Genomic DNA, 144,179 nt, shown 5'->3' with positions numbered 1-144,179 from the left:
GTTTCAGAGGAAACCTCTCGGCCTGCAAGATCCGGGCAATTACAGAGGGTGGGATTGTTGGTAGTTGGGAGCTCCAATGTAAAGCGTGCTATGGGACCCCTTAGGGACATGGATGGCCAGAAGGGGAAGAAAGCCAATGTGCACTCCGTGGGTATACCGGGTGGAGTCATTCCAGACGTGGAACGGGTCCTTCCGGATGACTCCTGTCTATCGATCATTATAATTTTTTGCCCTGTCATTGTCAACTAAATCCTTAAATTCTTTCTTCGTTGTGTTGTAATGTCATTCTACGGCAAAATTTGCGATACCCGTCAACATGGTTTAAATGGTTCAAATGGCTCTGAGCACTATGGAACTTAACTGCTGAGGTCATCAGTCCCCTAGAACTTAGAACTACTTAAACCTAACTAACCTAAGGGCATCACACACATCCATGCACGAGACAGAATTCGAACCTGCGACCATAGCGGTCGCGCTGTTCCAGACTGTAGCGGCTAAAACCGCTTGGCCACTTCCGGTCGGCCGTCGACATGCAACTGCGTAGTAGATACTGATAAGTCTCATCCTTCTTTTTCCATTCCCATTCATTTTTATGGTTTGCAACCATAGATCACTAGATTGTCAATTTTTGTGCAAACAGCCACTGAACCTGTGAATGTCCTTTAGACCACAAACAAACAGCGAACGACAACCAACACCGACAACGCGATTCCGCCTAAGTGATGAATGTCGTACCGACTGAAAAATGCTGCACCGCACTGCCAAATGATAGGTCACACTGTTCCGCGTACTTCCAAGAAAGCAAAGCAAAACTAAAAGAGGCCGAACATTGAACAGCACGTTGTGCGTGCGTGCAGTTTTGCACACTGTGGCTAACCCTGCTTTACATTATTATCAGATGCGCTTCCAAGACAGGGTTAAGGGGTGGGGGGAAGGGGTGGAGGTGTTCTGTGGATTGTTATATTAAAACTGTTTACATTTTTATGTACATCGATCTGTTAAAATTGCGGTAACACCTACAAAAATCAGTCAGCATGCTCACAGTGAACTCGAACGAGAATAAACTCTCCATTTACGGGGTAGTCAGAGACAGTCTGAAAAGCTTGTAAGGATATTTCAGAAGAGGTTGTGCTCAAAAATAATTGTTGAGAAAAAAATTCGGTACGTTGCATCGTCTCCGAGTTAATTAGCATCAAAGTTAGACAATTAGGTGGCTGCACGCGTAAATTCAAGCAACTCCCCGCGCTAAAATGCGATATGCTCAGTTATTTGTCGGCCCATTAGTAACCACTTGTTCCAATCTTCATTACCACTTTTTCCGAAGTGACACATTTAAGCTAGGTGAGTGAAACAAGCGAGGACTGTGCGGCTGTTCCCAGCGGAGGTTCGAGTCCTCCCTTGGGCATGGGTGTGTGTGTTTGTCCGTAGGATAATTTAGGTTAAGTAGTGTGTAAGCTTAGGGACTGATGACCTTAGCAGATAAGTCCCATAAGATTTCACACACATTTGAACATTTTTTGAAACAAGCGAGAAACACTTTATCGGTGACACTGCATCTGCCAAGCTGCATAATTTGTGCACGCGACATCCTGATTGGCTAACTTCAAAGCAAAATAAGTCGGAAACGGCGCAACTTATCGAATTTTTCCTTAACGACTGTTTCTCAGCACATCCATCTTGCAACACCCTCACAAGCTTTTCACACTGTTTCTGACCACCCTGCATTTAGAATATATCGTTGTTACATGGATCGGATTATGATGGATAATGAAGGTACCACAATTAAAACAAATCTGTCATAACTACAGTAAGGTGTAACTACAGTTGCGACATATTTTACGCAGATCTGAGCTACATCTAAAGTATGATGATTTAAATATAACTTTGACACCAAGTATATCCCAAACAAAAAATCCGTGTTATTACATGATCCACATGCAACGCATCCACTCATGTAACAGGGGGCTTGTGAAAATGGGCAGCACCCGAAACTAGTCAGCCGATAAATAATTATCAGCTTTGGTGCAAACAATGATAACTGTTTTCCATTCAAAGAAGTTACTAGGTATTTCTAAGACAGAGTACTTTTCAGTTTCTTGTCTACGTCTATTAGCTTGTGTCCTTACCGCCTGTGGAGAACATTCCATCCAGAAAACGATGCCCCATGCAGAGGCGTCAACAACAAATCCGACACGATTCGAGAGTAGTATCGACAAACCACAAGAAGTCGAGTAATCCAAGAAAACAACGGAAAAAAATCATCCACAAAAAAACACAGAAAGACTGGCTCCCCCGGGCGCACGCAGGAAAGAACGAATGAAACAGAATTCCCCCTCACTTACACGCTCGTACAACTATAGTCAGCACACCACTGTTCAAAAGCGAAGTGCTAAGTGAAATACTGATAACCGTGAATGCGCACATCACTTTTATATCGTGCAAAATTTAATACTGTCAAAATATTGCTGTCGTAATTCTCTCAAAATAACTGCAAGGAACATGTGCTTCTAAAATGTTTGGACGAACGCTTTCCCCAAGTTGTACGTCTCCGAACTGCAGTTTCTTTGCAATTTATGCTAAAGCAATATACACTGATGAGCCAGAACATTACGACCACCTACCTAATACCCGGCACGTCCACTTTTGGCACGAGTAGCAGAGGCGACGCGTCGTGGCATGGAAGGTGAGCTCTGACGCCACGTCGAATCCCATCCCAGTCCTGTTCGATCGGGCTCGGATATGGCAAGCTGATGGCCAGCACATCAACTGGAACCCGCCACTGTGTTCCTCGAACCACTCCATCACACTCCTGGCCTTGTGACATGGCGCGTTATCTTGCTGAAAAATGCCACTGCCGCCAGTAAACATGATCGTCATGAAGGGATATACGTAGTCCGCAACCAGTGACGATATTCCTTGGCCTTGACGGTGCCTTGTACGAGCTCCCTGGACCCTTGGATGCCTACGTGAATGTTCCCAAGAGCATAATGGAGCGGCCGCCTGCTTATCTCCGCTCCGCTGCACAGGTGTCAAGGAGCTGTTCCCCAGGAAGACGACGGATTCGCGCCCTACCATCAGCATGATGAAGAAGGTAAGGGGTTCATCAGATCATGCAAAGCTCTGCCACAGCGCCAATGTCCAGTGCCTATGGCCACGTGCCCATTTCAGTCGTAGTTGCCGATGCCATGGTGGTAACATTGGTACATGCATGGGTCGCCGGCTGTGGAGGCCCATCGTTAGGTGAATTCGGTGCACTGTGTATTCGGACACGCTTGGACTCTGTCCAGCATTAAAGTCTGATGTTAGTTCCGCCTCAGTTCTCCACCTGTCCTATTTTACCAGTCTGCCCTCTCTACAACGTCCGACATCTGTAATGAGGGATGGCCGCCCAGTCCCACGACGTCTGGACCTGGTTTCACCTTGGTTTCGCCACGTGTTGAAGACACTCACCACAGAATTCCTCCAACACCCTACAAATCGCGCAGTTTCCGAAAAGCTCGTACCGAGCCTCTGGGCCATCACAATCTGCCCTCAGTCGAACTCAGATATATCGCGCGCTTTCCCACTTTCTACACACGGACTGCACTCTCACTGATATCACATGGACCTTGCGTGTGTCTCACTAGCAGTCATTCCTCGCCAGCTGGCGCAGTTATCACCTGGACGGGTTTATACCGATAGTAGGTCTACATCTACTACATCTACATCCATACTCCGCAAGCCACCTGACGGTGTGTGGCGGAGGGTACGTTGAGTACCTCTATCGGTTCTCCCTTCTATTCCAGTCTTGTATTGTTCGTGGAAAGAAGGATTGTCCGTATGCCTCTGTGTGGGCTCTAATCTCTCTGATTTTATCCTCATGGCCTCTTCGCGAGATATACGTAGGAGGGAGCAATACAGGGTGTTACAAAAAGGTACGGCCAAACTTTCAGGAAACATTCCTCACACACAAAGAAAGAAAATATGTTACGTGGACATGTGTCCGGAAACGCTTACTTTCCATGTTAGAGCTCATTTTATTACTTCTCTTCAAATCACATTAATCATGGAATGGAAACACACAGCAACAGAACGTACCAGCGTGACTTCAAACATTTTGTTACAGGAAATGTTCAAAATGTCCTCCGTTAGCGAGGATACATGCATCCACCCTCCGTCGCATGGAATCCCTGATGTGCTGATGCAGCCCTGGAGAATGGCGTATTGTATCACAGCCGTCCACAATACGAGCACGAAGAGTCACTACATTTGGTACCGGGATTGCGTAGACAAGAGCTTTCAAATGCCCCCATAAATGAAAGTCATGAGGTTTGAGGTCAGGAGAGCGTGGAGGCCATGGAATTGGTCCGCCTCCACCAATCCATCGGTCACCGAATCTGTTGTTGAGAAGCGTACGAACACTTCGACTGAAATGTGCAGGAGCTCCATCGTGCATGAACCACATATTGTGTCGTACTTGTAAAGGCACATCTTCTAGCAACACAGGTAGAGTATCCCGTATGAAATCATGGCGGTGAATCGAGGAAGTACAGTACATACTGACGAAACTAAAATAAGCTCTAACATGGAAATTAAGCGTTTCCGGACACATGTCCACATAACACGTTTTCTTTATTGGTGTGTGAGGAATGTTTCCTGAAAGTTTGGCCGTACCTTTTTGTAACACCCTGTATATTGCTTGACTCCTCGGTGAAGGTATGTTCTCGAAACTTTAACAAAAGCCCGTACCGAGCTACTGAGCGTCTCTCCTGCAGTCTTCCACTGGAGTTTATCTATCATCTCCGTAACGCTTTCGCGATTACTAAATGATCCTGTAACGAAGCGCGCTGCTCTCCGTTGGATCTTCTCTCTCTCTTCTATCAACCCTATCTGATACGGATCCCACACTGCTGAGCAGTATTCAAGCAGTGGGAGTACAAGAGTACTGTAACCTACTTCCTTTGTTTTCGGATTGCTTTTCCTTAGGATTCTTCCAATGAATCTCAGTCTGGCATCTGCTTTACCGACGATCAACTTTATATGATCATTCCATTTTAAATCACTCCTAATGCGTACTCCCAGATAATTTATAGAATTAACTGCTTCCAGTTGCTGACCTGCTATATTGTAGCTAAATGATAAAGGATCTTTCTTTCTACGTATTCGCAGAACATTATACTTGTCTACATTGAGATTCAATTGCCATTCCCTGCACCGTGCGTCAATTCGTTGCAGATACTCCTGCATTTCAGTACAATTTTCCATTGTTACAACCTCTCGATATACCACAGCATCATCCGCAAAAAGCCTCAGTGAACTTCCGATGTCATCCACAAGGACGTTTATGTATATTGTGAATAGCAACGGTCCTACGACACTCCCCTGCGGCATACCTGAAATCACTCTTACTTCGGAAGACTTCTCTCCATTGAGAATGACACGCTGCGTTCTGTTATTTAGGAACTCTTCAATGCAATCACACAATTGGTCTGATAGTCCATATGCTCTTACTTTGTTCATTAAACGACTGTGGAGAACTGTATCGAACGCCTTGCGGAAGTCAAGAAACACGGCATCTACCTAGGAACCCGTGTCTATGGCCCTCTGAGTCTAGTGGACGAATAGCGCGAGCTGTGTTTCACACGATCGTCTTTTTCGAAACCCATGCTGATTCCTACAGAGTAGATTTCTAGTCTCCAGAAAAGTCATTATACTCGAACATAATACGTGTTCCAAAATTCTACAACTGATCGACGTTAGAGATACAGGTCTATAGTTCTGCACATCTGTTCGACGTCCCTTCTTGAAAACGGGGATGACCTGTTCCCTTTTCCAATCCTTTGGAACGCTACCCTCTTCTAGAGACCTACGGTACACCGCTGCAAGAAAGGGGGCAAGTTCCTCGCGTACTCTGTGTAAAATCGAACTGGTATCCCATCAGTCCAGCGACCTTTCCTCTTTTGAGCGATTTTAATTGTTTCTCTATCCCTTAGTCGTCTAATTCGATATCTACCATTTTGTCATCTGCGCGACAATCTAGAGAAGGAACTACAGTGCAGTCTTCCTCTGTGGAACAGCTTTGGAAAAAGACATTTAGCATTTCGGCCTTTAGTCTGTCATCCTCTGTTTCAGTACCATTTTGGTCACAGAGTGTCTTGACATTTTGTTTTGATCCACCTACCGCTTTGACATAAGACCAAAATTTCTTAGGGTTTTCTGCCAAGTCAGTACATAGAACTTTATTTTCGAATTCATTGAACGCCTCTCGCATAGGTCTGGGTCATAATGTTTTGTCTTATCAGTGTACACTGCGCACACAATTAAAGAGCCGCTTTATCGAAACACCATGATTGTCTCCCATTGGACGCAGAAGTTTAAAATTTGGATCAAAGACGCCTAAAACTTCCCTCTGTAATGATGCAAAAGCGCGGCACCGTGTGACGTCACCGTCGGGCTAGGCGACGCTTCAAATAGCAAAGTGTCGACACATGCGGAAATAAATTCAAGAGGTCAGAAGTTATTGTGAGATATAAGGGGTGTTAATGATGTCACATTGAGACCAAATTTCACCACAATTCTGCCCAACGTCATCGGGAGATTGGAAGGTAAGCACGCCCCTTCTTATCCACATTTCACCTCTTCTTTCGACGCCTCTGCGGTGGAGGACAGAACAGCGACCCCCAGCGTTTAAATCACGCGGTTTTCTTATGTGTTGCCGACGAAACATTTCAGACACCGCCGCTCAGAATCGACCCTGAAAGGCCGCAGTTGGTAGCATAAAGATTAGATTAGATTAGATTAGATTTACTTTCATTCCAATTGATCCGTAGTGAGGAGGTCCTCCAGGATGTAGAACATGTCAGAAAAACAACAATGCACGACAAATATTTACAAGTCAAACAAATAAGCTAATGTACCATTCCACAGGTCCCAAGTGGAATGATCGTCATTTTTTAATGAACACTATATGAAAGAATCATTTTACAAATACTAATGCACTGAATTTAAACATAAAAAAGTTTTTTATTTATTTAGAAGGTAATAACCGTGAATACAATTACTATAATATTTATTTACAATGAACACATTACTGCACTGAAATGGTGCAGAAGTTAGATTGTACTTACACACACAAACACTTATTTACAATGAACACATTACTGCACTGAAATTGTGCAGAAGTTACATTGTACTTATATATATATATATATATATATATATATATATATATATATATATATATATATATATATATATATATATATATATATATATATATACTCCTGGAAATTGAAATAAGAACACCGTGAATTCATTGTCCCAGGAAGGGGAAACTTTATTGACACATTCCTGGGGTCAGATACATCACATGATCACACTGACAGAACCACAGGCACATAGACACAGGCAACAGAGCATGCACAATGTCGGCACTAGTACAGTGTATATCCACCTTTCGCAGCAATGCAGGCTGCTATTCTCCCATGGAGACGATCGTAGAGATGCTGGATGTAGTCCTGTGGAACGGCTTGCCATGCTATTTCCACCTGGCGCCTCAGTTGGACCAGCGTTCGTGCTGGACGTGCAGACCGCGTGAGACGACGCTTCATCCAGTCCCAAACATGCTCAATGGGGGACAGATCCGGAGATCTTGCTGGCCAGGGTAGTTGACTTACACCTTCTAGAGCACGTTGGGTGGCACGGGATACATGCGGACGTGCATTGTCCTGTTGGAACAGCAAGTTCCCTTGCCGGTCTAGGAATGGTAGAACGATGGGTTCGATGACGGTTTGGATGTACCGTGCACTATTCAGTGTCCCCTCGACGATCACCAGTGGTGTACGGCCAGTGTAGGAGATCGCTCCCCACACCATGATGCCGGGTGTTGGCCCTGTGTGCCTCGGTCGTATGCAGTCCTGATTGTGGCGCTCACCTGCACGGCGCCAAACACGCATACGACCATCATTGGCACCACGGCAGAAGCGACTCTCATCGCTGAAGACGACACGTCTCCATTCGTCCCTCCATTCACGCCTGTCGCGACACCACTGGAGGCGGGCTGCACGATGTTGGGGCGTGAGCGGAAGACGGCCTAACGGTGTGCGGGACCGTAGCCCAGCTTCATGGAGACGGTTGCGAATGGTCCTCGCCGATACCCCAGGAGCAACAGTGTCCCTAATTTGCTGGGAAGTGGCGGTGCGGTCCCCTACGGCACTGCGTAGGATCCTACAGTCTTGGCGTGCATCCGTGCGTCGCTGCGGTCCGGTCCCAGGTCGACGGGCACGTGCACCTTCCGCCGACCACTGGCGACAACATCGATGTACTGTGGAGACCTCACGCCCCACGTGTTGAGTAATTCGGCGGTACGTCCACCCGGCCTCCCGCATGTCCACTATACGCCCTCTCTCAAAGTCCGTCAACTGCACATACGGTTCACGTCCACGCTGTCGCGGCATGCTACCAGTGTTAAAGACTGCGATGGAGCTCCGTATGCCACGGCAAACTGGCTGACACTGACGGCGGCGGTGCACAAATGCTGCGCAGCTAGCGCCATTCGACGGCCAACACCGCGGTTCCTGGTGTGTCCGCTGTGCCGTGCGTGTGATCATTGCTTGTACAGCCTTCTCACAGAGTCCGGAGCAAGTATGGTGGGTCTGACACACCGGTGTCAATGTGTTCTTTTTTCCATTTCCAGGAGTGTATATATATATATATATATATATACAAATCAGTTGGTTCTACTGAGAAATTCATCAATGGAGTAGAAGGAGTTGGCCACCAATAAATCCTTTAGGCTTCTCTTAAACTGAATTTCATTGGTTGTTAAGCTTTTTATGGCTGCTGGCAAGTTATTGAAAATGTGTGTTCCTGAATAATGCACACCGTTTTGTACAAGACTAAGTGACTTTAAATCCTTGTGATGATTATTCTTATTTCTAGTACTGATTCCATGAATTGAGCTGTTGGTTTGAAAAAGTGATATATTTTTAATGACAAATTTCATTAAAGATTAAATCTATTGGGAAGCAGTAGTTAGTATCCCTAGTTCCCTAAACAGGCTTCTGCAGGATGTTCTTGAGTTCATACTACATATAACTCTTACTGCACGTTTTTGTGCCCGGAAAACTTTTGCTTGGCTTGATGAATTACTCCAAAAAATAATCCCATATGACATTATGGAATGAAAGTAAGCATGGTATGCCAGTTTTTTCATTTTTATATCCCCTATGTCTGACACAATTTGCACTGCAAATAGAGATTTGTTAAGACGCTTCAGCAGTTCTGTGGTGTGCTTTTCCCAGTTGAATTTATTATCAAGCTGTAATCCCAAGAATTTAACACTGTCCACTTCTTCTATTTGCTTGTCATCATATGTTAGGCATATACTCGTGGGACACCCTTTACAAGTTCTGAACTGCATGTAGTGTATTTTTTCAAAGTTTAGTGACAAGGAATTGGCTAGGAACCACTAATTAATGTCCACAAATATTTTATTAGCTGATCTTTCTAAGACTACACTTGATTTGCTATTTATTGCAATGTTTTTATCATCGGCAAACAAAATGAACTTGGCATCTGTTAATGCTACTGATGTAAGGTCATTGATATACACAAGAAAAAGTAAGGGCCCTAAAATGGAACCTTGTGCGACCCCACATGTAATTAGTTCCCAGTTGGATGATGCCTGATAGCTCGATACATGTCTCTTTCCTAATAACACCCTTTGTTTCCTGCCAGAGATATAAGATTTGAACCATTTTAAAGCATTTCCTGTTACACTATAACATTCTAATTTACTTAAAAGGATATTGTGATTTACACAGTCAAATGCCTATGACAGATCACAAAATATACCAGTTGGCTGCAATTTTTTATCTAATGAATTAAGCACATTTTCACTGGAAATGTAGATAGCCTTCTGAATATCAGAAGGGTGTCACTGAAACCATTCCTCCCCTGTGGCGTTGATTTCTACACATTTTGCGATCGAAACCAATATTTCTCTGTACAGTGAGAGACAGAACAACGTTCTTGACAACCTTTGCCACTACTGACGCCGCCGGATGACTCACCCCTTCTCAAAGGGCATCGTGCATCTGTAACCCCACTGAATGTGATCGCAACCCTTTGGGACGTAGCACAACAGCAATTTTTGCAGTGGTTTACAGGGTGAAACCACTAAGGACCTTTCAAAACCTATCGACGAAATTCGAACGTGATACGAAGCAGCAAAAGGTGGTTATGGCTTTTCATCCCTCCTGTTTCGCGTCTTCCTGTGGCCGAGCACGGGTGGGAGGGAGAGGGCGACATGGAAACACGCGTCAATAAAATGACGAAGGTTTCCTCCAAGACCCCCATTTCGGCAACAATTTTGGTGCCACCCGCGCCTCTTTGTTGGTCACTTTAAAAATTTTCCTTTACAGAAAGGCCGCTATCGATTTCTGCGCGCCGGCGTGACATACATCCCTTTCGACATCCCTTGGATTTCGTATACATGCTGCCAGCACGGGGTAGTTCGGTGATGTAGCGCCATTCAGCTCAGGAGTGGGGTTGCAGAAGATGGACATAGCGACATGATTCGTTGGACATACAACAAATGCATCAAAACTGAGGGAAAATCTAATAATCAAGATGAACTAACCGTCAGGAAACGGACAATGATACGGAGCCGAACCATATCACGACTGATGACCAAGATCAGGGTATTCCCAATTAAGTAAACTGAGGGAAGCTCTAATAATCAAGATGAACTAACCGTCAGGAAACGGACAATGATACGGAACCGAACCATATCACGAGTAAACAGAGGAACGAACCACGGAGAGAACAACACGGAACAACAATTTATTACTGGAGCTGACTGACGGGGAGAAACGACGCAAACTAAAAATACTCCGAACCTGAAAGACTACACGAGCACAAACAGCTAAAAGGAGCCCTGAATAATACGCAAAGAATGACCGAATACAGATCACGGGACATCCAGTGGTCACCGATAATGATTTCTTCACAACCACAACTCAAACCAGCAATTTTCAAGAAGCAAGCAAGGAGTCTGACAGACAAGGGGGAATACCCGACTTGTACGTTCAGTTAAACGGAACCAAGAAACTACTGAGCAATGAAGAACATGGAACAACTCTTCACGAGTGAAAAAAATCGGGAATGTCCAACAGGGACGACGAAATGGAAATGAAAGATAAGATCAAGAATTAATGGAAACATGAACAGAGACGGACCAGTGAAAACAGGATATTAGACACACGAACCTGAAGAAAATTCTAAACTGTATAACTAATCAAGCTAGATTATGAAATAACAAGTGTCATAATAAACAGAATACGATCGGAGACGAAAGTGAGATGTTTTCAAACATTACCTTTACGTGACAAATATGGAAACTGTCCTGGCACAGGAAGCAGTCACATATAAAATTAGTTAAATTACCGTATATGAAGCAATTATTCCATGCAAATAAGTTATTCAATATACAGTATAAACGGGACTCGAATCTGGAAGAGAAAGCTACACGTAAAAATTCGGGACATGTTTAAGGGGTCCTGTTTAAATTTCTTTTCATATAAATATCGTTTATTATACTTGTTTTGCTTTGAAATCATCCTAGCATCTTTTATTGTGCTATTATATTGTGCTTAGGAAGAAAATTCATAGAGACAAATTTGTTTTATTTGTGTCTCACATCAGCAACCTCTTCCTTTTCTTAACCCACGTTGTGACATTACAGCCTTTATCACTGCGATTTTTAACATGTAAAAGTTTTTTTTTCTGTATTTGCGTCAGTATGTGCGAACTTCTAACATATACCAATGAATGTTGTAACCAGATATCTTTGCCGCGCTCCTGAAAAGCGCAGAATATCACGATAGCTATAAACTGTTATACGCTGCTATCGATCAGTAAAAAAAAAAAAAAACCGATGCACCTATGTTTCAAAATAACAATTGCCAGTTTTTACTTCTGCAGGGAGCCGTGTCGCTGTCTAGCTCTTCTGTGAATGTGTTGCGAGTCGGACGCAAAAGTATTGTGCTCCATCTGATATAATCATTTTTATTGTAAAGTTAAGAGTTTAAGTGATTAAAAATATATGTAGCCACAAACAAGCGCGAACGTGATCGCGAACAACGTGAGAAAGACAGAGACAAGTTTTTATCAGAGCTGAAAACGGATATGACAACACAGATAGAGTCGGTTAAGGGTGACGTCACGGCACAGATAGATTCGGTTAAGGGTGACGTCAGGGCACAGATAGATTCGGTTAAGGGTGACGTCGCGGCACAGATAGAGTCGGTTAAGGGTGACGTCACGGCACAGATAGATTCGGTTAAGGGTGACGTCACGGCACAGATAGATTCGGTTAAGGGTGACGTCACCGAGCAAGTAACCACTTTGACAACCCAGATAAGCACTCTGAATAACAAAATTGAGAACATCGGTCAGAATCTCACAACTCAAATCGAAGCGTGTCGCAAAGAAACCGATTCGGTAAAACTTGCGTATAAAACAGTTGCACGACAGGTAGACGAGTTAGCGACAGCGGTAGCCACTGTAGAATCAAAAGTAAGTGCAATGGCGAATGACATTTCGGACCGAACTATTGACGAAAGAGTTAACAGTAGTGTTGCTTCGCACACTAAAGCACTTACCGAACATTACAAAGAATGGATTGATGTACAAGAGAAGCTAGTTGAGGAGAAGGTTACACGTGACTTGAAAGATGTTGTTAAATCCGCAACCTTAGACATATTATCTGCACCCGGCAGTTCAGGAGACACTGTTTGTACTGAACTAGGCCAAATTAGACGAGTGTTTACCCGGGATTTGCCGGAATGGCGGAAGCAAGTAACAGATGAGATATCCGACCTGAAACAGCAAATTCAAACACTACAGTATGATAACCAGAGTGACGGGAAACACTCACTACCTTCTGAGCCAGATGAACATCAATACCAGACAACACAACAACACAACACACCACAGTACATTCCGCGACCGAAAAATGAATTTAACGATCCACACAACAACAACACTGAACAATTGACACTCACAACCCTCATGAAAGAGGAGAGTGTATTGAAACACAGAGTTTTTCAACCATTCCAACCGGAAAAGCGAAATATTCATCCAGTCGTTTTCCTAAAGAACTTTTCAGGAGTCTTTCCAGCTGCCTGGAATGACAAACAGAGAATACAATTCATTACCGGATATATACAAGGAGAAAGTGCTATATGGGGAACCGAGATGGTTGATAAGTGCAAAACATTTAGCGAGTTTGAGAAAAACTTTTTAAGCAAATTTTGGAGCGCAGGTGTTCAGCAACGCCTACGCAAAGAGGTCTATAACGCCGAACCTTTCCATTCGAACAGTGGCGGACTTCGCCGGTACTTTGAGAAGTACTTGAGAAAGATACAATATTGGGACACTCCCATAACAACAAAAGATGTTATTATGATCCTTAAGTCAAAACTACCCATTTCCATACGCGAGAAATTAGTGAACGTGTCAGAGGAAGATCAGGACGCATTTTTATCCGTCCTTGATTCGCTCGATCTTATACACGAAGACGCGCGTGCGAATGCTAACCGTAAGAACAACAACGCAGGCACGTATTCGAATGGAAACGGTAGTAATGGAAATGGTTCACACGAAACACAATACGGAAACAAACAGTACAATAACCGCAATAGAGGCCGAAACAATGGTTACCGTAATGGTAAACACAAAAACAAGCATTACGGCAACCAACGGTACAATCCAATATACAACACGCAACAACAGTATTACGGGAATGCCCCATACCAATCAAACAATAACGGTAGTAACTTCTACGAGAATGGGAACAAATACAAGGGTAAACGTTGCAACAATCAAAATTGCGGAGGTCAGCTACCTCCACCACAACCCTATGGGCAGCCACAACACCAGCAACAACAGCAATACACGCCTCAGCAACAACCATTCATGCGACAACAACAGTACACGGCACCACAACAGGACTTTAGATACAATAACAATAAACCAAGAAAACAATACAATCCACCGGTATATTTTACGCAGGCAAGTAATGTACCGATTTTTCAGCCTGGTAATCAAGTGCATTACCAACAAGGGTTTGATACAAATCAACAAACACAATGGGTAAAAAACCAGCGAGAATGGTCAAGTGATGTGACAGAAGAATCAAATCAGTCGCATCACAAGAAAGCGGAAAACTAAAGGCAGCACCTTTTCGCCTCCTTGGGGATGCTGCGGGACATAATGGGGGCAAACTCGACCTTGAACGACTTAACGTAATACGTTATGATCGCGACACTGACTTGAGAGACGATTTGTTGCAGGAAAATATTGAGACAGACTTGAATGACGTATGGGAAGACGAAGTACAAGCAATGACTAAAATTTACATAGCCAATACACCAATAGATGCTATTATTGATACTGGTGCAAATGTAAATGCTTTATCACTATGTATGTTTAAGAAAGTTTCTGCAGGGATGAAAATTTTAACGTTACCAGTACAAGGTTGTTCGGTAACAGGAGCGGTAGGATCTTTATCACAGCGAGTCAATTTGCAAGCTCAGGTACCGATAAGGATTAATTCTACTTCTTTCATGTGTGTATTTCTAGTAGTTAAGAATTTGTCAGTGTCATGCTTATTAGGAATGGAGTTCCTGAGGAAGAATAAGGCAGTGATTGATATAGAAAAGGGTATCTGTACAATCCGAGTAGGTGAACAGGAGGTAACGCTGCAATTGTTGCGCGGCAAGGTCAAAAGAGTCAACACTGAGCACAAAGTTAAGGTACGGAGACTGGTACAGCGAATGTTTTTGAACCAAGCACACATGACAAGACAGGGTAACAGTTGGACGGATTTTGATACTGATGACGGACTTCCGACTAGAGAAGAGATTTTGAATAAAGTAAGCGAATCAAGTGAACTTGATTACATACAAAGGCAAGATTTACTGCACTTACTTATGAGGTATCTTCATGTCTTTTCTTCGAAACCTGGAGTAATACGTGACTACGAATATGACATGAAGGTCGCTCCCCATTCTACTTTTTGCAAGACAACGTACTCTGTCCCGTATGCAAGGCGCGAGGCTGTGAAAAATGAAATACGTAAAATGCTTAAGTGGGAGATCATTGAACCGTCAGACTCACCTTACAGTAGTCCGTTATTGCCAGTTTTGAAGCAGGATGGTAGTGTACGTATAGTTTTGGATGCAAGAAACATAAATAAAATAATTATTCCAGTAAGAACTCGACCTGAGGCTATGGATGAACAATTACAAAGGTTTCATGGAGTAAAATTCCTCACATCCGTAGACTTGAGATCGAGCTACTGGCAGGTCAAGATGACATCACAGTCTCGAAAATATACAGCGTTTATATTTGCAGGTAGATCATACCAATTCAAAGTAGTTCCATTTGGTTTGAATGTGAGTTCAGGCGTATTCATAGCTGCACTTGATCATGTATTAGGACCTGAACTGTTGGATCGAGTAACAGTGTATGTTGATGACTTACTGATTGCTACGAAATCTTGGGAAGAACATTTAGACATAATAAGCAAAGTTTTCCAGAGGTTTGTTGACTATGGAGTCACAGCTAATCTACATAAGTCTAAATTTGGTAAAAGCGAGATTAAATTTTTAGGACATCTTGTATCATCACAGGGAATTACCCCAGATCCAGACAAACTAGCAGCTATTAAAAACTTTCCTGTGCCCTCTTCTAAACGCCAGTTGAAAGGCTTCCTCGGAATGACTTCCTTTTTCAGAAAGTTTATTTCGGACCAGTCGATGAACAGTCAAGCATTGCATGATCTTCTAAAGAAAAACACTCACTGGCATTGGACGCCAGAGTGTCAGACAGATTTTGATCGCATTAAACAAGCACTTCTTAACAGCAATATTTTGTTCCATCCAGACATGGATAAAGAATTCTGTATTTCGTCAGATGCTTCATTTCAGGGGCTTGGTTCTTGTTTGTTTCAAATAGAAGTAATTGATGGAAAAGAAGAGATAAGAGTTATCAGCTTTGCAAGTAGGGTTCTCACAGAATGTGAGAGGTCATACTCGGTGACAGAGTTGGAGGCTCTGGCCGTTGTATGGTCCTTTAAAAGGTTCAATTACTACATCCATGGTCGGAAAATTAAGGTCTTTTCTGATCACCAAGCTCTTAGTTTCTTGCTCTCGTGTAAACTTCTTCATCCTCGTCTTACACGATGGAGTCTCTTCTTGCAAGAGTATGATTTCGAAATAGTATACATCAAGGGTAAAAACAACATTATCGCGGATGCTTTGTCACGCATGCCGCAAGGACTTCCCGAGTCCAGTGAACTTATCGAGCAGATGTCTAACTACCGAATTCTTCTAATGAAAGACCCACTACATAGAAAGTATTTCCTTCAGCTCTGCAAGCAGATGCGCATACTCCAAGAAACAGATCCCAAATGGCGTAAGATCAAACAACTTCTTCTAACAAAACCCGATCACCACTTGTCCAAATTTTATAAACTACACAACGATGTTTTATTCCATCGAACTTCTCTCCTCTCTGGTAGATGGTGTGTGTGTATACCACACGCATACGTTGAACACCTTATCTGGTACACACATCTTTCCTGGGGTCATTATGGACCTGAAAAATGCAAACGAAAGATTTCTGCCTATTGCTATGTACCAAACTTGCACCATCGAATCCATAAGTTGTTAAGTACATGTCTTATCTGCCAGAAGGCAAAACCCTTCAACCATTCGAACCTAATTCCTCTGAATCCAATTATTACTGAGAGACCAAATCAAGTTCTGGCCCTTGATCTCGCCGGCCCCATGCCGCAAGGGAGGGGAGGGGTGAAATACCTAGTAGCATTGTTGGATCTTTTCACAAAACATGTGAGACTTTATGCAGTGAAATCATCCAGTGCACTTCCGATCATCCGTCGAATCGAACAAGACTATTTTCCTCGATTTGGCAAGCCGGAGGCCATTCTATCAGATAATGCATCGAATTTCACTGGCAGACAATGGCGCAATTTTCTTGCCAAACATGGCATCAAACAAATACTTATATCTCGTTTCAGACCGCAATCTAATCCCACCGAACGTATCTTCAAAGAGTTCAATAGATTCATTCGAACCTACATACCTAATAGACAAACCCGTTGGATTGACTTTGTATCTTCATTCGAGCAGATTGTCAACAATCTTCCACACTTCTCAACTGGATTTACACCTGCGGAACTAATGACGAGTCATCGGGAAAGAAATGAATGGTTAGATCCCATACCTAAAATTGTAGAACCAGAATTAGATTTAGATGCAAAACTTAGGCAAGCATTGGTATCCTTAGCTGTACAGGCGAATCTACGCAAGAAGTCTTATGACAAGAAAGTATCTAAGGCCCTTACATATGATATTAATGAAAAGGTGCTTTTACGGACACATTTTAAGCCATCGAAGTTGTTGAAAAGAAATCGGAAATGGAGGCTATTGTACGACGGACCATTTGTAGTAATTAGAAAACCACATACAGGATGTTATCTAATGGCGGATCCAGCATCTGGCAGAATTAAAGGATTGTATCACCACCAGGATCTCAAGAAGTATAACGAGGCAAAGTAACGAGCAAAGGAACATTAGCCTAAGGTTTAACCTGCGAAACACTTCGGTATTCAAACACACCAATACGAGTACTCACACTTTGGCGAACAACTATGGAGGTAATTGAAGATTTGATTTATTATGGCGTACGAAAAAGAAAGCACATTCCATTTGAGAGGATAGATTCTCAGTTAGTTTTAAGTTAGTCATAGGTGTAAGCAGTCCAAGTTGGCTGTTGGCATTGAGGAATGCCGTTATTGGTGAAAGTAGATACGGAAGGAAGTAGCAGATTGCCACCTTCCAACTCCAATGAATATATATATATATATATATGAAATATTAGGTTAAGCAATTTCTTTTTCAGCCCTCAAGATGGAATGTTAGTCTTTAAGTGTACAGAGTACAGCCTATTGCGTGTAAACTGTGCGTTATTGTAACACCGCCATGAACTATACCTTTTGTTAGCGCGATCTTTAGAATTAAACAGATTTGTGTAGCCAAGTGTTTGAACTGTCAAAAGCAGTAAATAACAGATAGAGTATCACGTAGTATTTGATAGTTTTCAGGAGATTCAATCTCAGATTCAAAATATCATCTACGAACAGTAAGCCTCATAAAGATTTAATAGCTAAGCAACAAAGCATTTCCTTTATTGTGTTTTACAACAGCTGTTAGGTCATGTAGTCGAGAGTGCCACTACATCGAAACATATACGTCGTACTGACAAGCCTGGAGTATTCCTGATGGTAAATGTTTCTTCTTTAAACATGTAAGATGCACTAAAGTAATTAGCTATTTCACAGCCAAGCCCGACAATCGCCCAGAAGGAAGCGTGATAAACTAGAAAGCTGTCACCAGATATGACTCACATTATAATAATAAAACTAAGATCTGATATTAGATTAAAGAATAGCCACTTGAAGGCACACGTGACGCATGTCATGCATCTAAGGTAAAAAAAAAATATCCTAGTGTAGTTGTGCTAGAATTTGTATATGTATATAGTATATTTATGTTCATATTTGATCCTCTCCTCTTCCACTTCCCCATCCTATCCCATTAAAAAAAAAATTGAGGATTAGAATTTGACAGGCTCATCTGAGTGCTCTTTAGACGGTTGAAGTGGAAACGAAATTTGTGGGAGAGATCCGTTAGCGAAAATTTTGTTCTAATCGCGTATCGCGAGTAGCAATGTTGAGAGATTATAATACATCCCGCGATTAGCACTTGCAGCCAGTAACTTTATGAAGCATGAATCTTCCGGAGAGAAATGCATGAGTATGCTCGACCAGTAGAGATAGAATTTGTTCAATCTGTGCTCTACATAAACAGTGACACTAAATTTTGAAGAGAAACGAAATAACAAGCTGCTTAAAAGATTTGTTTTAAGAACAATTTTACCTTTGTAAAAGGGAGAGAGAATAACCGAAATAATCGTGCCTTGATGCACAAGTAGTGGTATTCAATACGCTAATCCGGCGTGGCGTGACTGAAAAGGTTAACAGAATTTGTGACTGTAAGCAAACTTAAGAAATGTATGTATCTATGTATGTAATTTATGGACATTGTTTAATCTTGTAATGTATTTACCTGTGAGTAACTTGAACTGTGAACTTTGAAATCGCAATGTGAGATGGGAGATGTGAATTTGCAGACACTCTAAGACGTTCTAAACAAAATGCGAGTGATAAAGTGTACAAAATACGTGTGCAGTGACATGTGTACACGCAAGTGCAGGTAGTGACAGCGATCACAGCAAAGCATTTTGCAAACTATATGTAAAACGTTGACTTCACTTACCTGTGTGTAAGCAGCATGGCGGGTCGCAGGGACTGTCGTGTGAAATCCTCGAAACAGACGGTGGTATTTTCTACCCAAGTTTTCGATACGCCGATCGACGATGGAGAAAGGACACTAGACGTGTGTTTCCGCGTGTTCTCATTTTAGCAGAGCGCGAGTGACACACGTTAAACTTCATACGAGCATACACGAGCGCGTGTTGCACTGGACTAGTAACCGGCAACAGCGCGGAGCTGCTTGCAATTGGACTCAACAATTAACATTTGAAACACAACCGACGCGCGCGCTGTGGAGGCGTGTCATTGACCTTAGAATGTTTTCCGTCTCACAACTACGCAAGAGACATTGCTAAAGCTATCACAGTGAAACTTAATTATGAACTTTATTTATTCTGTAAAACGAGAAGTCTTAGCTTCAAATTAATTTCCATTTAATCAGTCACGTCGGATATTTTGCGATAGATAGTTAAATAAAGACAAGGCATTACTGAGCACTGAAACGTTAACTGGAGGGGAAGGTTATCAATCCTGTCCAGAATCCTATAAAACCTTTACCTGTAAGTCTACATTATAGCACGAACCTAACACAGGTTTCTTTCTGTTTATTTGCATGTAAACGACATGACGCTTGATGCGAGACACTAGAGAGGCAACACGAGCGAACACAAAAAAAAAGGACGCTACCCAGGGTCGTGACCTCTCGGACGACGCCGCTCACCGAACGAGAATAGACGTTGCAGACTCCGGTTAAGTGAGCGCGTGACAAATAAAAGTGTACAGTGTAGTGTCAAGTGAAACGTCCTGATTAACAACGACATTCTAAAAGAATCTAATGAAACGGATAAAAAAAACATTACGAGACCAAACAGGTCACAGACAATTTTAGAGGACTGTTTAAGTAATTATTTCAATGTATCTGTGTATGTTTGTCTACTGACATGTTTTGTTTTCTATATAGAGTATTATTCATTTATCTTTGTGTGTGTTAGACTTAAGATTGTTTTTTTTTCATATTTTGTTTCACCGTAACAGCAATTAAGATGACAGTGCAAGGACACCTTACAATGAACTGAGAGAAGTGCCAAAGTGCACAAAAGACACTGAAAGACTATTTGTTTTCATAATTGTACTGGAAGCATAAAATAACTAGATGACAAACTCATTCCAATTTTATGTTAGAACGAAAGTAAACAGATGATAAAACACAGTAATGTCTTGAAACTACATGTGAGTCCTGATGATCCTTCCGGAATCATCATGCCTCACATGGGAGGCATTGTGACATTACAGCCTTTATCACTGCGATTTTTAACATGTAAAAGTTTTTTTTTCTGTATTTGCGTCAGTATGTGCGAACTTCTAACATATACCAATGAATGTTGTAACCAGATATCCTTGCCGCGCTCCTGAAAAGCGCAGAATATCACGATAGCTATAAACTGTTATACGCTGCTATCGATCAGTAAAAAAAAAAAAAAACCGATGCACCTATGTTTCAAAATAACAATTGCCAGTTTTTACTTCTGCAGGGAGCCGTGTCGCTGTCTAGCTCTTCTGTGAATGTGTTGCGAGTCGGACGCAAAAGTATTGTGCTCCATCTGATATAATCATTTTTATTGTAAAGTTAAGAGTTTAAGTGATTAAAAATATATGTAGCCACAAACAAGCGAGAATGTATATCGTGAAAAATTCGCTCCACCGCCACAATGGGTGGCCATGTTAATGTAAGTTTCCGTTTCATATTATAATACTTGAAGCCTTGAAGTTTATTTAATTTCTAAGAAAATCTCTCAACCTTATTTTCATTAATTATACTTATGATAATCCTTCCTGTTTAAAAGATTTATGCAGCTTATGATCCAGCGTGTGTTCTGTCGGAACAGGAGGCTGTCGTGACGACATCGCTATAGTATTTATTCCAAGTTCTTTCAGTTCCGTTTATATGTTCGTACAAATCCAATCAGTTGGTCCCTTAGGTTTCTTTCATGTAACTTCCGTCTGTTTTCTCCGCGCGATCTTCCTCCGAAAAAAAATTTCTGTTCATTTTCTTTAGTAATTTTCGATATCGCGAAGGAGAAAAGACAGCCGCCTCCTGCTCCGAACGGAACACTACGACTTTTCTAACGTCGGAGAGTACCGCACGAATTTTCCGCTAAAAGGTAATAGAGTTTCTTAAAGCTGGATCAATTACACATGTTGCTGCTGTTCTCCGACAAATCTGGTGTGATTAATAGTAATTTATTCTGTCACGACAAAAAGAACCAATTTTATTTTTACCAAAGCAACAAAGCTTTCAATTAAACTACTAAGAAAAAAAAAAATCATACCAGAACGTCGTGAATAATCTCTGTACTGTGCGAATGGTGTCAGTGGCTGAATGTTCATAATTACCTGCAGAATTCAGAGTAATTTCCTTTTTCTGTGTACAGTCCAGAAAATTTTCCCTGAGTCTTGTCCAAACGTGTCCTGTAACTGCGTGTAGTAGAGCCGCGGGACTCCCGTCCCTTTTGGCGTTTTTAGATTGTTTAAGGACGCTCCCGCTCTTTCTAGCGTTTTCGATTGACCTACCACTCTCCTACCTGCTAAACCGCGACACCGACGGCCGGAGGTTAGTTACACTACTGGCCATTAAAATTGCTACACTAAGAAGAAATGCAGATGATAAACCGGTATTCGTTAGACAAATATATTATACTAGAACTGACATGTGATTACATTTTCACGCAATTTGGGTGCATATATCCTGAGAAATCTGTACCCAGAACAACCACCTATGGCCGTAATAGCGGCCTTGATACGCCTGGGTATTGAGTTAAACAGAGGTTGGATGGCGTGTACAGGTACAGCTGCCCATGCAGCTTCAACACGATACCGCAATTCATCAAGACTAGTGACTGGCGTATTGTGACGAGCCAGTTGCTCGGCCACCATTGACCAGACGTTTTCAATTGGTGAGAGATCTGGAGAATGTGCTGGTCAGGGCAGCAGTCGAACATTTTCTGTATCCACAAAGGCCCGAAAAGGACCTACAACATGCGGTCGTGCATAATCCTGCTGAAATGTAGGGTTTAGTAGGGATCGGATGAAGGGTAGAGCCACGGGTCGTAACACATGTGAAATGTAAGGTCCACTGTTCAAGGTGACGTCAATGCAACCAAGAGGTGACCGAGACGTGCAACCAATGGCACCTCATACCATCACGCCGGGTGATACGCCAGTATGGCGATGACGAATACACGCTTCCAATGTGCGTTCACCACGATGTCGCCAAACACGGATGCGACCATCATGATGCTGTAAACAGAACCTGGATTCATCCGAAAAAATTACGTTTTGCCATTCGTGCACCCAGGTTCGTCGTTGAGTACACCATCGCAGGCGCTCCTTTGTGTGATGTAGCGTCAAGGTTAACTTCAGCCATGGTGTCCGAGCTGATAGTCCATGCTACAAACGTCGTCGAACTGTTCGTGGAGATGGTTGTTGTCTTGCAAACGTCCCCATCTGTCGACTCAGGGATTGAGACGTGGCTGTACGATCCGTTACGGATAAGATGCCTGTCATCTCGACTGCTAGTGATGCGAGGCCGTTGGGATCCAGCACGGCGTTCCGTATGACCCTCCTGAACCCACCGATTCCATATTCTGCTAACAGTCATTGAATCTCGACCAACGCGAGCAACAATGTCGCCATACAATAAACCGCATTCGCGATAGGCTACAATCCGACCTTTATCAAAGTCAGAAACGTAATGGTGCGGCCGGCCGGTGTGGCCGAGCGGTTCTAGGCGCTTCAGTCTGGAACCGCGCGACCGCTACGGTCGCAGGTTCGAATCCTGCCTCGGGCATGGCTGTGTGTCATGTCCTTAGGTTAGTTCTAGGGGACTGATGACCTCAGATGTTAAGTCCCATAGTGAGACATTTGAACCATTTGATGGTACGCATTTCTCCTCCTTACACGAGGCATCACAACAACGTTTCACCAGGCAACGCCGGTCAACTGCTGTTTGTGTATCAGAATTTGGTTGGAAACTTTCCTCATGTCAGCACGTTGTAGGTGTCGCTACCGGCGCCAACCTTGTGTGAATGGTCTGAAAAACTAATCATTTGCGTATCACAGCATCTTCTTCCTGTCGGTTAAATTTCGCGTCTGTAGCACGTCATCTTTGTGGTGTAGCAATTTTAATGGCCAGTAATGTAGTTTATTGGTCACTCTCTTCCCAGGGAACCGGCGTGAGTATTCGTGATCCTCGAAGCACGCTTTATCATAGATTTCAGGTTCGGAATGAATTAAATGTTACTTTGATCTGCATTGTAAGTAACAATCGCGCTTTACTGGCGTTAACAGTCACAAGTTTATTTAGGGAAGACTACTTTTTTATTCTGTAGGTTTCTCTGTATGATTTGGATTTTAGTGTTAACTGTTAGTGCTTCGCCCTAGGTCTGAAGCTGAAACAAGCCTTCAGTATATATGTTTGTAAGAACTCTCTCATGTAAGTATACCGAGAAAGATATTACGAAAAAACTGATGTTCTACTCATGACGAATAAGCGTGAGAGAGACAACATAATACGAATAAGGGTACTGATTTCTCGACGAATGATTTCTATGTCCCTGCGGTATGATATTTCCAAGAGAAGCATCAACATCCTTTTGCACAAGTTTAGTTCTGCAAGTTAATTTCAGGATCTCGCCTGCAAGTACTAGCGGAATTGACGCCACTAGAATGCGTCGTGAGATGGGCCATCGGAACTTTACAGTGTCGTGGTTAAAAACAGAGCAGCCGCCACCATTTTTCCAGTATTATCATTAATACTAGAGAATAATCGTTACGAGGAACAAAGTTAAGAAAAGAAAGAAATGTTTTGGTGAAGAAATGAGTAAGTTATCAAAAAACACTATTAATTGAAACACGAGGGCGTGTCGAAAAGTAATGCTTCCGAATTTTTTATGTCAAAACTCCTGAAGCTTTTGAAATAAAACAAACATTATTAACATTCTACATCTTTAGTCTCATTGTCTAGACACTGGCAGCCCTCTGCCAATGGAGGACACCGAATTGTAGCGTGCAACATGTCGGTGCTTGACAAACAGCGTGTTCTAATCGAATTTCCAATTCGAAGACTTTGTCCATACAGATAGCACTTATTTTTCAGCATGACAGTGCCAAATCACAAGCGAGCTTTGCGACATCAGTAAGAATTCGACGCCTTGGGTTCAATATTACCCATCATTCTTCATATGTCCCAACTTTGCCTGATCCGATTTCCACCTGTCTCCAAAACTTAAACAACACCTTCGAGGAATACACTTTGAAGCGATGAAGTGCAGTCAGAGGTGAGACTGCGGCTTGGTCAACGAAGACAAACATTTCACAATGATAATACAAACAAACTGAACGTTAGCAGAAATGTATTAGTCGCCAGGATGACTACGTTGAGAGATAAATATGTACACATCAAGAATAAAGTTGTAGAATGTTAACAACGCTCGTTTTATTTTAAAAGGTTTAAGAGTCATTACATAAAGAATTCGGAGCCATTACTTTTCAGCATGCTCTCGCAAAATAAGAAGACATCGCTAACATTATCAACCTTCTGAGGATGTCGTATGCTAGTCTCGAATATCTCTTTATATGTTGTAGACTAAAACATTAGAAAACAAGATACAAAAATGTGCAAGCTATGTAACCGAGAGATGACCCTTTTAATTGCTCTTCGGTTTTGCAAAAATATTTACTAATCTTAATACACTACTGGCCATTAAAATTGCTACACCACGAAGATGACGGGCTACAGACGCAGCGAAATTTATCTGACAGGAAGAAGATGCGGTGATATGCAAATGATTAGCTTTTCAGAGCATTCACACAAGGTTGGCGACACCTACAACGTGCTGACATGAGGAAAGTTGTAAGAGGTCCGAGCAGATGTAATTTCGATGTATTGCTCATGCGCTGCCTGCAATAGGCAAGGTATAAGAGAATCTCCGACCAGAGAGCAGTGTTGACTGCAGTAGGAACTGTGTAGCTGTAGCAGTAAGTTGTGGCTAGTCTGCAGTCTGCTCTGGTCTGGTCTGGTGTATCGTGTTGGCTGGCCCGGTCGCGGTGCAGCGATGCCGGAGCCTGAGTATTATTGTATAAGGTAAAAAGCAACCTCGCGCATATGTAGTAATGTTATGTCAAGTCCCATGTAAATGTTTTAAAAATCTCGTAATAATAATCTTGCTCACAAAAAGTAACTTTTAACAACCATTCATTTCAATTTAAAGAATTTACTAATTTCTCCCATCCATGATCATCCCGATTATTGCAATAGAAAAATCAGTTGCTTTCTTTCATAAATGACAGATAGGTCGGCCAGCATTGCACAAAGCTGTGCCGGAAAAATTTATTGTAAGAGCAGATATATCCGGCGACTTCATTGAGGTAAGAATTTTTCCCTTTTTTATTCAGAATCATCTTTCAGGTCCATGACGCAGCACTGCTGTCGTCCAAAATTTACCAGGTTAAATTCACAGTGAATTATTGAAAAGTCATAAGTGAACGACATAATTATAATTTTTACTGTTGAGAGGCTTAGGAATTTTTCTGTTGTGAGGTTACGCTAAATGAGAATGAATTTTGAGCCTGGATTAAATCAGAACGAATTTTGTGGGAAGGTTACACTGTGAAAGAATTTTGTTTTGAGGTTACACTAAATTAGAATCATTAACCAAATAATATTTATTTTAAATTATTGTGGGGAGGTTACACTTGGCGAAAACCGGCCAGGATCGTATTTCTTTGTGAATCTCTGAGAAGTAGTCATATATCTGCTCTTATTTACTTAAATGTAGTTTGCATCTGGCGCAACGTATTTACTAATTTATCACTTTTTCTTTCACAGATCATCGGCAATTTATTGCTCTTTGTTGTAATTGTGTTTGTTCCATTTCGCTTTGTCTTTGTTTCATTTTGCGCTTAATTTTGATGTGTGAAAAATGCCGCGAAAAACTGTTAACAGTACATCTCGATGTGCGATGAGTGAAATAGACAACTCGAATAATTTGACCGATAATACTAGCGACACTCAGTGTAATAGTGATAATCCCCTAATTACAGATAATCAGTGCCTGCCGGTCACTAGTATTGATTTTGATCCTAATGATGAGCAAACAAACTCAATTATGTCCAGAGTAAATGTAACAATTGATGACGCGGCACGTTCCGTTACAATGGACGCTGCTCAGCTTGACACACCCGACTTGCAAAATTTACGTAACGAACAGATAATTGTTTCTAATGAAGGTGAACAATGTACTCAAAGTACGTCAGATTTATTTGATTCCGATGTAGTGACCAACAGTGCTCATCCGAGTAGCAAACCTTTTCGTGAATCAAATAATGGTCAAATGTTTACACAAAACGTGACACATGCAGATACACCACCACACAGCTCAGAGAAAAGAGTCGCTAATTTTGGCTGGGAACAAGTTATGGCATTATTGCTACAAATTAATGAAAATAATGAAAATCTCAAACAACAACTTAATGAAAAACTAGACAACCATTTCAAACAATTTAATGAAAATTTCGACAACCATTTCAAACAACTTACTGAATCGCGCAAACAACTTACTGAATCGCGCAAACAACTTAATGAGAGTTTCAAACAGTCGAATGAAAAACACGACAACCTTAACGAACAGAACAAACAACTTAGTGAACAGATTACAGCCGTTACCGTGCAACGTCATGATACTAAAGAACAATTACGTGAGGATACTAAGACTTGTGCTAGGGACAGTAGTGAAGAAATTAGATCTGTTGCACAAGAATTAAGTAGTACACGTGTAGCCACAACGAAATTACTTAGAGATGAAATTAGTGCAGTCACTGAACAATGTTCAGAAAACGCAACACAGATACGCGACGAGTTTAAATTAATGTCAGCAGAAGTTTCACGCACTCTGGATACGGAAGTCGATAAGAAATTTGAACAACAGATCAGCCAAATTGACGAACGTTTTAATGTGACAGAAATGAAAAATGTTTCAGTCACTAACACGTCCAAGCATACGCCAAATTCTGAATATTTCTCACACTCACACAGCCAGTATAATTTAGGTAATTTACAGAGACTACGCGACTTAGAATCTGAAGAGACACAGACAGACAGATTCTCATGCAATCCTGAACCTGCTAAGACATACAGAGACGATAATCTTTATTACAAACACTTTCTATCCGTGAGAAAATTTAAGGTATTTAAAAATGACAGAGCACAGGTACACGCTTTGGACTGGATATGACAATTTGCTTTTGTATTTTTATCAGCTTGGCCTGTAACGCAGAAACTAGAATTGGATTGGATACAACAACTTGTTTTTGAATTTTCACCGGCATTGCCTGTAATGCAGAAACTAAAATTTATTTGTAGCGCGTAATTGACCTCAGGGGATTCATTACACTTCAATGAATATGTGCCGTAGCGTGCACAGGGCCCCGAGCTGTAGTAGTGCTATTTCATCTTTAGTTTTCTGCACTGCTGCCTTCTCTTCTACTATCCTTTATATCTATCAAAACAGCTCTTCAATTATCGATCTATCTAGGATTAGAAATGAGTAAAGAAAACCTGATACGATAAGTTTTACCTGAAAGTGACAGCTATTATACGCTCCAGAAATGACAACCACAAGAACTTTGATACCAGACAAAAGTTTAATTATCAGTATCGTCAAAATTATCAGCAACCACATTTTGGTAACAATACAGGCTTTTCCTTACAACAGCAACAAAACCAGTCGGTTAGCATACCTAACCAACAATGTAGTCTGCAAGGTCAAGTAAGCTTTAATGTTTCGCCGCCTACACGTATAGCGTCGGCTCCACCAAATAGTAACGCACAGCAACAAGGAAATCAGTACGTACAGAAAACACACCATTTCAACTCATATCGCAATGCACCGTATAGAAATGACTATCATGACAGACGTAAAAGTAATGAGCACAATTTTCAGCGTACGTTTAATAACAGTCGGTCTTACCAGCAGCAAAATCATCCGCAACAACAGATTATCATGAATGAACCAGACAGTCGGTATCATCCCGAACCTAATGCGCCAGGACGAAATAACAGAACAGTACAAATAGACGAAATGCCACAGCATCCTCCCGCTAATAACAGCACGTCAGATAGAATTTGACTAGATACAGTACAGGTTGCATCTTCCAGCAACGCAAGCAATACTTTGACACACAGAATCTTGTTCACGAAAATATTATTACTTTTGACGATATCCGAGACACTCTTTTGCAGGAAAAACCAGTTATTCAAAAAACCATTTCACACCCTGTCATTGAAAACAGATTGGATCATCCAAATTTTCAGCAGCAACCGATTCTGGATCACCTATGTCAGTTATACATGAGGAAACTTTCAACGAATGTAACAAATGGTTCAAATGGCTCTGAGCACTATGGGACTCAACTGCTGTGGTCATAAGTCCCCTAGAACTTAGAACTACTTAAACCTAACTAACCTAAGGATATCACACACATCCATGCCCGAGGCAGGATTCGAACCTGCAACCGTAGCGGTCACGCGGTTCCAAACTGACGCGCTTAGAACCGCACGGCCACACCGGCCGGCACGAATGTAACAAAAAGAATACCTATCCCACGTTACTATTAGGCAGAACTAAAGTAAAAGGAGCAGTATCTGGTCAAGGAGTAGATGTAAAATTACAGACACACTTATCATTTTGTATTGCAGGTCATACGTTTCACTCAAATTTTTGGATTGTTCCCTTATTGACAACAGACGTTATTTTAGGTACGAATTTTCTGGTACAACACGACGCAATTATTGACTTTCAAAATTCCTATTTAATGTTAAAGGATGAAAATGTACAACTGGCATTAGAATTTCAGCACTCTTTATCTGCAGAAGAACAAACAATTAATCGTACAGAGGTCATTTCTGCATCACGTAACGTAGACTGTCATTCCACATTGTTCACAGATACGTACGTACACAACTATAATACTCCAGACGAAGCCGACTATGACGTTATACAAATGATTTCTGATAAAGTTAAACAGAGTAATGTAAATACAGACGACGAACGTACTCAACTACACAAAATTCTTTTACAACAAGCTCCAGTTTTTGACAACGTCCCTGGTACTATGTCCAATTTTATGTATGAATTTCAAGTTAAACAGCACGACACATTTAAAGCCAAACATTATCCCATTCCTTATATTCACAGAGATCAAGTTAAGAAAGAATTGCAAGCTATGCTTGACCAAGGAATTATTGAACAGCCAGTTAGTCCGTACATAAACCCGCTCCATATTGTTAAGAAAAAGGATGGTTCACTTCGCCTCGTACTTGATTCGCGTCACATCAATGACATTATTATTAATGAAACAGATCGCCCACAGACACTAGAAGAACTTCTGCAGAAATTTCATGGTACTGCTATTGATTCCACATCAGATTTGAAATCGAGATTTTGGCAAATTCAGCTCCATCCGAACTGCAGAAAGTACACAGCTTTTCTCTGTTTTGGTGACTGTTATCAATTTTGTAAATTACCGTTCGGTTTAACTATTTCTTCAGCAGCATTTATTCGCGGTTTGAATACTATACTTCCGACAGAATTAAAAGACAGAATCACAACGTATGTAGACGACATTCTTATTGCAGAAGCTAACTGGTCTGAACACAATTTGATTCTTGAACAACTGTTACGAACTTTCCGTGCACAAGGACTCACAGTTAATCTCAGTAAATCGCACTTTGGCAAAACTTCTATAAAATTTCTTGGACATGTAATTTCAGCAGAAGGCATTGCGCCTGACCCGGAAATACGTCAAGCTTTACGTGACATTAATGTACCTACGACGAAGAAACAAGTACGCAGCTTTTTGGGTTTAATTAACTTTTTTCGTAAATTTATTCATTACACTGCTTTAGACACCCATAGATTATGTCAATTGACGGGTAAAAACACTATTTGGTCCTGGGATAGCCAAGCGCAGTCTGAATTTGTCAGTCTGAAACAAGCTTTGTTGAATGCACCACTTTTATCACATCCAGATCTTACTAGAAAATTTTTCATTGCCACCGACAGTTCTAACACCGCTTTAGGCGTACACATTTTTCAGGAAATTGAAGAAGACGGTACTACATCGCCTTTGCGAGTCGCATTCTGTCACCTGCTGAACGCAATTATTCTGTCACAGAACTTGAAACATTATGTGTTGTATGGGCATTTACGAGATTTCGGCATTTTCTTTATGGAAGACATACGACCGTTTACACAGATCATAGAGCGATACAGTTTTTACTTTCAGCAAAATTTACACACGACAGGTTAAGCAGATGGAAACTTTATTTACAGGAATTTAACTTTACAATTGTTCACATTCCCGGTATGCAAAATATTGTAGCAGACGCACTATCCCGTTCTCTCAGCAACAATCAGCAAGACATCGCAACCAACTTCTGCGAAGCAAATTTCAGCGTCATGTATATTCAACAAGTTGCATTCGAAAATTTCATTTCGTCGTCATTACGAGACATAGCACAAGAGCAGAGTAAAGACAACGTATGGAAAGAAATTAAACACCTTTGGCAAGATAGGAATAATGTTACCATCAGAAACCATTACACTGTACGCAATAATATTCTGTTTCGCCGCTCTCACCCTGACAGCAACAATTGGTTATTATCTATTCCTGACGAGCTTGTTAACAAATTAATTTGATATACTCATTTAAGTTACGCGCATTACGGAGCCAGAAAATGTTTTCTTATACTGAGACAGAACTGTTATTTAGCCAACATGGAGAAACGTATTCGACGAGTTTTAGCGTCATGTAAAATCTGCCAGAAAGCTAAGTCAGATACGACTTCACATATTCCTCCGTTACATCCCATTGTACCTGTTAAATTGAGACACATGGCCGCTGTAGACATTTTTGGTCCGATTCCTAGAACTAATAGAGGTTTTTGTTACATCTTTGTCACTGTTGAACTCACTTCGAAATTTGTTACCTTCACTCCGTTACGCAAAGCTACTGCTAAATCGATTTCGAATGCATTTGTAAAACATTTTTTATTTCATGTAGGGCATGTATTGAAAGTAATTTCCGACAATGGACTACAATTTCGATCTGCTATATAGACACGTATGTTACGAGCAAGAAACATTTCTCCGATTTATATATTCAAGTATCACGCTTCTTCGAACCCTTGTGAACGTCTAATGAAAGAAATTAGTAAACTATGTAGAATATACTGCCATAAAAAAACATATCGATTGGGATACACACACTGTCATTCCAGGATGTAATTAACTCGATACCAAATGAATCTACTATGCTATCTCCGACTGTTATACTGAAAAATGTTGAACCACCTAACAAAATTAAAAAATTAGTATCCTTTCCTACATCTCGTCGACTGCGACACCATGAAATAATTGACATTGCGCTGAACAACATCAAACGTGCCCGCAGAGCGCCGGAGAAGACAGCAAAAACAGGTTTGTACACGCGGTGACTTTCACATTGGACAGAAGATATTAGTACGCACACATTATTTATCCAACAGAGGAAAGAGTAGATGCAGTAAATTTGAGCTTCTATACGCAGGTCCATACAAAATTCGCAGCATTCCTCACCCCAATGTAGTACACGTCGAAACTCTGAGAACCAGAAAAAGTAAAGGCAATAAAGGCAATCACCACGTCTCCAATATTAAACCCTTTATTGAATGGACATACTTTATGATTTATCACACTGTAATGCCATTTGCAGATATTTATATGAACACTTACTGATGATTATCATATTTTTTCTTGGCAAGTGCCCGGCAAGGTAAGGTTAGCAGGTCGCTTTTCTTGTCGTTACACATCAGACAGTGCAAATTTTTTCCAGATAAACTTACATATTTTATGACCACGTATGCAATTCTATGTATGTGATTACGTACTGATGATTATCATATTTTTTCTTGGCAAGTGCCCTGCAAGGTAAGGTTAGCAGGTCGCTTTCCTTGTCGTTATATATCAGACCGTGCACATTTTCCGTGTATGTATGATTGTTTTCCTGTTTTGTTTGTATGCACTACGAAATCTTTGAGATATAACAAACACCAGTTGAGTTTGACATTTTTCCTTATGATATCTCAATATCTTGACTATTCTACACTTTTGGACTGTGTGTACATTTTTTGCACTTAAACACTCTCTATGTTTTTGACATAATACGTTTTCTGTCATGCTATGCTGTATGCTTAATTATATCACTAGAAACCAGTTCTTATTTAATTGGTATGTGATTTAAATGCAAGATATTAATCCTTATTCATCATTTTCAGAAATCAATAACGATTAAAAGAAATAAATTAAACAAACCACAGTGGATTACTATGAAATGGGAATTTCACCTTCGGAATGAACGAAAGAAAATGGAATACCTCGTCATGAAGAGTAAATGGATCAGAATTAACAAGCATTAACAAGAATATACTATACACATCGTATGATAGCAGTCTTAACTAATTTTTTCTTTCAGAATACGAGGCGATTGATGCAGGCTGTCAGAAAGAACTACACATCTTAGTTTTAGTGATGAAATATGCTAGAAATAAGAAACTCTATACTATGAATAGTTGTATGAAGCAAATGGTAATGTGAATAATGAATAATGAAGTGTCTTTTTTGCAGATGATAATGAATGATGATGAATAGTTATATGAAGAATATGCTAATATGAATAATGAAGTTTTTCTTTCCAGGTGATGATAGTGATGAATTTTATATGGCCACTTAACGCAACACTTTTAAGTTTTTCTTTGCAGATGAGAATAATGATGAAGTTTATATATTTACTGGTAGTTAAGAAATGCTATGTAGTTATTTAAGTATTTGTTGCAGTTCGTTTTGACAGTATGTCTTATGTCGCATGGTATAATGACTGAACGTTTTGGAAAGGACTCTATATGCGTTTCTTCTTTCAGCTTAATAATCCATTTTGTATTTTTTCCAGGAGAAGCTATTCATGAAATTAATGTGCTATAAACAGTTAGTTATTAAACCTGTTCTGGTACTTGCATTTTTTTTACCCATTTGTGTGTGTCATTCATGAATGTGATCACATATACTCTGCTTGTTTCATACCCTTGCTACAGCTGACTCATGAGGAATGACATTACTAGTCCTTATTTGCAGCAATAAGTCAAAAGCAAATATTTTCATGCCCCAGCAATTAATTATCGATCCCAATGCAATGCATTGCTAGCACACACAAAAAAAATGTATTACCAGCCCCAAATAATGCTACTAGTTTAAGAGCTATTTATAGTACTAAATATAATGCAAATTTCTCAGACGTATTATATCTATGTATCATTGGACCACAGACCTTGAGTAATAGTTGCAGTGTGTTACATTTTAAATATGTCTTATGTCACTTGAATGATGAGTTCTGAGTAACACTGAATGATGTTTTGTAATAATACATAAATGCTATGCCAATATTTTCTGTAAATAATATTTTTTATACTCTATAATAGGCTATGCCAATAATTAACTCTCATTTTGAATGATGACTTCTGGATAATACTGAATAATGTTTTATAAAAGTATATGAATACTTTGTAACTGACCAATGAATGCCACTGTTTTTTGTATTTTAAATTTGTCTTATATCACTTACATGATATCATATATGAATACCAGTAGCTTAATGCTACACTCATTAACTCTTGTTTTGAATGATGACTTCTGAATAATGCATAAAAATGGTTTGTAACTGGCCAATGAATGCCACTGTTTCTTATATTTTAAATTTGTATTATGTCACTTACATCCTATTATATATGAATACCAGTAGCTTGATGCTACACTCATTAGCTCCTGTTTTGAATGATGACTTCTGAATAATGCATAAAAATGGTTTGTAACTGGCCAATGAGTGCCAATGATTACTACAACTAGATGAATTATGTTAATGCTATGCCATTAATTAACTCTTGTTTTGAATGATGACTTCTGAACAATGCATAAATATGGTTTGTAACTGGCCAATGAGTGCTAATATTTAGTGTAATCAGATGACGTATGAATAATGTTCTGTAATACTCCATACATAGTACAGAAATGTTTAGTAACTAGGCAATGAGTGCCAACAATTACCCAAATCGGTTGATAGACTAGTGTAATTCTCTATGATGACTAGGATAGAACTTAATGTCCTTCACCTTCTGACCTAATTACCAGAAATTGCTGCAATATCCGTTTGTCCTGTCCATCCTCATGATCATGGAGCACTATATTTGGATTTTGCACTAATTCTACGTTGGTGAAAAAGTATCAATTCTGCAGGAGTGTGGTGTTGACACATCATGCTGTCCACCACCTTGAACGATAGAGATGTTATTATGGTCCTACTGTTTGGTGTACGTAATATACTACCAAAATGATAACATTGAATATTAATACGACATTTCAGTGTCTTGGCTACACTGATTAATACTTCAGGGAAGAGAACTTCAGATTGTCTCACTTGGTGTTGTGCTTCTGTAGAAAGATATGGACTTTCAGTGCAGCTACTTACAACCTACTGTGCTACAACCATGATGCAATCCTTCCCTTTCCTTTCCTAGTTCTTGTAAAATAGTAGAGACATATACAGTGTGTGTGCACTTTATGTCATTTATTAATATGTTTTGTACTCATTGCGTATCCTAGTTCTTGTAAAATGGTAATATATATACAGTGTGTGTGCACTTTATGTCACTTGTTAAAGTGTTTTGTACTCATTGCATATAGATTTTGTCATTGCTTGATATGTTCTGTACTCAGTGCATGTGCACTCTATGTCATTTCATGTTCTGTGACTGTAAACTTAGTTAATTAAGTAGATTTTAGAAAAATTTGTTGCTCATGGCAAGTCCAATTGACTCACCATCGCTGCCAAATTTTTGCCCCCCCCCCTCCCCCAGTGGAGGGTTATCTAAGAGGTCCAAGCAGATGTAATTTCGATGTATTGCTCATGCGCTGCCTGCAATAGGCAAGGTATAAGAGAATCTCTGACCAGAGAGCAGTGTTGACTGCAGTTGGAACTGTGTAGCTGTAGCAGTAAGTTACTAGTCTGGTCTGGAGTCTGCTCTGGTCTGGTCTGGTGTATCGTGTTGGCTGGCCCGGTCGCGGTGCAGCGATGCCGGAGCCTGAGTATTATTGTATAAGGTAAAAAGCAACCTCGCGCATATGTAGTAATGTTATGTCAAGTTCCATGTAAATGTTTTAAAAATCTCGTAATAATAATCTTGCTCACAAAAAGTAACTTTTAACAACCATTCATTTCAATTTAAAGAATTTACTAATTTCTCCCATCCATGATCATCCCGATTATTGCAATAGAAAAATCAGTTGCTTTCTTTCATAAATGACAGATAGGTCGGCCAGCATTGCACAGAGCTGTGCCGGAAAAATTTATTGTAAGAGCAGATATATCCGGCGACTTCATTGAGGTAAGAATTTTTCCTTTTTTTATTCAGAATCATCATTCAGGTCCATGACGCAGCACTGCTGTCGTCCAAAATTTACCAGGTTAAATTCACGGTGAATTATTTAAAAGTCATAAGTGAACGACATAATTATAATTTTTACTGTTGAGAGGTTTAGGAATTTTTCTGTTGTGGGGTTACGCTAAATGTGAATGAATTTTGAGCTTGGATTAAACCAGAACGAATTTTGTGGGAAGGTTACACTGTGAAAGAATTTTGTTTTGAGGTTACACTAAATTAGAATCATTAACCAAATAATATTTATTTTAAATTATTGTGGGGAGGTTACAAAGCTTCCAACCGATTTCTCATACACAAACAGCAGTTGACCGGCGTTGCCTGGTGAAACGTTGTTGTGACGCCGCGTGTAAGGAGGAGAAATGTGTACCATCACGTTTCCGACTTTGATAAAGGTCGGATTGTAGCCTGTCGCGACTGCGGTTTATCGTATCGCGACATTGCTGCTCGCGTTGGTCGAGATCCAATGACTGTTAGCAGACTATGGAATCGGTGGGTTCAGGAGGGTAATACGGAACGTCGTGCTGGATCCCAACGGCCTCGTATCACTAGCAGTCGAGATGACAGGCATCTTATCCGCATGGCTGTAACAGATCGTGCAGCCCCCTCTCGATCCCTGAGTCAGCAGATGGGGGCGTTTGCAAGACAACAACCATCTGCACGGACAGTTCGACGACGTTTGCAGCATGGACTATCAGCTCGGAGACCATCTCTGCGGTTACCCTTGACACTGCATCACAGACAGTAGCGCCTGCAATGGTGTACTCAACGACGAACCTGGGTGCACGAATGGCAATACGTCTTTTTTTAGGATGAATCCAGGTTCTGTTTATAGCATCATGATGGTCGCATCCGTGTTTGGCGACATCGCGGTCCGTGTTTGACGACATCGCGGTGAACGCACATTGGAAGCGTGTGTTCGTCATCGCCATACTGGCGTATCACCCGGCGTGATGGTATGGGGTGCCATTGGTTACACGTCTCGGTGACCTCTTGTTCGCACGACGGCACTTTGAACAGTGGACGTTACATTTCAGATGTGTTACGACCTGTGGCTCTTCCCTTCATTCGATCCCTGAGAAACCCTACATTTCAGCAGGATAATGCACGACCGCATATTGCAGGTCCTGTACGGGCTTTTCTGGATACAGAAAATGTTCGACTGCTGCCTTGGCCAGCACATTCTTCAGATCTCTCACCAATTGAAAACATCTGATCAATGGTGGCCGAGCAACTGGCTCGTCACAATGCACCAGTCACTACTCTTGATGAACTGTGGTATTGGGTTGAAGCTGCATGGGCAGCTGTATCTGTACACGCCATCCAAGCTCTGTTTGACTCAAGGCCCATGAGTATCAAGGCCGTTATTACGGCTATAGGTGGTTGTTCTGGGTGCTGATTTCTCAGGATCTATGAATCCAAATTGCGTGAAAAAGTAATCGCATGTCAGTTCTAGTATAATATATTTGTCCAATGAATACCCGTTTATCATCTGCATTTCTTCTTGATGTAGCAGTTTTAATGGGCAGTAGTGTATGTAGACATCAAGAATAAAGATGTGGAATGTTAAAAACGCTTTTTTTTATTTTAAAAGGTTTAAGAGTCAACACGTGAAAAATTCGGAGCCATTTCTTTTCAGCATGCCCTCGTGAAATAAGAAGACTTTGATAAACTTATCAGCCTTCTGAGGATGTCGTATGCTAATCTCAAACATGTCTTTATCTGTTGTAGACTAAAATATTGGGAAAGAAGATACAAAAACGTGCAAGCTTTTTCACCGAGAGATGACCCTTTTAATTACTCTTTGGTTTTGCAAAGATATTTACTAATTTTAATACAAGTGCAATGCATTTATGCTTATGCTAACATTAAAAAATCGGCTACAATCACGTCTACACTGCCGTCCTACTTGCTGTTCTGCTGAAATAAAGTAATCGATAAATTCATTTCGCTTTTTCTTGGCTTTGGTGGCCGATTATACGAGGATCACTCCAAAAGAAATGCACACTATTTTTGTAAAAACACAGTTTTCATTTTGCATGTGTGAAAGTTTTACGGTGTGTAGATACATCCTTCCCGCTTGTTTTCAAACTTAGTTCAACCTGTTCCCGTGAATGGCGCCATCATAGCATGTCTTCAAGATGGCTGCTACACTTGACGTTCGTCAGAAGCAACGTGCTGTCATAGAATTCCTGTGCTGTGTAAACGAAACAGTGGGAAACATCCACAAGAAATTGAAAAAGGTGTATGGAGATGCTGCTGTCGATCGCAGTACAGTTAGTAGGTGGGCAAGCAGGTCACGTGATGAAAGCGAGCACGGCAATATTGAGGATTTTCCTCGCAGCGGCAGACCTCGTACTGCTCACACTCCAGACAATGTGCAGAGAGTTAACGAATTGGTGATTGCGGACAGACGCATCACAGTGAACGAATTGTCACTCTACGTTGGGATAGGGGAAGAAAGTGTCAGCAGAATATTGAAAGAGTTGGCGTTAAAAAACGGTTTGTGCCAGGAGTGTTCCCAGGATGTTGACAGTGACTCACAAAGAAACAAGAGAAACGGTATGCAGCGAACTTTTAGAACAGTACGAGAATGGTGGAGAAGAATTGTGACAGGTGATGAAACACGGCTCCATCATTTTTCACCAGAGACGAAGAGGCAATCAATGGAATGGCATCATGCAAATTCACCCAATAAAAAAAAATTCAAAACCACACCTTCTACTGGAAAAGTTATGACTACGGTGTTTTTCGATTCCAAAGGACTCTTGCTTGTGGACATCATGCCAAGTGGAACCACCAGAAATTCTGATGCATATGTGACGACACTGAAGAAACTTCAAGCTCGACTGAGTCGTGTTCGACCTCATCGGCAAAAGTAGGATGTTTGGCTGTTGCGCGACAATGCACGGCCACATGTCAGTCAAAAAACCATGGAAGCGATCACAAAACTCGGATGGACAACACTGAAACACCCGCCCTACAGTCCTGACCAGGGTCCATGTGACTATCATCTCTTTGGGAAACTGAAAGACTCTCTTCGTGGAACAAGCTTTGAAGATGATGACTCCCTTGTGCACGCTGCCAAACAGTGGCTCCAACAGGTTGGTCCAGAATTTTACCGTGCGGGTATACAGGCGCTGGTTCCAAGATGGCTTAAGGCAGTTGAGAGGGATGGAAATTATGTCGAGAAATGAAAAAATTGTTCCTAAAGGATGTGTCTACACACTGTAAAACTTTCAAACATGTAGAATAAAAGATGGGTTTTTAAAAAAACTATTGTGCATTTTTTTTGGAGTGACCTTCGTATATGTTTGAGGGTTCAGGTTGTATATTTGTTTCGGCACATTTGCCTTTGCGCCATTCTATTTTTCACCACCGATATTTTCGTACTGGTATTAAACAAGCAAAATTTCTGCAAGTTTGAAAAAAGTTCCAACAACTGGCAAACTGGGCTACTACTTGCAGAAAGCTGCAAGAAACTGTTTCCACTACTTCTGCAACTTGACGAGACTTGCGGAAGCTGATTTGCTGCTGGCCCTTATTCGTGAAAAAACTTGCAGAAGTAGCTTCACGAAGCGACTTGCGGAAGTTTACTTGCTAGAAGACACTCGCCTTTACAAACAGTGCCACAGGTAATGCAAGCAATGCTCTTTCTGCTCTAGTAGCCATTTACATTTACGTCGAAATACTTTAGGACGCGGTACAAGAAACAACGCTATAAAGGAGCTGCTCCAAAATGTTGATAAAATTAAACTATATGTGTGTCTTTTTTGACAAATCCGAGAAAAGCAAACAGAGAAAGAGACAAATAAGTGTGGCGATTTATAAGGAGCGGAGATTCTACGCTGGCCAAAGACGCCAGCGAAATTTTAGAACATAAAAAGATGACATCATACACATGATATAGTTTTGTCACCTCACTCAAGAATCGGACTTGGCGCACAACGCAAAAGGTGCGTCATTTACGCTGTTCAAGTGCCCGAATGATGGCGTTTTTTATAAGAACATAATTACACATGGAAAAAAGCACAAAAATAAAATAAACAGTGATGTATTTAGTCAACCACTTCAGTTAACCAGACAGCCACGGCAAATCTGAGCATTTTAACGGGGGGAAAATATAATCTAAAGCACATTTAATCAAGTATTAAGTTCGTGGACTAGTGTTATACACGACGTTTCTGTAAGAGCGTGCAAAAATTTAACAGGACATAGAGGACGCTCCACTGAACAATTTGAGGTAGAGAACCTGGGATTGGAGAAGCCAGCTTACGGAGATAAGAGAAATAACAAAAAAATGGCTCTGAGCACTATGGGACTTAACTTCTGAGGTCATTAGTCCCCTAGAACTTAGAACTACTTAAACCTAACTAACATAAGGACATCACACACATCCATGCCCGAGGCAGGATTCGAACCTGCGACCGTAGCGGTCGCGCGGTTCCAGACTGAAGCGCCTAGAACCGCTCGGCCACTCCGACCGGCAAGAGAAATAACATCATATTACTGTATACTTCTTTATTTACATTAGTTAGTTAACTTCAAATACCATCATTCACACAATGAACGTACCATTTGTACTGTATCTTACAAAGTGTGCTGAAACTGACGGCCATCAATCTCAATGCAGGCATGACATCGGCGTACAAGATACTGACGCACCCTGACAAATATCTCTGGTGTTTTCCGAATCACATCACGAGCAGCTACAATTCTGGCAACTAATTCTATCTGCGTATCCACTGAGGTCTCATACACAAGTGACTTTAGATATCCCCACAGGAAATAATCAAGAGGATGCAGGTCAGGTGAACTCGTAGGCCATGGAATAGGACCTCCCGTTGCAATCCAACGACCAGAAGATTCGGCACTGAGATGGTTGCGGACATCCACACTGAAGTGAGGCGGTGCACCGTCATGATGTATCCACATCTACTCACGAACAGCCAAGGGCGCGTTCTCCAATTCAGGTAGAACTCTTCGTACAAACCTCCAGTATAGGTGGTCATCCAGACGGCCTGGGCCCAGATATTCACAGCGAAACATACTTGCGGTGTGACTCTACTAAAGCGTGAGGGTTTTCCTCATCCCACACATGGCAATTCCTGCTGTTCAAAATACCATCACGATCAAATGAGGCCACGTCAGTAAACAGCACGATTTGGAAGAAATCTGGTCGATTAGTCCATTGTTGGAGCAACCACTGACACAGTGCGACCCTTGGTCAAGTCACAAGCTCTGCATGGACTCATTGTGGGTGATATAGGCGTAATTGTTTGTGGAGTAGTCGCCACACGCTAGCATGTGTAGCGCCCATTGCAGTGCAATACGACGAGTACTAGTAGTGGGGTCCGCTGCAACACGTTCCATCACATCCTCTTCAAAATCAGGTGCGCGAGTGGTCCTCATGTTGTCAGGTCCCCCGTTTGTTCTCTCCAATGAACCACTCTGCCGGCCTCGTCGATCGAGAGAAATAAACACTCGTCGTGACGGATGATGCCTGTTAGGAAATCGTTCCCTGTACAGCCTTTCAACAGCGAGAGCATTGGAACGTACTTTCCCGTACACAAGGTGCATGTCAGTGAGTTCGGCGACACTGTACAGGTACTGCTCCATTGTATCGTACTTTAAGTCTCTGAATAGCACTGAGTAATGAATGGATCTGCCGTTGACTCACATCACGTTCTGTCATGGGACAATGTAAACATGATACAACGATACTCACCTTATGGCCGGCCGTTGTGGCCGAGCGGTTCTAGGCGCTTCAGTCCGGAACCGCGCTGCTGCTACGGTCGCAGGTTCGAATCCTGCCTCGGGCATGGATGTGTGTGATGTCCTTAGGTTAGTTAGGTTTAAGTAGTTCTAAGTCAAAGGGACTGATGACCTCAGATGTTAAGTCCCACAGTGCTTACAGCCAACCAACTCACCTTACGGACAAGAGAAGTAAACAAAACCTGCATCATGACTTCCTAGTAATCAGGCTCGTCCTCTTTGTTTCCTTGCAGGAAATTAAGAATTTACGTGTAAATAAACAGAACAGTACGTTAAACTTGTGCGGATGTTAGTTGTAAATAAGCAGGAAAACAGTAATGCTAGACAAAGTGGTCGATAAGTTTACTTCCATATCTCCTTAAGCTGGCTTCTCCAGCCCCAGGTTCTCTACCTCAAACTGGTCAGCGGAGCATTCTCCCTGTCCCGTTACATTTTTGCACGCTTTTACGGAAACACCCTGTAGAATTCAGCAACCCTACGCAACTAAGTTTAAGGATCTGGTAGCGCTGAAAGGATTATTAAATACCAGCTGAAATATGCTTAGCCATATTATAAAGTCCAACGGGTTACCTGAAGAATTAGTCACCATCGAACCTAAATCAATAAATTTTACTCATCGTTCCCAAGAGGGAATTATTAACTTCATTGTTGTTGTTGTTGTGGTCTTCAGTCCAGAGATTGGTTTGCTGCAGCTCTCCATGCTAATCTATCCTGTGCAAGCTCCTTCATCTCCCAGTACCTACTGCAATCTACATCCTTCTGAATCTGCTTAGTGTATTCATCTCTTGGTCTCCCTCTACGATTTTTACCCTCCACGCTGCCCTCCAATACTAAATTGGTTATCCCTTGATGCCTCAGAACATGTCCTACCAACCGATCCCTTCTTCTAGTCAAGTTGTGCCACAAATTTCTCTTCTCCCCAATTCTATTCAATACCTCCTCATTAGTTATGTGATCTACCCATCTAATCTTCAGCATCCTTCTGTAGCACCACATTTCGAAAGCTTCTGTTCTCTTTTTGTCCAAACTATTTATCGTCCACGTTTCACTTCCATACATGGCTACACTCCATACAAATACTTTCAGAACAGACTTCCTGACACTTAAATCTATACTCGATGTTAACAAATTTCTCTCCTTCGGAAACGCTTTCCTTGCCATTGCCAGTTTACATTTTATATCCTCTCTACTTCGACCATCATCAGTTATTTTGGTCCTCAAGTAGCAAAACTCATTTACTACTTTAAGCGTCTCATTTCCTAATCTAATTTCCGCAGCATCACCCGACTTAATTCGACTAAATTCCATTTTTCTAGTTTTGCTTTTGTTGATGTTCATCTTATATCCTTTTTTCAATACCCTGTCCACACGAAAGTGTGTTAATTTTCGCCCAGACAAGGACTTGAACACAGGACCCTTTGGTCGAAAACCTAACGCTCTACCAACTGAGCTATGCGGGCCCACGCACGAGCATTATCGTTCAGCTGCGTGGTGTGCGAGTGATTCGCATGTCGTAATTACTGGCTTATGGCTCCAATGGCGACTTCACCCTCTTCCAAGTCCTTTGCTGTCTCTGACAGAATTACAATGTCATCGGTGAACCTCAAAGTTTTGATTTCTTCTCCATGGAGTTTAATACCTACTCCAAATTTTTCTTTTGTTTCCTTTACTGCTTGCTCAATATACAGATTGAATAACATCGGGGATAGACTACAACTCTGTCTCACTCCCTTCCCAACCACTGCTTCCCTTTCATGCCCCTCGACTCTTATAACTGCCATCTGGTTTCTGTACATATTGTAAATAGCCTTTCGCTCTTTGTATTTTACCCCTGCCACATTTAGAATTTGAAAGAGAGTATTCCAGTCAACATTGCCAAAAGCTTTCTCTAAGTCTATAAATGCTAGAAACGTAGGTTTACCTTTCCTTAATGTATTTTCTAAGATAAGTCGTAAGGTCAGTATTGCCTCACGTGTTCCAACATTTCTACGGAATCCAAACTGATCTTCCCCGAGGTCGGCTTCTACCAGTTTTTCCATTCGTCTGTAAAGAATTCGTGTTAGTATTTTGCAGCCGTGGTTTTTAAACTGATAGTTCGGTAATTTTCACATCTGTCAACACCTGCTTTCTTTGAGATTGGGATTATTATATTCTTCTTGAAGTCTGAGGGGAATGTTGTCCACTCCCGGGGCCTTGTTTCGACTTAGGTCTTTCAGTGCTCTGTCAAACTCTTCACGCAGTATCATATCTCCCATTTCATCTTCATCTACATCCTCTTCCATTTCCATAATATTGTCCTCAAGTACATCGCCCTTGTACAGACCCTCTATTTACTCCTTCCACCTTTCCGCTTTCCCTTCTTTGCTTAGAACTAGGTTTCCATCTGAGCTCTTGATATTCATGCAAGTGGTTCTCTTTTCTCCAAAGGTCTCTTTAATTTTCCTGTAGGCAGTATCTATCTTACCCCTAGTAATATGCGCCTCTACAGCCTTACATTTGTCCTCTAGCCATCCCTGCTTAGCCTTTTTGCACTTCCTGTCGATCTCATTTTTGAGACGTTTTTATTCCTTTTAGCTTGCTTCATTTACTGCATTTTTGTACTTTCTCCTTTCATCAATTAAATTTTGTATCTCTTCTGTTACCCAAGGATTTCTATAACCCTCGTCTTTTTACCTACTTGATCCTCTGCTGCCTTCACTATTTCATCTCTTAAAGCTAGCCATTCTTCTTCTACTTTACCTGTGCTAAAATTAGCTTTAAGTTCTAGAATTCCTTGTTATTTCTAAAACTCTTAGCTTTTACGCTACTTTATTCCGGAAGTTAGTCGTGAAATTTGGAGATTTACATATGTACGAGGGACATCTCATAAATAATGCACACAAATTTTTTCTTACACTTTTTTTCCGTATCTCTTACAGTCCTTCAGTATAGTCTCCCTGCTTCTCTATGGCTGAATCCCAACGCCTCGGAAGCCCTATTATTCCATCCAAGACACTACTTCCGTTTATCTGTCGAATAGCTCGGCCAACTGTGGTAGAAACCTCTTGCAGAGGAAAATAACGACGTACAAGCATGGTTTTTTTTTTCAACTTCTGGAATAAGTCGAAGACTGGTATACTCACGTCCGAGCTGTAGGGAGGATGCGGCAACCCCTTCCCATCCGCCCATCCGCATAGTTTGTGCGCTACAGCATTGCCAATATGAGAGTGACCATTGCCGGGGAGAATAAGTGGCCCTGCATCGAGCAACAGGTCGGGTTTCGTGCATTTTACTTCGCAGCTTTTGCACGAAGTTACGATATACATTGTTTTGACACATGTTACTCTATTTCTCATGATGATTCCTTGGTGCTCATAAGCGAAAATCATCATTTGATTGCACTTTGAGTGAGGGCGTTTTTTTGACCTGGAGAATCTGAAGCTCTCCACTCACGGGACTGTGATTTTAACTCGGGTCCAGAGTCTCTAATTCACGTTTCACCAATAGCGACAATTCGACACAAGAATCCCTGACCTTCACGGTCGAATCGTTATCTGAGTATGGTTGCCATGTCCAGGCGCTTCTGTTTCTTTTCAGCAGTCAAACAGTGGGGGGGCCCATCTCACAGATTTTTTTCTCTTTTACATACCATTTGTCAGAGTAGGGAATACTGATGTTGGGGCAATTCCCTTCGCTTCAGAAAGTTCCTCACGAGTCACACAGCGATATTCTTGAAGGGAATGTGCCACAAGTTTCACACTTCGTTCATCTGTGGACGTTCTGGGGTTCCGGGTCTTGGATTATCGTCCATGCTCATACGATCACCACGAAAACGATAACCCCAACGTGAAATTGTAGTACGGTCCACTGTAAACTCACTACAGACTTCACTTAACGCACTGTGGCTTTCTGTCGGGTTTTTGCCGCGTTAAGTTTCGATCTTGATGTACGACTTCTGGTCTTAAACAGTCACAGTACACGACACCCCTGCAGAGTCCATTTCTCCTCTTTGGAACTTTATGTTAGAGCATATAGCGAAAAAACAAAAAACACATGCTTCTTCCTCAAGCTCCTAACTACATCTGACGTAATTTTCATTGTTGTTGTACCATACAATCCACAGTAATACCAACCCTTGAATTATTTATGAAATGTTAGGTTAGGTTAGTGGTGTTTAACGTCCCGTCGACAACGAGGTCATTAGAGACGGAGCGCAAGCTCGGGTTAGGGAAGGATGGGGAAGGAAATCGGCCGTGCCCTTTCAAAGGAACCATCCCGGCATTTGCCTGAAACGATTGAGGGAAATCACGGAAAACCTAAATCAGGATGGCCGGAGACGGGATTGAACCGTCGTCCTCCCGAATGCGAGTCCAGTGTGCTAACCACTGCGCCACCTCGCTCGGTCATTTATGAAATGTCTCTGGTAAAAATATAAATGCGACCTCACTACTCTCCCCCCTCTCCCAGGACCGCACCTACTGATGACAACCGCTGTATTATTCATAGCCGAAATCAAGCATTCATTTTAACAACGAAGCGGTCTCTTCTATTATTATAGCATATCTCTAAACATAACTACATTATTAAAGGACTGCCCTGGAGCTCGAGGCGAGCTGCAGCTTGCCTTCATAAGGGCTTCCAGAGTCAACAAAAATTGGATTTTCAGTATTTCGAGTAATTATTGGCTGAATTTAAAATGTAATAATATACTTATCTTATGTTAAAATATACATAAAAGACAGGTATAATATTTAGAAACTGTGTGTTTGTCTTGACGCTGTGTAACTGACGGCGCGCAAATAACCTAGCTTCATTCATCTAGTATTTGAGAATGAGAGCTCTTAAAGACTTCTAGCAAAGTGATTAAAATTCTTCTGGGTATTATGCCGCGTCATTGCTAAAAACTAACAACAATAATAAACTAAACCCGACGTTTCGGCCTAATTGCAACGGCCTTCCTCAGGGCACGACTGGTTTTGCATGGAGATGGGTGCTTCTATTTGTTGTGTAGCTGTAGTGCAACTGTCAGTCCGCTTCCGCGCATACCAGGAGGAAAACTTGCCGACCAGAAGCCGAACGCTGATTGGCGGACAGCTACCAATCGTTGACGACATGGACATCCACGAATAGCCTCTCTCCTCCCATCTTCCCCTACGTCATGATTAGCCAATCATATTAGAGGGCCAATTAAAAGTCTTACAACAGTGACGTCAGACATCGATAGTCTATAATAAATAGAAGCACCCATCCTCATGCAAAACCAGTCGTGCCCTGAGGAAGGCCATTGCAATTCGGCCGAAACGTAGGTTTTAGTTTATTATTGTTGTTACTTTTTTGCAATGACGCGGCATAATAGCCAGAAGAATTTTAATCACTATGACACCGGTCGCGGAAGCCTACGTTCTTACTTCTAGCAAACCTTATATACAATTTCAAATCTCTACAGAACTTTTTCTCGCTGACACCTCCAAAAAACGATGAAAGAAAAAAGAATATCGCTTACTACATTTTCGCTGTTCATGCAGTAAAACTTCAGCATCAGACATAACTTTTTAATTTATTACTTCTTTACTGTTCGGAACATAGTCTGCAGACAATATCTACATATACCACTGAATGTACCTGCAAAATTATACCATTTTGCGAGCTGTAGTTCAGGAGCTATGACGTCATAGATATTTAGATACGTGAAAAACTACCTTCTGTTTAAAATGGCGCGTAGCTGAACTTCAACATCAGGCACGACATTTTAATTTTTTACTTATTTACTACTAACTTTGTTAGCAACACACTTTGCAGACAGTATCTGCACACATCACCAAATGTACTTGCAAAATTATATCATTGTACGATACACATTAAGCTGAGATAACGTCATAAACATTGAGATGCATGGAAGACTTGGTTTTGGTTAAAACTGAGAGCAAATTACCCATACTGTATTCATCCAGTGTTTCATAATAAGACCACTTAGTAACTTCCAGCAATCTTTAAGTATAATTTCAAACCTTTCCTAAACTTTATCTTACTTACATAATTAACATATTAACTCGTTTCTAAAGCAATCAGTAGTTGGAAGCTGTTTTACGCATGGGAGTTCGAATCTTTAAAGAATCGGTAAAATATTTGTATAGCATTAAAACTGACGGAATTTTTGGAAATTCACAACGATAGTAACTTGATGGATAGTCTATCTTACATCCCTTGAACAAAAAACCGTACGCAGTCCTTGGAAAAAAGTTCGGGTCATACCTGTCTATAAGATGGATAGTAGAAGCGATTCGCAGAACTACCGTCCAATATCCTTGACATCGATTTGTTGCGGAATCTTAGAACATTTTCTAAACTTGAACGTAATGAGGTATTTTGAACAGATCGACCTCCCCAATGTCAACCAGAATGAATTCCAGAAACATCGATCATATGAAACCCAACTTGCACTTTTCTCCCATGACATACTGAAAGCTTGGAATGAAGGCAATCAGGTAGATGCAGTATTTCTTGATTTCCGAAAAGCATTTGGCTCAGTACCACATCTACGCTTATTGTCAAAAGTTCCATCATATGGCGTATCAAGTGAAATTTGTGAATGGATAGGGAGGACATAGCACGTTATTTTGGATGGAGATTCTTCGCCAGATGTAGTAGCAGCTTCGGGTGTACTCCAGGGAAGTGTGATGGGATAAATAACCTTGCAGACAGTATTAATATTAACATCATGCTTTTTGCAGATGATGCAGTTGTGCATAATGAAGTACTATCTGAAACAAGCTGCATAAATATTCAATCAGCTCTTGATAAGATTTGAAAGTGGTGCAAAGATTGGCAACTTGCTTTAAATGATCAGAAATGTAACACTGTGCGCTTCACAAAACGAAAACCATACTATCCTATGACTATAATATCAATGAGTCACTGCTGCAACAGGCCAACTCATACAAATAACTGTGTATAGCACTCTGTAGTGATATGAAATGGAATGATCACTTAGGCTCAGTCATGGTTAGTGAGGTGGTAGACTTCGGTTTGTTGGTAGTATATTGGGGAAGTACAATCAGTCTAAAAATAAGATTTCTTTGCAGCCCATTCTAGAATATTGCTCAAATGCATGGAAGCCGTACCAAATAGGACTAACAGGGGATATTGAACGTATACAGAGAAAGACAGCACGAATGGTCACAGGATTGTTTATTCTGTGGGATAGTGTCACAGAGGTACTGAAGGAACCGAACTGGAAAACTCTTGAAGATAGACGTAAACTGTCCTGAGAAAGTCTATTAACAAAGTTTCAAGAAAAGGCTTTAAATGGCGACTCTAAGAATATACTACAATCGCCTAGGTATCGCTCACATAGGGATCGTGAAAATAAGATTAGAATAATTAGTGCACGCAAGAAGCATTCAAACAATCATTCTGCCCGCGCTCCATACGTGAACTGAACAGGAAGAAACCCTAATAATTGGTACAATGAGATGTAACCTCTGCCTTTCACCTCAGGCTGGTTTGTTGACTATAGACGTAGATAGATGTAGATGTTACCGTTTTCAATATTCGCTCGGGTAGAAGCGTAATAATCAAATTATGAAATATTATGTTTATAGTTATTTTTCAGGGTCACCACGTATCCTTATTTTAGCAGGATTTTCCTATTGAATATCCGACTCACGATTAACCTATATTGGGATAAGTAAAAGTTCAATAAATTCTAAAACAACTAATATTTCAGATAATACAGTCTGCTCATTACATGAGTTTTAAGAGGCAGTCGGATGAACGTAACTGAAATTAAAAATCAGCTTTTATTCAGATGAGAGCTAAGTTGAGAAATGTGCACTCAACGGTCTGGAACTGTACAACCCATTTTTATAGTTCTGTGGCACCCTCGGTCGCCTTGAGATTAGTAAATGATGATCACGTGACCATGTTAAGTCATTCAGACGAGAAGCGACCTGTCACTCGGCAACGTGCTATTTGACTTCCGTTTTCAGTTTGAAGAAAACGTACACCAAGCTATCAAACCATGTTCATTCACAAAGAAACAGTGCTCAGCCCTAGAATTCTTAAAAGTGACTTCTCCAAAAAACTTGGCTCGATGAAGATTGGGTGCTCGAAGAGCGTCTGCAGCTCAGTATTTTTCTCAAGGAAGAACCCGGGGCTTTTTAAGCTAGAGTGTGGTGGGAAGTGAATAGCGCTTTTTCGCTGCCATGCAAGCTATAACCCTTAATTCGTCTCACAAGAAATAACTTTTAGCCTCATGAGGAGCTGTTGACAAACTGAGACAAACCATTTGTGTACGGTCGCAATAGAAGCTGAAATCATCGATAACAGCACGGATAAAACTAATTTTTTATCTCATTTCTCCTGCAGGGAACAAGTCCTGCGTATTTCTCTGACATCTACCTTTACTTTCCTTCCTACACCAAAGGCCCCAGTGTCAAAAAATGTTGGCTATTTAGTTTTCTGTCGACGTCATCTAAAAATTCTTCCTTTTCAAGGCATAGATTTTAAGATTCCTTGGCACTTCATCAGAGAAAAAACTGTCATCGGTATGAATGATAACGTAAGAAGAACTTCCGAAGTTCGTATCATGAACAGTAGAAGGCGAGGTAATGTAATTAATATTTCATAAATTTCTGGGCGTGTATTTATGAGAGAAACATGAAACGATTTTTATAAATACAAATTTAACACAAATAAAATCGAAATCTTAAACAGAGACCATTCGCATCTACTTAGTGATGCTATCGTACGTTGGATAGGCACGTGTTAGGCAAATTCTAGTATTTTTAACACAAAATTTCGCATATTTTTCTTTGTAAACAAAAACTGCACTCGAATTCACAATATGATCAAAAATATCTTGACTGGAAACACCACTAACAAGGAAAATTATTGTTTTCCATACGCAGTTTGCTGCTGAAATTATCCGTAAGCTGATCGGGATATTGGTTTTCACGTAATGACTACTTCCGCTGTCTACTCATCTTTGTTCCAAATTTTATTTAACAGTTTAAATTACACACGTAAGCTTAAAAACGTGTAGTGGTTCTTAGTACAAACCCTAATTAATTTCAAGAACATTTTTTTATATTAGTCTGCACACATTTTCAAATCTGTTACTACGTCTACATCAGTAACTTTGGAATAGTTATCTTTTAGACACCATTTAGTTGAAGTAGGTGCAGTTATAGATAAAAACAATGGCTCGCGCACGCTGTACACTAAACAAAATATCAAGACTTGAATGAGGCTTATTTTAAGTAATTCATGTTAATAAGGTCTGAAAATTAACTCACGAAATCTAACGTAATCTAAGTACACAATGTACATATAGCTGAAAGTAATAACATGAACTTCTGAAACGAAAGTTAAACCTAAAGTGCATTTAAAGGTGTCAGCACCTCATCTTTTACATGTTGCTGTTAACAACTCGTTGTCGTCCGTCGTAGCCAATAGGGGGTAGTATACGGTATCCAATGAGAGTCGCTCAATCTAACCGAATTTTTTTCCGAATGCGTAGCGATTTTCGAGGTTGTGGTTAGTATAGGACGTAAAGCATAGCTTAAATTGCTGCGAATGAACTAAAACACAGTCTATCATGCTTACGAAGCACAGAAAATTACGAAGAACAATGTGACTGGCTATCCACTTCCGATTAATGATTCGTCGTGTGCACTTCCCGTGGTTCACCACGGGAACCGTTATCAACAGTAGCTAGCGAAGGTAAGGCTCTTTTACCAGCAACTACTGCTTAAATTCAACTAACAACAGCGAAAAACTCGAAATCATTCTAAGTATGTACTGTCTAAATACTCACTTCACACAGCAACTGGTGTTGTTGACACAACACCTTTGGTAAAACTCGCATCTGAAGTAATCTGTTCCATTGTAGCAATAGCTTGCTAAAACAATAGTTTTACATTAATTTGGTAAGTCGTTATTAGTAAAACTTACGATAAACAACTAAGAAAACAAAAACAAATAAATAGTAAAAGATACTTTACTTGCTGTCACAGGAAAAAAATGTTTCACGAGAATAAACAGGAAGAAAGAGCAGTGCTTCCTCCATAACAACAGCATGGTAAAAAAAACTAATACCACTTTAACGCAAGGGGGAGATTAACATGAAAACGTAGAAACGGAAATACGATTGCACTGTTATCAAACAGCCAATATCCCGAAAACATGAAAATATTGTAAGTAAAACATCATTTAATCATATTCTACTGAGTAACGCAGAACTTTACCGAACACATGTCAGTTGTTTTGTCACCTACGATTCTGTAAACAGAGTATTCAAAGCCTATCTTTCACAGATTATATGCATGGAGGTAAAAAAAGAAGGGAGTTGTCATTACGTCACAAACTTGAAGCCGAAGTCCACCATCTTACATAGCCCAAAACCTTAGGTTCACCTCATTGGTACCTCGATGGTTCACCGTGATGATACTTTCCTGTGTCTGCTGACTTTCGCGGTCGTATCCCAAAAAGCATCCGGCACTTTGATTGTGTGGAGACGTAGTTGTTTCATCAAAAATGCCAGCTTGCATCGCTTACTGGTGTACTAATTAATCCGATCGTAATCTAATGTTAAAAGGAACCACATTTCATTCATAAGTGGAGCCGTTCAAGCAATATTTTCTTTTGTATACATGAATTATGGTTGCACTGTTTATTTTTATTCTTAGCTGTGCTCTTCATTGTCTTCCAAACTGCAAACGCCCAGACATCCGAGTCACACTCGTATTAGCGGCCTCGTCCCTGCGCAAAACACAGGTAAGTGACCGAGCTGATTGTTAGTGCAGTATCTCACGCCTTAAATTCTTCCCGCCGATAATTATTCATTGTTCACGTTTCCTTCCACTTTAAAAAAAGATTCTGTCTGAACGGCCGGAGATAGCGTCCATGTGTGTGTGACTTTGCGTGTATGACTGATTTTTTGAATAACCTCGTGATGCCTACAGCTGCCATTATATTTATTTCATGTACGGTTATACAATTTCGGTATTAGGCCATTTTCAGGTATCTAAGCCGTAAGAATTATACATTGGATATATTAGTGACACTTGTGATTCTGACATAGGAATGTGTGTGTGTGCGTGTGTGTGTGTGCGCGTGTGTGCGTTGTTTCCTTCTGAAGACGGCTTTGGCTGTGAACACACTTTTCGTCATGCCTGCCTACTGTTCGGAGTGTGTGTGTGTGTGTGTGTGTGTGTGTGTGTGTGTGTGCGTAGCAATCTAACCGCATCACATTATAGTTATTCTCAAGTGAAGTTTGTTGCAAATAATCCATTGACTTCAACAGGATCAATGATGAAGAGAAAAAGGACATTCATTGCGCCACATTAAGGTTGTCTGTAGCACAATTCTACAACAAAAGTTTTTTCACTTACCCAGTAATATAAAATGCTTGACAGACAGCAATGTAAAATTTGAAATTATGGAAACGTTTCTCTTTGATAACTCCTCTTATTCCACAGAAGATTATCTATTATTTTAATGTGTAAATGGTGATGACTAGGAATTACTAACTAGCATCTCTCTCTGTCCTTAGTTAAAAAACGAAAAACTAGTAAATGATATGCATGAAGACACATATAAAAAATTTGTGTATACGTAAAATAACTCGTTCCACATCATTACGATTTATCGTACAAATGATACGTGGAAGACGAAATTAACTAACTACTGGTATATCACAAAGCTTGGTACAGACTTCTACATTTTGATAACCTCAAAACGAAATTCAAAAGCAGAATGAAGTATGTGATCAAAATAGACGTATATTCCTATTGTTATATGTTTGTTTATTCCTGAAAAACCGACAGTTACTGACGAGAAATATTATGGGAAAAGAAGCAAACAGGCCGCTATTGGGAAGGTAAGCCTATATGTTATACAAATTAGGCACTCTCAACTAAAAAAATGCCTTACATACATGTTAAAGCAATATATCGATTTTACGGGGTCTATACGTATTTATAGTATCGCACAATGCTGCAACATCTTTAAAAAGATTACATCATTTTTTACCCTGTAAAATACTGTTATTGGTCAGATTTAGTAAGATTTGGTAAGATTTAAAAGTAAGCAGATGTGTAAACTACAGTGGAACTGTAGTACCGAAAAATCTAATAAAACAAGAACTCTGTTCTGCGTGGAGGTACACCTGTTCTCTTTCTTTGACATTTCAGTAATTGTTCACTTTGTTGCCTTCAGTTTTTCCTAATTGCACACGTTTATGGGCTAGCAAAGAGCAGGTAGCTAAATTTTCTGCAAAAATGAACATTAAAACTGTTGTGCGTACGAGCTGAAAGCTGAAAATGTAACGAACAAGAAGCAGTGCCAGTACGCAAATATGCGCCGGTTTCGGAGTTCCAGCTCCATTTGCTATCGATACAAATATAGTAAAAGTGGAATTAAGTGGATTAGGAAATCATGTTTTCACGTCACTTCCTTCTCTACTTGGTTATTCGAAACATATAAACAAAAACAAAGTTACGTCAACGAGGCCAAATGTGTCGTATTACTTAAACATGCACGCATTTAAGAACAGAAAAACTTTCAAATTTACCTTCCTGACACTACGTTATTCATGTAAGCACAGTAATTTGTAGTATTTAGCGTAAGGCAGAAATGAACAAGTTGCAGTTGTAAATCTTAGTCTCCCAATGTTTTGGGCTATTTAAGAGTGCGGCAGGCCCCATTCACTCTGGACTTCAAAATAACGCGCAGCGAAGTCTATGGTGCCATCTCCCTTCTACTTTTACCTCCATGATTATATAACAATGTATATTGTGTCCTGTCCCTCGAAACGAGATGTTCTTTTAACTGACAGTCATTTTATCCATAATTGTCCTCAATCAAAACGTAGAAAAGTGTTCATTTCCATTAGATTACTTAAATTTTACGCAAAATTCAGCAAAACAAACGACGAAATATTAAAATGTCTCGTGGCGTATTGTATGAACAGAAAGGACTGATTAGCAAATTTAGTTTGATAGATTACAATATGCTGGTTCCAGATTGTTCCGTTTCCCTCCTTAACTTTTCAGACTGATTTGAGAACGTACGAACTTTTCATCTTCAGTTGTATTTTTTTGTGAAATCTCACTTTTTGTGTCCGTGCTAGCTTTAACAATAAAAATGATCTGTAAGATTCTGCCTTGAGGACAAAGAAATTCTGTTTAGCTCTAGGCAGATCTTTTGAAACATATTTATCCTACGATATCTTCAATGTTTTTGATACATTACTTATCTATGCAGTTCTTTAGTTTGTTGTCACCTTCTGTTTATACATCGACACATTATTTTCTTCATTTTTGTTATTTTACTGATAATTTAACGATTTACGTGTTTTTGAGAATTACTGAGTGTCTTTGCCTATCAGGCAGGGACTCTCAAACAGCTTTTTGTATGCTGAATCACAAACTGAAACGTTTATGCTGCATTTCTTTTCCACAATATAAGTTGAATTTTAAAACTTGGATACTGCCTCACTTATCCTACAGATATCCGTTGATGTCAGTTTCTGCCCGTCTTGTGTTCTTTTTATGAAACTTCACACTGAAACGGTATTGATGCACAAATGTCACTTTAGGAATCGAAATATCGTTTATTTAAGTATCGGCAGAGGCTATGGTCATAAAGGATCTTCAGTGCACACTGAATTTCGATCCATACGTGGGTGCCTGAAAAATTGTGTCCACTCCATAAGAAAACTTGAACGCCTGACATTTTGATTAGGGTATTGTGCCTAGGAACACCTTTCAGATTTCCGCCTCTACCCGTTCCTGTGCTTAGAGTTTAACATATTTTCACATCCCATTTTGAAATAAAATCATTCACTCGTTTTCTGAAATTGCAAAAATTACCCCGGAAAAGTATGTGGAAAATTGTTCCGAGATATAGCAAGGTCCTATACCTAGGAACAAATACACACTAAGACAAAAAAAAAGCAATTATCTAAATGAGACGGAAATCGACAGATGTGCATGTGCAGATAAATAAATGATTAAAATTTCAGGAAAACTGGATTCTTTATTCGAGAGAGAGAGCTTCACAAATCGAGCAAGTCAATAAAGCGTTGGTTCACGTAGGGCCCTTATGGTAGCAGTTATGCGGCTTGGCATTGATGGGCAGAGTTGTTGGATATCCTCCTTGGGATATCGTAACGAATTCTGTCCAATTGTCGCGTTAGATTGTAAAAATACCGAAATGGTTGGAGGACCCTGCCAATAATGCTTTAAACGGTCTCAACTGGGGAAAGATTCGACGACCTTGCTGGTCAAGATAGGCACCCCAACCCATCACTCCAGGTTCTCTGGCCGTATTCAGGGTTACAGTCAGCTTTGTATCCCACTCCGCTGTGCGGGGCGTCTCCAGACACGTCTTCACTGGTGAACGAGGCTAAGCTCGAAGCAGGATTCGTCACTAAGGACAGTTCTACTCCAGGCAGTGAGACTCTAGGCAAAATATATGTCTGGATACGCCCCGGCTTGGCATTGATTGGCAGAGTTGTTGTATATCCTCCTGAGGATATCGTAACGAATTCTGTCCAATTGTCGCATTAGAGTGTAAAAATTCTGAAATGGTTGAAGGGCCCTTCCAATAATGCTTCAAACGTTCTCAATTGGGGGAAGATCCGACGACCTTGCTAGCCAAGATAGGCACCCCAACCCATCACTCCAGGTTCTCTGGCCGTATGCAGGGCTACAGTCAGCTTTGTATCCCAAGCCGCTGTGCGGGGCATCTCCTAACTCGTCTTCGCTGGTCACCGAGACTCAGTTCGAAGCAGGATTCGTCACTAACGACAGTTCTACTCCAGGCAGTGAGACTCCAGGCAAAATATATGTCTGGATATGCCCCGGCTTGGGGTTGATTGGCAGAGTTGTTGTATATCCTCCTGAGGATATCATAACGAATTCTTTCCAATTGTCGCGTTAGATTGTAAAAATTCCGAAATGGTTGGAGGGCCCTCCCAATAATGCTTCAAACGTTCTCAATTGGGGGAAGATCCGACGACCTTGCTGGCCAAGATAGGCACCCCAACCCACCACTCGAGGTTCACTGGCCGTATGCAGGGTTACAGTCAGCTTTGTATCCCACGCCACTGTGCGGGGAGTCTCCGGACTCATCTTTGCTGGTCACCGAGGCTCAGTTCGAAGCAGGATTCGTCACTAAGGACAGATCTACTCCAGGCAGTGAGACTCCAGGCAAAATATATGTCTGGATACGCCCCAGTTTGGCATTGATTGGCAGAGTTGTTGTATATCCTCCTGAGGATATCGTAACGAATTCTGTCCAATTTTAGCACACTGGACTCGCATTCGGGAGGACGTCGGTTCGATCCCGCGTCCGGACATCCTAATTTAGGTTTGCCGTGATTTCCCTAAATCGCTCTAGGCAAACACCGGGATGGTTCCTTTGAAAGGGCACGGCCGACTTCCTTCCCCATCCTTCGCCAATCACATGAGACCGATGACCTCGCTGTTTGGTCTCTTCCCCCAAAACAACCCAAGCCAACCCTCTGTCCAATTGGCGCGTTAGAGGAGGATACCAACCTGATTGTCGCTCGTCTTACGGCCCGCCAACCAGGAGTAATGATCTGACATGCCATTTATTTTCAGCGCCGATCCCTCTGGTTGCCACGCGCGGCGCCATTATAGCACAGTGGCCTGTTTTGTTGCCGTTCATGGCAAGCCATCTTGGGCTTACACTTCAGCAAGATAATGCACACCCGCACATGGTGAGAGTTTCTACTACTTGTCGTCATGTTTGTCAAACTCTACGATGGCCATCAAGGTCGCCGGACCTCTCCACAACTAAGAACATTTGGAGCATTAAGAGCAGGGCCCTCCAATCATCTCGAGATTTTGACGATCTGACGCGCCAATTGGGCAGAATTAGGCACGATATCCCTCAGGGGAGTATCCAACAACTCCATCAGTCAATTCCAACACGAATAACTGCTTGCATAAGGACCAGAGGTGGACCAACGCGTTACTGACTTGCTCAAACTGCAAAGCTCTTTCACTTGAATAAATCATCGTCCAATGTTTCTGAAACTGTACTCATTTGCTTATCTGTGTATGTACATCATATTTGCCGATCTACGTCCCACTCGGATAATTCCTTCAAGGTGTGTTGTTTTTCTTGTCTTAGAGAGAATTCTGTTCAGATTAAAATGTGTTGCAGTAGAGGAAAGCTTATCAATACTATATTTAGTAGTCTATGCGTTACATTATTACTCTGCTACACACACACACACACACACACACACACACACAAACAGACAGTAAATGAAATAAAATTAAGAAGAATTATTTCTAAAAACTAGTTACAAGTTTAAAAGATTTTTAATAGGAAGCTATTGGCAACTAGCACAAATTCCGTTTTCAAGACAGGGAAATTATTAAGACGTTAAGAACCTCAATTCATTTGGGAATATCACGTTTTACGTGGTTAAAAACCTTTCGTTTCAAGATACAAGATGGTGTACGACTGTGGAAGTGTGGCTTAACTGTTCAAACGTTATATAACTAGTTTTAAAAATTTACATTTTACTCACCATAAAACTCTGCAACTGAAAAATTAACAAAATTCTCCAAACAAATTTAATATACTCTACATTGTTAAAAACCTTTCGTTTCAAGATACAAGATGGTGTACGACTGGAAGTGTGGTGTAAATGTTCAAACGTTATATAACTAATTTTAAAAATATACATTTTACTCACCATAAAACTCTGCAACTGAAAAATTAACAATATTCTCCATATAGGTTTAATATACTTTACAGCACTCAAATATGTAGAGGTCATAACATTTACAAACGCTGCACAAAACACAATCTAGTGTCTCACAACAACAGAAACAGTACAAAATGGCGGAGACTGCTTATGGCGGTGTCTTGTGCCTGTTCCTTCACGTGATTCTAAAATCGGCCGCTAGATTGAAACACCGACCAGGACGGCATGTGTTCCTCAGCACACTATCCCCCAGATGCGAAACTCTCCCCTACGAACTTGTAATAAAAGCTAGGTCATCAGGGCATCATCATCATCATCAGTTTTCTGCGATCGATTGCTTCCTTCTTAAGGCTGCTGTATGTTGTACCGTCCATCACGTCATCCAGTATCTGAAATCTCTTCTTTCCTCGCTTCCTTCCCTTCTACATAACCTTCTGTTTTTATCAGTCCGTCATTCTCTCTTAATATATGCCCAATTCAATTTCTTTTTCTTCTTTTTATTAATCTAGTAACTGTATTTTCTCTCCCACTCTTCTCAGTATCTCTTCATTTTTTACTCTGTCCATCCAACTTATTCTTTCCAGCCTCCGCCATGTCCACATCTCAAAAGCCCTCAGTATTTATCTGTCTTTCTTCCTCAAAGTCCATGTTTCAGCGCCATACACAGGAACCCTCCTGACAAGACATTTTATAACTCTTTTCCTGAGTTCTCTGTCCAGACTGCTGCAGAAAATTCTCCTTTTCTTATAAAACTCCTCTTTTGCCATTGCTATCCTTGTTTTAATTTCTGTGGTGCACTTCCAGTCGGTGTCTATCCTGCTTCCTAGATGCTTAAAATTTTGCACCTGTTCTAATATTTCTCCATTCAGCATAATTTTTATTTCTTTATTTCCTCCTAGTGCCAATACTTTTGTTTTATTTGTGTTAATTTTCATTCCATTTTTTTCCGTTAGCTTCAATGGTGTTCACTAAATCCTGTAATTCTTTTTCTCCTGTGGCGAGAAAGACCATGTCATCAGCAAACCTCAAACACCCCACTCTTCTTCCTCCAATTTCTACTCCTTTGTCATTTAATGAACGTTGATTGGTCAATCATATTACCCAAGTAGAGGTTGAAAAGTGTAGGTGATAGACAGCATCCCTGTCATACTCCTTTTCCTAGTCCGATCCAGTTCGTACTTTCTCCTCTCACTTTAACTGAGGCTTTTTGATTAAGATATAGTGGGTTTACAAGTCTTCTGCTTTTCCAGTACACCCTCTTTTCCCCCATTATAGTCGCCAGCTTGCCCCAAGCCACATTGTCAAATGCCTTTTCTAGATCGATGAAGCACATATAGAGGTCTCTTCCCTTTTCAGTAAACCTTTCTCCCAAGATTCGTAGGAGCCCTATTGCATCTCTGGTGCCCGTATTCCGTCTAAAGCCAAACTGCTCCTCGCCAAGCTTCTCCTCCATTACTTTTTCATATCTCTTGTTAATTATTCTTAACATCACTTTGGCTGCATGTAATATGAGGCTGATGGTCCTGTGCTCACTGCATTTCTTGGTTCCTTGTTTTTTCGATAATGGAATCATTCCTGTTGTCAGAAAGTCCTCAGGCCATTCACCACTGTCCGATATTTTGATACATAACCTCAGTATTTCTCTTATCCCATCTTGGTTCAAGCGTTTTAATATTTCTCCCGGTATCGCACTGTACCTACCGCTTTGCCATTTTTCATTGCAGCTATGGCAGACTTTACTTCCTCCATTATGATGGTCGGTCCTTTCTCTTCATCACTTACACTGTTGAGTGATTCAAGTTCCAGAGTTTCTGGTTTGCGATCTGTGTCACACAGCTCTTTTAGATGTTCTTCCCATCTCTGGAGGACATCGTCACGATCTTTATACACTACCTCTTCGTCTTTATTCAAAATTTCCGCAGTAGCACTTCCTGCTCTGTTTTGATCCCATGTCAAAGTCTTTAATCTTTTGTAAAGTAAGTCTTATCTCCCCTTCCTGTCCAGTTCCTCAATTGCGTCACATTCCTCTTTCAGCCATTTTTTCCTAGCCTGCTTTGTTTCTCTTCGCAGTTCATTATTTAACCTTCGGTACATCTTTCTTGCATCTTCAGTGTTCTTGTTTTTAAATTTTCTTCTCCCTCCACCTTGGAAATCATTTCTTGTGTGACCCATGGTTTTTTTGCCCTTTTCCCTTTTGCATATCCTATATTTTGCTGTCCTGCTTTAATGATTCCCTCGTTCAAGATATTCCAGTACTCGTTGGCATTATCAGATGGTTCTTTGTCTCGTAATGTGTTTAGAAACTCACGTGACAGCATTTCTGCAATTTGTTCTTTGTTGGATCTTATCTTCTCCACATCCCACTTCTTCACCATGGTCGTCGTCTTCAGTTTCTTCATTCTTATTTCTATTTCTGCCATAAGTAAGTTGTGGTCGCTATTAATATCTGCACTTGGTAATGTGTGCACCTTCTTGATTCGATTCCTGTATCTTTCTTCTACTAGTATAAAATCGATTTGGTTTCTGTATTTATCCTCTGGCGATTTCCAAGTGTAGAGCCACCTCGTGTGGTTCTTGAACCATGTATTTGCCACTATCAGCTGCCTTTCCCTGCAGAAGTCAATTAGCCATTCACTTCTATCATTTCTCGTTCCAAGACCATGACTGCCTACTGTGTTTCCCTCTTTCCCTTTCCCACAAAGGCGTCCAGTCTCCATATTGTGCATAAAATGGAGACTGCATTGTGCAGGGAAGATAATATGCGGTGATATTCCGTTGCCTTCCGCAGTTCTAGAGGCCGCCCCTAACATGGGATACAGACGCCTTTCGCAGCTGTCCGCTTCGGTTCAGACGCCACATGAGAAGTATAGGTTGGAAAAAGAAAGACCCCTAGCCCTCGAAACCTAATAGCGTCAGGGTCGGAAAAGAACAAGGGTTGGCCGAGGGTGGCCATATAGGAAAGATAAAAGTGAGGAGCCTGGCATAAGTAAGTGGAAGCAATGCCAGGACTAAGCTCAGGGACCTGTGGTCGCCAGCCATGTACTCACTAGGTGTGAGTCCCTGAGGAAAACACTGGACGGTAAAGATGGCTTTTTTTAGCTGGCGAGAATAGAATATGAGACGTTTGGGATGTTGAGGCTTCCGTTAGCCTGACTGTAAGGAAAATGTAAAGTACTGATCCCTCTTTCCGAACGCTCCTCCACAAAGAGAGGATCATTTCGAAACTAGAGTGCCTCCTATTTTTTTGTGTCTACACTGAGTGTCCGAGCCGGATCATGTTGGTGTAGTATAAATTTGTGTATCCTCTCGCGAACATACTGTTGGTTTCATCGCCATTTGATAGACAGCGGCACCAGAGGAGCGTTCCGAAACGTCATCTCGCCCAGATGGGTCACTGAATTCCCCAATTCTGAACAAACTGCGACAGTTTAAAAACTTCTAAGCTTGCTAAAGGTGTATCGAGACGTGAGTGCTGTGTTTGTTGTGGTGGAAACAGGAGTGCCCAAAGAGGGTGGCCGGTGGGGGCAACTGCCTCCAGTGGGAATGCATTTAGTTTACGAATAACGAATATGAAAATGCGTCTGTATGGTCAGGGCCTAGATTTTTATGAGCTAAAAACCTGGAAAAATGTTCACTTAAATGACCTGAAGATATCGATAATACTACGTAAAAGTCATATAAAACGTATGAAAGTGAGTTATAAAATGAATTAAAATAATGAAAATCTTTATAGGAACTGAAACTGCAGAAAGATTAATTACCTTAAAATTGCATTGTTTCACTTTAAGGAATCTCACTCTTTGAAGATATACTAAAAATGTTTTACAACCATTTTAGAGCTATTCTAGCGAATGACAGCATGCATAGTCTCTCCAAAGTGAGGGAACATCTGTTATTCGACAATTTGTGCTTATAGCTACAAAATCTTCTTCAACGTATGTTCAAACGACTAGCGCGTACGCTACAATATTTTCCTTTAGTTTCAAAAACGAATGAACACTACATTTCGCACAGTATCTATATTTCTCTCTCAACATCCAAACCTGGTACAAGCCAGCTACAGTAAGCAACGCGACAATTACTGCAAGCATATGGACCATCACTTTGTTTTCAACACGTAGAAATACATTCTTGAGAAACAGTGTTCCGTTTTCCCTAGTGGTGGGTACACCGCTCTTTTTTGCCAAAATTAAGTGAATGAACTGCTGTGCCCTAAATGGATGTCAAAAACAAACGTATTAAAAATGAAGTAAAATCTTGAAAATGACGTCTGAAAACTAAACTCTATAAAACCACGCGACGTCGACCATCCGCTGTGTCATCTCGAAGGGAATAACCATCTGGACCAGTCGACATATCTTCATACCATCTGGCTGACGGAGGACAACGCACCGTATTTTATTGTCACTGCCATGTCGCACTTCTTCCACTACAGCCCTCTTCCACAAGTGCCGTGGTTTGCTGGCTGCTTGGAGCAGAACAACCTCTCCAATTCTCGGTTTCCTTTGCGAAGGGTATCCCTTCACCTCATGGTATTGTCTTAGCAGCAAGAGGTATTCGGCCTTCCACCTACGCCAAATGTCCTCATTGACATTTTGTCTGTCGTAACTCCTTGCTAAGGTCCCTTTTAGTTGTTGACTCTGGCCCACATGGAATAGCTACTAATTTCCCACCATTTACACTACTGGCCATTAAAATTGCTACATCACGAAGATGGCGTGCTACAGACGTGAAATTTAACCGACAAGAAGAAGATGCTGTGATATGCAAATGATTAATTTTTCAGAGCATTCACACAAGGCTGGCGCCGGAGGCGACACCTACAACGTGCTGACATGAGGAAAGTTTCCAACCGATTTCTCATAAACACACATACATTGACCGGCGTTGCCTGGTGAAACGTTGTGACGATGCCTCGTGTAAAGAGTAGAAATGCGTACCATCACGTTTCCGACTTTGATAAAGGTCGGATTATAGCCTATCGCGATTGCGGTTTATCGTATCGCGACATTGCTGCTCACGTTGGTCGAGATCCAATGACTCAATGACTGCAGAATATGGAATCGGTGGGTTCAGGAGGGTAATACGGAACGCCGTGCTGGATCCCAAGGGCCTCGTATCACTTACAGTCGAGATGACAGGCATCTTATCCGCATGGCTGTAACGGATCGTGCAACCACGTCTCGATCCATGAGTCAACAGATGGGGACACGTTTGCAAGACAACAACAATCTGCACGAACAGTTCGACGACGTTTGCAGCAGCATGGACTATCAGCTCGGAGACAATGGCTGCGGTTACCCTTGACGCTGCATCACAGACAGGAGCGCCTGCGATGATGAACTCAACGACGAACCTGGGTGCACGAATGGCAAAAGGTCACTTTTTCGGATGAATCCAGGTTCTGTTTACAGCATCATGATGGTCGCATCCGTGTTTGGCAACATCGCAGTGAATGCACATTAGAAACGTGTATTCGTCATTGCCATACTGGCGTATATCCCGGCGTGATGGTATGGGGTGCCATTGGTTACACGTCTCGGTCACCTCTTGTTCGCATTGACGGCGCTTTGAACAGTGGACGTTACATTTCAGATGTGTTACGACCCGTGGCTCTACCCTTCAGCGTGTATCGAAACCCGACACACACGGACCGATACCTGCACAAACTGTCAAACCACCACCCGAGCCAGAAAAGAGGCATGATTAGTACGCTCGTAACGAGAGCAGGACGAATATGTGAGCCGCAACACCTGAAACGAGAAATGCAACACCTGGAAACTGTTCTGAGGAGCAATGGGTACTCCACAAATTACATTAGAAGTGTAACAGAGCCAAACACTCGGCGAAGTAAGGAACCAGAAGAAGAAATGTCGGGTACGGGCTTTCTGCCATACATTCCCAGAGTGACGGACAGAATTGGCCGTATATTGCGCAAACATGGCGTAAAGACGATTTTCAAACCGACAAGGAAGATCAAAGACTGTCTTAGATCGGCGAAGGAGAAAAGAGACCCACTTGCAATGTCGGGAATATAACGTATACCATGCACATGCGGTAAAGTTTGTGTCGGAATGACTGGACGATCCATTAACACCAGGATCAAAGAGCATAAACGACATTGCAGGTTGGGGCAGGTGGAGAAATCGGCCGTGGCAGAGCACGCACTGAATGAGACCGACCACGTAATAAAATTCGCCGACACGGAAGTTCTGGCTGTAGAGAAGCAGTATCACACGCGCTTGTTTAGAGAAGCTGTAGAAATACAAAAATACGCGAACAGTTTCAACAAGAAAGAGGAAAGCCTTAAGGTAAACGGATCCTGGCTTCCCGTACTGCAGCGAACGACCGTCGCAGGTAGCATGAGGAGAACCGCACCGGAAATGACCGCGGAGAAGCCCTCGGACGTTGGTTGGCGCGCCAGGTACATATAGTCTGCGGCCGCGAGCTCGCCTCCAGTTCACCACCGGCACTGGAGGGTGAAGCTTTGACAATGCCAGCCACTCGTGCTGGCGAAACGTCAGAAAAATCATTAGATGAACGTCGGCCGAAGAACCCGAGACAGAAGCCAATAGGCAGTTTGTCAACAAGTGGCCACAAAAGCCTTAACAATTTTGTGTCCTTAGGTTAGTTAGGTTTAAGTAGTTCTAAGTTCTAGGGGACTGATGACCACAGCAGTTGAGTCCCATAGTGCTCAGAGCCATTTTGACTTTGTAGACAGATTGATATCTGAATTGGAGAACATAATGATCGTTGGAAGTGTTCTTCCTAAGTTATTTTCCTGGATGAGACAACACTGAACTCATCAGGTTACCTTCCACTGGGAAATCTTTTGCACTCAGCGACTGTTATATTGACTTGTAAATTATAAATTTCAGCAATCAGTCGTCCTTTTTAAATTTCATTGGCAGGTCTAGATTTCAGCTAGAAGCTAGCCATTCTCAATGCACTATTATTTATGCCCAGTGCATGTAATGTCTGTTGGTCGGGCTTCATCCACAGTTCATTGAATACTCAATTCAATGAACTGTGAATGAAGCCGAGGTGCAATGGGCACTGCATCTCGAATTTTCTACATGCTTATGCTGAGAATTTCACAGCACTGGCACTAGGTATTTTTAGACAAGGTGTCGTCAGTCTTTTTTATTTATCGCCCATTTTTGTATGTTGTTAATACAAAATTTTCTAACTCTTCACCGGCTCCATAGTACTGGTTATTTACAAAGTAGGGAAGTAATTTTAATTTATAAAATTTCTAAAGCAGAGTTGTACCAGATTAAAACATACAATGATAACTGCGTACCAAATATTTTGTGTCAAAGTCTTATGAAAACATAATGGAATTTTTTTAAAAACTTTACTGCCTACCGATCACCATGAAAAGTGAGACCAGGTTGACAACCACCGTTTTTGAGTGAATTTCTCTTACTTTACTGAGTGCCCCCTGCAGCAGGAGTTCATGTCCAATTGAAGCGCATTGTGGTAGTTTGTTTCACAGTTCAGTTCACAATCACTGCCATACTTATTAACTACCGTCAGGTCGCGTTATCAATTTATTACAGTCACAATTAAAGTCGAGCCACCACCTGTGGCTCAACTCTGGCATCTCTCTATTAGAACAGCTTACTTTACGAACACAAGGGGAAATATAATTATTTTGTTAAGTTAGCGTATATTCCATTTAACTCAGGTTTTTTATGAATAAATCTGTCGTGATATTGGTTTCTATCTGTTATTCAAGTAGACAACAGATCTTGTTCACCTTTAATTGTATCACTTACTTTAGTGAGAAATAATAGGAGCAGTTTATTGCGTATAATTTTCACAGTAATGTCACTGAAGTGATGGTTCTGTGTCTTAGAGATTCGGAGAGGCAGAAGTTGGTTAGAGCTACCAACATGCCTGTCCACCAGAGAGACGTGTTGTAAGTTAATAATTAAACCTGAATAAATTGCAGCAGGCTTTATCCGACTTAAAGTTAGACTCTATACACGTATACCAATGTGCTCCCTTGAATGCCAACGCTTCGGTTACACCAAAATTGTTTGCAGAGGTCAGGCTACGTGGGGAAGAAATAGCACATCTTCCCATGAAGCTAGTACTCAATGCACTGCCTCACTCATGTGTTTCAATTGCTCCAAAAACTATCCATCTACAAGTACTGGTAACGAATGTGCAATATTTCAGAAAGAGAAGGAAATACAAGAGGTAAAAGCTACACCACATATCTCAAACTCTGAGATGAGGCATGAGTAACCCCACAAAGCCACCTACTTTCATGAAATCATTCACCTCAGAATTTAAGCTAGCTTAACAAAAGACTTGCTGGCACGCAGTCGTTGACAGCTGAACAGATCACAAAAGCCTGCATCTATAAATGTACCTGCAATCCTGCATCAATAAATGTACCTGCAATCCTGCATCACTGGTGAAACAACGAAACTGTCCTACGACTGAAATGATTGTGACAACAGGACCTACTATAGGGGAGAACAACACACCCTTACGGTAGACAGAAAAACAGAATAAAACAGTTTTTTGTCATAAAAACACTACCACTATCCACAAAATCCACAGCTTGGACATATGACTCATGTTGTTCAGACTTGACAGGTCAGGGTATAGGAATTTTTGTATACTATAAATACAGTAACCTTTTAGAAGTGACAGATTTATTCTGAAGTGCTGTGTTCTCTATTTGTGTTGGGAGATCATTGTACAATTTTATTCCATTATATTTAAAACAGCTGTAATGGTTTGCTGTTTTTGTCATAGTGGTCACAATCAGTTTGATGACTTTTTCTTTGTAAAACAGTAATTCCAGTAAATACTGGCATATGAGCGTAAATGTACTCAATTTTGGGCTCAAAGTATTGAATGAAAGAGATCAAACGCCATTGATGTCTCGGTATTTATATTTACTAGATTTCTTATTGATTTGATCATAAAACATATTTTTATTCTGTAATTATTTTATTTGTGCTACACTTGTTCTATAGCTTCATACATGTGAGTAAGTCACTTTGATGTGAAACGAATCAATGCATGAATTATCAATATCAATCCACACAACGTAATGAATGGCATATAAATATAAATATGGACAAAGAATGCAATAATAATAACAATGCAACAGTGGTGAAAAAAGTTAATGAACATTTGTGTGTTCTTCAGTATTTTTTATATGTTACTTAACATTAAAATAGATATATAATGGACCATAATTAACAGGAATTTTCAATTAAGTGGATTACAAGAGAGCATCATATAAAAGGTTTTATTTACTACCAGTAAAAGTTCTCCCATTGTACGAGATGGGTGTTAAGTGGAAACCAGTACATTTTTACATTAGTTTCAAGTAAAGGTACACTGTTTGATCAAAAGTATATAGACACCCCTATGTAATGAGGAATTGAGCAGCAGATGTCACAAGAAATAGACCCACCAGTAAAAAAGGAGGTGGAGGGAGCTGTGTTATCAGTTACAGAGCAGTAGCAACAGAATAGGTCCGTCAAGGAGGACTCAGTAACTTCGAACGTGGGCCAGTCATTGGCTGTCACCCGATTAACACATCTCTCAAGAACATTTCTACTAGAATGGTAGAGAGCTGCAGAAATCAACTGTTAGTGATGTGATTAGGAACTGGAAATTCAAAGGAACAATCAAAGCTAAACCAAGACCAGACAGACATCATTTATTGCTACACAGGGACCATCCAGTATTGCTGAGGGTGGCTATAATAAATTCCATGACATAAGCTGGAGCAATCACTTGTAAGTTCCCAAATGCTACCAGCAGTCAAGCTTGCACAGTTACTGTGAATGGAAATGAAGTATGCTTCTTGACAGAGCATAAGGGAACGATGCGGGAGACCCGCACCGCAGTATTAGGCAAGGTCCTAATGGAGATGGTTTGCCGTTGCCTTCCTCCGACCGTAATGGGATGAATGATCATGATGAAGACGACACAACAACAGTCAGTCATCTCGGGGCATATGAAAATCCCTGACCCTGCCGGGAATCGAGCCCGGGAGTTCATGCTCGGGAAGCGAGAACGCTTCCGCGAGACCACGAGCGGCAGACTTCCTGTGCGTAGGAAGTTAAAAATAATGGGGTACAATAGTCAAGCAGCTCCTCATAAGCCACATATCTCTGTAGTCAGTATTAAGGGACGCTAAGGGTACAGTAGACGACCAGTAACGAACGATTTGGAGTGATGATCAAGCTATGCCCTGTGTCAACCAGATGGAAGGATTTGGGTTTGTTGGATGCATGGAGAATGTTACCTGCCGTAATATGTAGTGTCGTGTCCTGACATAGGTGGGAGACGGAAAAAGGGCTTACTGTTCAGAGCAGAAGGCACAAGGCCAATTCACAGTGAAGGCATTTCATTGTTTTCTTCTTTCTGAGCCAACACTGGTACAGGCATTTACTAAAAATGCAGGTGATGAGACTCGGTAGGGAACTCGTTGTGGAGACTCTTGGATAAGCAGGGTTTTGAAATAGTTGTTTATTCCAGACAGGACTGACTAATACACTGCAGGCTAGTTCTGGGGTTAGAAAAAGCATGAATAACGCTGTTACAACAGAAGCCAGTGCAGAAGTCCCAGGAGTGGATCCTAACCACAGTAGCAAACACTAGCAGCTTCGTAAGGCAACAACTTAGTTGCAAAACAAAACATAATGAATGTGACACTGTTCACTGAGGCGCTCCAAGAGGGAGAGCAGACTTGCGCGGAGCTGGACCGAGGCTGGAGTCGACGGACGCGGATTCGACGTCCTGATCGTCTGACTGAGAACTCTGCCAAAATGCGGAATCTAGGGGTTTTAAAGAGTCGAGTGGGGGAACTGTATTTCTCACTTAAAGCCACCCAGTCAATCCCGTAGGTCTCTTGCAGGTGCCTGCCAATCATGGTTTACTTAGGTCCCCTCTACTGCTCCTAAGGTGGGGATGTTGGTGCAGTTGCACAAAGGCCGTATTTGGTATCAGCTTTGTTCAGCTAAAGCTGAACGTAACTGCTCTGTCAAATAAGGCTTGCAACATTATGGTTATACGTCATTTAGCCCCGCCCCTCGGGCTCTCCGGAGTAGGGACTGCTCTCTTTCTAACCCTTGTAAGTCTACTAACGTTGCTGTTCTCAGGGCTGGTATCAAGCTGGCTTTATACACAAGTACGTGCCTGTTGGTTACAAAGTTCTACGGTGACAACCTACTACAGCGTCTAGACGACATATGAAGTTACACGTTAATTCCTCGAAGAGTAACTAACGCCCTGGGAACGCGTCTGGGGGCGTCTGCATTTTCGCAAGGCTCTCCCCTTACTGTTTACTTCAAGTAACAATATCTCTCCTAGTTTCGTCTGCCCTCAGCATCGTCTGTGCATCCGCGCTTTGTAACGCCTGTCCTCCTTTCTCACAGCTTCAAGATAACACTACAGTAGCAAGGAATAATCAATATATTACGGTAGCGACTGACAACTGTAGTTACGGAGGAGGAGGTGTATGGATTAGGGTCTAGCCCTCTTATTATGTGCGAGCCAATTCATTACGGGGATGTTATTGTCGTGTAACCACTCCGCCACAGGCCGTGCATTATGAACAGGTGATCGATCATATTGAAAGATGCAGTCACCATCCTCGAATTCCTCTTCAGCAGTGGGAAGCAACAACATCAATGTAGACCTGTGCTGTGATAGTGCCACGCTAAACAACAAGGGGTGCAAGCCCCCTCCATGGAAAACACGACCACACCATAACTACACCGCCTCCGAATTTTACTGTTGGCAGTATACACGCTGGCAGATGACTTTTACCGGGCATTCGTCATACCCACACCCTGCCATCGGATCGCTAATTGTGTACCGTGATTCGTCACCCCACACAACGTTTTTCCACTGTTTAATCGTCCAGTGTTTACGCTTATTACACCAAGCGATGCGTCGTTTGGCATTTACCGGCGTGATGTGTGGCTTATGAGCAGCAGTTCGACCATGAAAGTCAAGTTTTCTCATCTCCCACATAAGTTTCATAGTATTTGCAGTGGATCCTGATGTAGTTTGGAATTCCTGTGTGATGGTCCGGATAGGTGTCTGCCTATTACACATTACGACCCTCTTCAACTGTCGGCGGTCTCTGTTAGTCAACAGACGAGGTCGGCCTGTACGCTTTTGTTCTGTACGTGTCCCTCACGTTTCCACTTCACTATCACATCGGAAACAGTGGACCTAGGGACGTTTAGGAGTGTGGAAATCTCCGCACAGACGTATGATGACACAAGTGACACCCAAGCACCTGACCATGTTCGACGTCCGTGTGTTCGAAGAGCGCCCCATTCTGCTCTGTCACGATGTCTAACAACTATTGAAGTCGCTGATATCGAGTGCCTGGCAAAACGTTTGTTTTCGGGGGTGTCCGGATACTTTTGATCACATAGTGTGCCTGAAATGAATAACTCAGGTGAAAGGGACGGAAAGTAAATGGGATGGGAAAATTATACGAAGGAAATAATGACTTCCAGCCGCACACAGCATTGCAACAATCCGACAGAGAGAGTTGAAAATTTGTGCCAGATCAAGAATCGAACCAAGATGGTTTGCTTCTCTCTAACATTTTCCTTAACCGCCTAGGCCATCTGAACACACTTTCATCAGTCCCAAATTCCCAGCTCCCCACTCGCCGCACCGTAATGACCTCCGCCTATTAACCCCCTTCTCACAGATTTCTGATTCCCGGAGGACTCCGGATGTTGATTGTGCAACCACACTGAAACTTTTTCATCAAAAGCCGTCGCAACATAGAATTATAGATATGAGTGGTGTCTGTTCTTTCGGACATGTCTTGTGAGATCAGTTGTCCCTAGTGAGAATTACTCGTATTTTAGTTTACGAGAACGAAACAGAACATTTAACCACAAGGTCTGGATTTTTATAAAACAACATAACTAAGAAATTATCACTAGAACTACCTGAAAACAACGATAAAACAACGTAAAAATGGTATAAAACATATGTAAAGTGAGTCAGAAAATCAACTAGGGTAATAAACAACTTTGTAGGAGGTTGGAACTGAAATTAAGAGAGGAAAATTAATTTAAATTCGCTACGTTTTTCTTTACATCTCATTCTTTGAAGATGCAGAAAATTGTGTAAACATCGTAGACCTACTGCAGCATGACACTCAGCATGTAGAGATACTTGTTAGTGAAGGAGCGTCTGCTGTTGAAGAATGTGTGCATGTGTTTAGAAAATTCGGATAGAATATTCGGGTAAACAACTGGAGCGTGGACTTTGATATTTTTCTTTAGTTCCAAAAACAAATCTAAAAAAATTGACACACGAATTTCAATATTCCTCAATTGGACATTAAGGCGAATGCCCACTAGAAAGTAAATTTCTGCGAGTTGTTTCATATGGAAGCACCCTCGGCAAGTCGTCGTGTGCAAGTTTTGTCAGCTTGCAGAAGTAGCTTCTACAAGTTAATGGAAGCAGCTTCTGGCATCTGGTTGTAAATACTTATCGAATTTGTCAACTGCTTGAACTTTTTCTCATACTTGTAGAAGTCTTGTATTTTCGGTACTGGTATGGTACGCAAAAGTCAGTGTCGAAAAGCAGAATGGTGCAAAGAAAAGATGGCCAAAAGAAATGTACCACAAGAAACCTTAAACACATACAGGGTAAATCATATGCCGCTATCGCTGTCATTTTGCACATCCTGCAACGAAAATGACAAAAGGATTGAGAAGTAACAGAAATGATAACAGCGAGAAACCTAACATTGTAATTGGTGATCATGAATTTAGACAAAGCTGAGGAATTCTGTTACCTTGGAAGCAAAATAATCTATGGCAGACGAAGCAAGGAGGACATAAAAAGCAAAATAGCATAGGCAAAGGGGGCATTCCTGGCCAAGAGAAGTGTAATGGTATCAAATTTAGGAATTAATTGGAGGAAGACATTTCTGGTAATGTACATTTGGAACACAGCACTGTATGGTAGTGATTCACCGACAGTGGAAAATTGGAACAGAAGGGAATTAAAGTGTTTGAAAGTCGTGCTACTTAGCAGTATTGAGAATTAGGTGGACTGATAAGCAATATGAGGATTCTCTGCAGAATCGACGAAGAAAGGAATTCGTGGAAAACACTAACAAGAACAAGGGACAGGATGATAGAAAATGGAATAACCACCATAGTACTAAAGGGAGCTACAGAGGTAAAAGCTAAAGGGGAAGTCAAAGATTCAAAGATTGGGATACATCCAACAAATAACAGAGGATATAGGGTGCAGTGCAAGTGCTTGTCCGAGATCAAGAAATCAAGAAGTTGGCCCAGGAGAGTAATTCATGACAGGCGGCATCAATTCGGCCAGAAGACTGATGTCTAAAAAAAAAAAAGCTTTCAATATATGTGTTGTGGTCTTCAGTCCTGAGACTGGTTTGATGCAGCTCTCCATGCTACTCTATCCTGTGCAAGCTACTTCATCTCCCAGTACCTACTGCAACCTACATCATTCTGAATCTGTTTAGTGTATCCATCTCCTGGTCTTCCTCTACGATGTTTACCCTCCACGCTGCCCTCCAATACTAAATTGGTGATCCCTTGAAGCCTCAGAATATGCCCTACCAACCGATCCGGTCTTCTAGTGAAGTTCTGCCGCAAACTTCTCGTCTCTCCAATTCTATTCAATACCTCCTCATTAATTATGTGATCTAACCATCTAATCTTCAGCATTCTTCAGTAGCACAACATTTCGACGGCTTCTATTCTCTTCTTGTCTAAACTATTTATCGTTTCACTTCCATACATGGCTACACTCCATACAAATACTTTTGAAACGACTTCCTGACACTTAAATCTATACTCGATGTTAACAAATTTCTCATCTTCAGAAACGCCTTCCTTGCCATTGCCAGTCTACATTTGATATCCTCTCTACTTCGACCATCATCAGTTATTTTGCTCCCCAAATAGCAAACCTCCTTTACTACTTTAAGTGCCTCATTTCCTAATCTAATTCCCTCAGCATCATCCGATTTAATTCGACTACATTCCATTATCCTCGTTTTGCTTTTGTTGATATTCATCTTATATCCTCCTTTCAAGACACTGTCCATTCCGTTCAGCTGCTCTTCCAAGTCCTTTGCTGTCTCTGACGCAATTACAATGTCATCGGCGAACCTCAAAGTTTTTATTTCTTCTCCTTGGATTTTAATTCCTACTCCACGTGTTTCTTTTGTTGCCTTTACTGCTTGCTCAATATGCAGATTGAATAACATCGGAGATAGACTACAACCTTGTCTCACTGCCTTCCCAACCACTGCTTCTCTTTCATGTCCCTCGATTCTTGTAACTGCCATCTGGTTTCTGTACAAATTGTAAGTAGCCTGTCGCTCCCTGTATTTTACCCCTGCTACCTTCAGAATTTGAAAGAGAGTATTCCAGTGAACATTGTCAAACGCTTTCTCTGTCTACAAACGCTAGAAACGTGGGGTTGCCTTTTCATAATCTATTTTCTAAGATAAGTCATAGGGTCAGTATTGCCTCACGTGTTCCAACATTTCTACGGAATTCAAACTGATCTTCCCCGAGGTCGGCTTCTACCAGTTTTTCCTTTCGTCTGTTAAGAATTCGTGTTAGTATTTTGCAGCCGTGGCTTCTTAAACTGATAGTCCGGTAATTTTCACATCTGTCAACACCTGCTTTCTTTGGGATTGGAATTTTTATATTCTTCTTGAAGTCTGAGGGTTTTTCGCCTGTTCATACATTTTGCTCACAAGATGGTAGAGTTTTGTTAGGCCTGGCTCTATCAAGGCTGTCAGTAGTTCTAATGGAATGTTGCCTACTCCCAGGGTCTAGTTTCGACTTTGGTCTTTCAGTGCTCTGTTAAATTCTTCACTATCATATCTCTTATTTCATCTTCATCTACATTTTCTTCCATTTCTATAATATTATCCTCAAGAACATCGCCCTTGTACAGACCCTCTATATACTCCATATATATTCAGTCAATTATATATGTCTTCAAAATTTCTGAATAATAGCTGTCTGGATACTTTTGCTCAGATGTGTATATTATTTATTGTGTCTCGCAGTCAACTGATAGTTTTAGAAGTTGCATGCTTGATTCCTCTTCTACAAATATTGAACGCGTGTGTTCATGTGCTTTATCCTGTTTAGCGTTTATTATGTCAATATGACATTTCCACGCAACTGCGTGAGTGCTGAAAACCCCAGGAACATGGTTTCATTAACAGATTCAGCATCGCCATTAGCATTACTCAGTGATACAGTGGTGACCAGTGGAGTTTTATTCTGCGAATGCAAGAAGTCTACCCGACTGTTTTATTTGCGTTAACGAACTGTCTATTTGATTTTTAGGCCACCGTTGTCAAGACTGTTTTTGTGTGTCATATATTAGAATTGTGGCGTCATCAGCGAAAAGGAAGGTTTTGTTGTTGAATAGGCTTAAAACAATTTCATTTGTGTGAAATAAGAACAATATGGAAATCAAGACTAAGGCTTGAGACATTCATATTTTTTAAATGATATTTATGGAAGAATGTTTAGTACTGGCACTTCCTGAAGGCTTGATCTCATTTGTTTGAACATATTGTTCTCGGTCTTTGAGATAAATTTTAAACCAGCCATGAGCAGTACTCTTATTCCATGGGAATAAATCACTTGCAGCAAAATGCTGTAATCAGTCATGTCAACGGCTATTGTGAGACAAATAAAAATATCAAACAGAAATACCTGTGCATGATGGCGTATTGTCAACACGATTTAGACCAAAATCTGGCAATTAAACGTACTGTACAGACAAGGTACAATGCCATGGAAATATAATGAACCACACCGTATTTAATATACATTGATCTTTTTTTGTACTACTATTGGTATTCCTGCAATAAATCATTCTCTTGATCTGGTTTCTCTCATCCCATCTGTTAATTCATAGCCAATTTGGACATCACATGAACAACTTTGTGCTTCCTTGCACCCCCACAAACATTTCAATAACATACGATACTTGTGTACAATTTTGACTGCTGGAAATTGATTTCTGGAGTATTTGTTTCACGCAGAGTTTCTGCAGCATGCGCAATGTCTTGAACCATTACGGTTAACCCTACCCGAAACCTTCTGCAGTTTTACCACATTCTGATTCACGATGTGGGAGCCCACCAAAATGCGGGATTTAAAAATCTATTTCTCATGCTAATGTTGAGAGCCCTTCAATATTACCACTACAATGATTTAATCATGAGACTCTGAAGCCTTCAGTACGGAGAAATTAGAAATGTCTTCATTACTTCGTAATTAATTTATAAGAGTGCACGGAAACTCTAGAATCTATGTGAAAGGGTGCTGTATTACACCAAAATAAATGGTACGCTCATTGAGTGAAAATATCGTTAATGAGTAACTGAAATTAGCAGCAATTTATTACAGAAAAGTTCTGCAATTTTTAACCAACACTGTACATGTAACAGGTAAATTAATGACGTGTGAGGGCAATTTCGGAAAGCTGACAAAATTGGCATGAAGCCCAAAGAGTAAATTTTTAATGTAATGTTTTGATCAACCTTCATCAAAATTCCAGTGAAAATATGACTTTTCCAAGTAAATTAACTGCAAAAAATGTGATTTAGTACGTGTAGTTGGCAGCGCAAACACTAAAGAGCATAATGGAAGTAATGGTAGGGCTGTCAAGGTATTTGCGGCGAAAGGTTTTAGAAGTTCCTGTACGTGTTGTAACTTTACATTGCGTGAACTACACAAGGTACGTGAACGCAATTGTTTAATTTATATTTTTGCTGGTAATTATAGAGATTCGACTTTGCCACAATTGCGCAGTAGTGTTGCTGTTGCTTTATGACTAAAAAAATGCGAGCGACGTAAAGGCGGTTTAAAATAACCTCAAAAGATTATCGGCTTCTTCGCTTTCTGTTGATATTATTATTTTGGTTAAAAGCTTTTACGTAAATCAGCAGTAAAATAACTTCGTGTTATATATAAATTTGGATGGTAAGACCTTTTACCATGAGATACCGAAGACTGAAGAAAACATACTCTTTTATGTAATAAAATACATTTCATGTGAGTGATTAACTGGAGGACACTTATAACCTATGCGAACCCTTATTTTTTCGCGTTTATACGGCACAGAAATATCTTAGGTCTGAAAAACAATACGTGTAAAACGCGGTGAATTTTTATTGCTCATAGAGTACGAAATGGCCCCCAGTTCCCAGAGAATTTCAGATTCCAATACGTAGCCATACACAAATAACTTTTGCTTCTTCTAGAGCTCAAAGAGTATTCATCCTTTCCTATTTCGATTATGGTGACTGCTATGTAATTAATAACACAAGAGCTCCACATGATCTGGCGCTTATTTTGAAGGCTCATTTTGTTAAATTTTAATATTAATGTTTCTGACCACTTTACTGCATTCTGCCAGTAATTCTGCTGCCTAGACTGGAATCACTCACAGATACAGGTTGAATCAAATAAAACTAACGATCTGGAACCACAAACATATTTAAATGGTCATACACTAAGTGAAACATAGTATGTCGAAGTTTCTTGAGATTTAGAGGTATAAGAAGCAGAAACGCATAGATAAACCAATCAGTAAGATCAGTTTGCCATATTTTTCATTGAGGTTTACCTCTCTCTTATTTTGTCTTCGAGACGTGTGTTATTAGTATAGACGTACTTTCATTCTGTGTTGTCTTAAATATTACTCTATGCATACAGTGATACTCTGCAAACAACTAGAAAGTGCATGGCAGGTAGTGCTTCCCATGATACCTTGTATTAGGGTTTCTTCCTGCTTCATTCATAGAACATGGAATAAGTGGCTGCTTAAATGCACATTGCGATTAATCTGATCTGGTTTTTGCGGTCGCTGTGGGTGTTATAAGAAGACGGCTGTAGTGTGTTTCTAGATTCTTCTTGTAATATTGATCCTGAAGCTTTAGCAAATTTACATAAGTATACAACATACAGTTCACTACATGACCATGGAACTAGATATTGTTAAGACTTATACATAAACAAGAAAAAATAAAAAATCCCGAGTAGTATGGTAGACAATGGCCTAAAACTGTATAACAGGCTGCTGTAGGCAATTAATGGTGTAAATGCACTTCATATCTTTATCCGAAAGCTAAAAACATATCTGTTAAGTAAAAGCTGTTGCACTGTAAATGAATATTTAATATAATTATAGATAGCTACTTAATGTTCATGAATACTTCATGTATTAACTAACACTGTATGGCACAATTGTAAATGTTGTAAGGCTAATTATAATAACTGCAAAAACTGTAAGAATCTATGTACATTTATGTGATAAGAAACAGCAGTTGATGACATCCAAACAATTTGTATCATTCTACGGATGAATAAAGATACAAATCAATCAGCCAACTTAGCACATCGTTTTTTTGCAGGATAGTTGATATGTCTTCAAGCATCTGCCAGTTTTGGTTGTTGAGCATCTCATTGAGGCTCTGTTGTGAGCAGATAAACCTGAGGCCATTTTTGCTGTTCTTCATTTATGTGTTCATTATTCCATATCGGTCATATTTGGTATGAGTCCCAAAAACCTATGGGATGATTCATACAAGTGTTTAGAAAACAGTCTCCTTAACTGAAAAGTATTCATGTAGTGAAAGGGAATAGTGAGAATATTTTGCAAAGTAAATAACTGTGTATCTTGCTGAAGCATTTTCAAAATATTTACAGTACTTATGTGCTCATTGCATTTATTTGTTGATGGTGTGTGTGATGGGGGAAAAATGTTCCAGTTGAATTTTCTTTCTTTTCCCAACCACTATAAAACACAAAAAATTCAGGTGTCTTGCCAGGGTTCAGATGGGGTCCAGTAATCTGTTGTAAAAATATTCAGTGACTCCCTGCAGACCTAAAGACATTGGCAATTCTATAAGCTGAAAAGAAATTTGGAAACATACTCAGTTAACCAGTACGTCTGTAAATTATTGTGTTATCTAAATTCAAGTGTCATAGTAGCATTCAGTAAGCTACAGGATACGAGAAATGTTAACTGTTAACAGGCCAGTGGTGTTATAAATACTGTAACTTTCTATGATAAACAACAGTGGGACCATTCAGGTAGGAATAGTAATATTTTTATTTCTCCATGGACCTACTCTGTACAGTGGTATTGGACACGTCATGTGTACATCGAGTTTAGAAATTCTTCAGTAAGAAATTTAAAAATTCTGAAGTTACAGGCGCGCGCGCGCACACACACACACACACACACACACACACACACACACACACACACACACACGCACGTTGCAAACCCCACTTTTTTATTTACTCAATGACCAGTTTCATACTGGGATCCATTTTCAAATCATCGTAGCAGGTAGTCAAAATGATCCAAAAATGCAAATGTATGTATGTATGTATGCACTGTAACTGTTCATTTGCAATTCATAATATGTAAATATTTTTGACGGAGTTTTTACAGTTTTGTATAGACTTTTTCGACTATCTATTATAATGTTTGTAAAATGGGTGCCGGCTTGAACCAGTGGTTGAGTAAATAAAAACAGTTAAATTTGCTACCTTGGTTGGTTTTTTTTGTTGTAGTGACATGCCTATTTATCTTAAACCAGAGAGTTGAGGTGTAATAATCATTTAATTAATTTTGCAGGCTAGCTGAGGTTGGCCGCTTAGAAGAACCAAAGTCTGATGGAAAATATGACACAGGACAACTGTTTCTTCACAGAGTATTTGGCTACCGTGGCGTCGTTCTTTTTCCATGGCTTGCCAGAGTATATGATAGAGATGAGTCTGTCAGGAAGAGAGGAAACAGGTTTGTTCATGTGGTTTTGTCAATAAAAAGTATGTAGATGTAATATTGGCAATGTGTGGTATAATTGCAGTGTTGCACAATTCCCAGTGATTTTAAACTTCACATGCCCCCGTTTTCTCATATCTTTTGGTTTAGGGAGTCTACAATACACACGATGAGATACCATACAGTCGACTATCTTTGGTCATACAACATCCGTTTGCCTCATAAGAGTACAAAAAAATGCCTCCAAAACTATGTGATAATGAAACCTTAGGCAGCCTGTCGGATTTACAAAGACATGGATCCTGTGAAACATAGTAATGATGCAAACTTTGGCATAGTAGGTGGTGATAAGACGTTTTTCTTTGAGATGCCTTGAAAGACAATAACTGTAGAGAAATACAAATTGCTAGTAAAATTGAACACTCAAGAGTCTTGTAGAACTTCCAAAGAATGTAAAACCTTTATAACTTGTCACCAGGCAACTAGTCTGGCTTTTTAAAAGCCAGACCAGTTGCAACAGGATTTGAACAAGAAGAATGACAAGACTATTCAGAAACTTTTAGTTCTGTAGCATGTTATAAATCAATTGGACTGATTCTTATTCTTGCCCTACAAATATGCAAACAACTACCTGTGATGTAAAACTAGCATTTCCATACAGTAATCTACAGGAGGAGATCTAAGTCAGTCATCTTGATGAATTCAACGATGGCGCAGATACTTTGTTAGTTGAAGAAGGGTTTGTTTGGCTTAAATTCCAAATAATTAGAATGAGAAATTCTCAGATTATCAGACGACGTTAGGATTTGTTAATACTGATGATGACACTTTTATCTTTGATGATACTTTTAACTTAAATAATAAATGAAAAGTCCCCACTTCTGAACCAGAGAAGCGTAAGTATTCTTCAGCTCCTCTCACTAGAAAGGGGTCTCTTGAGTCACTCCCTTCCCAGGTTTCTACTAGTGGGAAAAATGACACCTGCCAGTGGCTGAAGAGCCCAAAAGCAACTGGTCGTAGGGCTTCATGCTCATTCTCAGTCCCGGAGACTGATTCAGTGAAGGCCTCCCAGTCAGGGAAACCCAAGGAACAGTGTGAGAAATTGAAAAAGAAGACTCCCTAAAAACGAACTTGCGGTGGCACCCACACCACTGTTACCTACAAGCTCTGCGTCTGAGGATGGGGTGGAGATTCTGGCGTCCGCTGAGGACCTGGATCTCGTGGGACCCTCAGATTCAATGGATATAGATTGCTCAGGCAAAAGGTCAGCAGCAGGTGACCCTATGGTGTAAACTGCCTCAGTGAATGTTCCATACCTTCCCAGTCTCATGATGATGTCTTCCAGTGGAATTGTGGCGGTTCTTTCCACCACCTGGCTGAGCTACGGCAACTGTTAAGCTTTACACCTGCTTTCTGCATTGCCCTCCAGGAAACCTGGTTCCCATCAATGCAGACCTCTGTCCTCCATGGCTATAAGGGATATCACAGGAACCGTAGCAACTATACTACTGTCAGGTGGAGTTTGCTTTTATGCCCTAAACTGTCTGTAGTGAAACTGTGCCCCTTCAAACCCATCTTGAAGCTGTGGTTGTCAGAATATGGATGACATAGGAAATAACTGTCTGCAATGTATATCTTCCTCCAGATAGTGCAGTACCACTGAATGTATTAGCTGCACTGATTGATGAACTCCCTAAACCTTTCCTACTTTTGGGAGATTTTAACGTCCATAACCCCCCTTGTGGGTTGACACTGTGCTTACTGGCAGAAATGTCGAAACTCTACTGTCTCGGTTCGACGTCTGCCTCTTAAATACTGGGGTCGCCACACATTTCATTGTGGCTCGAGGTAGTTACTCGGCCTTGATTTATCAATTTGCAGCCCAGGACTTCTCCCATCTATCCACTGAAGAGCACATGATGATCTGTATGATAGTGACCACTTCCCCATCTTTCTGTCGCTGCCGCAGCATCAGGCCCAAAGACGCCTGCCCAGATGGCCTTTAAACAAGGCAGACTGGGAAACTTTCACCTGTGATGTCACCGCTCACTGTCCCCCACATGGTAACATTGATGTAATGGTTGAGCAGGTGACTACCACAATCGTTTCTGCAGCATAAAACACGATCTCTCACTCTTTAGGGTGCCCCTGGCAAAAGACAGTCACTTGGTGGTCGCCAGAAAGCACTGAGGTAATTACAGATCGTCTGCGAGCTCTACAGGACATAAGTGGCACCCTTCCCTAGACCATCTGATAGCCTTGAAGTGGCTCCGTGCCCATAATGCCAGCTTTATAAAATGATGGAAACAGGAGTGTTGGGAGAGGTACGTGTCAGCCATTGGGTGCCATACGTCACCTTCCCAAGTCTGGACAAAGATCAGACGTCTTTTTGGGTACCAGACACCAACATGTGTCCCTGGCGTTACCATCAATGATGTGCTATGTACTGATACAAAAGCGATTGCTGAGCACTATGCTTGAGCCTCTGCGTCGGAGAACTACCCTCCAGCCTTTCGTACCCTCAACGGCAGATGGAAAGGAAAGTTCTCTTGTTCACTACATACGACAGTGAATCCTATAACGCCCCATTTACGAGGTGGGAGCTCCTCAGGGCACTTGCACATTGACCCGACACATCTCATGGGCCGAAACGGATCCACAGTCAGATGATTAAACATCTCTTGTCTGACTACAAGCACCATCTCCTCGTCATCATCCACCAGATCTGGTGCAATGGCTTCTTTCCATCGCAATGGCAGGAGAGCACCATCATTCCGGTGCTCAAACCTGGTAAAAACCCACTTGATGTGGATAGCTATCAGCCCATCAGCCTCGCCAACGGTGTTTGTAAGCTGCTGGAACGTATGGTGTGTCGGCGGTTGGATTGGGTCCTGGAGTCACGTGGCCTACTGGCTCCATGTCAGGGCGGCTTCTGCCAGGGGCGCTCTACCACTGATAATGTTGTGTCCCTTGAGTCTGCCATCCGAACAGCCTTTTCCAGATGCCATCACCTTGTTGCTGTCTTTTTTTTTTTTTTTTTTTTTAAATCCCCGCAAAGCGTGTAACACCACCTGGCAACATCATATCCATGCCACATTATGCGGATGGGGTCTCTGTGGCCCGCTCCAGATTTTTATCCAGAATTTCCTGTTGCTCCGTACTTTCCGTGTCCAAGTTGGTGCCTCCCATAGTTCTACATCTACATCGATACTCCGCAAGCCACCCAACGGTGTGTGGCGGAGGGCACTTTACGTGCCACTGTCATTACCTCCCTTTCCTGTTCCAGTCGCGTATGGTTCGCGGGAAGAACGACTGTCTGAAAGCCTCCGTGTGCGCTCTAATCTCTCTAATTTTACATTCGTGATCTCCTCGGGAGGTATAAGTAGGGGGAAGCAATATATTCGATACCTCATCCAGAAACGCACCCTCTCGAAACCTGGCGAGCAAGCTACACCGCGATGCAGAGCGCCTCTCTTGCAGAGTCTGCCACTTGAGTTTATTAAACATCTCCGTAACGCTATCACGGTTACCAAATAACCCTGTGACGAAACGCGCCGCTCTTCTTTGGATCTTCTCTATCTCCTCCGTCAGACCGATCTGGTATGGATCCCACACTGATGAGCAATACTCAAGTATAGGTCGAACGAGTGTTTTGTAAGCCACCTCCTTTGTTGATGGACTACATTTTCTAAGCACTCTCCCAATGAATCTCAACCTGGTACCCGCCTTACCAACAATTAATTTTATATGATCATTCCACTTCAAATCGTTCCGCACGCATACTCCCAGATATTTTACAGAAGTAACTGCTACCAGTGTTTGTTCCGCTATCATATAATCATACAATAAAGGATCCTTCTTTCTATGTATTCGCAATACATTACATTTGTCTGTGTTAAGGGTCAGTTGCCACTCCCTGCACCAAGTGCCTATCCGCTGCAGATCTTCCTGCATTTCGCTACAATTTTCTAATGCTGTAACTTCTCTGTATACTACAGCATCATCCGCGAAAAGCCGCATGGAACTTCCGACACTATCTACTAGGTCATTTATATATATTGTGAAAAGCAATGGTCCCATAACACTCCCCTGTGGCACGCCAGAGGTTACTTTAACGTCTGTAGACGTCTCTCCATTGATAACAACATGCTGTGTTCTGTTTGCTAAAAACTCTTCAATCCAGCCACACAGCTGGTCTGATATTCCGTAGGCTCTTACTTTGTTTATCAGGCGACAGTGCGGAACTGTATCGAACGCCTTCCGGAAGTCAAGAAAAATAGCATCTACCTGGGAGCCTGTATCTAATATTTTCTGGGTCTCATGAGCAAATAAGGCGAGTTGGGTCTCACATGATCGCTGTTTCCGGAATCCATGTTGATTCCTACATAGTAGATTCTGGGTTTCCAGAAATGACATGATACGCGAGCTAAAAACATATTCTAAAATTCTACAAGAGATCGACGTAAGAGATATAGGTCTATAGTTTTGCGCATCTGCTCGACGACCCTTCTTGAAGACTGGGACTATCTGTGCTCTTTTCCAATCATTTGGAACTCTCCGTTCCTCTAGAGACTTGCGGTACAAGGCTGTTAGAAGGGGGGCAAGTTCTTTCGCGTACTCTGTGTAGAATCGAATTGGTATCCCGTCAGGTCCAGTGGACTTTCCTCTATTGAGTGATTCCAGTTGCTTTTCTATTCCTTGGACACTTATTTCGATGTCAGCCATTTTTTCGTTTGTGCGAGGATTTAGAGAAGGAACTGCAGTGCGGTCTTCCTCTGTGAAACAGCTTTGGAAAAAGGTGTTTAGTATTTCAGCTTTACGCGTGTCATCCTCTGTTTCAATGCCATCATCATCCCGTAGTGTCTGGATATGCTGTTTCGAGCCACTTACTGATTTAACGTAAGACCAGAACTTCCTAGTATTTTCTGTCAAGTCGGTACATAGAATTTTACTTTCGAATTCAATGAACGCTTCACGCATAGCCCTCCTTACGCTAACTTTGACATCGTTTAGCTTCTGTTTGTCTGAGAGGTTTTGGCTGCGTTTAAACTTGGAGTGGAGCTCTCTTTGCTTTCGCAGTAGTTTCCTAACTTTGTTGTTGTAGCACGGTGGGTTTTTCCCGTCCCTCACAGTTTTACTCGGCACGTACCTGTCTAAAACGCATTTTACGATTGCCTTGAACTTTTTCCATAAACACTCAACATTGTCAGTGTCGGAACAGAAATTTTCGTTTTGATCTGTTAGTTAGTCTGAAATCTGCCTTCTATTACTCTTGCTAACAGATAAACCTTCCTCCCTTTTTTTATATTCCTATTAACTTTCATATTCAGGGATGCTGCAACGGCCTTATGATCACTGATTCCCTGTTCTGCACTTAAAGAGTCGAAAAGTTCGGGTCTGTTTGTTATCAGTAGGTCCAAGATGTTATCTCCACGAGTCGGTTCTCTGTTTAATTGCTCGAGGTAATTTTCGGATAGTGCACTCAGTATAATGTCACTCGATGCTCTGTCCCTACCACCCGTCCTAAACATCTGAGTGTCCCAGTCTATATCTGGTAAATTGAAATCTCCACCTAAGACTATAACATGCTGGGAAAATTTATGTGAAATGTATTCCAAATTTTCTCTCAGTTGTTCTGCCACTAATGCTGCTGAGTCGGGAGGTCGGTAAAAGGAGCCAATTATTAACCTAGTTCGGTTGTTTAGTGTAACCTCCACCCATAATAATTCACAGGAACTATCCACTTCTACTTCACTACAGGATAAACTACTACTAACAGCGACGAACACTCCACCACCGGTTGCATGCAATCTATCCTTTCTAAACACCGTCTGTACCTTTGTAAAAATTTCGGCAGAATTTATCTCTGGCTTAAGCCAGCTTTCTGTACCTATAACGATTTCAGCTTCGGTGCTTTCTATCAGCGCTTGAAGTTCCGGTACTTTACCAACGCAGCTTCGACAGTTGACAATTACAATACCGATTGCTGCTTGGTCCCCGCATGTCCTGACTTTGCCCCGCTCCCGTTGAGGCTGTTGCCCTTTCTGTACTTGCCCAAGGCCATCTAACCTAAAAAACCGCCCAGCCCACGCCACACAACCCCTGCTACCCGTGTAGCCGCTTGTTGCGTGTAGTGGACTCCTGATCTATCCAGCGGAACCCGAAACCCCACCACCCTATGGCGCAAGTCGAGGAATCTGCAGCCCACACGGTCGCAGAACCGTCTCAGCCTCTGATTCAGACCCTCAACTCGGCTCTGTACCAAAGGTCCGCAGTCAGTCCTGTCGACGATGCTGCAGATGGTGAGCTCTGCTTTCATCCCGCTAGCGAGACTGGCAGTCTTCACCAAATAAGATAGCCGCCGGAAGCCAGAGAGGATTTCCTCCGATCCATAGCGACACACATCATTGGTGCCGACATGAGCGACCACCTGCAGTTCCCGCCATATCCAGGAGAATGGGGTCCCACAGGGCTCTGTATTGAGTGTATCACTATTTTTAGTGGCCGTTAACAGTCTAGCAGCAGCTGTAGGGTCATACGTCTCCCCTCACTGTATGCAGACGACTTCTGCATTTCGTACTGCCCCACCAGTATTGGTGTTACTGAGCGGCACCTACAGGGAGCCATCCACAACATGCATTCATGGGCTCTCTCCCATGGCTTCCAGTTTTCGGCCGCTAAGTCCTTAATGATGATCCACTCACTGTAGTGGAGACATATCGATTCTTAGGACTGGTTTCCGATGCCCGATTGCCTAGGCTTCCTCACCTTCGTCAGCTTAAGCAGAAGTGCTGGCAGCACCTCAATGCCCTCCGCTGCCTGAGCAACACCAACTGGCGTGCAGATCGCTCTGCTCTGCTGCAGCTCTACAAAACCCTTGTTCAATCCCGCCTTGACTATGGGAGTCTGGTTTATGCTTCGGCAGTGCCCTCAGCAGTGCGTGTACTCAACCCAGTGCACCACTGTGGCGTTTGCCTAGTGATGGGAGCTTTTAGAATGAATCCAGTGACCAGTGTCCCGGTGGAGGCCAGAGTCCCTCCATTGCAGATCAGACGTGCACAACTGCTGGCCAGTTATGTTGCACACATTCGTAGTTCTTCTGAGGATCCGAATTACCGTCTCCTTTTTCTACCCGTGGCAGTTAATCTCCTGCATCGGTGGCTCAGATCGAGTCTAACAATTGCAATTTGCGTGTGATCCCTTCTGTCTGAGCTGGAGTCCTTCCCTTTATCACCTCTCATCCAGGTCTGTCCACATACACCTCCTTGGTGTTCACCTAGGCCGCAGATTCGTCTGGACCTTCCACATGACCCAAAGGACTCAGTTACTCATGCTGCTCTCTGCTGTCACTTCATCTCGATTCCTGACGTGTTCTGGGGCTCTGAAGTGGTTTATACCGACGGCTCGGTGGCTGATGGTCATGTTGGCTTCGCCCACGTCCACAGAGGCTGTCTTGAACAGCATTCCTTGCCCGATGGCTGCAGTCTATTAACTGCAGAGCTGGTGGCCATCTCTTGTGCACTTCAATTTATCAGTTCATGCCCTGGGAAATCATTTCTTCTGTGTACTGACTCCTTGAGCAGCCTACAAGCTATCGACTAGCACTACACTCGCCATCTTTTGTTGGCACCCATCCAGGAGTCCATCTCTGCCCTGGACCAGTCCCGTCATTTGGTGGTGTTTGCGTGGAACTCAGGCACGTCAGCATCACAGGCAACGAACTTGCTGACAGGATGGCCAAGCAGGCTACGTTGAAACCGCTTCTGGAGATGGGAATCTCTGAACATCACCTGCGTAGCGACTTATGCTGTAGGGTTTTTCTGCTTTGGGAAATGGAATGGCATAATAGTACACACAACAAACTGCTTGTTATTAAGGAGACAATGAATGTGTGGAGGACTTCCATGCGGGCTTCTTGTAGGGAATCAGTTGTCCTCTGCCAGCTCCACATTGGTCGCGCTTGGGCGACCTACGGTTACCTCCTGCGCCATGAAGACCCGCCTGAGTGTCAGTGCAGCACGGTTGACAGTGGCCCATATTCTAGTGCACTGTCCCACTTAGACTGCCCAGCGACGAAATCTTGGGTTACCGTACTCGTTGCCGCTAATTTTATCTGACACCACCTCGTCGCTTATTTAGTTTTACGTTTTATTCGTGAGGGTGAGTTTTATGATTTGATCTAAGTTTTAGCCCATGTCCTTTGTCCCTCTGTGTCCTCTACCCCAGTGCTTCTAGGGTGGAGGTTTTAATGTGTTGTAGAGTGACTGTCTTCTCCTTTTTTTATTCTCACGGTCACCCAACCATGATAATCTGCTTTGTTGTTTTAATCTCTTCATCCTGTTTCTGTGGTTTTCTTGCCTCCTTTTGTCCATTTACATGTTTGTTGTCCTTCGTCGTTCTTTTCGTTCCGTTTCGAGTTGTCAGTCTCGTTTGTTTTATTCTCACACTTGTCATTGTTTTATTCTCACACTTGTCATTGTTTTATTCTCACACTTGTCATTGTTTTATTCTCACACTTGTCATTGTTTTATTTGGAACAAGGAACTGATGACCTCGTAATTTGGTCCCTTTCCCCCTCTTTTAATCCAACCAACCAATCCTGTAATTATTACACATGGTAAAGTCAATCTTCAGTTTTAATAAATAATTGTAATTATCCAAATAAAAAACAAGAGTGGAGGCAGTCGAACCCTTGACATCCTAGTAAATAAGTTATTGTTCTAGTTGCTGTGCCAATTCACCAGTTGAAGGTAATAGTGCTCAAATTTTAAAAACACCAGTGCCCAGTTATATGTTCCCTATATAGGGACACATTTAGAGACTAGACTGCTTAACTGCTTCATAGGATTAAATTACCTGTAGGGTAGTGTCATTATGGAGTAATTTATCACATGACTGCACTGAATAACAGTCAGATGTAGTGAATTATGTCTGTCATCACATCATTTGTTCTGCAATAGCCATTGATAGTACTCAGTTCCAGATTAGATGCCTAAACTGTCTCGCTTTGAACACAGCTGCTTTATTCACGAGCTGTGCCTTGCCAGCAGGCTTTTTGTGAGTGTGTCTTTGCTCTAGTGAAGTAAGGAAATGTGGTAGTGTTAGAGACAGAGGCACAGTATAGTTTTACCAAGTGCACTGTGAGCCTAGTGAATACAATGGACATGAGTAAACTGGATTTGGCCATGTAAAGCCACTAGTCCAGTCTAACGAATTTGTAAACGCTTTGCAGCAGAACCTTTTTTAAATGTGGCGCACTTGAAAGCCTGCTCCAGTTAATGGGTCAGTTGACAATGTTTAGCGTCTGCGTCAGGAGACTAGACTACAAAGAAAACATGTGGCCATCATAGAGGAAACTCCACAGTGATGATGATTATAGACTCTACTGATCAGCATTTTCTGAAGAAAATAACTATCATGACTAGTGTAATGTAATATTTGTTAACAAATAAACATTTTTCCTTAGTGAATAATTGTCCAGTAGGAGTGTATAGGCTGCACAGTGTCCATTTCAAACCCAAATTTTTCTGCAAGTCATCTCACATTGGCCATGTATTGGCCATGTGTCTGTCAGTTTGGGCTGCGTGTGTTCCTGGGGACTCAGGTTGCTTCACAGGATAGATGGATGACTTGATGCTGCCCTGCATACTTATATCCTGGGTAACATTATGATCCCATCAGTGCAGCATTCACGTCCTGAGGGATCAATGTTTCTAGCAGGATCAGTTTCCAGTACACATCATTTATGGTGCACGAGTGGTATACAGAACAGAGTGAGATTTCTCTTTTCAGCTGACCTCATTCTGTATGAGACCTCAGCTCCTTTGCAGATACATAGGCAGATATTAAATGGATAGATTAAGCAAATAAAAATACTAAAACAAAAAAGCCATCATGCAGTTGCTTGAGCCACTATACTATGAAGTCACTATACAAAGAACTGCAATATTTAGGTATTTCTTACTGGTGGTCTGCCCTTAACTCCACATCATAGCTTAGAGTGCCTCTTCCACATCTGAAATCCTAGGAATAACATAGAGCACATTTTCTTGTGTGGTTTTAGGCATGTACTGAGTGCTAGTAAGATGTACGTTGCTCAGTTACACTCACACTGAAAGTGTCCTTTATTTTTGTGAGCAGTAATACGATTGACTCCAGTGTAACATGGTGGACAACTTAAATTTCATAATCAAAATATCCATGGGTGTACTGCCGGTCTACAGTGTCCAACGGGCACAATATTTCGGCGATCATACATGTTGCCATCATCATCAGGTGAACCGATGATGGCGACATGTATGATCGCCGAAATATTGTGCCCGTTGGACACTGTAGACCGGCAGTACACCCGTGGATATTTTGATTATCAAATACGCTGGGAGAAACTCAAGAATCCGTCAGTTCACCTGATGATGGCGACATGTATGATTGTCGAAATATTGTGCCCGTTGGACACTGTAGACCGGCAGTGCACCCGTGGATATTTTGATTATCAAATACGCCGGGAGAAACTCAAGAATCACAACTTAAATTTCAACCATAAACACTTTTGTATGATCAAGTGTAAATTTATGGCTAGTATGTGAATATAAGTATTCAATAACACACTTCAACAACAACAACACACTTTTACAGCACAGTAGATATGAAAGTTGAAACATGACAATTGTAGTTACATGATAATAAATAATTATTGTTTTTGAAGGAATATTACTTTTCATACACAAGTCTCCATCAGGAGCATACATCAGTGCTTTCACAACCTTCATTTGCAATCCCCTTCTCTTCTTATTTTTAACCTCTGTGAGGAGCTTACCACTTTGATCACAGTGCATGCCATCCTGAGTCTTTGATCTATTTGTCACAGCACCATTGGTTTCACTGTCCGTAGCTCATGGTCTAGTGGCTAGTGTTGCTGCCTCTGGATCATGGGGTCTCGGGTTCGATTCCCGGCCGGGTCGGGTATTTTCTCCGCTCGGGGACTGGATGTGTGTGTTGTCTGCATCATTTCATCATCATCATCATCATCATCGGTCTCACAGATTTTACACAAGTATTGTACATAGTGAGGTATTTCAGAACTATTTCTCTCCTGTAGTCAAGTTTTTTTCATTTTCCTATCCATCATCTTACAAGCCTGCCAGGCACTACTTACCACAACATGCAGAAAGTGTCATTAATGACTAGTACCACTCAATGCCCTCCTTAAATAAGTGGACTATTTCCCCTACCGCTAGGCCATCTTAAAGTATGATGTGCAGCCTGTAGGAAAAATCAACTATATCATTATTTAAAATACTTCAATGGCTTTTAGATCTGTTTCATATTAAGGTTTCATTGACAGTATTATTTGCTTTTAGAAGCATGCATAAAATTGTAAGTCTATCTTTTGTGGATCAAATATTGCTGAACTGAACAAGCAGAACCTTCCACTAAAGGCAACAATAGAAATCAGTGAAATATCCACATGCAGCAGTAAGCCAGCACATGTTTGCTGTGATGTATCCATTACACTCTTCTTTAGTGGGTTAATATAGTTCAAGAAATAATTTCATGGGCGCTTATGTAATAAAGTAATTTTTTGTCTATACAGGAGTGTGCCATCTCCTGGATCGCCATCTTCAGATGTAAAAGGTCAGACACAGACCTTCTATCAAGTTCTAATTGACTCCAGGGATTGCCCATTCATTGTGAGTACATAACAGATAGTACGTGAAAGATAACTATTGTTTGGCTTTTTTGATTTTTCAGTATAACTATTTAAAAAAATAGAAGATTCACTTGTAGAAATGGAACATGGATATGCATTAAACACTTAGCAACAGGTGCCACTGATCAGTGTATTTGTTCAACAACACTTTCACACTGTCATTTTTTTCTAGCATTTATTCACAGTTTAATGTGTGTGAATCCATATCTTGACAAAATAAAACTTTGGCCATTTCAGTTTCAACCTTTCCATTCTTCATTTTTTGTTAAAATTCAGTTTAGGATGTCATCTTTAACGCTACGGTTTGCATACAATCACTTGTTTAATGTAGCTTTTGATTCTGTAACTGCTAGTTGTGATTTTCAGTTCTAGGGTTGGTTTGATGCAATTGTCCATGCTACTCTACTCTGTACAAGCATCTTCATCTCCGAATGACTACTAAAACCTATATCCTTCTGAATTCACATACTGTATGCATCTCCTGGTCTCCCTCTGACCGAGCGAGATGGCGCAGTGGTTAGACACTGGACTCGCATTCGGGAGGACGACGGTTCAATCCCGCGTCCGGCCATCCTTATTTAGGTTTTCCGTGATTTCCCTAAATCGCTCCAGGCAAATGCCGGGATGGTTCCTTCCAAAGGGCACGGCCGACTTCCTTCCCCGTCCTTCCCTAATCCGATGAGACCGATGACCACGCTGTCTGGTCTCCTTCCCCAAAACAACCCAACCCCCCCTCTCCCTCTGATTTTTACTCCCCACACTCCCATCCAGTGCTAAATTGGTTATCCTAAGGTGTCTCAGAATGTGTCCTATCCTTTCTCCTAATTATGTTGTTCCACAAATTTCTTTTCTCCTCAGTACCTCCTTGTTAGTTACATGAGCTACCTATCTAATCTTCAGCATACTTCTGTAGCACAACACTTCAAAAGCTTCTATTCTCTTCTTGTCTAAACTATTTATCGTCCCTGTTTCACTTCCATACATAGCTACAGCCCTTACAAATACTTTCAGGAAAAAATTCCTGACACTTAAATCTATATTCAGTTTTAATAAATTTTTCTTATTCAGAAATGCTGCTCTTGCCATTGCCAGTCTATATTTTATATCCTGTCTACAACAGCCATCACTAGTTATTTTGCTGCCGAAATAACAAAACTTGTCTACTACTTTCAGTGTCTCATTTCCTAATCTAATTTATACAGCATCACCTTATTTAATTCAACCATTATCCTGGTTTTTCTTTTGTTGATGTTCATCTTATATACTCCTTTCAAGACAAAGCCCATTCCGTTAAACTATTCTAAGTTCTTTGCTGTCTGTGACAGAATTATGTCATCAGCAAACCTCAAAGTATGTGTTTCTCCTCCCTGGACTTTAATTCCTATTTCAGATTTTTCTTTGGTTTCCTTTTCTGCTTGTTCAGTGTACATATTGAATAACATAGGGGATAAGCTACAACCCCGTGTCACTCCATCTCAAATACTGCTTCCCTTTCATGCCTCTTGAGCCTTGCTACTACTGTCGGATTTCTGTACAAGTTGTAAATAACCTTTGCTCCCTGTATTTTATCTCTGCTTCCTTCAGAGTTTCAAAGAGTTTTCCAGTCGTCATTGCCAAAAGCTTTCTCAAAGGCTATAAATACTATAACCTATCTTCTAAGAGAAGTCATAGGGCCAATATTGCCTCATGTGTTCCTACATTTCTCTGGAACACAAACTGAACAGTATTTCTGACGGAACGTCGGCTACTCCTGGGCCTTGTTTAGACTTGGGTGTTGCAGTGTGTTGTCAAATTCTACGTGCAGTATTGTGTCTCCCATCTTATCTTCATCTATGTCCTTTCCTGTTCCTATAATGTTGCATGCAAGTTCAGCTCCCATATATAGACCTCTATGTATTCCTTCCACCTTCCATCTTTCTTGTCTTTTCTCATGACTAGTTTTTCGTTTGAGTTCTTGTTGTTCATATAGCTTCTTCTTTTCTCCAAAGGCCTGTTTAATTTTCCTGTAAGCAGTATCTATCTTTCCCATAGTGAAATATGCTTCTAAATCCTTAAATTTGTCCTCTAGCTACTCCTGTTTAGCCATTTTGCACTTCCTGTCACACCCTTTTTTAGACATTTGTATTCCCTTTTGCTTGATTCCTTTACTGCGTGTTTATATTTTCTCCTTTTGTCAGTTAAATTCAACATCTTATGTGTTATTCAAGGATTTCTACTTGGCCTTGTCTTTTTACCTATTTGATCCTCAGTGGCCCTTTCTACTTCATCTCTTAAAGCTACCAATTCATCTTCTACTGCATTGCTTCCCCCGTTCTTGTCAAACGTTGCCTAATGGTCCCTCTGAAATTCTCACCAACAACTATTTCTGTCAATATATCCTAGCTTTTTGAAATTTCTGCAGTTGTAATGTAGAGTTCATAACAAATAAGTCAGTCCACATCTGCCCTTGGAAATGTTTTAAAATTTAAAATCTGGTTCCTAAATTTCTGTCCTAGCATTATATAAATCAATCTGAAACCTTCCGGTGTCTCTGGGTCTCTTCCACATGTCTGTCTTTATTCTTAAACCAGGTGTTAGCAATAATTAAACTCTGCTCTGTGCAAAACTCTACCAGGTGGCTTCCTCTTTCATTCATTTCTCCCAGTCCATATTCATCTACTATTTTCCCTTATCTTCCTTTTCATGCTGTCGAATTCCCATCACTATTAAGTTTTCATCTTTTGTAACTATCTGAATAATTTCTTTTATCTCATCATACATTTCTTCCATCTTTCAATCATTGGAAGGGCTTATTGGCTTAGAAACTCGTACTGTTGTGGTGGGTGTGGGGCTTCATGTCTATCTTGGCCACAATAATGCGTTTACTATGCTGTTCATAACAACTTACCTGCATTCCTATTTTCTTATTCATTATTAACCCTACTCCTGCATTACCCTTATTTGATTTTGCGTTTATAACCCTGTATTCCACTGACCAGAAGTTCTGTTCCACCTGCCACTGAACTTTACTAACTCCCAGAATATCTAACAGGAACCTGCCCATTTCCCTTTTTAAATTTTCTAACCTTCTGCCCGATTAAGGGAGCTAACGTTCCACACTCTGATGAGTAGAACACCAGTTTTTTCTCCTGAACACACCCTCCTGAGTAGTCCCTGCCTGGAGACCTGAATGGGGTACTATTTTACCTCCAGAATATTTTACCCAATAGGATCCCATTGTCATTTAACCATATAGTTGAGCTGCATGCCCTCAGGAAAAATTACAGCTACAGTTTCCCCTTGCTTTCAGCCGTTCACAATACCAGCACAGCAAGGCTGTTTCATTGATACTAAAAGGCCAGATCAGTCTACTGTCCAGACTGTAGGCCCTACAACTACTGAAAAGGCTGCTGCCCCCTTTAGGAACCGTATGTTTGTCTGGCCTCACAACAATACTCTTCCGTTGTGGTTGCACCTAAGGTATGGCTAGGTAGAACAGGTTTGCTGAAAGTTTCTTTCCTGGTCTTGAGGTCTAATTAAGTGTATAAATAAATAAAAAAAAAAGAAGAAAGAAAGAAAAACGCAAAAAGCTGTAAACTGTTAAGGGTTAACCCCTTGGCCTACAACAATGTGTGAGACTTATGGGAAGGGACTTGGGCCATAACTAAGGAGTATGAATATGCCTTGTGATATTTTGTGTGGACCACACATAAACAAGAGAGACAAACGACAGCAACATGAATTGAACTCGTGGTTAAACAGTTCTCAGTATTCTCTCACTCCAGTAATGTGTGCTCCTTCATTGTATTCACATGTATTGGTTGAAATTCCTCAAAAGAATTAAACAACCCATACACCTGTCATATCAGTTAAAAAGAACATTGATGATGGTGAAAAGTATGTCGTTATTGTAGACAATTGTTCAGTAGCTCCTGTCGATAATAATGGGAGCAGTATTGTGTTTCCTGTATGAAAACATTCCAGAAGATTAAATCATTGAAAATGACACCAATGATGAAGACATTATCAGTCACTGAAGCAGTTTGTTTTGAAAGAAGAAAATAACTAGCCAAAAATATGAGCGTATACGCAGACTCCTGGCACAAGAGCACCGGTTTTAGAGTTGTTAGGCAGAAGTACAAGACAGTTAGATTTTTTACATACTGTTAGGCAGTGTGTTTTGGAATATTGTCTTGAAAATGAATTGGTGCACAGAACAATAATCAGTGAAAAAGGCCCAAAAGAAAACAGATAAAACATGGATCCCTGTAAATTGTAATGAAATTAAAATGTACTTTTGCGTTATGCATAATAATGGCTCAGTAAAAACACAAAAAATTCAAATTTACTGATATGCAACAGCCATCATAGCATCACCAATATTTAGGAAAGCTATGCCACTGAAAATATTTGCAAATGACTAGGTTTTTATGTTCTACAAATAACGATATGTCTGACAAGACAGATGATTCAAAGTAGTGTATGTAATGAAAGAGAGCACTGTGATTTATGAGTCTTTGATGAAATTTAAGGGGAGATTTGATACAGACCTAAACTTCTATAAAATATACGAGTTAGCATTGGAGTGTTGCTATAACTTTGAAATACATTCACAAAACAACAAAACAGATTTTGATTGCAATGTGTCTGAAGCTGTTGAGATGGAGTTATCGAAGTCAGGACTAAGTAAAGGACACACTTTGTGTGTGGATAATACACACATGTTCAGAAGAAACAAGAATATCTTGAACAACCAGACGTTCATATTCGCAGAACGTGTACATTAATATGTTCTGCAGAAATGATTAGCATTTGAACCGTCAACTGGCAGGTTCAAGATCGACATTAATATCACAGTGCAACACAACCTACTGTTAAAATGTGTCTGCGGCTCTTGTTGTCACTATAAACCAAAGGTAATGGATCATTGTGACTTGAGCAGATGTGCTGGGTGCCTTGCAGATGTATTTGCGAACTGTACTGTCAGATCAATGTGTTTGAAAGAGAACATGTTACTGGCATGAGAGAATGTGATGCATCCTTCTGGGACATTGCTGCTCATGTGTGGTGAAGTGTTGCAGCAGTGCAATGGATGTGTGCAGAATGGTTCACGGAAGGCCATAGAAAAATGACGAGATCAATCAGGCCACGACACCAGTCCCCCCCCCCCCCCTCCTCCCTCCCCCCAAAAAGATAGACACCACATCCAAATGGCATTGCAGGACAGATGTGTGTCCTCCTTGGCTCTAGTGCAATAGTAGAACAGTGGAACATATCATACACTATCACAGGTGACATTCCGTAGCCATTTACTACGGCATGGGTTACATGCGCGTCATCCACTTCTCCGTCTACCTTTGACAAATGTGCAGAAATGTGCTAGACGGCAGTAGTGTATGGAACAATGTCACTGGGGACAGGAATGGCATCAGATAGTGTTTTCAGGTGAATCCAGCTTCTGTTTGTTCGAAAATGATGGTGGCATTTTGATTCATCGCATGCTGTTTTTCAAGGAGTTCCTTGCAGAGTGGGGGAATGGCAATGTGCATAAAAAGCAGTATTCCTTTAGAGTCCATAGACGTATCGTGGCACTGCACTGAACAGATATTTGAATGTTGTGCAGGAGCAGTCGAATTTAGTGAAAATAAACTTTTAATTATTGTTGTTTATAGGTCCCCCATCTCTAACTTCAGCATATTTCTGCTCAAGCTAGACAGGGTTCTTAATTCACTTTGTAGGAAGTACCAGAAATTAGTTATATGTGGTGACTTCAATATAAATTTTGTGCATGATGGTGCAAGAAAAAGGATGTTGGTGGATCTCCTAAATTCATATGATCTGATGCATTTTTTCCAACTAGGGTGCAGGGGAACAGTAGCACAGCTGCAGATAATATTTTTATTCATTCTTCATTACTAGATGGGCATTCTGTTAGTACAAGGGTGAATGGCCTTTCAGACCATGATGCACAAATTTTGACACTAAAAGGTTTTGGACTCAAACAAATGTAACATATAATTACAAACTAATTAGTAAAGTTAATCCAACAGCACTATAGTTTTTTAAACCTTGTCAAGGAACAAGAATGTCAGGATGTTTATAGTGCAACAACATAGATGATAAATATAATACTTTCCTTAACACATTTCTCATGCTCTTTGAGAATTGCTTTCCATTAGAACATCCTGAACGGGATACTAGCAGTAATAGGCAGCCTAGGTGGCTGCAAGTGGGATAGGAGTATCATGTAGAACGAAGCAGGAATTAGATCAGGATGTTAGAAGTAGTCACAATCAAGCTACTGTAGCCCATTACAAACAGTATTGTAAGGTGCTTAAAAATGTTATTAGGAAGGCAAAGAGTATGTGGTATGCAAATAAAATAGCTTATTCACAGGATAAAATTAAAACCATATGGTCAGTTGTGAAGGAAGTGTCTAGTCAGCAGCACAAGGTCGACGATATAAAGTCAGTTCATAGTAAAAATATTTATGTCACTGATAAATCAGATACATGTACAGTATTTAACAATTATTTTCTGAGCATTGCTGGTGAATTAAATATAAATTTAGTTTCTACAGGGAATCATATAACTGTCTTGCCAAATCCATTTCTGAGATTGATATCTGATATACTCCTCTGTGATACAGACAAGGGGGAGAGTGGGTCAGTAATTAAATCACTGAAGGATAACGACTAATTGATATAATGGATTGCCTAGCAGAATATTAAAGTAGTGTGCTGCACGTCTTAACCCTGCACTTAGCCATATTTGTAATTTTTCCTTTAGGAATGGTCAGTTTCCTGAACGATTAAAGTAGTCAATAGTAAAGCTGCTTTATAAAAAGGAAGAGAAGGATAATGTAGACAATTTTAGATGTATTTCTATACCATCAGCGTTCACTAAAGTTATTGAAAAGGCTGTGTATGTAAGGATAATTGATCATTTTATATCACATAATTTGCTATCAAATGTATGCTTCGGTTTTAGAAGTCGTTTAAAATCTGAAAATACTATATTCTCTTTTTTCTGTGAGGTACTGTATGGGTTAAATAAAAAGTTTCGAATGCTAGATACATTTTTTTGATCACACTAAGGTGTTTGATTGTGTTAACCACAAAATATTACTCAAGAAGTTGGACCATTACGGAGTATGGGGAGTAGCTCACTTTAGCAACAGACAGCAGAAGGTCATTATTCACAGTGTTGAGAATGGCTGTGATGTGGGGTTTGAGTGGCGTACGGTCAAATGGAAGTGCCCCAGGGATCAGTGTTGGGTCCACTCTTGTTCCTTCCTACCCCCTTCCCACCCCTCCCTCTGCGGTTCCGGGGGTTAGGATAGGTCCGAGGTATCCCTGCCTGTCGTAAGAGGCACACGAGTTATCCATCGAGGTACACGAGTTATCCATAGTGCCCTTATATTTGATTTCCTGAGCCTCTTGTCATGGCTATGCATCTCCACCTGCAATTCAAGTATTTGGGCAAGGACACTTTCCAGGGTATGTCGTCTTCTTCCATCGTCCCCTGTCCTCTTTCACCCCCATTTCAATATTGGATTTCTCTGTGCCCAATATCCAGTACGGCAGCCAGTCCATTGTGGTGGGGCTGTCGTGTACCTGTTTGGTGGTAGACCTCTGACAACACAGCAATCACACTGCTGATGCCAAGGAGTAGATGCCTGTCTTCCTGGGGCATCAGGACTCCAGGCAACGGCCATCATGCCAGGTGGCTTTTGGTGTGGCTGGGTGGCACATGTGTGAACAGCCCCTGATCGGAGTGGGTGGCATCAGGGTGGATGATCCCCATTGAAGTGGACTAGGTCATGTCTTGCTGGTGACCATACTGTGCCAGCAGCCTCTAAAAAGGGCAAGATCGAGTACAATGCTGACAGATATGACCCTAAATTGTTTCCCTCCCCTGCTACGCTATGAGAGGAATGTAGGGCTACAGAAAGAAGAGAGCCATATTCGCCTCGGTATTTAGTCTGTAGCAGAATGGACGGGGATTCCTTTCTACCTACGAAGCATCAGTTTGTTGTTGAACATGTTGAGGATAAGTATGAGGAAGTATGGGAAGCGGTTCAGTCTTAATTCAGACAGCAGCATTGCAACAAAGTTACAGAAAAATTTTCCAAAAAGTGTTAATCAACCAACACAGAAGCATAAAGCTAACTCAATGGTATTGCTTCCAACCACTGAGGAGGAAGTAAGGAATGTTTTAAGGCAATTAAAGACCTAAAACTCAACAGGTTTAGATGAAATCCCAGTGTGTGTGCTGAAAAAATGCATAAATGGTATCAAAGTTCCACTAACAGAAATCATAAATGAATACTTCAAAACTGGTTGCTTTCCTGACTATCTGAAGCATGCAAAAATTTTACCAGTTCACAAGAAAGATAATGCAGAAAACATTGAAAACTACATACCAATAGTCCTATTGTCGTCCTTTTCCAAAGTGATAGAGACAATAATGAAAAGCAGGCTTATAGCTATCTAAGCTAATTCAACCTCCTCTGCAAAGACCAGTATGGTTTCAGGCCTGGCAGAGGCACAGAATCTGCAATAGCACAATTCACAGAAACAGTTTGAGAAGCATTAGATGTGAACAGCTATGTAACTGACCTTTTCCTAGACCTGTTGAAGGTGTTTGACAGTCAGTCACCAGAAACTGTTGCGCAAGTTAGAGGCTCAAGGAATAAGGGGATTGGTTAACAAATGGTTTCATTCATATTTAGAAAAGTACAGTCAGTAGATATCACACGTGTCTTTAGTGGATCAAAGTACATTAAGAAAAATATATTGGGCCCCTCAAGGAACAGTGCCAGCCGCAGTATTGTTTCTGGTATATATAAAAGATTTCCCACGATGTATCAGCCATGGAGAGAAGATATTGTTTGCTGATGACAGCAGCATATTAATCACCAGTAAGACACCAGCACAAATGCTGGAAAGTTCTACTGAAGTGCTGAGGGATGTCTACAAATGGTCACAGGAAAACAAAGTAACCCTCAACATAAAGAAACAAATACAGTATGCTTTAGGATGAATAGGAAACAGTCTCTTAAATATAAACCTAGATAACATATTCGCAGATGATGTACCTACAACAAAATTGTTAGGGTTGCACATTGACAGCCAAATGAAGTGGAATGAACATGTTGTGAAACTCTCAAAAAAGATATCAACAACATGTTATGCACTTAAGAGTCCTTGCATCAGCATGCAGTGATGAATGTCTGAGAACCGTATACTTTAGTTGTTCGTTCAGTATTCAGTTGTGGTATAATGTTCTGGGGAAACAGTGCTCGGAATTTACGAACAGTATTTAAAATGCAAAAGAGAGCAGTAAGAATTATAGTGGAAATCAGTAAGTGGGCCCATTGCAGAGAAATTTTCAAAATGTTAGAATTTGTAGCTGTGTCTTGTGATTTATATGCCAAACCATAGTGTATATCAAGAGGAATATAGAAAATTATAGTACAAATAGCAGTTTTCATAACGATAGTAAAAGTTGGTCTTCACCTAGACAGGAAAGATAAACATAAAGACTCAAAATAGTTTCTTGTATGGAGATGTAAAACTGCATAATAAACTGCTGCAGAAAATAAAAGAAACAGATAACATGTACTGCTTTAGGAAAAATCTTAAATTTTATTTGCTGGAACACTGTTTTCACACTATACGTGAATTCCTTACTAAAATGATTGTAAATAACTTATCTCACAATGATTAACTACATGTAATGAAAAATTGTGTAAGTATGTAAATGTACACAAACTGACAACATCCACACATTTTAAAATGTCTATGGATGGCATAATAAATAAATAAAGAAATAGATGACTTTGTGATCTAGCAGCTCTCAGTGAACCTGTTTACTTGAACGATAAATTCAGTGATGTCTCGGTTGTCTTTATTTGTGGAGCATTGACAATGGCTGCCACTTTTCCACTGAGAAAACTGTCTGTCTGAACTTCTGGTGGCACAAGGAGTTTCTTCCATCATTCTTACATCTCAGTCCTGTTGCTCTTCATTGAAACCACAAAATCTTTGGGGCTTAAGCTCAATAGGAAGCTCTGTTGGTTCTCCCACATCTTTTACTTGGTAGTACACTGTACTTGATCTCTAAATATCCAATGTATTTTAAATGGTTATTCATGGGGAGCAGATCAGAAAATCATCCTCTGCTTATACCTCTCCCTTGTCAGATCAAAAATGGACTATGGGTGTCTCGTTTACTCATCTGTTTGACAGTCTCTTTTATGCCATCACAACACAATCCACTTCTGAGGCATATGTTTGGCCACTGGAGCTTTCTACACTAGCCCAGTTATGACTCTGTCTCTGTGCAGACTCTGTGGAACTACCACTGTCAGGTCAACGTGATGTTTGTTCTCCTCAGCAGATATGTGTGCCATCTGTCCTCTATGCCCAACTATTCATCCTATGGGTCCTTTTTGATGACTCCCTTGACCACCAATTTGGGATAAGTGCAACTTCTTTGTTGCCTCCCAGAGTTCGCTTTTGTATACTGCTACAGAAGCTTAACTTTAAGTTGCCTGCAACGTTCCCGATGGATGAAAGCGCTTCAGCACCTGGGCTTTGTGCAGAGATTGACATTCGTCTTGGATTTAGTTCACTTCCCAAAGACGCAACTGTAGGTTCAACCTATCATTGTAAGTTTCTTGAGCTTTGCATGCAACTTGGTTACATTTCCTTCATCTACTGATACATCTGAGTCCAACCACGATGTCGGATGCGCCTTTGTCATTGGCAATAAGCATTTTCAATATTGGCTTCTAGAACAGTGCTTGATCTTTACTGCAGAACTTTACATCTTCTATCAGACCACCCAGTACATCTGACAATATAGGCTTCTCAGTTGTGTGTTATGATCCAGTTCACTTAATGCCCTCCAGAGCCTCTGTGTGGAGACTCCATGCCACTCTGCTTACTGCAAACAACTATTGACAGTGTGCCATTTTCTGACCCAATGCCGATTTTATAACTGTTTACATTTTAATATGTTTCCCATCTGAGTTATAAGATATTTTAGCAGATACAGCACAGGTTGTAGATCAAGTTTTACTTTTTATTCATTGTAGTGATATGATGAAGGAAATTTAATTCTCAACTGTTTGAGGAACCTTCTCAAAGGGGAAGTAATCAACTTTAGCTATCCCTCTACTTCACTCAGTTAGGCTCTGAGTATTATTGACTTCAAATTCATTCGATAATTGACCAAAAGAGAATCGAAGCATTTGAGATGTGGCGCTACAGACAAATGTTGAAAGTTAGGTGGACTGATAACAAGGAATGAGGGGGTTTTGTGCAGAATCAGAGAGGAAAGGAACATGGGGAAAACACTGATAAGCAGAAGGGACAGGAGGATAGGACATCTGTTAAGACATGAGGCAATGACTCCCATGGTACTAGAGGGAGCTGTAGAGGGCAAAACCTGTAGAGCAAGACAGGGATTGGAATACATCCAGCATATAATTGAGAACGTAGGTTGCAGGTGGAGAGGAAATCGTGGTGGACCGCATCAAACCAGTCAGAAGACTAATGACAAAAAAAAAAAAAAAATTGACTGTTTTAAATTATTACACGGGCACTTATGAGCTCAGCTTTTTAGTGCCCTAAAGTAACAACAAACAAATGCCTCGCAACAAACTGTCATAGCTGTCAGCCAAGTGGATATTTCCCTAAGGAGGGCCGAGCTTAGTGTGTGTGATTATTAGACCATAAGGTTTTTCATGGCTTCATCACAACAAAGCAAAAATAAATAAATAAATAAAAATAAAAAAAATTGTATTCCCAACGTTCAGCTGAAGAAAAATGATAGATTGCAACTCACCACATAGTTCAGGTGTTGAGTGGCAGACAGGCACATAAAAAAAGAATTGCTAGGTATTATAATCTGTCAGACAAAGAGTCTAAGCCCTTCATCAGACCCTGTGCACACACACACACACACACACACACACACACACACACACACACACACACACACACACACTTGTTGTCTCCAGTGTACATGTGTGTATGCATGTACCACTGTATGCCTGTCTGCCACTGAATGCATCCTCCGTGTCAATCTTTTGTATGATGTGATTCTTCAATTTCTCTTGGCGTATTTTTTGATCGAACGTGAGCTGACAAACTGAGCTCCAGAGGCCGCGCAGCCATTTATTATCCCGCGATCCCACAAGCTGTTCCATCCACAGTCCACATTCGTGGCTGCATATAGGTGTTTGAGGAGTTGCTAGTGTTGGCTTCTATAGTAGTCATAACGTGTCGGCTTTCAGGGCTGGTGTCTTCATTAATTAAAAATTCCGGGCGAAGAGGCTGTGACAGTGTTGATATAGGAGCTCTGTTTGACTTGGTCACCAGATTGTTTTGTTTGCTGAGAGTTTTCGTAATTGAACTCGGTGCTGGTTCCCAAGTCTTGCTAAGATTATAGCTGCAATCGCAGCTTGAGACCATCCCTGGTATGAATTTCTACAGCTTCTCTAATGACACTGCCCCAGTATATGGAAGTCTGTGCCAAGACCCTGGTCCATTCATTCTCCACCCCATAATTCTCAGATAAACAGTGCTCAGTAACCGCTGAATTGTTGGGATACATCAGTCGAGTGTGTGCCTCTGGTGTCTTCAGCAATGGTCTTAGACGGTGTGCGCTGTCTGTCCAGTATTTTTTTCCACATTGACATGGAACCTGGTATATACCTACCTTCCACAAACCGAGATCATCTTTGATGCTTCCCAATAATGACCATGTTTTATTGGACAGGAAAAAGACAGTTTTTACTCGGTGCTTCTTCAATTATTTGTCCAATTTTTCCTGATGTTGCGCCAATGTACAGTATAAAGACAGTGGCTAATACTATGTCTGTGACTTCTTTGGTCTCCACAGGTTGTATTGTTGTGATGGGGCATAACACATGCCTAATCTGCCATTCTGGGTACCAATTTTTTTTTGGAATACAGTTCTTAGTTGTTCCAATTCCTGGAGCAGTTTGTGTGTCTGAAATGGAGTGCACCCTGGGTACTAGTGTTTTTAGTAACCCTTTCTTCTGCAGGCAAGTACAGGTAAGTGTGAGTTTTCTTCCAGTTCACATTGTGGCCCAGGGCGCCATTAGCTCTTCTCTTCATCGTGACATCCAGGAATGGTAATCTTCCTTCTGCTTCAGTCTCCATAGTGAATTTGATTTTGGAATTTATGGAGTTCAAATGGGTAAGGGAGGCAAGGAATTTGTCCCTTTCATAGGGCCAGATGATGAATGGGTAATCCATATAATGGAAAAGTTAGGTTTCCATTCTGATAACAGGGCTTCCTCTTCAAAGTACTCATATACAAATTCATGACCACAAGCAAGAGTGGGCTGCCATTTGTGATTCCATCTGTTTGTTCATAGTATTCTCCATTGAACAGAATGTAGATGGAGCTCAGGACACGCATGAAAAAATTGGTGGTCTTCTCGACAAATTTCTGACCCATAACCTCTAGTAATTATTTCAGAAGTACACTGATGAGTAACAAGACAACATTAAAGCTCACCAAGATATCTGAGTCTTTCACCTTCAAGTTGTCGAGGCATTTTACAAATCCACAGAATTACGGATGTGATGAATGTATTTACCTGCATGAGGGCTTAGTATATCCATCAGATATTATGCCAGCAAATACATATGTGCCCTAATGTTGCTGACAATTGGGTGTAACAGCATCCCATCTTTGTTGCACTCTAGGAAGTCAATAAAGTTTTGGTAGTACAGATCCTTGAGGATACAGTTTCTTGGCAACCCCCTCTGGTAAATCTGCGTCCTTGAGAAGAGCCCTAGTCTTTCTCTCCACCTTCTTTGTGGTTATCAGCTTTGATCTTTCTATAGGATTCATTATCTGACATGCTCTGCATCTTCATCGTAGTCCTTGTGGGAAAGAATAACTGTAGCATTGGCTTTGTCAGCAGGAAAGACGCCTGGTGCACTCTCTGCTTGTAATGGTCGACTTCGTGGGCTTAGTTCTCGTCAGAGCACGGCAGGAATTAAAATGATTGGCTAGTTAATGCTGGATTCCATTATTCAAATATTTTCCACTCTTCCCTTTCGTACATACTTGGGCTGTCAGTGTAAATATGTAGTTCTCTTCCTCAGTTCCCAACGATCAGTATACTTGATATTATTTGATAATTAATTTATGTACGTTAAGAATGTAAGAGATCTCATACACTTCCCTGGGGCCCAAGTGTAAAAGTGTAGTCTCAGTAGTTCCTAGGAGTTGTACTCAACGCTCCAGCGCATAAAGCGCACTCTCTCACATGCCAATACAAGGCTCAAGAAAAACTCCCGGGAACTACTTTTAGACTACCTTCACAACTGGCCAATCATTTTAATTCCTGGAACTGGAACCAGATTGATGGTGGTACCTGCATGCAGCCAATTCTGCCCTTAGGAAGGCCACAGGACATCAGATATCAAAATTCTCACGTCTCTTTGACAAACCATCACTGGAGGCACCACACAATATGGTATTAATCTGACTGACATAGAACTGGTTCATGATGCAGTTTCAATTCTGGAGAAGGGACTTAAGTTTGCTCTGACCAGGTTGTGGCATGACTACCTCCTGAGGCAGATGAAGAAATATGTTGTGAAACCTGCTGTGTTCTGACAAGAACCAAGCCTATGAAGTCCAACATTGGAGAGGAATGGGGTACCAAAAACATTAGTACACAGGGTGCGCACCATTTCAGATGCAAAGAGCCTGCCCCAGGAGCGGGAACACCTTGGAATTGTACTAAAAAAATAAAAAACATAAATAAATAAAATAAAATAAAAACACCGTGGGTACCCAGAATGGCACATTCGCACGCTCTCCACCCAACCACAACAGTACTACCTGTGCAAACAATAGAAGTCATGAAGAAAAACGCAGACACAGCCTTTATACCATACAGTGGTGCACCATCTTGAAAAATTGGACACCTATTGAAAAACCACCAAGTAAAAGTGTTTTGCCTGCCCAATAAAACATGAGCGTTAATAGGAAGCTTCAAAGATGATCTTGGTTTGCAGAAGGCTGGCATATACCATATTGCATGTCAGTGTGGAAAGACATAGAGGGCAGACAGTGCACACCAATGAAGATCGTTGCTGAGAACACAAGAGTCACACTCGACTGATGTATCCCAACAAGTCAGCAGTTGCAGAGCACTGTTTATTCGAGAATTATGTGATGAAGTATGAATGGGCCAGGCTCTTAGCACAGACTTCCATGTACTTTAACAGTGTCATTAGAGAGGCCATAGGAACTCGTACCAGAGACTATCTCATCAACGGAGATTCCAGCTATAATGTTAGTAAGGTTTGGGAACCAGCACTGAGTTTAATTAAGAAGACTCTCAGTAAACAAAATGATCTGGTGAACAGGGCAAACAGAGCACCTTCATCAATGCTACCACCGACACCAATGAGTGAGCCTTGAGCAGCTGCTGGTGAAATATCAGTGCAGTAGCGAGTTGCGTATTTAGCTTTCATATTTGTTTTGTAGTTTGATTCTTAAATTCTTTCCGAGTGTTTGTGCGCTTGCATATTTAACTACATAAAATCCTTGCGTATTCTCGTATTTCAGAGGAGTAATATTGCTTATTGATAGCTGTAGAGTATAAATTCGCGGAGTCGTTAGATATTAGCAGTAGGATGGATAGGGTGTGTGCATGCTGTGTGCGGGCGCAGGAGGAGCTGGCCGCGGTTCACAAGCAGCTCAGCGTGCGGTTGGCCACCTTCAGGCTGCTGCCTCGAGGTGCAGCGACGGCGGAGGGTCTGGCGCGTCGCTAGCAACACCCCAGGTGTCACTTGCTGCGTCCGCTGACTCAGCTGCCGAGGCACCTTCTAATGTACCCGGCGCGTTGGGGCCGCCCTCACCTCAGGGTGAGTGGCGGACTGCAACGCTTTCGCGTCACTCGAGGCGGAGGGTCAATGTGGAGGCTGTCCGGCTGGCCTCGCCCGTTCGCCTTGTCAGTGGGCAGGTGGCCACTCCTTCAGCAGGGCCCGAGCAGGCACACGGGGGCAAAGGCTTGCTGGTTATTGGGAGCTCCAACGTTAGGCGGGTGATGGAGCCCCTTAGGGAAATAGCGTTCAGGCTGGAAAGAAATCAAACATGCACTCGGTTTGTTTGCCAGGGGGGCCTCATCTTAGATGTGGAGGCGGCCTTGCCTGCGGCTATTGAGCGTACGGGGTGCAGTCGTCTGCAAGTAGTTGCTCATGTCAGCACCAGTGATGCCTGTCGCTTGGGTTCTGAGGCGATCCTCAGTTCGTACAGGCAGCTCGCAGATTTGGTGAAGACTGCTGGCCTCGCACGCGGGGTGCAAGCAGAGCTCTCTATTTGCAGCATTGTTCCCAGCGTGGATCGGGGTCCTTTGGTTTGGAGCCGAGTGGAGGGTCTCAACCAGAGGCTTCGTCGACTCTGTGTCGGTCTTGGCTGCAGATTTCTAGACTTACACTATTGGGTGGGGAATTGTAGGACGCCCCTAGACAGGTCATGGGTACACTACACAAAGGAAGCGGCTACTCGGGTAGCAGAGTACTTGTGGCCTGCACATGGTTTTTTTTTTTAGGCTAGGCAGTAGTGCGAGGTGTCCTGATGAACACTCACCAGTCGACGTGCAGGCAGGGAATCAGGATGCGCTCAGTGTAAAGGCTCTTCAGCTATCAAGATATTAGCAGTAAATTCTCAGAGTGTTCGGAATAAAGTTCCTGAATTTACTGCCCTCCAGGAAGCGAGTGGCGCACAAATTATTCTCGGGACTGAGGCCTGGCTGAACCCTGAGATTGGAAGTTCTGAAATATTTAGTGAGGGTTGGAATATGTATCGGAAAGACAGATTAGACACTGTAGGAGGTGGTGTCTTCATTGCAGTTGACAAAAATATTGTGTCTACTGAGGTCGAAGTAGTGTGTGATTGTGAAGTTATCTGGACACGTTTAAGAGGACTAGGAGAAATTAAGTTAATTGTGGGGTGTTATTACCGGCCACCAGGTTCCACCGTGACAGTTCTAGAATCATTCAAAGGCAGTCTACACTCTGTATCGCAGAAGTACTCGGATCATGCTATATTAGTCGGAGGCGACTTCAACCTACCTAGTATAGACTGGGATGTCTATGGATTCATTACAGGTGGTACAGACAAACTATCGTGTGAATTACTTTTGAACACATTATCCGAAAACTGTCTTGAGCAGCTAAATCGACAGCCAACGCGTAATGGAAATATTTTAGATCTGGTAGCCACGAACAGACCAGACCTCATCGACGGTGTCAGTATTGAGACAGGGATTAGTGATCATGATGTTGTCACTATGACTATGGTTGCGAAAGTTAAAAAGTCAGTCAAGAAGGCTAGGAGAATATTCTTACTAGAAAGAGCAGATAAGCAGTTTTTAGCATCCCACTTAGTAAATGAATCGACTTCATTTACTTCTGGTACAATGGTCGTGGAAGAATTGTGGGCAAATTTTAAACACATTGTAAATTACGCATTGGACAAAAATGTGCCGAAAAAATGGGTTACGGATGGAAAAGACCTACCGTGATTTAACAGCGCAATTTGGAGAATTCTCAGGAAGCAAAGGCAGTTGCATTCGCGGTACAAGAAAGATTGGGAGAATGAGGACAGGCAAAAGTTAGTAGAGATTCGTGCTGCTGTAAAAAGAGCGATGCGCAAAGCATTCAACCACTACCACCGTCATACCTTAGCAAAAGATCTTGCTGAAAACCCAAGGAAATTCTGGTCTTATGTAAAATCGGTAAGCGGGTCGAAGGCTTCCATCCAGTCACTCACTGATCAATCTGGCCTGGCAACGGAAGACAGCAAAATGAAAGCTGAAATTTTAAATTTAGCATTTGAGAAATCTTTCACGCAGGAGGATCGTACAAACATACCGCCGTTTGAGTCTCGTACAGATTCCCGTATGGAGGACTTAGTGATAGACATCCCTGGGGTTGTGAAGCAGCTGAATGGGTTGAAAATAAATAAATCACCAGGCCCTGATGGGATTCCAACTCGGTTTTACAGAGACTAATTTACTGCATTGGCTCCTTACTTAGCTTGCATTTATCATGAATCTCTTGCCCAACTTAAAGTCCCGAACGACTGGAAAAAAGCGCAGGGGACGCCTGTATATAAGAAGGGTAGAAGTACAGATCCTCAAAATTACAGATAAATATCCTTAACATCGGTTTGTTGCAGGATTCTCGAACATATTCTCAGTTTGAATGAAATGAATTTCCTTGAGACAGAGAAGTTGCTGTCCGATCATCAGCACGGCTTTAGAAAGCATCGCTCCTGTGAAACGCAACTCGTCCTTTTTTCACATTATATCTTGCGAACCATGGATGAAAGGTATCAGACGGGTGCCATATTCCTTGACTTTCGGAAAGCGTTTGACTCGGTGCCCCACTGCAGACTCCTAACTAAGGTACGGGCATATGGGATTGGTTCCCAAGTATGTGAGTGGCTCGAAGACTTCTTAAATAATAGAATCCAGTACGTTGTCCTTGATGGTGAGTGTTCATCGGAGGTGAGGGTATAATCTGGAGTGCCCCAAGAAGTGTGGTAGGTCTGCTGTTGTTTTCTATCTACATAAATTATCTTTTGGATAGGGTGGATAGCAATGTGCGGGTGTTTGCTGATGATGCTGTGGTATACGGGAAGGTGTCGTCATTGAGTGACTGTAGGAGGATACAAGATGACTTGTACAGGATTTGTGATTGGTGTAAAGAATGGCAGCTAACTCTAAATATAGATAAATGTAAATTAATGCAGATGAATAGGAAAAAGAATCCTGTAATGTTTGAATACTCCATTAGTAGTGTAGTGCTTGACACAGTCCCGTCGATTAAATATTTGGGCGTAACATTGCAGAGCGATATGAAGTGGGACAAGCATGTAATGGTAGTTGTGTGGAAAGTGGATAGTCGTCTTCAGTTCATTGGTAGAATTTTGGGAAGATGTGGTTCATCTGTAGAGGAGACCGCTTATAAAACTCTAATATGACCTATTCTTGAGTACTGCTCGAGCGTTTGGGATCCCTATCAAGTCGGATGGAGGGAGGACATAGAAGCAATTCAGAGGCAGGCTGCTAGATTTGTTACTGGTAGGTTTGATCACCACGCGAGTGTTATGGCAAATGCTTCAGGAACTCGCGTGGGAGTCTCTAGAGGAAAGGAGGCGTTCTTTACTTGAATTGCTACTGAGGAAATTTAGAGAACCAGCATTTGAGGCTGACTGCAGTACAATTTTACTGCCACCAACTTACATTTCGTGGAAAGACCACAAAGATAAGATAAGATAAGAGAGATTAGGGCTCGTACAGAGGCGTGTAGGCAGTCATTTTTCCCTCGTTCTGTTTGGGAGTGGAACAGGGAGAGAAGATGCTAGTTGTGGTACGAGGTACCCTCCGCCACGCACCGTATGGTGGATTGCGGAGTATGTATGTAGATTTAGACGTAGAATGCTAAAGTCACCGTGGCTGCGGGTGTGGACTGTGGAGTAAAAGGTTCCTGAGGGCAGGGGATATTAGTTGGCTGCACGTCCTCAGGAGCTCAGTTCATCAGCACACCTGATGACAGTGACATGTTGTAATCGCTGACATATGGTGCCCATGGACACTGCGTGCCAGCAGTACACCGGTGGACTGTTCGACAATCTTTTGTATGTTGTTATTCCATCCCAGATTTTCCATTGTTAGAACACTAAACTAATGTTTTAATAGAGTGTCAGTCAGCGTTATCTGAAAAACGCAGTCTGCTTATATTATTTTATGGTAATGATCTGTCTCTGGTAGTGTGTATTAAAAGTGTCTGTTAAAATTGAAAACTCATGCTATTTTAACAAAGTGACATCCATAAAGAATTTAGCTATCTCAAATTGTTTCCTTGTTTTCTGTTTTTTTCTTTTGTTGAATGACAGTACATAATTTGGCCAAACAAGACTCCATTTATTATCACAGAACTTAAATTCTAATGCTTTGAAAGGATACATGTGTTAATGGAATAAATGAGTCACCGGCATTCCTTCCAACATAGTAGGATAATGCAGAACTGAATGAATAGGATTTGTAATGATAAATCACACAACTTCTATTATATCTTGGGCATTGTGGGTGTACATTGTAAATATCGTGCTTTGAAATGATTGGCAGGTAACTGTTTTCAAATTTTGTAATTCTTATAGAAACACTCAGTTAACAGTAAATGTTGTTTTGGTATCAGCTGATGTTTCCATTGAATGTAATATCCCCTCTTTCTCTCAGTAAAACTGACAGTAATTGAAGGATGATTTTATTACACGCTTTTTGTGTGTGTGTGGGGGGGGGGGGGGGGGGCAGAGTGAAGGACAATAAGAAACAAAGTAGCTGACAATAAAGGGGCTGGGGTTATAGGCTTTCTGACATCATTAATCGTCATCATTGCACGTTACCTAGCCTGAGGTTAGGTTGCATATTCATTTCCAAAGGCTGATTTGTTTATTTGGCCCTGAGAAGGGTCATTTTTGTCATGTCATATGTTGTGGAGCTGGGACAGTAGGCCACAAATACTACGATATGCAATTAAGGGGCATGGTAAACGGCATCCCATCACTTATGTCAGTGATAACCTCAGTTGTGACTGGATTCTGGAACACCAGTACATAATTAATATAGTGTAATTGAATGCTTATTCATTGCAACACACATGTAAACCAAAACATATGTTCCAGGTTAGACATGTACATGAATCTGTCCATGCTGATAACTGGCAGAACATTACAATCACTTCCAGAAATAAAAACCTGTCCAGAGACTATGTCCATTACCAATTACCACTAAGAGCGGTGGCATTTCCTATCCTTGTGAGATGTTTACTATAGACCGCTGCTTCTAGAATGGTGACTTCTTGCTTCAGACTGCTGCTAAGTGCTGACTCTGGACTGCTTAGTTGATACATCCTTGATGAACACTGTTGCTGCAGCTGACTTGCTGGGCCATCAGTTACAAAGCCACATGTATTGTTACAACTAATCTGCTCGATGGCTGAGACCGATGTTGATAACCTACGACTTGCTTGTTGGTCGCTCCAGGGGGTACATTGCCCGATTGGTGCCCATGAGAAGGCATGGAAAAGCAGTGGAACTGGCACTGGTGATATCTGTGGATCCCTGCTGTAATGCTCACCACTCTTGGCTTCACCTAGATTTAGGCTACACTGATACACCCCCATACCAGAGCGGCAGACTACCTGGGTGGGGTAGTGATGTGGAACGCAACACAGATGATTAAAAGTATGCAACATCTGGCACCTCCAACAGGATCCAGAGAAAATTTTCTCTCTTTATCCATTTGCCAGAAAATGCAGCCTGTGGATTACTGCAAATTGCCACTGCCAAATGCGATAGGCTCTGTCATGTTGTAGTCACATTCTGCAGTGGGACAGTTTCCAGCTATGGTAGGAATGTATGCTACAAGTGTGTGCAAGAGTCGGATGCCTGTGAAAGCAACTGGAACTGATGAAGTGCCACACGGAGCATTTATACCATACTTTCTCTGAAATCCATCTGATGTATCCAAGGAAGATTCATTATAGTCTAAAACTGTATGTTGTGGAGACCAGTGACTTGATTATTGAGGGTGATTGGTGTTAATATAATTCTGTTTTCTGTTAAAATTCAGCATTCATAAAGCAATGCGACAGCTTTTGCTCTCCTATGCAAATTCCCATGTGTTGGGATCATTGAGGATTATGTTGAACAACAGACAACAAAACCTCTTGCATGTGATTATTTTTCTCACTGAATAATCTCTAGCAGGTTCCCAGTGCCTGTGTTTTTCCAAGTGTCATTCTGTACTTCTAAGCATAGCAGCATGCAGCATCTATAGAGGCAAACATTTAAGAAATAGCTCCCTGACCACACAAAATCCACAGCTGTAAAATGTATGTGACGATGTGTACAGGCATCCCCAATTTGGAGTCACATGGCTCTCAAAACTGAACTTGCACATGTAAAACTTGGGTGTATATAATTTAACTTCAAATTGCAAATTTGTTCACCATTTTGATATTTGTTTTGGGTCTCATTGATCTCAATTATTATGTGAATGAGTGCAATTTCCCCATCCTTAAAATTTGCTTGTAACCTATGCCATATAACAATTAGTGATGATGCAGTATTTAGTATCTTCTCAGAAGTTAGATAAGAAGACATACTAATTCACTAAAAGTAAGGATTTTTTAAAATGTGTTAATTTAAAAATAATTCTTGCAGATTGGTATAGGAAATTTGCTGTGTGCATTTAGCCTGTCAAGTAAATTGATGTTTATGGCTGTTTCACATGATAAATACAAATAATAATCACACAGTCTGACCATGATACAAATAATAATCACACAGTCTGATCATCTACAAGGTTTCCAATTTGTTGAGCTTTGTAAAATCACAAAAATGACATAATTTGCTTCTTTATACTTAAGCTATATTACTATCTTTTGACAGCTGCAGGTCTAATGCCTCTACTTTTTTCAATGCTTCTGTATTTCAGCATTTTGGTTATAACAACAGATTTTTGATAGACTTAATCAGTTTTGGTTATTGTAAACAGGGTGACACATGGTGCACCAAATGGTCCCATTAACTGCTGTCACACATCTGAAACTTTCCATTATGCATTACTTCCCTGTGCTTGCTTTTCTCTGTAAGGCTTACTAGTCCCAAAGGAAGAAATTCCAAGGTCAAGAAAGCCCCAGTACTTTATGATCTAGCCCACAGGTGTCAGTTAATGTGTTTTTATTAAGACTTTATTGTCATTATAGTGGAGCAATGTTTGCAGATACAGTTGGCTCACTGTTTAGTTGGTTATGATTGTGAATTGGTAACAGATTGTCATTTGAGTTCACAGACATGGTTTATTTTCAGTTTAATAATATGTCACTGGTTTGTTTCAGCGAGCACAAACAGAGGCAGTTACGTTTCTTGGTAACCAAGACAGCAGTCGTAGCTTGTATGCTATACCAGGCTTGGACTATGTAGCCCATGAGGATGTACTGCCATATACAACTACTGAAAAGCAGCCACTGCATCATGAACTGGTGGACAAATTCTTGTCTCATGTGCCAGACAGAGGTAAATTATATTAATTATGTGAATAAGTTTGAAGGTCTGTTTGAAGTATTACATTGTTTCTGGTTGCACTTGTACAGGTTCTGGCATTGAGATGGAATGCTAGTTTTTGAAATGCACTGTTCCATTATGGTAAACAATAATGGTTTAAAATAATACCTTTCTTGACTCTTAAAAGCAACTGCAACTTGCCTTTATTATAAATTAAGATCGTGTTAAATTTTGCAACCAATGATTAAACTCGTGTAAGCTTGCTGTTTTTACAAAAGTGACATGTGACACACTATATATTATTATTTGATTTGTTGTTTGAGTTGTGAGTTACTGTGTTCTGGTTAAGCTGATACCATCAGACTACATGAACACTTAGATCATTCCAGTTTTATATATAAATCAAATTTCATTGAGAACGTGCTAGAGAACATTAATCTGTTGTTTCTTTTTTTTAACTTACAAGGGGACCATATCTACTCTTCACAGATTTCGAAACAGGGGTTGACCAGAAATGAAAATGACAGAAGTGGGAGCTCCAGAGGGCACAGAGTTTAGAAAAAAATAGCATTTTTGACAGCTCGGTTGAAGCTTGAGCCGTTTAGGTTAGCATAGCTTCCAGGCAATGGAAAGAGTACCGAACGGTAACGTGAGTTCCTATGTGGAAATCATTTATTTTTATTTTCAGTTTTTAGGTTACTGACACTGGAGATAAATGGAAATAATGCCATCTGGAGGAATTCTTCTTAACCACTCAGAATGCCAAACTCCTCTCCTGATTCAGATTCATTGATAACACTTTGTGTTCTTGACTTAGGGTAAGGGAACGCTATCTACTTGCCTCCAGAACCTCTAAACCTTCTCCCCCATTCACTTCATGTGGTCCTCCTCAGCCCAACAAGCCACCTCCTCAACGTTGACCTCCACCTTAAGGATGGCTACATTAGTACCTCCATCCATATCAAACCTACAAACTATCAGCAGTACCTCCACTTTTTTGGCTGCGTCCCATTTCACACCAAGAAGCCCCTTCCATACAGCCTAGCCAAATATACAAAGGGTTTCACTGAGACCTTCACAGACTGAAATTACCCTCCCAGCTTTGTACAAAAACAGATCTTCTGTGCCTTGTCACTCTACTCATTTGCCACCTCCCACGTACTCAGTGTTCAGCCACAAAGGAGCACTCACCTCATAACTGAGCACTGACCAGGACTGGAACAACTGAATCACATTGTCTGTCAGGGTTTCAACTACATCTTGTCATGTCCCGAAATAAGGGCTACTATCCACTCAACTTGGTTCAAGAATCATGAAAGAAGGTTGTATACATCGAAGCAGCCTGGAGATACTAGAAGGTATCAGATAGATTATATAATGGTTAGAGATAGATTTAGGAGCCAGGTTTTAAATTTTAAGACATTTCCAGGGGCACATGGACTCTGACCACAATCTGTTGGTTATGAACTGTAGATTAAAGTTGAAGAAACTGCCAGGGAGAGCATTAGGGAACAATTGACAAGAATGGTGGAAAGAAATGCAGTAGAAGAAGAATGGGTAGCTTTGAGAGATGAAGTAGTGAAGGCAGCAGAGGATCAAGTAGGTGAAAAGACAAGGGCTAGTAGAAATCCTTGGGTAAAAGAAGAAATATTGAATTTAATTGATGAAAGGAGAAAATATAAAAATGTAGTAAGGGATGGCTAGAGGATAAATGTAAGTATGTAGAGGCTTTTCTCACAAGGAGTAAGATAGATACTGCCTACAGGAAAATTAAAGAGACCTTTGGAGATAAGAGAACGACTTGTATGAATATCAAGAGCTCAGATAGAAACCCAGTTCTAAGCAAAGAAGGGAAAGCAGAAAGGTGGAAGGAGTATATAGAGGGTCTATACAGGGGTGATGTTCTTGAGGACGATATTATGGAAATAGAAGAGGATGTAGATGAAGATGAAATGGGAGATACGATACTGCGTGAAGAGTTTGACGGAGTACTGAAAGACCTGAGTCGAAACAAGGCCCCGGGAGTAGACAACATTCCATTAGAACTACTGACAGCCTTGGGAGAGCCAGTCCTGACAAAACTCTACCATCTGGTGAGCAAGATGTAAGAGATAGGCGAAATACCCTCAGATTTCAAGAAGAATATAATAATTCCAATCCCAAAGAAAGCAGGTGTTGACAGATGTGAAAATTACCGAACTATCAGTTTAATAAGTCACAGCTGCAAAATACTAACGCAAATTCTTTACAGACGAATGGAAAGACTGGTAGAAGCCGACCTCGAGGAAGATCAGTTTGGATTCCGTAGAAATATTGGAACACGTGAGGCAATACTGACCCTATGACTTATCTTAGAAAATAGATTAAGGAAAGACAAACCTATGTTTCTAGCATTTGTAGACTTACAGAAAGCTATTGACAATGTTGACTTGAATACTCTCTTTCAAATTCTGAAGGTGGCAGGGGTAAAATACAGGGGGCGAAAGGCTATTTACAATTTGTACAGAAACCAGATGGCAGTTATAAAAGTCGAGGGACATGAAAGGGTAGCAGTGGTTGGGAAGGGACTGAGGCAGGGTTGTAGCCTATCCCCGATGTTATTCAATCTGTATATTGAGCAAGCAGTAAAGGAAACAAAAGAAAAATTCGGAGTAGGTATTAAAATCCAGTGAGACGAAATAAAAACTTTGAGGTTCGCCGATGACATTGTAATTCTGTCAGAGACAGCAAAGGACTTGGAAGAGCAGTTGAACAGAATGGACAGTGTCTTGAAAGGAGGACATAAGGTGAACATCAACAAAAGCAAAACAAGGATAATGGAATGTAGTTGAATTAAGTCGGGTGGTGCTGAGGGAGTTAGATTAGGAAATGAGACGCTTAAAGTAGTAAAAGAGTTTTGTTATTTGGGGAGCAAAATAACTGATGATGGTCGAAGTAGAGAGGGTATAAAATGTAGACTGGCAATGGCAAGGAAAGTGTTTCTGAAGAAGAGAAATTTGGTAACATTGAGTATAGATTTAAGTGTCAGGAAGTCGTTTCTGAAAATATTTGTATGGAGTGTAGCCATGTATGGAAGTGAAACATGGACAATAAATACTTTGGACAAGAAGAGAATAAAAACTTTCAAAATGTGGTGCTACAGAAAAATGCTGAGGATTAGGTGGGTAGATCACATAACTAATGAGGAGGTATTGAATAGGATTGGGGAGAAGAGAAGTTTGTGGCACAACTTGACTAGAAGAAGGGATCGATTGGTAGGACATGTTCTGAGGTATCAAGGGATCACCAGTTTAGTATTGGAGGTCAGCGTGGAGTGTAAAAATCGTAGAGGGAGACCAAGAGATGAATACACCAAGCAGATTCAGAAGGATGTAGGTTGCAGTAGGTACTGAGAGATGAAGCAGCTTGCACAAGATAGACTAGCATGGAGAGCTGCATCAAACCAGTCTCAGGACTGAAGACCACAACAAAAACATCCACCCATCCCTCCCACAGTGGTATTCCGCTGTCCACTGAACCTTTGCAATATTCTTGATCCTCGTCAACCCTTATTTCACCCCTGCTTCCAACTCCTTGCCTCATGGCTCATATCCCTGCAATAGATATAGATGTACCAGCTGTGCCATACAACCTCCCCTCACTAGCTATTCCAGTCTTGTCACAGGCACCTCGTATCCCATCAAACGCAGGGCCACCTTTGAAAGCAATCAGGTGATCTACAAAAGCTGCAACCATTGTGCTGCTTTCTGTGTAGGCATGACAACAGACAATCTGTCCGTCCACATGAGTGGCCACTGCCAAACTGTGGCTAAGAGACAGCTGCACCACCGAGTTGCTGAGCATGCTGCCTAACACAGAAGTCTTCACATCAGTGACTGCTTCACAGCATGTGTTATATGAATCCTTCCTACTGACACAATCTTTTCTGAATTGTGCAGGTGGGAACTTTCCCTGCAGTATATTCTATGCTCTTGTAACACCCCCGGCCTGGACGTTCACTAGTCTGTGTCCCTCAAGTGCTGTTCCCTCCCTGCTCCCATTCCAAGATCACAGCCTTCTACACCACCAACACACCCACTAGCCTCCACCCTCACTTCTCTCCTTCCCTCAAAGTTCCCGACTGCACTTAGGGGCCCTACCCTGCCCCCATCATGTGCCGGCATGCTCCCACAAGCAGCTCTACACCTTCTCCATTCCTATCCTGTTATCCCTCCCCCTCCCCACCCCAGCCTCCTCCATACCCCCACCATCAGGTGCAGTTGCTCTATACACTGTCGCGTCAGCCACTGGACACATTGGTTGTGTGTGCTCGCGCGCATGCGTGTGCGCGCCTCTTCTACCTTAGAAGAAGGCCTTGTGGTCCAAAGCTCAAATGTGTAGCAGTCTTTTTGTTTTGCTGGTGTGCAATTAAATGTCTTCTCTGTATGGTGAATAGTAATCTATTCTTTCCATAAGATCATCATTACTTCATCCTGGATTTTCCATTGTTTGAAAAATGATCCTCTGCTGCATAAAAAGAATGTCCGTGTTATCACAGGTAACTATAATGTAGTTCCACGCTGTCCTGTTGACACTAATGATGCTAATGACAGTGGCTTGCATCTCATTTGATGCTGATGCCTGCTATCTTAGAATGTACTGCCCTTTCATTGTAATCAATACACATTATAGCAATATTTGTGTCCTTCTGTTTCAAGATGATGTGTATAGTTTTTGTAAAAGAACTGGTATCTATCGTCTTCCTTACACAGAACATCAAATGACAGAGACGAGTGATATAGAAGTTATGAAAAAAATATCTGGCATGTTTAATGGAAATCCACAGTTTTACTTATTAGACTTGTGGGCAGAATTATCTAGTTGTACTACTTTAAACAACAACAGAAAGTATCCAATTTTTTTTTAATGTGCTGCTGATCTTCAGACCAAAGACTAGTTTGAGATAACTCCCCATGCTAGTCTATCCTTGGCAGGCATCTTCAGAATGACTTATATCTAAATATTCAGTTACTTTGTAGGAGGAGTGACTAGTGAGGTCATTAATTCTGTTATATAGGTTGGAGGGAGAATTTTGAACACAGTTGCACCCGATCATATAATTCAGTTCTTAAGTGAACTGTAGACAAGGAGGCAAAGTCTATATGAAGACTTTTTTGTGTCTTTTATTGTGATTGTGTACATATAAGTTCAGCTGAAAAGGTTTTTTGTCAGTTACAAAACCCATTAAGGAGTAAATTTATTGAGAAGTAAATGTAAGAAATCGAAGATCCTTTAAAAGGCTTCAGCAAGATGTATGGTTATCTGCTTTACACAATATTCTTACTGTTCACTTGTGCTGACTAAGCACTTTTACTTCGGGTGCAGTGTCCTGAAAGATAATTCCACAGAATTCACTCCCACACAGGGAGTGAAAATATACGAAATTAGCCACCATTGTTGTCTTCAGATTGACACAATGACAGAGGCCTCTTAGGGGACAACAGGCAAAGCTGAACATTTTGATTAGTTTTCCCATGTTTTGCCATGATTTAAACTTGTTATCCAGCTGGACCCAGAGGAATTACAGAAACTGTGTGCCATTCAATATATGACTATATCTACTTCTGATGCCGGGTCATTATTCCTTGTTTGTAACTGCATAAACTTTAGCTGTGAACCACTTGTAGGCTCATTCAGCCTTCATCTGAGGTGAGGTGTCATAAGTACCTGTAAGACTGCAGATACCTGTATAGGTTGTTACTTGGCAAGTTCTTCATACCTGTATACTGCTCCTCACAGTCTCTTTTCGATGAGCTGTGATTCACCATTTATAGATAATCATAATTCATACCTCTTCATTGCTATTTAATGTGACATCCATATAGTGACCTGTGCATGTCTGATCAACGCTCATGTTCTTTTCACACTAGATAATGAACATTAGATGTAATGAAATAACTGTTTATTTGATTCATAATTTTCCCCAAATGGATTGTACATGCACTTCAGATGAATTAAATCTACCAACTTTTGCAATTTGTCAGTTTGGTGAAGTTACTAGTATGCTCAGAAATAGGTACTTTTCAAAACTTTAACAATGCTTGTCTGAGTGACATCATGCCCACAGGCCTGCATTGTTCGTGAAATGTCACCATTAGACTTGCATTGTAAATTGCCTACGTGAACATTTTTCAGTTCCCATAAATTGTTAATCACATTAGGCATTGTCTTCTGACAATTCTTCACTGAATTTGTGATATTTTCAGTGTATACATATCTAATCATAGATAATTTTCACTACTTCAAATCTTACATTTTGGGAAGGTGATGCTGTGCAAAATGTTATTCATTTTTGACAGCATAAAGAGTTAGCTGCCCCTTATTTTGATTTTCATTAAGTATACTTTACAGAGAAAGTCGACATATATTATTTTGATAAAGGTTAGTAGTGGAACTAAGCTGCAAAATTCACCCTGTTCATATAATTTATGACTTCAGCAATGCCTTTGAATAGGCGGGCCATAAAATTCTAATCACTGATTTTCCATTGTTTAAACAGTGTAATCAGACAGTTTTCACAGATGGATTTGTATTACACATTGTGTCGTCATGAGGAGACATGTTCATTATTTGGAAGCAGCAGAAGAGGTGCCCAGAAGAAGATTGGTCCACCTACCTCTCATATTCCCTTCTCTTGGAATTGCGAATCAGAACTCTGTAGCTCATCCGTGAAACAGCTGCCACAGTGTCATTTCTACTGTGGCTGCTGCCCAGGTAGTATTTGAAGGAAGCAGCTGGCACATAGATTCATATAAAATGCCTTGGTGTATGTACCATTATGTATTTGATTCACAAAGCTGCTAACTGCACTTTTTTGCCACTCGTGTAACCTATTTGCCTTTTCTGCAGTGACCATTTTCAATTGTTATCTTTTTAAAAATATAGATATTTAGTTTTTTGTGCATATGTACATATTATGTGCTTTTTTGTTGTTTTGGGTTAATGTTGCTACATTCTAAGAATTTTTGTTATTGTTTCCACCTTGGCTGTTCATTATTTTATCTGCAGTTTTATAAATATATAGAATTTTCCATTGCGATAAGTGTACAGAATAAGTGAATTGTGTAAACATCAGTCAGATATTGTTCACCGAGCGAGGTGGCGCAGTGGCTAGCACACTGGACTCTCATTCGGGAGGACGACGGTTCAATCATGCGTCCGACCATCCTGATTTCAGTTTTCTATGATTTCCCTAAATCGCTCCAGACAAATGCCAGGATGGTTCCTTTGAAAGGGCACGGCCGACTTCCTTCTCCGTCCTTCCCTAATCCGATGAGACTGATGACCTCGCTGTCTGGTCTCCTTCCCGAAACAACCTAACCCAGATATTGTCTCTAGATATATGCCATGACTAGGGGATGCCTCTACGTCATGAGTACTGGAATGCAGTAGCAGTCCTAATCTATGGTATTAGTATGTTACTGTGCAGTCACTCTGTTCACTTGTGTTCCTATGAACAGTCAGGAAATTGTGTGTGTAACCTTCATTACTTGCCCATTCAGCCATCACTTTCACCATTCCCTACTGTAGTGCATTTTATACTTTCAATACTCGTTGCTTTATAGAAGTAGAATTATCTTCTAGATCAGTGTGAAAATACTTGTATAAAGTAGATAACTATACATTTGGTTGAAGCCACTTGAAAGATGGAATTTCTGTACTCATGTCCTGGTAAATTTATCTTTAGCAACAAATACAACTAAGGAGTAAAATTCAATAATTTTTGTTGTTTGGGTCATTATTATTATTGAGACATTATTCTAACAATACTTTATGAACTTGCATATTACTTACCCTGTTATCCTGTTTTCATATTAAAAATTAGAGGCTGTAGGTTGGGTTTCAATAAAAAGGATTATTTATTTTGCAGTTTATGTAGCTAACAACAGTAGTTTGTGTTCTTTGCTTTGATTAATTCAAAGGTGAATGATAATTCAGGGACAGTGTGCACTTTCTGTAATGAAATTTTTATAATAGTATATTGATGAATGATGTTACAGGGTTATTGCTGGTCATGTTTCAGATCCTCCATTTGTAGGACTAGAAACTTTAGATGCATGGCAAAGAAAAAATCATCCATGGCTTGAATTGTCGGATGTTCACAAGGAAACAACAGAAAATGTTCGTGTGACAGTCATACCTTTCTATATGGGTTCTAGAGAATTTCAGACTGCTTCTGTTTATTGGGTAAGTAACTGTAAATGACATTGTTGATAACAAAGTTCAATAAGACGCCATAGCAATGCTCCACCTGGTAGACTGCATTTGGTAGCTGCACTGACACTCACAGTGAAAACAATTTAGACGTTTACCAAATAATGTATGCCACACTGCAGTAATTAACTTTAGATTTCTACTTGTTTATTTATAATAAATCCCATTGTATGATAATCAGTTTTGTTACAAGCATTAATTTTAGCACATAAAACAAGTGGGCTGTTACAGTATGACAGTTTACTAGTGGTAGTGTAGTAAGATTTGACTGGCTGGTTGGGGCACATCAATAGATGGTGTGATTACAAGATGTTAATGAATTGACTGACTTACACAAAGTGAATAATGCACATTTTGATAGTTAAGTGAGAACTAACCAACAGCAATGGAGAGAAGCCACTTAACATGGGCTATCTTAAATACTGTATACATGATGGTGGCTAAATGAATGCTAGCCTCCAACGGGCTCAATCATTGTCCTTCACACCTGCTTATAGATCCATGTAAGATTAAAAATCAATTTTATTATTACCTTCAATTGGACAGATATAAAATCTACTCACCAGGCAGTGGCAGAACACAAGCATAAAAGAAGATTGTAACTAGGCAAGCTTTAGGAGCCAGTGGCTCCTCCTTCAGGCAGAGGGGTCGAAGGGGGAGGAAGAGGGTGAAGGAAAAGGACTGGAGAGGTTTAGGGGAAGGGGTAGATTTTGGAAAAGTCGCCCAGAACCTCAGGTCAGGGAAGACTTACCACACGGGATGAGAAGGAAAGACTGAGTGTTGGAAACTGCATCGGACAAAATTTGAAAACCTGAGAGCTTAAACATGAAAGATAGGGTAATATGCAGAACAGAGATTACTGCTTAAACATCTTGCATGAGTTAATAAGAGTGACAAGCTGAGTGCATTGTACATGACAGAGGTGGAAGGGGGGGGGGGGGGTGAAAAATAGACGGGTAAAACAATGAAAGACGTAGAAATAGAAAACTAAAATGGAGTGAAGAGCAGAAATGCTGATATCGAAGAAATTAATGTAAATTAAGGCCAGGTGGGTAGCAAGAACCAAGGAAATGTTGTAACACTAGTTCCCACCTGTGTAGTTCTGAGAAACTGGTGTCTGGGGGAAGGATCCAGGTGGTGTGTGTGGTGGAACAGGCACTAAGGTCACAATTGTCATGTTGTAGAGCATGCTCTGCTACAGAATATTGCGTGTTGCTTGTATACACCCTCTACCTATGCCCATTCGTCCTAATTGATAATTTGGTGGTAGTCATGCCGATCTAAAAGGCCAAACAGTGTTTACATAACAGTTGGTGTATGACGTGTCATTTCACAGGCCAGCTACAGGACTGCTATAGGTGGTGGTAGGAGGGTGCATAGGGCAAGTCTTGCAGTGAGGACGGTTTCAGGGGTAGGACCCATAGGGTTGGGAGATGGGTGCAGAAGCAGCATAGGATCTGACAAAAATACTGCGGAGATTGGGAGGGCGATGAAAAACTATTCTAGGTGTGGTGGGCAAAGTTTCAGACAGGATGGATCTTGTTTTAGGGCATGATTTTAGGAAGTCACGGACCTGTCGAAGTAGCTGATTAATACATTCTGTTATGTTAATTTCTTCCATCTCAGCATTTCTTCACAATAAGTACTCTTCTCTTCACTCTGTTTTAATTCTTTACATCTTTCAGTGTCTTTCCCATCTATTTTTCAAGGCCCCCCCCCCCCTCTCTCTCTCTCTCTCTCTCTCTCTCTCTCTCTCTCTCTCTCTCTCTCCCCCCCCATATCTGTTACATACAATGCATTTAGCTTGTCACTCTTATTAATTTGTGCATGATGATTAAGCAGTAATCTCTGTCCTGCATATTACCCTGTCTTCCACCTTTAAGATCTCAGATTTTTAAATCTCATCTGATGCAGTCCACAACAATCAGTCTTTCCTTCTCAGCCTGCAGTATGTCTCCCCTGACCCATGTTTCTGGGTGATTTTTCCCTAAATCTACGCATTTTCCTAGACCTCTCCAGCCCTTTGCCTTCACCCTTCTTCCTTCCCCTTCAACCCTTCTGCCTGAAGGAGGAGCCACTAGCTCCGAAAGTTTGTCTAATTATAACCTTCTTTTATGTGTGTGTACTGCCACCGCTTGATGAGTACCGTATTTACTCGAATCTAAGCCACACTTTTTTTCCAGTTTTTGTAATCCAAAAAACCGCCTGCGGCTTAGGATCGAGTGCAAAGTAAGCAGAAGTTCTGAAAAATGTTGGTAGGTGCCGCCACAACTAACTTCTGCTGTCAAATATATGTAGCGCTACACAGGCATGCTTTGCAGGCACAAAGATAAATACTGGTGCCAAAACCTGTGTGTCAGTAAATAAATTAAAAAAAAAGGTGGAAGACAAGCTTTTTTTTTCCCCACCTCGAGTTACGACCACTGCATTTTCATAAATTATCCAACGAAGTAAATACAAATTCCGTATTGTTCATCTTCAAATGTAGCAGCATTTCAATGTACTACGAAAATCCGACTGGAAAGACTGTTTGGGATGTTTGTCAATATGACCAACTCTACGTTCTGAATTTTTTCCTACCTGTGAGAAGAGATGGTTGCTAATAGGAACTTTTATGAACTGTAAATTACATGCAGTATTCTCTTCACCATAAGAATAATACGAATATAAACATTTTGCCATGTATTCTTTCGTGTTTGCTGCTATTTCATTTAAATCCTGTCTGCCTAATAAACTACGAAAATAGTGTGAGACAACAGCAAACGTGGAAGAATGTACATATCATGTCATGTTTATATTCGTATTATTCTTATGCCTAATAGTGATACAGTCAGAAATGAAGCACGGCAAATGACTAAAATTTTTAAATCTAAGATGACTTATTTCTGTGCACAAAGATTTTCAAACAGAGAAAAATTTTAGCTAAACTCTGGTTCAGAACATCTTCTATCATACGCAGTCTATTATTTGGTTCTTGTTGATTATTATTAAAGAAAGCAGCAGTGTAAGTAACAACAAATAGCAGTCTCTTGCCATTGTTTCGTTAATGAGACAATTCCTCTCTTTTTTTTATTGTAAGTGGCGGTAGCACGCACAGAAGCAAGCCATGCCGCGAGCGGCGACAGTTCGTAAACGCACAGTATCAGAATGCGACAAACAATGCATGACACAGTAGAATAATGCATTTTCAACTTAGAGTGACGTAAACACCTATAACAAAGAAAACACCACTTGTCAGATCAAAGAAAAATAAGCAATCTATTAAAACCAGACAAAGCACGTGAAAAAGGAAGGGTACCCGAATAAATACGGACGGAGTGCCTGGCGCATAGCAATGGCTACCTGATAAAGCTTAACTGCTAAGCTTACGACTCGAACCAAACTACTGTACTGTATCGTTATTCATTCGACCTAAATTGTGTCTCATATTAGAATGGACCAAATTTGTTTCAATTTGGAGGTGCGGCCTAAAACTTATCTCTCCCCTTGAATTTCGAGTCTCAAATTTCAGGTGCGGCTTAGATTCGAGTGCAGCTTAGATTTGAGTAAATACGGTAGATCTTTTATCTATCCAATTAAATTATTCTGTCAAAAATTGATTGTTTTCATTGTTTTATTATTACTTCGTGATATTAACACAAGACAGCCAATTTAGAGGCCATAAAATTAAAATTGGCAAAAGGCCAAATGTATTGAACTGAGAGTTGAATGCCCAGAAAAATGTAAAATTATAAGCACTATTTCATCAAAATGACCTCTGTGGGGAATCCCAAAGCTTGCCAAAATTTTACAAATTGAATAATTAACAAACCAACAACTTATTCCAGTGAAAGTGGACATATTTGGAATCAGGAAAAAAAACTGAATATGAGTAACTTTATTATTTAAAAAGTTTTGAGAAAAATGTGTTTGTTGAGAAGGAGCATTAGAACTTTCAAATAATAAAAAAAAAAACTCATTTAAAGACAGACATCTATTTGCTAACTGCAAAATTCACATCCATGTGTTTACTCTTCATTTGTTAAGAACATTCTTGTAGATAAAATATTTCCAGGAAAATCAAATGTACTATTATAATAAAATCAATTGAAATAGGGGACGAATAAAAATAAGCTGTTTTGTACTACGGTCGCGCATATGCTCTTCACTAGATGAGATAAAATAAAGGAAAACAAATTATGTTACTGACAGGAGTGGTACAAAAACAAATAGGGTGGGGTACCTGTAAGAGTTTGCATGGCAAAGTGATATTTATACTGTGCCCCCCCCCCCCCCCCCCCCAATATTTTCAGGATATGGCATGATAAATCTTCCAGCAGGTAGGCAGGAATGAATGTCTCATAGAACAGAAGAAACAGCTTGGTAAGTGTTCACATTATCCAGAAAGTGGGGTGAGGTTTGATAGGTACAAAAGTAAGGACATCTACAGCTGACCCATAAATACCAGTGTCTGTTTTGGAGGTGTACTGTTTGAAGGCAAAACTGCAATAAGTGAGGACACTGATGGAGGAGCTAGTTTCAGATTTCAAAGATCCTTCAGAGTGTTGCTCTGAAGTGATATATTGGGGGAGTACAGGAATTACATGTATAGCTTTAAACGTTGATTCAGATTGGTTGGTTTTGTGATATGTAGCATGAATATTCATATCTTGAATTTTATATAAATTATAAGTAAGAGCCAGAATTTGACACTGGGAAATTCTTAGTACATTGAAAACCTGATTTGAATGTAAAATAATAACCATTTTCTAGTGGCAAATTGATCTAGACTTCTAAGGATTTTTAAGGTGGAAATATCTTCCTCTAGTATATGAGTTAAGAGTCAACTGATTATTTTATTTACTTGTCACAGTGGCGATACTGCATACGTCTTGAGAATCTTGGAAAATTATCAGTTCAGCTGCGGGAGCGGCACTGGCGAATCTTCAGCCTGTCGGGTACACTGGAGACAGTGCGTGGACGTGGAGTGGTTGGCCAGGAACCTGTCCTCTCTCGGACTTCGCCAGCTTTCCAGTACAGCAGCCATGTCAGTTTGCAGGCACCATCAGGCCACATGTGGTAGGTTTATGCAGTAAAACGTAACATTTTAAAGAAATGCTTCATAGACCCAGTTCCAATAAGTTAAAGCTTGGGATGGAAGTACTCCATTTTGAAGTGTTACATAGGATAACTTACAAAATTTAAAATTTTATTTCTTTTACTTTCATAGTTCAGAAAACGCAATATCCATCCTCTGAAGAAAATGATAAATATGGACAGGGTTGGTAACTTTCCATTAACAGAAAATCGAGGATTAAATACAGTATATATTACAGTAGGTCACTACATACCAAACAGACACTAAGCAGTAGACATGCACCTAGAAAAGGCTGAAAATTATTTGGCTTCTGCTCCCCAAAAATATTCTTAAACCAGTCTCTGTTGCCCCATGACACTAAAACATGTCTAATACATACAGTCATGGCCGGGGTGGTAGGTAGAGAAATGGAAGGAATGTAAAATGGGTGATGAAGTGAAAGTTAAGAGGATGTTGAAGAAAATTATGCTACCATGCAAAAGTTGTTTCGTGTGGAGGCAGATCAGGTGTTTGTCCAGAGGAACATTGGAAGAAAAAGAAAGAGCATGAGGGAGAAGGTGAAATATTCAAAGTGGGAGAGGGAGTATGATGGTTTCACTTGTGGCATCTCAAGTGGAGAAAACATTAAACTGATGGGGGAGAATCTGGCATGGGTTGTGAAATGTGGGAGGGGGGGGGGGGGGGGGGTGGGAGGACAGAAGGGTAAGAGGAAATAAGTGTAAGACGGGATCTAATGGCGTCTGGGATTGGGGAAAAAGTGGGGGGGGGGGGGGGGGGGGAGATTACAGGTGTGTCACTCGAACAAAGTGTGTGCGCGCGCGCGCGCCATGATCTTCCATAAGGACATTGCCCTTAGGACAAGATTGGTTGTTGTGCAGGTTGGATATTTGGGGACAACAACTTTTATGGATGAGTCCCATGAGGAATATCCTCATTTCAGAGCATGACATAACATAACTGAAGCCTATGTAGAGAGAGAAATCAACTCGTTAAAGTTCTGATTTGTCAGCAGGTGTGGGGAGTGTGTTAAATGTATTCAGAGGTAGGGCACAAGACAAGGTTGAGAGAAGAATTCTGGTTTGGAAAGATTTTGGCAAAACCTTTAGCTGCTACAAATGAGGCATCTGTAGGTGCCTCAGTTTTATGGTAGGAACTTCCTGATGTGCAGTGGGTTGCAGATGTCAATGTTGAGATGATATTGGTAATTGGAAGGTTTGATGTGAACAGAGATTCATAGGGATCCAGTAGCAAAGAGAAAGTGAACACCCAGAGAAGTGGCTTACTGAACTGAGGTGACTAGTTTAACCCTTTGAATGCTGTGGGCATGTTTATACATCTTGCCCCACTGTTCCCCAGGGTGTTGTGGATGTGTATATCTGCTTGGATTTCTGACAGTGCTATAGATGTCGAAATGCATCCTGAGCTTCAGACCTCTCACTGCTGCAGTTGAATAACTTGCATATCTCAGTGAATAAAAAAAGTTTGGAGTATTTATCATAGAACATGTTGTCTCATCATGTGCTGTCATTTGCAGAAAACCTTGTTTTGACATCTTGAATCATTTGAGATATGACAGTTTTTATGACCACTTGATCCATGATGTTCAAGGGCATGAATGGGCATATCGTGCACGAACACCCTTCAGATATAAAACCCAATAACTCAAGAATGAAATCAGATATTATTCTGCTTTCAGTTTTAAGTAAAATTTTGAAATCTTACCTGCATCTCATTTACTGCAATGTATGAACTAAAATCAACCAAGCCCAAAGTTTGGCCAATGCGTTTTCACCTCTTTAAAATTTAGTGCAGTCATTTATTTAATTTGATGCAGCACAGTAAGTATGGTGGATAATGAAAAGAAATTCAGTTCTTCTTCGAGTGAAAATATTGGGCTGTAAGATGTGCAAAATCAATTTTTTTTTTTTTTTTTTTTTCACCAAATAGTTTTCAGAAAATTGTATGCACAGTATTTAATATCGGCTGGAATGCTCTCTCTCAGCACAGGCACCAACATTTGAAGAGCAATACAGCCACAACAAAAGAAGCCTCAGCATAGCACAGAACGTAACGAACAAGCTCATTTGAAATGAATGAGGTCAAAGATGACAACATTACAGAAAGGATAGATTGCTACTCACTGTATAGTGGAAATGTTGAGTTGCAGACAGGCACAACAAAAAGACTGCCGAATAAGTAAGCTCTCGACCAAAAAATCTTCTGGCAGATTAAAACTGTGTGCCAGACTGAGTCTCGAACTCTTGGACCGTTGCCTAGGCAAAGCTGTCTCTGGCTGCTGAGGCCAGTCTCTCGACAGTGGTCATGTGTGTGAGGGTTACATTTGCATGAATGTGTTTTAGGTTTGTGTTTTTCTAATTCAGAAGAAGGCTTTTTGACTGAAAGAGCAGTGTGTTTGTTGGGCCTGTCTTCCACTCAACATTTCCATTATATGGTGAGTAGCAGTCATAATATTGTCACTATTTTATCCTGGATTTTCAATTGTTTGGGGTCAAAGACGCTGAGATTCTAGAAGAAAGAAATAGGAAGTACTCATGTGTTCAGATCATTAATACACTGACACAAAAAAATGGCAGCACCAAGAAGCAGCTATGCAACATGTACAAAAGTTGCTAGGCATCTTTCTACATCTGAAAGATGATGTCTATTCAGATTTCACACCAGTCTCATAAGAATTGTGCTAATAGTGACACTATGAGGATGCAATCGGGTTTGGTTTAAATACATGCTGTAATAGTTGTGTTAGTTGTGATTGGATTTAGTGAGTTGTTGATAGTCAAAAATGCCTTCATAAGGTGACAGAGATGTAACTATTAACACCTCTCTTAGGTTGAACAAGGTCGTGTAATAGGGCTACGAAAAGCTGGATGTTGCTTCTGTGATATTGTAGAAAGACGTGGCAGGAATGTAGCCACAATACATGGTTGGCGGCAACAGTGGTCATAAGAACGTATGGTTGAAAGAGGACTCCAGAGGGCCATGTGGCATTGCTGAGATCAAGCCCATCATGTTTGTTGTGTGGCTCTTGCACATTGTACTGCATTTGCAGCAGCAATTAGCACCGCAGTGACACAAAGAATTATTAAAAAATTGGGTTACTTCAAGGACAACTCTGCACCAGATGCCCTGTAGCACACATTCAACTGATTCCAAACCGCTGCCATCAGTGGTGTCGAGTGAGAGCTCGTTGGATGTTGGGGTGGAAGTCTGTTTTGTTTCCTGATAAAAGCTGGTTCTGCCTCAGTGCCCGTGATGGCCATGTATTTTTTAGGACACACACACACACACACACACACACACACACACACTCTTCATGTAAATGCACCTTGCATACACGTCTGCAGTCTCAGAGAGCTGAAACCACACATTAACATGTGTAACTTGTGATCATGCAGTGTTAATAATTTAAATATATTGCCTAGACAAATGTATTCATGAATTTTCATTACTGTGCATTAATTATATTTTGGTGTTTTGGTTTTTTCCTTCAGTGTATGTCCTCAGTGAATCTTAACCAGTAAGAGATTTAGAATTGTAAGTGGCTTGAAATGATTTTACCAAGTAGTTTATCAACAGGTTGTTACATGATGCATTCATCTCAGTGTCTATGGCATTGTTTTCAAAAGAGAAATAATTGTGGATGAGGATGTAATTAACCATGGTTAACAGGAATGGTGCTGTGCATTTGCAATCGGCAAGATGTTGGGAGAGATGTGTTCTATGGTGGTCAGACTAAGAATGATTGGGATGTTGATCTAAGGAGAGCTGCCACAGACTGTGAGAAACAAAGCACTGGTTAGAAATGGATAGGAACTGTGGAGGGGAAGTGGTTAGTGCCTTCAATATACAAGGGTAGGCTGCAGGCATTAGGTTGAAGATGTTGGTCTTCTGAAGTGTAGCCACTTTCAGTGGACCCATTAACCAGCCACAGTGTTGAATCCCATATGTTCCAGCGTACAGATCTTGAGATGCCCATATACTGAATACTCGAGGAATGAGGAGAGAAGTTGTAGAGAACAATTTTGGAAAAGACAGTGATATGAGATGAGATGACATACTGCTGTGATGCGGACACTGCAGCAGACTTTAAGGACAGATATGTGTCGCTGTTGGCAAATTTAATCTGCAACTCAAGCACTGTAGCAGTGGTCATGTTGTAGTCTATAGAGATGATGATCAAGTAAGGATCAGTTTTTGTGGTAAGGGATGGCACTTCTCTATGTGGTTGTGGAGTTCATAATATCAAGCCAGGGATTCGAGGAAGAAAGGTGGGGTGAGATTGGAGAATAGAAGTTCTTTGAAGGTTGTCAGGATACCCTTAGGTTGGAGTAGGGAGGGTCACTGTTTGACAGAGTTGCAAATGGGTTATAGTCGTCTGGAAATTATTGCTTATGACAGTGACAATGTTGTCTGCTTCCTGGGGTGTGAGACAATTATTAGTTCATTTTGGAAATCGCTAGAAGTGGTAAGGATAGCTAGCTTCATTCATGGGAATCTCAGCACAGTTGGAATGGAGAGTTTAAATCAGACACTTCATAAGTTCTGCAATGGTCTTGACAACAGATATATCTTGATCTGCAGTGCATTGTGAAGACTTGTAACAGTCTCTCCTGACAAGTCACATATTCAGTATATGCCAGAAATAGTCTCTCAGTTTATAGAGTAAATTAAAATACTGCTTGTCAACTGTCATAATCCAGAATGAGAATTTCACTCTGCAGTGGAGTGTGCGCTGATATGAAACTTCCTGGCAGATTAAAACTGTGTGCCGGACCGAGACTCAAACTTGGGACCTTTGCCTTTCGCGGGCAAGTACTCTAACCGAGCTACCCAAGCACAACTCACGCCCCGTCCTCACAGCTTTACTTCTGCCAGTATCTCGTCTCCTACCTTCCAAACTTTACAGAACCTCTCCTGTGAACCTTGCAGAACTCGCAGGAGGGCTTCTGTAAAGTTTGGAAGGTAGGAGACGAGGTACTGGCAGAAGTAAAGCTGTGAGGACGGGGCGTGAGTCGTGCTTGGGTAGCTCAGTTGGTAGAGCACTTACCCGCGAAAAGCAAAGGTCCTGAGTTCGAGTCTTGGTCTGGCACACAGTTTTAATCTGCCAGGAAGTTTAAACTGTCATAATGTTTGTGACATAGTCCTCGGTCTCGGGTGTCTGCTAGAAAGCAATCACTCCATACTATATTAGGAATTGAGAGTTGATTGAAACATTAAGTGGAAAGTTATAAAATGTTCATGAGTAGAATGGACATTGGAAAAAGAGTTTATATTTCCTAAAAGATGGTGTCTTTATAGCATTGAATGGAAACATTAGGCCTAGTGAGCCCCAAAATGAATTTTAACTGCAAATTTGTACATCTCTTTTGAGTGAGTATTGTGGGAAAATCGGAGAGATTTAAGCTTTTGCAGAGGCTCATAAACAGTCATTTGATCCCTAAATCTTTATTGATTGCAATTGGGAAGAAAGTATATCATGGTGGTACCAAAAGTACAATCAGCCACACTCTGAAGGCTGCTTGCAGAATGTAAATGATATGTAGGTAAGAGAATAAGCAGCTGTGGTGGACTTCAGTCAGTATTCAGATATTCATGTAACACTCTCATAATAGTGTCACCTAAAGCTAACCTAAATGAGACGGTGCAGAGATACCCAGTCGCGTGATAGTGTCAGGGGGTGACTTTTATTAACCTTTTATTGTCTGTGAAAACTGTGCATTTTTTATTAGTGGTAAGGACAAACATTCTTGCAAAGCTGTACTAAATGCTTTATCAGAAGACTGTTTTGCACTGCTATCCCAATATCCCACACAAAAAAGAAATACTTTGTATCTCCATACTACAGTTTAGAATATGGGCTTTATATGGACTGCAATACTTCAGGATTTGTGCAAGATATTTCTGGTGCTGAACATTTGCTAGTGACTGCTTATACAGTTTCCAATCATGTCTTATTCTACATACATGTTACACAGAAATTCTTTCTGTTTTTCTGAACTTTGCCTTCCACACCTGTGATCAGTGGTGATATACTTGGAGGTAACTGAAATTTCTGCAGGACCTATGGTTTTAGCGAACAGGTTGACATATTTTTTACAGATCTTTTATATAATTTTGTGTTCCTTTGAATGTTGCATGATGTATCTGGCTATGTGGCAAGTGTTGTAGGTCAGCAAGGCCAGGTTTGGTAGAAATAAGAGCAGTAAGAGAATAACAACAAGAGTTTTAGTACACTTCTGTACTACTCTCAGTTCCATAAGTGGAATATTCTCTTACCTCTTTGTCTTCTTGTTACTTCCACCTTCCTTCATACTCCTACTGTATTTTCTCAATGAGCTTATACCTGTAGCAGTCCTCTATTACCCTGGAGGCTGCTAGTTATTCCTGCCTCATCCCACTCCACACACCCCCTTCCATATATTCACCACTCACACAAGCAGAGTTTACTTATTCAACCATGTCGGGCAGAAGTGGCACTACTCGGTAAAGATCATGGAACAAGGGGATGGGAGAGTTTGTATCCAATGCAGAAAAATAGAAAAATTACACTCGTATCTTCCTTATTCTGATATATATTTTAGACTCTTCCACTTATACTTGATATAATAAATTGTATCAAGATTCTGTGTTGCCATCCTTCTATACTTACTGGATGGAGGAGAACTCACTCATATGTAGCTTTTGGCCACAGACTCCATCGGACACACACACACACACACACACACACACACACACACACACACACGGCGCCAACTCTGGAGATGAGAATGGTGAGATGACAGTTTATTTGGAGCCCTCTGCCAACACATCCAGCCGTATTTCCCCACTCCTCTGATATTTTGTTTATTTTTTCCCCACACTTCCCTGCCCCACAACCTCCTGACACTGTCCCTGTTTGACTCTAGTCCCTGAACAATTCACCAGGCAGCATTCTTCTCTCTCCCCACCTGTACACTAATACCCCTTCCCATTGCCCTTCCCCACCACCACCAGATTTCTGCTTGCTTCACATGCGATGTTGCATACCGGCCCAATATGCTGGAGTTGGTGGTTGTGTGCGTGTGTGCGTGTGTGCGTGTGCGTGTGCTTGCCTGTCCCCGTTGTTCACTATTTCCGTTGCACTGTTTCCTTTATCATCTGATTACTTCTGACATTTATTATGTAGAATATGCTAATTTCTTGTGAATAAAATAAAGTAAGGAAATAATCAATATGAAGAAAGGTTTCAGCATCACATTGATTTAATGGGCAGGGAGGTACTTGGGGATGAGTTTGTGTGCCCATACATTCTTCTACCGACCTCTGGACAGTCGCAGCCTGTTGATTTATGAAGACCCTATGTGGTGAATTACACATGTATGTACATATCAATGTGCACACAGAGAATTCTGCCGGAAAACCACATTTAGTACCCGATGAGGGGAAGGAGTGTCTTTTCGTACAAAGTTGGAATGAAATGCCAGATGTTTGGATTACTAATTGCATTGCTAAACAGGTCGCCTACCAAGCAATTTGTGTGCATAACTAGACAAAAAAAAATCCACTTGCATTAAAGCGCAATGAAATTTACTGTCTCTTTTGTGGGACTTTGTTATTAAATTCATGAGCTTGGCTTATATACTGTTAATTTTTAAAAGAAAGTTGAATACCTGTGTAAGCATTGAATACTGCAATTTTCTTTATTAGGGGCACCTTCCGTATGGAGCGTGAAGATGGATTTTCATTCGACTGTCGCATCCCGCCCTTCCCACTTGAGAGCAAAATAGAAGAGCAGCCACCAGCCTCATCACCTACACAGGGAGCAGAATGAATTAGAGACTAATTGTATTTATTGTACAGATTTCAGTAATTTATTTGAAAAAACAATTGTGCAAGTTGTAATTTCTCAACTGTCCTTGCTGATGCAAGTGAATTAAAGAATTGAAACTGTGGATAGCCTGTGAAAGTTGGTCTCTTTTATTGATTCTACAATACAAAACCTTATCTTCTGAAATCTGAAAAAGAAACATTTTCTACCGGAGAATAAGGGGAAGTAATTTTATTCTTCTGGAGATGCAAGAAGAATGAAGAAGGTACTAGAGAGAGAGAGATTCAAATCACGGAGTAAAGATCAGAAAAGAAACTGGAGAAATGAAGAGCTGAATGGATAGGATATATAGAAGGATATTGGAGGACTGATGGTGGATATCCTCAATGGCTTTGACCCATTTCTCAAAATGTGACAATTCTTATGCCAGTGGTAATGATGAGTCAAATGTTTTACAGTTTCTCAAAACTGCAAAATTTGATTGCGCCAATTTATTCATTTAAACAACTGCTTTTCTGAAACTAGAGGCTTGTGTCCTAAGTTTTACAGAAATTCTTGTGACTGTTATTCTGTTTTAAGAAATAAATGTGGAGACTGCTATAGACATTTACAACTAATAATTAGTATGAAAGTGTACACTGTTCCTGATAGGTAACATTTTTAATATTTCCAGCATAGTTGGAATAAATTGCTCATCGAATGTAATTACGGTATGAGAAAAGCAGTGTGACATTTTATGTAAGTTCATATCATGGTAATGTTTTGTACTTTTTCTTGTAAATAAAATTGTACTGAATTTTAATGACCTCAGCATTCACTTACTCATACATGCCTTGTTTTGAGGAGTACAGTTTTATCCTTTGAAACCTGACACACATTGCGTTCAGTTATCACATAACATTTGTGACAGGTGTTATATCATGAACTAATTATGCTGTCAGCATTGCTTAATCTTATATCCAGTTTAACTTTCATTGAAGGTGGAAACATTCATTTATCATTTATTATTTTTGTCAAGGTGATGAAATAGAGTATTATTGATACTCTGTAGCCAGTATATTTAATGTATTTACCATCAGTTTTTTAAATATTACTGCTCATATCAATGTAACAGTATTATGAAAAGGGTAGTTGCTACTCACCATACAGCAGAGATGGGGAGTTGCAAATAGGGACAAAAAAGAGATTGTGAGAAAGTGAGCTTATGGCAAACACACACACACACACACACACACACACACACACACAGAGAGAGAGAGAGAGAGAGAGAGAGAGAGAGAGAGAGAGAGAGAGAGAGAGAGTGTCAGGCTCAACGAATGTTTGTACCCTATTAACGAAGGTTGCATATTTACAGAGGACATGCGCACACATGCACGCAACTCCTTTCAGTTGGTTTTGCTGCAGATGTTGATTAGCTATGTCATGGGTTGTCACAATGGAAGAAAGGAGAGGGGATGATCAGTTGTGTGGTGCTGGTTTGTTTGTTTTTTTTTTTTTTTTTTTTTTTTTTTTTTTTTTTTTTTTTTTTCAGTACAAAGAGCAACTCAGTGCCTCAAGAAAAATGTATTTGCTGCTTGAGGAAGACTGGCCACATCTTGCAGGAATCGTTTAGATGGTTGTTAAAATTTTGAGAATGTATATTTTACACAGGAACTTAAGAGGTTAAACTTGATGTTTGTTCCACAAATCAAACTGACATCATCCTCAAGTATATGGAACAAGTACAAAAACTCAATTTTGAGTTACAGAATAACAATAGTAAATTGTAATTGACAAGTAAGCATATACATACTAAAGTATGTAAAATAATTCCCGGGCTACTGCAGTAACATTTTGTGGTGGTGGTGGTGGTGGTGGTGGTGGTGGTGGTGACATAATACACTTTTTTTCCCACTAATAAAGTCATCAATGGATGAAGAGAGAGTTTGTCACTAGTAAGTATTTCAGATTTTCCTTAACTGTACTTTATTTTTATTGTACTATTTACTGACTCTGCCAACTTGAGGTATTGTGTATTCCTAAATTAAGTCCACATTTTTGGACCCAAGTTAGTGCCTTTAAGTTTTAATGTAAATGGGTTTAACTGAGCTGTTGCTTGGAAAGGGATGTATTGTTTAAAACAAATTTCAATAAGGGATAAATATACTGAGAAGTAATATTAAATCTTATTCTTTAAACAGGGCTTAGCATAGACCATGGCCAGGGATGCTGCAGGAATGAGGGGTATGTTGCAGGAAGATTTTCCAACTGTATTTAAGAAAAGAACAGGGCAAACTCAGGTGTTCCTCATTTACACAATCTTTCCTAACCACTTCATGCCCCGATTCTCGTCCCCATCAAATACTTCTCCCTCTCAGCTGCCCCAGATCAGATCATTCCTTGCCCCAGTCTCCAGGTAGTGCCATTTTGCAAGAGATAACAAACATTTAGATGTGAAGATACAGTCCTACACAGTAGTAAAGTATAAATCCCTACTAACTCCACAAATCAGGAAGAGACAAAAAAGTATGATGAGATAAAAGAAATTATTCACTATGTCAAGGGATACAAAACTTTGTAATGGGAAGCTGGAATATGATAGTGGGAAAAGGAAGAGAAGAAAAAATAGAACATGGAACATAGGGCTGTAACAAAAGAGGGTAACCCCCCTGCCTCCGAGAATTTCACACAAAACACTGTTTAACCATTGTAATCACGTGGTCTAAGAACCATGAAAGTGGTTTATATGTGTGGATGACAACAGAGCATCTGAGATTGATTTCATAATGGAAAGACAGCTTTAGAAACCAGATTTTAAATTGTAAAACATTCTAGGAGGATATGTAGACACTGCAATCTAATGATAAGGTCAGACTAAGACTGAAGTAATTACAGAAAGATAGTAAATTATTAGATTGGACCTGGATAAGCTAAATGAATTAGAGGTTGAGAGTTTCAGAGGGAACATTGGGCTGAAACATGAATGGAATAAAACAGAAGACAAATTGGTAGCTTTGAGAGATGAAATTGTGAAGGCAGTAGAGGAAAAAAACTAGGCAAGACAAGGCCCTCCAGAAATTCTTTAGTAATATGTGATAGATTACATTTAGTTGATGGCAGGAGAAAATGCAGTAAATTAACTGACAAAGGAGTATAGATGCCTGTAAAATGAAACTGATAGGAAGGGATAGGAATGGCTTCGAAGATAAATGCAAAACTGCAAAAGCATGGATGACTATAGGTATCCAGAAGGCACTTAGGGGAAAAGTAAGGAATGCCTGGAGATGAAATACCCTTGAAATTGAAGACTGATGTTGTCATCCTAACGCCAAAGAAGGCAGGTGCTGACGGAATTAATATTAACTGCCCCATCTGTTTAACAGGTCATGGTTGCAAAACGCTAACATGAACTATTTATACAAGAACAGAAGGACTTGTAGAAGCCACTGCTGTGAAGATCAGTTTGAATTATGGAAAAAAAGGACCATCAGTGGTGTTTAACGGGCCTTCAATAAGTAAAGCAACACATTTTTTCCTCTTGCTGCCAATTTTGGTTGGGAAAAAAAAGTGGATTTGCTGTAGGGTATGGTGGAACATTCAGCCTCTATAGTTTAATGAAGTTCCAATACATGGTGGCAGTACACGTAGCCTTCAAAATGGCATCTATAACGGAGGTGCATTCCAAGCGCTAAGGTGTCATAGAGTTTCTTTTGTCAGAAAACCGGAGCACCACTGATATTCATAGGTGTGCACAGAATGAGCGAAGCATTGTATGGAAGTACAACATTTACAGTAAACAGCACAGACAAGAAGAGACTAGTAGCTTTCAAATTGTGGTGTCACAATAATGCTGGAAATTAGACAGGTAGACGAATAGATGTACCAAATCAAACTGGGGAGAAAAAGAGCTTTATAACACAGCTTGACTAAACAAAGGGATAGGTGGGCAGGACACATCCAGAGGCACTGAGGGAGGGGGGGGATTGAAGAGGGAGAACAAGTCTGGAATATAGCACAGTGGTTCAAATAGATGCAGTAGGCAGTAGTTACACAATGTGAAGAGACTTGTACAAGATAGACTACAATGGAGATTGGTAACAAACTGGTCTTTGGTGTGATGACTGTTACCACAAAAACATCAAACACCTTGTGTTGCAGTACTTGTAAGGAATGAGGTGGTTCCCCACAGAGTTGGTGATGGAAGGAATATATGGTAAACACTGACAAGAAGAAGAGTCGGGATGACAGGGACATCTGCTAAGACATCGAGGAATAACTTTCATCGTATTAGAGGGAGCCGTAGAGGTTAAAAACTGTAGGGGAAGACAGAGATTGGGATATATCCAGCAAATAATTGAGGACATGAGTTGCAAGTGCTACTCTGAGATGATAAGGGTGGCACAGGAGAGGAATTCATGTTGGGCTACATCAGACCAGTTAGAAGACAAGATGAAGCAAAAAAAAATCCAAAGGTAATTTTCTGTTAATTGCACTCCTCTCCACTTTAAATTATGATATAACTCCCACGGATTCTCCTATTGCTTTTTCTTTTAGTTTTATAGTTTTTCATACATCTCTCTATCTCTCTCTCTCTCTCTCTCTCTCTCTCTCTCTCTCTCTCTCTCTCTCTCGCATCTGTCTGTCTGCTCTTCAGCAGGCAGTGTAAACAGAATTTGTAACATGCAGTACTTCTTGAAGGAAATGTTCTGGAGTGATAAGTGAGAATGTAACCAACAGATGCTTCTGTCAGTAAACATCTTATCTCTACATATAATTGTACACTGTATTCCCAAATACTTTGATATTCTAATCTGTTTGTTTCTTCATGATTCAAGTACTCAAATTACATCATCATTTTACTATAATCTGAACATATAGTCTTCTATAGTGTCCCAGCTTATTCACCTGGCTTCTCTGCACATGTGGTATGAAGTGAAATAAGCAGTCAGTTTACATGACAGGAGTGTAACTTGTGCTTCCAGAAAGCATTATAAATAGCTTGAAATTACACTTCCAGCTGTGGACAATCTGTAGTTCTACTCATTATCGTATACATTTCTTACCTTTCTAAGACTGTAAACACTTTGACTTGTTAAGTTGTGAGAAAGTCATGTTAATACCTGTGATTTTATGCAGTTTCTGCATTCATGTAGCTAATCATGTCCCACCTCTTGTTCATTTTTCTCTCATACAAACTCTGTATTTCTACCAACATTCTTAGAACTATGACTCAAATGTAGTTCAAACAGAAATATCTGATCATCATGGACACATGATCTGCTTCTGCAGACATAGTGACATTGTATCAGAATCAAAATGAACATCCAAAGAAATCAGGATCATCAGTAAGAAAAATAGTAACATATTTAGAACAATATTAAGTAGAGAAACCTGGACTGAATTGCTACAAGTATAGAACATAAATGGAAAATATGAGGCATTTCTTACAACAATTAAGTATAATTTTAATGTAGCATTCCCCAAAGTAAAGAGGTGAGAAACACTGTTGATTACACACAGTGGATTACCAGTGAAATAATAGATCTGCATAGGAAGCTGCAGGCACAGACAGATGGACAAAGCTGAAAACTGTAAAACATTACAAGAGAGGTACAGAAAAATCATAGAGGGGCAAAAGCAAGAACTACTAACAACACCATAATGAACTCAAAAACGAATTAATGCAACATGGAATATAATCTATGCTGAAAGAAAAGAAAAGAATGGATCAAATACAAAACAGATCAGGTCAATAAAAAAAGACAACATAGTGGTTAAAGAGGGCAGAGAAACAGCTCACACATTCAATGAAAACTATACAAATGTGGTAGAGAACTTAAAATTGGAAATAAATAGTCCAAAAAGGTTACTAACATATCAAAAAAATCAATGTTTCTGAAACCTGTCACAGAAAACAAACTAAGAAAATCTGTACAGAAACTGAAGTACAAATATCACAGATCAGTGATGCTTGGAAAACGGACTGGTTATTAACCTAAAAAACACTATTTATGCAGTGTTTAGAAATAGAGAGAAGGCTGTGCACAAGGGTTTGGAGGTGGATGAAACAAAGCTGGAAAAAGTAGAATCCACTAGATTCTTAGATATTACAGTGACATAACAAGCTGTTTGGAAACAGCATATTAATTCTGTCTGTAAGAAACTCAGCTCTGTCATATTAATAATGAAGCACCTTTGCAGTTTGCAGACAAATTGGTTCTGTGCATGGTATGCCTTGGGCCCTATGAATCTTGCTGCACTATGGAGTGACATTGTGGGGAAACTCAAACAGTCAAGAAACAAAAATGGTATTCACATTATAGAAAAAAAGTAATTAGGATAATTTTAAGAAGAATGATTTTGGAACCACGCAGAAAAAAAATCTAGGCATCTTAACTCCTACATCTTTGTACAAATATAAAACAATAATACACATCACAAAATATAGTACAGAGTGGATTACAAACGCAAGTGTACGTACCCACAACACCGGAGAAAGTACGAATGAAACCCCACTGACTGACAATGCTTGAAAAAATGGACATCAGGTATCAGATCACTAGCAAGTCTAAATAAAAACCTGCATGACAGTGAACGTGACACTAACTTTCCTACAAACTTCAGACTATGAGGTGGAAAAGGAATTTTAGAATGTTGAAGAGGTTAGAAAATCCATAATAATGAATGTTTTCTATTTTTCACATGGCCTATATTACATGTACAGTTATTGCCCACCATGTAATACCACAGGATTAGATAAAATTCATTTCATCTGTTATCTCACTATACTTTTTTGTACAACTACACTTTTGCTTAGTGTACCACTAAGTTTCAATGGGCGTTGAGGTGTGTCAATATTTTATTTCTTCCTCTTAGTTTTGTTTTAGCCACTTTAGGCCCACATTTATTTGGATCAGCTTCTTTTCTCGTGGTCTTTATTCTTATGCAGTGTTATTTTCTCCTCGTACTCTTTTTGTCAGTGATGTTATTGCTTTGAATGTAATTCTGTCCTGCAAAGTTATGCCAGCCTTGGTCTTCTTCTTCTTCTTCTTCCTCTTCTTCTTGTAATTAATTTAAACACTTGTTGGATAGTGCTATGCCAACCATGAAATATTAAAAAAAGAACCACTCACACTGACTGAAGGGTGACAAAGTGAGAAGTTGTTGATAGTGAATATTAATTACCGAGTGAGGAAGTAGCATAAACACTGTTGTACAACCACAGGGAGAGTAGGATTTCAGGCGTAAGTAAGAAGGTAACTTGCTACTTTAATTTTGACCATTTCCTTAATAAAACTATCCCAATGACTGGAAGTGCATGCCAGAAGCTCTGAGTTTTTATATTCTGTAGAATGATTGGTACCAAAGTAGTTTTCCGCAATAGCAGATTTCCTTGACTTTTGCATGTATGTTCTCTACACTGTTCTTCCACTGTCTTGATGGTCTGGCCTATGTATGACATCCCACAACTGCAAGAGATGTGGTAGACAGATGCCTTACCCAAACAAAGTTCATCCTTTACAGACCTGAAAGAGCCTAATCTTAAATTGTGGCTGAAAAACATGCGTTACACCATGTTTTCACAGAACACAACCCATCTTGTTAGAAATTATGTAGACTTGTAGACTTAGGTGTCACCTCATTAATTTTCATTACTCACAAGGTTCACAGGCTGTTGATAGCACAATGTGCATCTAATCTGTCTTTCACTACAATTTTCTACCAAAAGGTAGCTTGTTGTTGATGTGGGCCATGTGAACCAAGGTAAGAAGTACCCCTTGTAAGTCTGACAGTGAAAATTATCAGACTGAAAATTCAAACCAATGGGAGATGGTTTCCTACAAGCAGGATATTCCAGCATATCATCAAGCTTCCTTCTGATCAACACATCCTTACCGCCTTTACAGTAAAATAAATATTCATGTAGATTGAATTCAGATGTTCCAAAAAACTGCTTCAGTTCTCACTACAATAAAGCCAAACAATAAAAGTATCATCTGCATATCTAAAAAAATGCAAGTTTCAATGGTGCATACTCCAGGACACAGTCCTCAAAATCTTCCATAAACATATTGGCAATAATAGGTGACAAAGAGCTCCTCATCACAAATCCAATGTTGTGTTCGTAGAATTGGTCATTGAAGAAAAAGTAAGTGGAAGTCAACACATGTCAAAATATGTTAGTTAAATCAAGTGATGAAGCTAATGAAGTAATTGTGGGTAGGCTTACCTTATTTCTTTTTATAAGGAGATCTATGCATCAATTCTTCTTGGTAGCAGAGTTGTCAATGACATTATCTTTAAATTAATCATTTGTAAGTTTTCAAATGAGCACGTCACCATTTGACTGTATTGTTGTTCATTTAATTATGACCCAGGTTTCAGCCCTTTTCATGTTATTTTCAGGAGATTGGGTTTATGTCATTAACATATATTGCAGGACATCGAGCTCATGTTAATGACATTAACTCAACCACTTAAAGGTGGCATAAAAGGACAAAACCTGGGTTATAATTAAATAGACAACAATGTTGTCAAATGGTGGTTTGTTCATTTAAAAATTATTGTATGACTGTTACTCAACAACACCAAAACCCATTTGTAAGTTGTTTGAACAGGCTTTTATGGTAATTGTGCAGAGAGAATGTAACCTGTCATTTGTGATTCAATTGTGAAGGCAATTTTTAGTTCTTTTAAGGATGCTTGTACTTCTTTCAGAAGAAGCTGTAATAATAGGAAATGTAAGAATCAATTTGGTGAGCTTTGTTACCTCTTTATGAATATTTTGAAGAACATTGTTCATTACAAATTTAAGATGATCTGCAGGCTGTAGATATTGTGTTTATCGATACAAATGTTTCCTAACTCATTTTCCATTTGTTCTT

At 40.7% G+C, this 144,179-nt stretch overlaps 1 protein-coding gene across 1 annotated transcript; it reads left to right on the top strand.

The window, feature by feature from the left end:
- Positions 1–76,021: 76,021 nt before the first annotated feature.
- On the top strand, positions 76,022–136,118 carry LOC126419087 (polymerase delta-interacting protein 2). Its single transcript, XM_050086176.1, has 7 exons — positions 76,022–76,266; positions 79,180–79,341; positions 90,920–91,016; positions 113,995–114,172; positions 122,223–122,386; positions 127,266–127,471; positions 135,195–136,118. Exons 1-7 carry the CDS (start codon positions 76,172–76,174, stop codon positions 135,316–135,318), a joined length of 1,026 nt encoding a protein of 341 aa, XP_049942133.1. The 5' UTR covers positions 76,022–76,171; the 3' UTR covers positions 135,319–136,118.
- Positions 136,119–144,179: the final 8,061 nt, after the last annotated feature.

This window comes from Schistocerca serialis, chromosome 9 (assembly GCF_023864345.2).
Source record: "Schistocerca serialis cubense isolate TAMUIC-IGC-003099 chromosome 9, iqSchSeri2.2, whole genome shotgun sequence".
Classification (NCBI taxonomy): Eukaryota; Metazoa; Arthropoda; class Insecta; order Orthoptera; family Acrididae; genus Schistocerca; species Schistocerca serialis.
Note: the sequence above shows the minus strand (reverse complement) of the source record. Positions and strands in the feature narration are given on the sequence as shown.

Bases quoted from the DNA above. Each gene is read 5' to 3' on its own strand.
- LOC126419087 (XM_050086176.1), top strand. From the start codon at position 76,172: ATGGAAGTAATGGTAGGGCTGTCAAGGTATTTGCGGCGAAAGGTTTTA. The intron at 91,017-113,994 runs GTGAGTACATAA...GGTTTGTTTCAG, and splicing joins CCAGGGATTGCCCATTCATT to CGAGCACAAACAGAGGCAGT. The intron at 114,173-122,222 runs GTAAATTATATT...GTCATGTTTCAG, and splicing joins GTCTCATGTGCCAGACAGAG to ATCCTCCATTTGTAGGACTA.